Source organism: Vipera ursinii (genome assembly GCF_947247035.1).
Source record: "Vipera ursinii genome assembly, chromosome: 1".
NCBI classification, from domain to species: domain Eukaryota; kingdom Metazoa; phylum Chordata; class Lepidosauria; order Squamata; family Viperidae; genus Vipera; species Vipera ursinii.
Window position 1 is genome coordinate 217,696,818 of NC_139512.1, and position 144,179 is coordinate 217,840,996.

At 39.5% G+C, this 144,179-nt stretch overlaps 2 protein-coding genes across 4 annotated transcripts; both read right to left on the reverse strand.

Annotated features, from left to right (window-relative positions):
- Positions 1 to 13,006: 13,006 nt before the first annotated feature.
- On the reverse strand, positions 13,007 to 78,385 carry GRHL1 (grainyhead like transcription factor 1). Of its 3 annotated transcripts, none has more exons than XM_083378810.1 (16): positions 78,153 to 78,385; positions 65,421 to 65,607; positions 64,071 to 64,141; positions 62,646 to 63,036; positions 61,672 to 61,748; positions 60,596 to 60,752; positions 59,224 to 59,335; positions 57,837 to 57,931; positions 36,464 to 36,622; positions 33,504 to 33,591; positions 30,825 to 30,964; positions 29,150 to 29,187; positions 27,146 to 27,234; positions 23,076 to 23,161; positions 18,032 to 18,096; positions 13,007 to 15,865 (listed from the first exon to the last, which is right to left on the reverse strand). In XM_083378810.1, the coding sequence occupies exons 1-16, from the start codon at positions 78,170 to 78,172 to the stop codon at positions 15,751 to 15,753; spliced, it is 1,890 nt and encodes a 629-aa protein (XP_083234936.1). In that variant the 5' UTR covers positions 78,173 to 78,385; the 3' UTR covers positions 13,007 to 15,750. The 3 variants fall into 3 exon arrangements, with proteins under 3 accessions (XP_083234936.1, XP_083234937.1, XP_083234935.1); XM_083378811.1 differs by lacking the exon at positions 78,153 to 78,385 and adding an exon at positions 76,442 to 76,787 and having other exon boundaries at positions 62,646 to 62,934; XM_083378809.1 differs by lacking the exon at positions 78,153 to 78,385 and adding an exon at positions 76,442 to 76,787.
- Positions 78,386 to 94,384: 15,999 nt separating this feature from the next.
- TAF1B (TATA-box binding protein associated factor, RNA polymerase I subunit B) lies at positions 94,385 to 140,334 on the reverse strand. Its single transcript, XM_083349562.1, has 15 exons — positions 140,248 to 140,334; positions 139,179 to 139,277; positions 138,882 to 138,972; positions 136,737 to 136,834; positions 132,193 to 132,291; positions 128,599 to 128,722; positions 123,069 to 123,222; positions 122,426 to 122,525; positions 107,474 to 107,621; positions 106,538 to 106,715; positions 105,774 to 105,820; positions 104,925 to 105,015; positions 100,258 to 100,328; positions 98,700 to 98,922; positions 94,385 to 95,251 (listed from the first exon to the last, which is right to left on the reverse strand). The coding sequence occupies exons 1-15, from the start codon at positions 140,275 to 140,277 to the stop codon at positions 95,059 to 95,061; spliced, it is 1,746 nt and encodes a 581-aa protein (XP_083205688.1). The 5' UTR covers positions 140,278 to 140,334; the 3' UTR covers positions 94,385 to 95,058.
- Between the last annotated feature and the right edge of the window lie 3,845 nt (positions 140,335 to 144,179).

Consider the following 144,179-nt stretch of genomic DNA (forward strand, 5'->3'; position numbering starts at 1 on the left):
CTCTTTCCTGCCCCTCTACTCATCATACAGATTTGTTTGGTCCAGATATGGAAACCTAGTTAGGAAAAAAGAAATTATTAACTGATTTCCTCTCACCTTGTGAACTTTTTCAGAACAGCTAAGTGACTTTGATATAAAAGTGAAAAAAAGAAAAATGCAAAGAAAACCCTCATCTGCTGCAGTTAATAGGAAGTTAAGCAAACTGTGGAAGAGGAATTCTGTGTATCCACAGCTAGTAGGAAACAACGTCACAAGAACATCTACAAGCTGAAAATGTTAATATTTGAAAGGGGTTATTCAGTAAATATTTCAGAATACCCTTTCCGTGGGAAAGGACATTATTAAAAAAAATATGCTGTGCAGGCATTCCAATTTTAATTCTTCTCTTTTTAGAGTCAAACCAGTACTGTTCATTTACTATCTTATTCCGTTGCAGTGTCTTGATTCGGTGTTTTTCTATTCTCATTTAACTTGTCCTGTAATCAGAGGGCAATGAATTGCTATAACAGAAACAGAAACATCTCTAATACAATCGGGATATTAGATATTTTAGAAGCTGTGGGCATGGTCACTCGCAAAAGATTCATTCAACAGAAAAGTAAACTGACGCCATTGCTCTCTGCTACTTCTTCTACAGTAAATCCTTATAAATTTCCTGCCTCTTCAGCTCACCTTTGTCTCCTTTTTGATTTTGCAAGAAACCCTGCACTGGCTGCACACGCCCATCATTTTTATTTTCTTGGAAATAAAAGCAATGTTAAAAAGCCTACTGCTTTGCCACATGCCCATTTTCTGTTTAAATATATAATGTGTGGGGGAAGGAAGATATAGGTGCTCTTTTTAAATAATTACATCAAGCAGACCCTTGTACAGTCAAGGAAAGTATCTGTAGCCACAATTAGTATCATGTGGCATCGAAAAATTAAACTCATAGCCACAGCAGTGTGATAGAAACTCAGTCTGTTTTTCATGTTTTGATGTACCCTGGGGACACCCTTGATAAGTTAATTGTGTTATAATAGAATATTGAAGGTGGCAAGGGGGTGACAATAAGCATTGGGTTTTTTTACTTATCTCAAGTCAGAACTTAATAGCTAAACAGGATTTTGAGCTCAGCCTACTCAACAAATCTGTTAATTCCTCCGTTGTGTCACATCTTCATTCAAGGGAAAGGAGTTAGCTTTGAAGATTACTTTGCCCCACTGGGATCTGTTCCTTCAGCCCCATATGTGGTACGCTATAGGCCAGAACAAAGCAAAAGGTATTTATTCAGGCAATTGCCCAAGCAGGTCAATTATAATGAGACACAGCCCTGAGGTCGATCTTGTTAGCTCTTAATTGTGAGGAAATGTGTACACACACCAAGAGCAACAGGTGAGAAAATCTTCCTGATGTTTATGTTGGTGTGAGAGAGAGATGTTTCCATGGCCATTTGGCTGGCATGACTATATGCTGAATGTGCTTGGAATGCTGTTACCTTTCCATCAATGTGATATCTATCTACTAGTATTTACATGCTTTCAAACTGCTAGATTGACAGGAACTGGAGCAAGTAATGGAAGCTCACTTTGTTGCCTGATACATTACTTGGTCTCAAACTGTGTCTTAAGCCATTATATGCATGTTTACTCAAAAGGAGCGAGGTTCTACCAAGTTCAATGGAGCTTATAGTGTAGCAGACCGTGAATTAGCAGACTTGGAATTGCTAATATATTTCCTCTCTGCGGTGCTTTTTAATCTTTATTGTTTTCTTGCAGACGTTTTATTAGGTAACATCTTCAGCGTGTATCTCTTCTGAGCCCTTGGCTACAGCTTTACCTGGAGATGGTAAACTCTGTGTGTACATACATGTGTGTTAATTTTCTCTAATGACTGTAACACAGAGATATTACTGGCATTGTGAGAAATTGTAATGCACATCAGGCGAGTTCCCAAACAGTAGATTCACATCAGTCTTTATTTAACATGTGCCAGGGTGGCTGCAACAACAGGTATGATGTTATCAATAATCACAATAGAAGCTGTGTATATCTTTCAGGAACAAATTTTGTAATGTATTGGTCTTAATTGCTGCAATCAGTTGCATAATGTTTTGACCTTAATTGCTGTACTCAGTTGAATGATTACTTAACGGCTGTATTGTTTGAAACCCAGACTGCTGGTCTCCAGGATTGTTAACTGTGTTTTGGGTGGGAATTGTTATTTTAAATCTATTGGTTGCCGCCTAGAGGTGATCTGTATATATAGCTGTTCAGCAGCCGTTAGGGCTGCTTCTGTTGTTACTGAATAAACATGTTTGCTGTTTCACCGCTCTGCCTTGTCAGTGCCTAACTGAACCAAGAACTTAAAAGTGGTGACGAAGGTGGGATGTGCTGCTTAATGAAAAGAGCCAGAAGTCACTAGGGGGTGAGGCCAGCATCAGAGCCCCGCAGGAACTACATTCCCCCCCCACCTTCGGTCTGCCAGCAAGCCACGCTGGGGACCACCAGGCCCTAAGGATCTGTTCTAGGGCCTGCACAGAAGCCTAGCAGCATAAGGCATTGTGAGCAAGAAAGAACTCACCATGGCCAAAGTTGACAAATTGGAGGAATTTGATGTGGCACATCCAAAGAGAACGAGTTCTTACATCTCTCACATTGAGAATTATCTGCAAGCTAACCAGGTTAGTGAAGATGGTTTGAAGGCTGCAACACTCCTGTGTGTGTGTGGCCCGGCTACGTTCGACATAGCCAAGAACCTGGTCGCCCCTGCTCCGCTCGAGTTGGTCACCTACACAGATCTCAAAAAGAAGCTCAAGGACCACTTCGAGCCGAAACTGTCCGTCATAGCTTGGAGACATGCATTTGACCAGCGAGAGCAACAGCCTGGTGAGTCTGCAACCGAGTTCATAGCCACCCTCTGACAGGCATCTCAGCTATGCAACTTTGCAGACCTAGAGGAAAGACTGAGGGACCGTCTAGTCTGCGGACTTAGAAACAGAGAGCTTCAGCAGAAGTTATTTGCGAAGGAGACTCTCTCACTCCAAGATGCCTTGAAGGAGATGATGGTCGATGAAGCCGCCGGAGGGGCCCTTAAAGCTTTGTGGTCCTCCAAGAACACCCCCAGTCCAGAGACCGTCCACCATGAGTACACAGAATGAGCGGAAGATTCTGACATGGACCTTGAGGTTGATCAGCTGTGGAAGCAACCAGAGAGGGGACAGAGTCTAGCTGACAAGGCAGTGTCCTTCCCTTGATGCAAGGGCTGCGGAGGCCACCATAGACACTCGGAGTGCCAATTCTGAGCAGCAACGTGCCAGGCATGTGTGCAAACCAGGCCACATTGCCGCCATCTGCAGAGGTCGCCAGAGGGACGGACCGCAAGAAGAAGCATTCAGGAGAGGTATCGGGGCCCCGGGGCAGCACAGAGTAGGGTTTTGCTCCAGCCGGAGGAGTGTGTTCAGAACTGGTGCCCATCGCCCCTTTAAAGAGAAGCTTAGATTCAATGTCAAGCTTCAGGGAGTTCCATGCAACATAGAACTGGACACAGGGTCAGCCCTATCCATAATTTCCCCAGGGACCTTCAAGCACATTTGCAGTCGCAGCGGCAGATGAGCTAAACTCAGGCCATCTAACCTTTTGCTGATGGATTTCCAAAACTCCTGCCTAGCAGTCAAAGGAGAAGCTATGCTCAATGTACAGTTCAAGGGTGTTGAGGGTCCACTAGACATCGTAGTAGTGGAGGGCCAGCGCACAAGCCTCATCGGCTTAGACTGGTTTGATGCCTTGGGCATCCTGTTCTGTACCAGCCTGCTACCGGCCCTGCAGAAAAGGCAGGGACAATCCCTTTTACAAGAAGGCAAGAGGCTGGAATTACGCCTGCCAAATTTATTACTACAAAAACAAATGGAACAAGACAAACCAAGAAACAGGAGCTTTAAGAAACAGGAACTATCCAAGCGGTTGCCTTCAGCAAACCAGCCCTCCCACACATTCCCCTTATATAGAGTTCAGGGCGTGGCTTCTCTCTGCCTCCTTCCGAGGAGCCCCATTGCCTTCCTCTGTTTACTCCTAATTGACTGCCTCCTGCGTCGGGCGTCCTTGAACAGGGCCAGTTGTGGGTCATCTTCATCCACGCTGTCAGGCTCACACAGCTGGGTCTCCGTGGTGACCAAGTGGAAGGGGCCTGGCTGAGGGCTCTCATCAGCAAGATCTTCAACCCCCTCAGCAAGGTCTTTAACACCCCCCTCCTCCTCCTCTGAGTCGTCCGACCCAACTGCCGAACCCACAGGCTGACCCTGAATCACAACACATCCAAGCAACCGGCATTCACCAAATGCAAGTGGCAGACCTGTCGACAGTTTGCCAGGAGTTTGCTGATGTCTTTAGCTCAAGTCTAGGGAAGTACAAGGGTCCTCCTATAGCCCTTCATCTTGATCCTACTGTAACCCCAATACGGATCAAGCCTCGTAGAATGCCTTTTGCCCTCAAACCCAAAATTGACGCAGAGCTGGACAAGCTGGTGCAACAAGGGTTGTTGCAGCTAGTAGACAGTGGGGTGTGGGAGACCCCCATAGTCACGCCACTTAAGGCTAATAGTGAGGTGCACATATGCACGGATTATAAGTGCACTATCAACAGGGCACTTCAATAGCATGCATATCCGGTGCCTGTAGTCAGCCATATTTTGGCGTCACTACAAGGAGGCCGCGTATTCACCAAATTAGATTTGGCACAAGCCTACCAGCAACTGTCCGTGGACGGGGCCACGGCAGATGGTCAGACCATTGTCACTCACAGGGGGGCTTTCAGGATTAAGCGCCTACAGTTCGGGGTTAGTGTAGCCCCAGGTCTTTTCCAGGGAGTGATGGAGCACACCCTCAAGGGCATCCCAGGGGTGTGCCCCTATTTCGATGATGTCCTCATAGCAAGGGAGTCAGTGGAGATTTTGGCAGAACGGCTTAAAGCCGTCCTTCAGTGTTTCCGTGAAGCGGGGCTGAAACTGAAATGGGAGAAATGCAAGATTGGGGTAGATTCAACCGAGTTCCTTGGTTTCTGCATCAATGCTGCAGGCATTCATCCGGCAGACTCCAAGCTCCAAGCAATTCAGCAGGCCTCCAGTCCAAAGTCTAAGGGGGAGCTTCAGGCCTTTTTGGGGCTTTTGAACATTTACCATGCCTTTCTTTCACACAAGGCCGCAGTGGCAGAGCCATTACACTGGCTCTTGGACAAAAAGGCACAGTGGCAGTAGACTAGCGTACATGAGAAAAGTTCACAGCAGTCAAATCACTCCTGTTTTCGAACTCAGTCCTCACCCATTTTAATGAAAGGTTGCCTGTCTGCATCGCTTGTGATACATCTCCATATGGGGTTGGGGCCGTATTGAGCCACTTGATGGCTGACAGGAGACAGACTCCCATCGCTTACTAGGACTCGGTGGAACGCAATTACGCACAAATAGACAAGGAGGCACTTCACGGACCACAAGCCACTTCTAGGGTTGTTCACCATGAACAAGCAGACACCTCAGATTTTATCTCCCCGAATGCTGAGGTGGTCTATCTTCCTTTCAGCCTACAGCTACAGACTGATTCATAAACCGGGCAGGGAAATGGGCCATGCAGATGGCCTTAGCAGGTTGCCCTGCCACACGTAGAGCCAGATCCCACTCTGGCTGCACACAACCTGGCTATCCAAGATTTGCCGGAGTCTCACCTTCACGCGGGGGGACGTAGCTGCTGAGACAGCCTCTGACAAGATGCTTAGCCGCGGGACTTCCGGTGGCTGTGCAGCGCCGGAGACAGCCTTTCCGGGCTGCCCGTGGCTCAGCTGTGTGTTTTTTCGCCCGAAACAGCGCCGATCAGCTGTTCGGGCGAATTTGAAGCCCCCTCCTCGGGAGAAGAGGAGGGGGTGAGGACCCAGGTAGGGGTCGAGTTCTCCGGGGCCGCCTGAGCTTGGAGCTTGGGCGGCTGAAGGATTGAACTCCCCCAAAGCCTGGGTTGCTCCCAGCTGGCCAGCGTCTCTGCTCCGGACTTCTTGGAGCAGAGCCAGGCGTCTGCGACCACCCCTGCCTGAAGAAAGGACTATGGATTAAAGGAGCAGGCAGAGCGGTACAAGAGGAAAAGGTGAAGAGGATTATTTTATTATACTCTCGAGCTTGATGGACTTTTTAAACTTTAAGTGAAAGTGCGTCACAATTGAAAAGTAAAAGTAAAAGATGGCGGCTAAACCTCCCCCTAAAACTCTTCGGAGTGGTGGATCTTCTCCGGTGCAACAATCATCATTACAGGCGTTGCACCCTCCTGATGTACTGACACCGAAGGACTTACGAGATGCACTGGATAAACATGCCCAGGTACTTTTGGAATCAATTAATCAATCAATTGGTGATAAATTTGCACAGATGGAGGAGAAATTGGAGAAACTGGAGGAGAGAATGGAAGAGAGGATGGAACAGAAGTTCAGCGTGATGAAGGTAGACATTTTGTCTTCAGTGCATAAAGTGGCGGAATGTGTGGAAGATTTAGATGAAAAAGTGGATGATTTGACCCAAAAGAACGCAATATTAGAAGCAAAAGTACGGGAGAATGAAAATTTAAGAGACAAAATGGAAAGGGAGTTAAGCCTTGCTCAATATTACCAGATGCAGTTTGCTGTTAGAATCAGAGGTTTAAAAGAGGATATTAAGGAAGATTTAAAGCAGCTGGTTTCTGAGGCTCTTGAAGTGGTATTGAACCAGCCAGCATCTGAAATAAGAGCAGCTATGGATAAAGTGTTCCGTGTGAATTCATGGATTGCCAGACAGAGAAAGTTGCCTAGAGATGTGGTGGTATACTTTGCAAAAAGAGAAATTAGAGATGAAGTTATACAAGCTGCCTATGATGCTAAAGTTGTGATTGCTGATCAAGAAGTCTTGGTTTTAAAAGAAATCCCTCCAAAGATTTTAAGGAGAAGGAAGGATTTTACATTTCTTGTGCAAGAGCTCAAGCAACGAGATATAAGGTTCAGATGGGAGATTCCAGACGGGCTGATGGTGATGCATGAAGGTAAAAGGTATCGGCTGATTACTGTGAAGCAAGCGCGTGATTTCTACAATAATGTCTTAAAAGCAACCCCATTAACACTTCTGGAAGCTGCAAAGGGATCTGGAGAAGGAGAACATCAAGAGGATGAAACAGAGGAAAATGGAGCTGGAGGAGATCAAGTTATAACTTCTTTGGATGATCCTAGAGAGCAAAGGGTAACGCGTGCTGCTTTAAAACGAGCAAAGAAAATAAAAGAACAAGACCAGCAAAAGTCCTCAGAATCTTTACAACGTACTCATAGCCAAGCAGTGGGAGGAGCACGGCCTAAAGAAGATAGTCCTATCAAAGCTGTGGTCCAAGAGCTTTGGGAGGATATGCATGGCAACTAAATTCCTAACCTGGAACGTTAATGGACTAAATTCACCACAGAAGAGGAAGAAAGTTTTTCAATATTTAAAACAATTTAAGACAGATGTTATATGTTTGCAAGAAACGCATATTAGAGTTTTGGATCAAAAGTATTTATCGAACTCGAAGTTGGGTACGCAATTTGTTGCTTCTGCAGAAAACAAGAAAAATGGAGTGGTTGTTTATGTTAAAAGTGCCTTAACAGCAGACTTAATTGAAGCAGACAAGCATGGAAGATATGTTATGATTGAGCTGCTGTTAGAAGGTAAAAAGACGCTTTTAGTTGGATTATATGCACCTAATCAACAACAAGATGACTTTTTTAGTTTACTTCACACAAAGCTTACCCAGTTGGATTATAAATCTTTTATTTTTATGGGGGACTGGAATGGTGTTTTGGATGTACAGTTGGACAAGGCTGGAGTTTTCAAGCGCACTCCAAGTCATGCTAGATTGCCTAAATCTTTTTTTGAAATGAAGGATGACCTGGAATTGCGAGATATTTGGCGTGAGAGACATTTGCAGGAGAAGGATTATACTTTTTATTCTGATAGACATCAATCTTTTTCGAGGATTGATTTTATTTTGTTGACTAATGATTTTTTTTGAGGACCAAAAAGGTGAAGATTTGTGCAAGAACTATCTCTGATCACAGTCCAGTTTGGTTAGAGATTGATAAGGAGATAAGAGACAGGCGCTCGTGGCGCGTAAATGAGAATTTGTTTAGAAATCAGAGAAATGTGGAAGAATGCAAACAGCGGATGAAGGATTTTTTTGAGATTACTATGTATAAGGGTACCTCTATGGATATGGTTTGGGATGCTAGCAAGGCCTATATGAGAGGGGTGTTGATATATATGAATAATAAACATAGACGTGCAGTGGAAACTAGAAGGAAAGAACTGGAGAATGAAATAAAGGAAAAAGAAAAGGCTTTGATTTTGAACCCAGAGGATGTGAAGACCAAGGAGGCTATTAGATTGCTAAGAGGACAATTTGATAAATTAATGGCTGATCAAGTGGCGACCAATCTGCGGTTTGCTAGGCATAATACTTTTTGCAACGCTAATAAACCAGGCAGATGGTTAGCTTATAGATTGAGGAAAAAACAAAGGGCTTCTAATATAGATAAGATTGAGTATAAAGGAAGGGTTGTGTTTCAACAGAATCTTATTAAGGATGCTTTTGTGGATTTTTATTCGAAATTATATGCTAAAGAGGAAATTAATGAAAAAGATATTGATATATATTTGGAGAATGCTAGCATCCCGGTTCTTACGCAAGTACAAAAAGAGGGGATTAATCAACTGATTACAGAAGAAGAAATTTTTACAGCAATTAAGGAATTGAAGGTGGATAAAGCACCAGGTACGGATGGCTTGACTGCGGCCTATTACAAAAATTTACAATTAGAGATGATAAAACCGTTAAAGGAACTGTTCCAGACGATCCAGAGGGGGGGAAAGGTGCCACCGTCTTGGAGAACAGCTTTTATTTCTTTGATTCCGAAGGAAGACCAAGATGCTACTCAAGTTAAAAACTATAGACCGATATCGCTTTTAAATACAGATTACAAGATATTTGCTAAGGTTTTGGCTAATAGACTGATGAGGGTTCTGCAACAGGTGATTCATGGGGATCAAACGGGGTTTATTAGTGGTAGGCAAATGAAAAGTAATGTGAGGCATATAGTTGATGTGTTAGAGTTTTTGGAAAGGAACAACCAGATCGCTGCGGTGCTAATTTTTTTAGATGCTGAAAAAGCTTTTGATCAATTGAATTGGAAATTCTTGTTGAAAGTTTTAGATAAAATGGATTTTGGGGAAAATTTTTTACAACCGATTAGGGCATTATATCAAAAACAAACTGCCCGAATTATAGTTAATAATAGCTTGACAGAAGCATGTAATATTGAGAAGGGCACAAGGCAAGGGTGTCTGTTATCGCCCTTGTTATTTGTGTTAACATTAGAGATATTATTGGTTAAAATTCGGAATTCGGAAAAAATTAAGGGGATACAAATTGGAGATCAGGACTATAGATTGAGAGCATTCGCAGATGATCTGGTTGTTACAGTGACCCAGCCAGAGAACTCTGTTGTGGACCTGATGGAGATAATAACACAATATGGGAAGGTTTCTGGATTTAAAGTTAATACACAGAAAACCAAAATTTTGGCTAGAAATATGACACTTTCGCAAAAGGCTCTCTTAGAAGGATTAACTGGATTTGAGATTGTTAAAAGGGTTAAATATTTGGGGGTGATTTTGTCGCCCTCTAATACAAAGCTATATAAAAATAATTATGAAAAACTATGGGGGAAAATTCAAAAAGAACTGGAGAGTTGGGAAAAGTTGCAATTGTCTTTGTTGGGACGGATTGCAGCAGTAAAAATGAATGTCCTGCCTAAATTTTTATTTTTATTTCAAATGATACCGATTCTTAAGAAAGATTCTAATCTGGAGGAATGGCAGCGAGGTATCAATAAATTTGTGTGGGCAGGGAAAAAGCCACGAGTTAAACTTAAGATTATGCAGGATACTCGTGAGAGAGGTGGCCTTAAATTGCCTAATTTTAAATTATATTATGAAGCTGCTGCATTAGTAGGAATAAGTGATTGGATTAATTTGACGCAAGGGAGGTTATTAAATCTTGAGGGCCATGATTTGTTGTTTGGCTGGCATGCATATTTGTTGTATGATAAGAAGGTAGACAACGTGTTTAGGGTGCATATTTTAAGACAGGCATTGCTGAGAGTTTGGAAGAAGTATAGACATAAGTTAAGTTGCAAGATACCATTGTGGGCAATTCCAAAACACGCAATAGAAAATATACATGCTGGCTTCAAACACGATGTGACTACGTACAAGGAGATCCTTAGCTTGGAAAGAAATGTTTGGTGTCTGAAATCATATAGCCTCTTGCGAGAAGAGAAGGTTGTTCAAAATTGGTTTCAATATATTCAGTTACGGGCCAGGTGGAAAGAAGACCAGAAAAATGGATTTACAATCACTGATGAAAATTTGATAAAGCAAATTAGAAATCAGGGACCCGCACATATCAAACGGATATATCTTGCATTGATAGAGATTGACTCAGAAACAGAGCTTGTTAAGGATTGTATGATAAAATGGGCCCAAAACATTCAGGAAGTTATCACAATGGACACGTGGGAAAAGATTTGGGTGAGGAACGTAAAATTTACTCAAGCTCAAAATCTAAGAGAGAACTTTTATAAAATGTTTTATAGATGGCATTTAGATCCTAAAAAGCTTGCAAGTATGTATCCGAATTATCAGCCTAAATGTTGGAGGTGCGGTGATGAAGATGCAACATATTTTCACATATGGTGGACATGTAAGAAGGTTAAGGCCTTTTGGACAAAAGTTTGGTGGAATAAGCAGAAGATTTTTAAACAGAGGATAAAGTTTTGTCCGCAATTTTTTTTGTTGGGAATAATTGCAGACGCTACAGTTGTGGACACCAAATTGATGTTGAACTTAATTACGGCAGCAAGACTTTTGATAGGCCAATATTGGAAGAAAGAGGAACTGCCGACTATAGAAGAGTGGACTTTAAAGGTTTCCGACCTGGCAGAGATGGCGAAGATTTCGGCCTATTTGAAAGACCATTCGCAAGAACGCTATATTATGGAATGGAGAAAATGGATTGAGTTTATCCAGAACAAGTATAGGGTTAAGAAGTTTTATGTAGCATTTGAATAAGTCTTCTTTCGTGTTTTTTTTTCTTTTCTTATTTTAGTTTCTTTTTATACATATTCAATATTACTAAGGCTTGTTTATCCTATATAAGCTAGAGAGTGATGGATTTTAGAGTTTATAGTTGTTAGTATATGATTGTTTATTATTGCTTTTTATATATATACCTTGTATTTAGCTCTGGGAAGTCGGGGGGGAGGGGGGGAGGTAGGGGGGGAGGAGGGGGGGAAGGGGGGATTTTTAAAGGAAAATTGTATTTTAAAACTTTTCAATAAAAAAAAAAGATGCTTAGCCGCGTGTTGAATTGGGTGCACACAGGATAGCCGGACAAATGTCCAGGGCCAGAATTCCAGAGTTTCCACATGAGGAAAGATGAGCTCTCAGCTCATAAGGGGTGCATTCTTTGGGGGAGTCGGGTCATAGTCCTGAGCTCGTTGAGGCCCAGGGTTTTAGAGTCGCTGCACGAGGGACATCCAGGAATAGTCCAGATGAAGGCACTCGTGAGGAGCTACCTCTGGTGCCCTGGGCTAGATAAAAATATTGAGGCCCAAGTACATGGCTGTTACAGTTGCCAGCAATCCAGGCCCAAGATGTCTCAAGCTCCTGTCCACCGATGGGAAGCCACACATGCACCGTGGTCAAGAATCCACATCGACTTTGCAGGGCCATTTCAGGGACAGCTATTCTTCATTGTGATGGACAGTCACTCCAAATGGTTAGAGGTCACACCAGTCCCAACTATGACTACTGCCAGGACCATCCAGCAACTGCGCAGGATCTTTGCAACACATGGGTTGCCAGACGTGCTGGTCTCTGACAGTGGGGCTCAATTTACCGCTGCAGAATATCAGTTCTTTCTCAGGGCTAACTTAATAAGGCATGCCACTTCGGCCCCCTTTCACCCAGCCACAAATGGCCAAGTGGAACGCATGGTCCGAACAACCAAAGAATCCTTAAAGAGGATCGTCACAGGGGACTGGAACCACAGGCTGGCAGACTTCTTACTCTGCCAACGCACAGCTCCCTGCACCTCAACGGCCAGAAGCCCAGCGGAACTGAGATAGGGCCGGCGCTTGATTACTAAGCTGGATCGGCTACACCCTGACCGAGTTGCCTTGGACACAGCACAGCCAAAACCACCGTGAAGTTTGCAAGTTGGTGACCGGGTTTGGGCCTGGAATTATGGTCACGGGGCATTGTGGGTGGTAGCTGTGGTTGCTAAGGTGTCAGGGCCACTTTCGTATGAAGTGGTCCTGGAAGATGGTCGAGTAATTCAACAGCACATAGACCACCTGCTTCGGAGGCTAGCGAACCAGTCCCTGGCTGAAGACTCTCAAGCGGGCCAACCAACAAATCTGCATGCGTTTCAATATCAACAGCCCAGTTGCAATTAGCACAAAAAATGTAGATCAGTTTCAAATAGATTTGAGACTGACTGGAAAATAGAAATACTAGCAGTGTGGAAATGTCTTATATATGCCTTTCCACAGGGAAAGTGTATAAGAAATACTTAAAAATCACCAAATAGGGCACACCGACTATTCTTTATAAACTACTTTAAATATTTTTTTTAAAAAGGAATATAATGGGAAATATTCATTACGAAAAATGAAGTTAAATGAAATGGTATGTCAGATGTACTGTAGTATATAGTAACAAAAGAAAATGTAATCTTACTATTAGCAAATCATGGGGAAGGGGATATAAATAGGAAATGCAGATGAGGTTTAATTTACAAATATTATACGCTGTGTAATTAGAATGAATTCTGTTTTACAAGAGGAAAACATTCCAAAAGATGCTTTACTTGGGCAGTATACCAACATAAAGTTTTTCTTTATTTGAAGCTCACCCCACACCCCATCTCATTTTAATCAAAAGAATAATAATTTGTCTTATATTGTAAAGAGGTCTCTTTATAAATGGAATAGAATAGGATTACACTAAACATGTTTAATATCTCTCATCATCTCTTTTTGGCTCTTTAAATAATTTTATTATCCAGAAGAACTTTCTATTTTCAAAAAAAGCTGTGAAGCAGAAGTGAAGGAAAACAAGATTTCAGTTTTAGATATCTGTGAGCATTGTGTGGCTTTTCCTTGCTTTGAGTAAACACCCACCTCAACTTATAACAAATATCACTCAAAGTTAACTGAATGATTACAAATGGACATATAAAATTTAATTGATCTTGCCTTACCGCAAATATTCAATTACACAGACACATAAAAGCAAACATGGGCAAAATCACTTCAATTGAACTCTACAAATATGGCTATGGCTAAAAGCCCCGTGTCCCACAAAATAAATCAACAGTTTAATTCATACATTACATATAAATATAACCATGAGTGCATTCATTCTTAATAGAGAAACATCTTATATTTACTCATTTTTATCTGTAGCAAAACCTCAATTTTCTACAAAAGACAGAAACTGTCATGCATGTTTACAGATACAAAAATTCTCTTGATACAATATATTCCTTCCAATTCTGAATTATTAATGAGAGCATATTCAGTTTTCATCAACAAGATCTATTTAATCTTTAATCTGTAAATGCATGATTATTTACAGTTACTAGAGTTTATTAAAATTATTAGGTTTTTCTTTTAGGAAGGATTCTTTTTGGGTTTGCTTCAACATACACAATCTGTTCAACATTTCTCAGGATTCTATTGCTATGCAATATACATAATACTAATAATAATTATTATAATAGTGGTAATAAGAACTGCACACAATAGACAAAGAAATCAAATAGCAAAGAGCCTAAGTGTTCAAAATTCCAGACAAAACTATGTGCTAGCTAGCCTGTTGAAGAACTAACCTTCTCAGCTTCAAGCTGTCTCAGTATTGCAATTTGCATTATCCTAGCCAACATGTCAGGAGGTTGGGGAAGGCTGTGACAGAAAAGTCATGAGCCAGCCAACAATGCAGGTTTATCACTTGAATGCCATTTTGAAATGAGCTTCATGTGGATGTTTTTTCTCTCTGCTATTATTAATGTTTATATTTGCCCAAAATATTTTTGAGCCCTATAAAAGACATTCAAAGTGATTAATAAAAGCAATATACAAACCTAACCATATTAAATAAAGTAGGAGTCTGACCATAAGGAATCAAGAGTAAATGTAAGGTCACATATCTTGGCTTAGGATATTCATAGATATCATGATCAATACTTTGAATAATATTGCAAAATAAACATGTAGCCCAAATAAAAAGAAATAACAAGTAGCCTATTGGCTAGTTGTAGTAGGTAATGTCTGTCTCCTGATTGACTACATCAGTTTCTCCTCAAAACATATACTGAATTCATTTCACACCTGTGCAACTAGCACTGGTATTGCAGTGTGGGTGGACTCCATTAGGAATCCCATTATTCTGTCTGGCTCACATATTGTCTTAAGTTATGTTTTTTGTAATAACTTTTTGTTGACTAAATTACAGTCTTCTTAAACTGCCATTTTGGGTTTGCACAGCTTGGAAATCCCTGCACAAAACACACTACTTAATGTCCTAACCTGTTAAATGAACCAGCATTATTGTTTGCTAGCAGCTTGCCGAGCTTATTTTTGGAAGCATCTATGCCATAGATCTTGCAAATGGACTCTAATTTATAATGGAAAATGATGAGAAAACAATCTCTGTTTCATGTATTAAAGTGGTAGGCACCTACATTTTGGAACAAAGAAAATAATAGTGTTTGAAATTGCAGTGAGAATTGAAGCCCAAAGTCACTAATAACCCGTTTTGATGCTTAATGCTTCTTTAACTATAATCATTGGGTAGATGAGCTAGTTTCATATCATAATAAAAAGAAATTAAATAAAGTATGCAAAAATGTCCTTTTACCTATTTTCACTTACAAGAGATTGAATATGCTCAACAAAAATTTAATTTAGCACCAAGATTGCTTTTCTTAGTGATATATTTATATACATATAGCCTTTTCAGGTTGGCTTCACCGTATGCTTTGTGTTATGCACGCACATAGATATCTAATCATACCACTGTATACCCTGAATATTATATAATATAATCTATGTACACATTTACAACCCTTCAAAATACACTGCACTTATATATACATATATTTCATCAGTGGGCTACACATAGTTAAAGAAAGTTCTTCACAAAGCAAGAAACAAGAAATTGTAGCAGAAAATTATAGTCTCATGCTCTGGGCAGCTGTAAACATCGCAACAATCCAGTCCTACACTTTTCTGAAACTCCTATAAGCACCAAAGAGTTTGGAGGTTCTGAGCTGATAAAGAAACTTACACACATATTTAATGGATATGGGAATGTGTTGATAATATAACAAGTTCGTTTTAATTGTGCTTTGGTTATATATGCAAATTCCATTTTTTAAAAAATAAAATAAAATAAAAGTCTATTCTTCTGTTTCAAGTGCAGTGTTGCAGCCAAATGGCCTGATTTATCAATTGATAATTCTTATTTATTTATTTATTTATTTAAAAAAGGTATTCTTGTTTGGAAAAATAAAATGACTTCTTCCTTAAAAACACATTTACATCCTGAGGACAAAAACAAGAGGTTTTGTATTTAGAGCCTTCACTGAAAGATCCCACAAGGAGCCCAACAAATTAGGTTTCAGATTTCAGTAAGAGTGAGTTTGTAAGTTCCAGCAGCTTCTTCTATCTGTAACTGGAAGGTGTCTTCATTGGAATAATGCTTCACAATATTATCATCCATATTCACTAAAATACTAAGAAAAAAATGGGATATTAAGAACAGGACATATCACAGCTGAACCAAAAACTGTCAGAATCAAAACAAGTTAAGCATCTTTGGACCTACTTTCATAATCAGCAGAATATTCTGATTAGCCTAGCAAAGTAACGCACATTTCTCAATGAGCAAATTATATTATATTAAGCAAAGACTTTGTACTTTCCACTTAACAAGACAGAAAATGCCAGTATAGACTAGTTTCTAAGCAAGCCATGGAGGCAATTTAATCAGTCCAAAGCAGTATAAGTCTATTAGCCAGAAACCTTGAAAACGTTAAGACATTAAGGTAAATGTCATAACTTCTATAGGTATCAACCTTTTTTTTTAACCTCGTGGAGCCTATCCTGTTTTAGTTCACTGTAAATAAAAAGGTCATTTGCAAACTATAAACAAGCTTAAATTTCAGAATCAAAATTCTGAAAGCTCAAAGATCTCTTAGAAATGTAAGAAGTGTTCTAGGGGTGTGGGGTATAGAAAAGGTTGGGAACCACCTATGGGCTGTGGCCCACTACTGGGTTGTGGTCTCTTGCCCACCAGGCCATGTGAGTGGCTGGTCAGTGTGTGTGTGTGTGTGTGTGTGTGTGAGTGAGTGTGTGCGCGCGTGCAGTTCTCCTTTGGCTGGCACTAGCCGAGGCATGAGCCATGAGCCTTGCACCGGCGTTAGTCAAGCTATGAGCCTTACGCTGGTGCTATCCGAGCCATGTGCCAGCACTAGCAGCTCCATTTACAGAGCATGCATGCTCACGACCCTGTTCGTGCACACGCACACGCAGTCACATTAGCGTGTATACACATGCACACACAAAGGTGCTTGCCCCTTCCTTTCCCACCAGGCCACCCACCCAGAAAGGTTGGGGACCCCTGGTCTAAGGCAATCTTTTAATTCCTGGAACAGATAAAACAAAAATTTGCACATGTCAATTGAAAAAGGCGTTGTTTGCTACAAATGTGCTCTTTTTCTGTTGTAACCTAATATCCAAGCTATTAAAAATACCTTATTTGAAAAATTAAATCACAGTAAACTAAGTAAAATGATTAATATCTATATTGAACCCTACTTTATTGGAATCTATCAGCAGATAGATTAAAATCAGTGTAGGAAAATTTCTTACAAAATGTTATTGAGGAAGAAGATTAGAACAAGAGTTGGATTTCTAAGTCCATATTCTCATTCCCTGCCTAGATTAGAGAAAATTATATCAAAATGATTTGCGCATTTTGCATGACTCCAACAAAAGAGCAAGAGAGAATTAAAGATAAATCTCTGCTCAGATACAATAATGAGAGGAACATATTTTCATTTGTATGGAGTATACCCAAGGATTAGAAACTTGGGGGCTTAAAACTACCATAATAGAAATGGGTGAAATCATCAATCAGGAAATCAAAGTATAACCACAGTTAACTTTGAGGAGAATATTAATTGGTGATAACCACAAAATTGGAGGCCCATAATGTTATTCTTAAATGGACTTTGACATATAGTGATGGCAGAAAATATCCATTAGTTATACCCTCAAACCGGACACCTTAAACCATATTCCATTTTTTAAAATATGGCAAAAGATGTGGTTCTTTTCATTAATTTTTGGGAAAAACCCTCTCTGGCAAAGAGCTGCTTTTGTTATACTCAGATATGGAAAAGTAGGTTCAGTTCTAGAAAAGTTCTAGAAGTGTAGGTAATGTTCTGCTTTAAAAATGTTTGTAATTTATACAACCTTTAAAACAATGGAAACAGAATATCAGACTATTTTGTATCTTGTAAATACATTTCACGTTAACTTACTTTGGTTAATTAATAATTATTGTTAATAATTATCGATAATCAGTCATAGCTTATTAATAATAATTAAATTCATCAATTACAAAGGCTATTCCCTCTCACAATACTTTTTGTTATAACCAAATTTCTGGCTTTTTGAGAACTTCACGGTATGTGCAGTCTGCCTTAAATACAAAACTCCCAGTTTGCTAAGTAAATAATTTGATATTATGAAAGTAGATGCAAGCTGCTGCCACCCTTCCTTTTCAAGGAAAATGGAGAAGATACAGATTGAGGGAAGTGAGAAGCTGGCTGTATGCAAGATGAAAAGTATAAAAACCGCACACCTATTGAAAAATTTAATTTATGTATACTCACCCTTTTTTACATTTCTTGAAGACTTTTCCTATTTTGTCCAAGGGGACATCATATTTGTCAGATATCTAAATATAAAAATCAAATTAAAAAGGTGAAATCTTTGAACCACAGAAGGGAAAATACTTTTATACGATACACAACAGCAGGATTACTTGCCAATACCTATGATAAAATGTACATTAGAACTGAAATCATGATTTAAATTCCCATCACATATAGCAAAAAAAGAGCACGATATAAATATTCTCATATGCTGTCATTGACTATTTTTATTGATTTGTATTTGTATTGTATCTCACTTTTATTATTTTTACAAATAACTCAAGGCAACGAACATACCCAGCATACCTCCCTTCTCCTATTTTTCCCACAAGACCAACCCTGTGAGCTAGGTTGGACCAAGAGAGAATGAATGGCCCAAAGTCACACAGCTAACTTTCACGGAAATCGTTCTGACTTTGTGAGTTCATTCTTATTAGAACAGAAATTTCTGGAGGAATGGTTGTATCCAGGGCTTTTTTGTCATAGAACGCTCAGAACGGAGTTCCAGCACCTTTTTTGGATGGAACCTTGTAGGGTAGGCAAGGTGGGTTGTATGGCACCTTTTTCTTTTACAAAAAAAGCATTGGTTGTATCTACGTCTTATCGGGTCATGCATCAAGCCAGCCCATATTTAACAATATCTAGTTTACAAATCATAGTTTCAGACTCTGGTCTCCTCACCGATCACAAATTATGGCCTCCCAAGTCAGAGAACAGACTGAATTAAGCAAAATTCTTTAGCTGCAATTTGGTGTGATATCTGAACTGAACTAATCTCTGACATATACTGTTGAATTTCTCAACAACTGTGCACAACACATTAACAATAGTATCTGTCTCAAAGTCTACATATAACTAAATAAATAACTAAATTAATTCAAAATGTTCAGTTATCTTGAATTTTACACAAAGCTGAATATTTGACATTAATTTAATCCATAATTTTTGTTTCACCATTTCTAATAAATCTGTTTCTGGAGGGCATTTCACATGACTAAAAATTTCAAGCAAGGGATTCCTCTTACAAAAAAGGAAATGATACAGTCATAAGAAAAGTGAATTCTTTCCACCAATGAATTACAGGACGTTTTCCAGATTCACCTTTTCCTACTGTTATAACCACAAGAATTGTGGCAAAAGTATTGTTATTGCGAGCCGCCCAGAGTTGCTTAAGATGGGTGGCCATATAAATCTTTTAAATAAATAAATGACTTGGACAATTTCATAAACTTTTCAGTTAGCAATCCTTGGAGCAATTCTGAATAGTGTCATTCAACAAGAGAATTGGATACAGGTAGTCTTTGACTTACAACAGTTCATTTAGTGACCGTTTGAAGTTACACCACTAAAAAAGTGACTTATGACCATTTTTCACACTTATGATCATTGGAGCATCCCTGTGGTCATGTGATCAAAATTCAGATGTTTGGCAACTGACTCGTATTTATGACGGTTTCAGCGTCTCAGGGCCCTGTTATCACCTTCTGACAAGCTAAGTCAATGGGGAGGCCAAATTCACTTAAGAACTGTTACTAATTTAACAACTGTAGTGATTCAGTTAACAACTGTGACGAGGAAGGTCGTAAAATGAGGCAACAACCAATGTTTCACTTAGCAACATAAATTTTGGGTTCAATTGTGGTCATAAGTCAAGGACTACCTGTACCCTTTCTGATGCATGGAACCCTCATAAAGTGAGATGAATGGAGGGGAGTACTGATTGGCTTCCACGGAGAACCCATCTCAGTGTCCTGTTTTCCCCACCCCCACCCCATTAGAGGTCCTGGATTACTATGAGAACTGAGAAAATAAGTGCAAAATGCCATTCTGATGTTGTGCTAATTGCATCTGAAAAACTTTAGGAGCATTTTTGTTAAAGCCAGTGGGTAATATCAAGCAAATCTCTATGACTAACACTTAGTTTGCACAAAGAATGATCACGCAATATATTGACAAATGTAAAAGCAGCAGATACATAGAGCTAATACAGTTAATTCTCCAGGATGGCTTTCCGTCTTCATCTCCACCCAGACCAGGGGTAGGCGACCTTGGCTCTTTTATAACTTGTGGACTTCAACTCCCAGAATTCCATGCTGGCTCAGGAATTCTGGGAGTTGAAGTCCACGAGTCATAAAAGAGCCAAGGTTACCTATCCCTGACCCAGACACATCCAAACTGACTATCTGTTATTTTATAGACAGACTTCTGGCAGCTAAATCCTGTCCACAGGGGTTCTGTATCAATTTCAGAAAAAGTATAGGGTTTGGGAACAGGGTCAGATCAGAGAGTCAGATTCAACTCTAAAACCAACATTCTAGAACTCAGTCCTGTTAAACTTACTGAATACCAAGTACTGGTAAATATGTACCAGTCCAGTGAAAGTAGCCTAAATAAAGCTTTTCTTATATATCTCCCATGTTAACAACTTAGCCATTTTTTTAAAATTTTCAGTTTTTCATTGATTCTGTCTTTTTTATAGTAGAATTTACATATACCTATGACCATGAAGATGCATATGCAAAAAATGTCTTCATCCAGTTTTGCAGCATGGGATAGAGATAAAAGAAAGAGAAATAAAATGTATACTTTAAAAATGTAATGAAATGTGATGAAACTGTGATGAACATATAATTCAATTTACAATATACATTTCTTGATAATAAATGCTAAATTTGGGGTGGAAAAAGTTACATTTCTGAAACTTGCAGTTACAGAAGTTGCTTGCCAAACAGAATTCATTTTCTAAGGAAAGTGAAAATTCAGACAACTAAATTTTCTCCAGATAAAAACCACTTCTTGGATGATCAATATGACTGAATACAATCTGTAGGTCTTCTAAAAATTACATTGGTGCCCTGCCCTGCTCTCAGAGGGCTGTGTGGATTAAAAGTATTACCAGTACTTTGTCTTGTTCCTTCTAATCTCTGCATATGTGTCTTCTTCACAAAGTATGTTAGCATAGATAGAGTGCTAGAAAGAAATTGGTTTAGCCTGTCTGGTTTATATATCAATTAGAAAAATCTAAAATTATTCTCTAGTCTTTGTATTTCCTCCCAAATGTGCATTTGGCTTAACAAGTGAATAAGTAACATTACCTACCAATGAAAATAGATGCCCAGCAAAATTAAAATTAAGTACTGTAAATATATACCCATCATTCTATTTCCTTTTGGGATAGGCAATCTTAGGCCACATACAGAACAGAGAGAGAAAAATAGTACACCAATGAAAATAAGGTGTGAAGTGAGAAAAAGAAAATGAAATATAACAAAATATAGTTAATATTTACTTTTTTATTTTTTTATTTTTTATTTTTATTACATTTATATCCCACCCTTCTCCGAAGACTCAGGGCGGCTTACAAGCTTAGCAGTAGCCTTCATTCTATGTATATGCCTGCTTGTTAGGGCTTTCACACACACACCAAGCGGCATTATTACAAAGTCAGCTTATTGCCCCCAACAATCTGGGTCCTCATTTTACCTACCTCGGAAGGATGGAAGGCTGCGTCAACCTCGAGCCTGGTGGGATGCGAACCTGCACTAATTGCAGGCAGCTGGTGTTACTTAAGGAGGCATTAGCCCACTGCTCCACCAAGGCTCATTCTTAATCAATTCTTATTAAGACTTTCTCATTCTTTTCCTGAAATCCTTCCATTTCCATTCTAAGACATTTATTCACACATTGGATTACTAAATTGCAACTCTGAAAGACTTTATTTCAGGCTGAGTTGAATTTAGCTGAATCACCAACAATACCCTTTACTATACTTGTCCATCTCTTTCTATCCTTGCAAACTACCCTTGCATCTACCTTGCATCTACTACAATATTCACATTAACCATCTTTCGAATTTTAAATTTATTATTTCCCTCTTTCTCTCCTCATCCCCATTCAGTCATGACTCCTGTTTCTTCCGTTCTTTGTTTGATTTGCAAATCGAACCTCTCGCACTCTCTCTAAATGTTCAAACATCAGTTATTTTTTATTTAATAATTCATAGGCCGCCTATCTCATATACATGACTCTGGGCAGCTAACCATTAAAAGAGAGTAAAAACAATAAAAACTACCAAAATTAAAGCAACAAAGTAGCATAAGAATAGCCCTTGAACAGCCTTATAAACACAAACTAATCATGAAACAGGCATGGCTCTGAAATGTTTCTGTATCGATCACTCACTTTTTTGTTTTCAATCTATATTCATTCAACACTCATTCATTATTGATATAATTCTTAAGTACACCATTCCACTTTATTCAACTCTTATGTTTCTGCTCGCATACCCAGCCAATGTTATATTGTTATACTGTATAACATTACAATTGTTATACTTCCATTAAATAGCGTGAGTCGAAGCACAAATCCCTATTTTCCATATGCCACAATTAGCACCAGGCAGTCCTATAAATATTGACTTCTGTCTTCCATTATGGTTATAGTCAATTAAGGTTTTCACATAGTAATTCTTTTTAGGAAGATAGAGCACTGTTTTCCTGGCCATCCATAAACACACTAGTAGTCAGGTTCAAATGTTATCCCAAGCGTGCTTATACGTTTCTATGCAAGATAGGATATTCCAGCTAGAAATAATACTGTTGCTTGAATCCCACCAACTAGAAGGTGCATGTTCTATGCCAGAGGTCCCCAACCTTTGGGGCACCAGGGACCGGTTCTGTGGAGAAAGGTTTTTCCATGGACGGGAAAGTGCATGGTTTTGTGTGCTGCCTGCATCCCGCGGATGGGTTTTTGCTTATTTGTGCAGACCGGTTGCTGGTATGCCGTGCCCCGATACCGGCCCATGGACCAGGGGTTGGGGACCCCTGCTCTATGCTAACACACAATAAGAATGGAAGTCCAAATTTTTTGTAAGAATTCAAGCACTTGAAATCCTACACTTAGAAAGAATACAGTAGCTATTTAGATTAAGTACAAAGAAGAAGATATGTAGGTTTCTCCATTTTTTTCTTCAAGTATGATAATAAAAATCCTTACAACTTACAGCTTCGATAAGACCTTTCAGAGATGGAACTTTAAGCATAAGTGCATCAAATACTTCTTCTGATTCTTTCCGGACATACAACAACACTAAAAGAAAGGTGAAAAAAGCAAATAAAATAAAATAAAATAAATTATAAACACTATTTTCTCTGTTTGCCAAAAGCAGGTGACAAAATGTACAAATAGTACGTTTAATATTGCACTGGCCTTATTTTGCTTTGACAAAGCAAGGCAGAATACAGTATATACACACCCTTTCCCAATGCTTAGTTAAACACACTCCAGATTATGTCACCACAGTACAGTATAGAATAGTCTGGCCTCTAGTCCCCTGTAAATTAACCTCCACTGCCGCTGTCAGCAGGCAGAACGTTTGTTCTGAACAATGAGCCAATTAACACTCTGGTACTTGATTTTTTTTCTTCAGTTTGTTCAGTGGTTCCTCAAATATACTGAAGGGAATTGATTGTGCAAAGGAGGATGGGATTTAGAAGTCAAGCCACTGCTATATTTAAGTCCGGTTTTTTAAAAAAAACAAAACTAAAAACACATAAAAGATTGTGAAGGAAGAGCTCAGTGCTTCCAACTTATTGCTATTCATTCTTCCATTATTAATATATTACGTGCGTTTTAACATTGCCTAGACAATTAACAAGGACTTTGTGTTATCACGGAATAAACTGTAGAGATTAAATACCTTACTGATCTTTAATAATGTAAACATAAATATTTTTTAAGTTAGGGAAAAAAACCTTTAAACTTCTACTTACTTTCAAAAGAAAATATTCCCTGTAAGAAAAAGTGATGCCTGGCAGTAATCTAGGATGGAGTTGAACCTTCTGACAATCAGAAGTCTCACTAAATTAATCCAGTTAAACACAATTATCATGTGCTTACATTTTTTCCCCCTTCTGTCAAGTTAGACTTGCAACTCAGCAACAGAGGGGGAGGAGTCTCTACAGGATATAACCATGTTTTAGGGGAGAGTGGCAGCATCTGTACCCTTGCTCCATTAGGACAAGAATCATGTGCCAGTAGACGGCCTAAAGAGGTTCAACATACCGTACAAGGGACTCTACAATTATGCTGCTATACTTCAATTCGTATTTTGAAGAAACACACTAGTTAATTAACATGTGGCTAAGAGTACAGGAATCTGCTTTATGCTGAATTAAAACGTTGGCCCATCTAGTCCAGTGTTTTTCAACTTGGCAACTTCCAGATGTGTGGACTTAACTCCTGACTCCCCAGAATTTCTCAGATGGCATGTTAGCTAGGGAATTCTGGGAGCTGAACTCCATACATCTTGAAGTCAACAAGATTGAAAAATACTGACAGACGAGTGTAATATTGTCTAACCCGACAGGCATTGTTTGCCAGGTATAAAAAAAAAGCTTTCCTAGCCTTACCAGGAAAAACTGAGGATTTTCCCCCTCTTGTAGTTAGATACTCAAATAAATTAGAATGTAATCAGGCTTTGCTTTTCTTTACAATTTTTGTATCTTGTTCTGAATGAGATGAGACTAAGCTCACTTAAAGCCAGAAAGTTCAACGTAATATATTGATTAGTCCTCAATTTACTTCTCCCAAACAACTGATATCAAAGTCCTCTTTGCTCTGTATGATAGCATAATCTAAATCATAGGTGTGCTACTGTTATATTAACAACATGTCAATCAACAAGGGCGAGTTCAAAACTCCAAAGTGAGTCAGGAAAAAAAAATCCTTGAAGCGAAGGAGTTTTTAAGGAGAAGTGAGGTCTAAAAGAATACACAGATAAGGTTCTTGAATTCTCAACAAAAACTAGTGACTCATTTTGTGACTTGCACCAAAAGAGAAAAACAAGCCAACTGACAGCGCTTGCCTTGTTGAAAAGTCACAGGGAGAAAATGTGACATTCTTCTTGACTTAGCTGCTTTTGGAGTTTGGACTTGACTCCCAAGTACACGCTACTTAGACAAGGTCTTATTTCTCATGAGTGCCTAGGTCTACGGGCTCTTCTGTAAAACATTATAGGAACTCCAGCTCAATTCTTTCTCATCTTCTTCCTGACTAGTTAATCAAATGATTGCTTATACATAAGAGGTTAATGTTAAGTAAGGCCACTCCAAAGGTATCTTGTATCCACATATTCATTTGGTATCAGGAGAGGAAAGGAGAAGGAAAAAATAGCAACTTTGGGATGTTTCTATGCAATCTGAGTGTATTTATTTATTAGCTGTGTATTCAACAACTATTTGGGAATTCTAGGTTGAGAATGTATTCATCTTCCTCCTATTTTTTTTCCCTACATTAAACTTACGAGATAGAGTAGGACCGAAAGAGATTCGGACAAAATAACCCAGTGACCTTCTATAACTGAGGTGCACTTGACCCGGTTCTCTTGACTCTTAATCCAGTGTATTTACTACAGCATACTAGCTTGTATGCAGTGAAGAGTTTTTCCCATAATACTAAGGCAAAATACCTCTTGCAGCACCAATTTCTCGATGATACTTTTTTTTTTAATACCATGAAATCCTTGTTTAAAACCTGCAGGCTGGAGGCCCTCTGATTAGCACATCACAGAGATAGGACTTGGCCCCAGGGGCTATAGTTAGCTTGCCCCATGCCTCTTGCAGAAGCTGTATAAGTCCAAACTGGACCAACCAATTCAATGTCATGCATAAGCAAAGTTCTAACAAGGCAAAGTTTGGTCTATCTTGATGATTTATTAATCACCTGGTTTGGGGTTGGGAGATGTGCCAAGAAGATGAGGGGAAATGAGGAATGGAACATGACTGGGAGGAAAATATTTTTATATATAACTGACAGGAGGCAAAATGGTAGGAAACTGCTACTTGGCCATTTCAGGGGAAAGAGGCCTTCCTTTCAGGTTGCAGTCTAACCAAGGCAATCAAGAAAGCAATGAAGGTAAGCCCTCTGACCCACCTGTTTTTTTTTACTGGCAGATAAGTTGCTAGTGTAACATCTATTATCTAGGGTGCAATCTTGAATGAAAGCACGGACCTGGCAAGTGGTGGAGGCCTGTCTGAGAGCTCTTCAAGCAATCGCCTAATTTGTGATGCAGCAGGCTATGGGTGGCAAGCATACGTTATAGTCAACAGGACTTCTCTCCTACTGATCCAAAGCTCCATCCAACACTCTTCCAATTCTAAGTGCTAGTTGCTCTGTTTGAGTGGCTGAGACAGCGTAGAGACAACAACAGTCACAAAAGTCTCTCCTCCTGAATAATTTGGGGTGACCTTGGGCTTAGCACTGGACAGCCCCAGACCTCTTTTCTTGGAGGGCTTCCATGTCCAGGCTGAGATTGCTTAGACATAACTGTACAAAAGATTTGTACTGAATGATCCTCACTGAGGTTGCCTGCTAATTGCCAACCTAGCACTATTTAAGATCCTGGTGTTCTCCATTATAACAAAGGTCCCCAACCTTTTGAACACCAGGGACCAGTTCCATGGAGAGAGGTTTTTCTGTGGTCTGGAGGGGGCATGGTTTCATGTACTGTCTGCATCCCATGGATGGGGCTTTGCTTGTTTGCGCAGCCTGGTTTCTGGCATGCTGCGGCCCAGGGCTGGTCCATGGACCTGGGGTTGGGGTTGGGGACCCCTGCATTATAATACAGTTCTGAATATCTTTGGGCCTGTATGAGGGATCACTTGTCTCACTAGAGAACCTGCTTAATTATTTAGTAGGAAAGACCCTTTTGAAGATTTATTTATTTATTAAATAAATTTATACAGCTGCTCACCTGGCTCCAGGTGGCTTACAGTGTTAAAAGAAGACCACACTCCCAGAAGCTCAGCTATCTAGTACATAAGAGAGAAGGACCCCTCTGATCCCCAACTATGGGTAGATGTATTTAGCCCCCACTCTTCCAGTAATTAGAAAAATGCCAAAAATACAATTCTTTTGACAGACTGAACGATTATACTGATTTAGTCTCAATTCTATTGTTCCGTTTTGTATTTGGTTTTCCTATTGTAAGCTGTTTTGAATGCTTATTAAAGCAGAAAGATGAAATATAAAGTAAATTTAATAACAACCAAAATCCCTTGAGGAATGGATTACCTCTTTTTGGTTCTTCTATTCGGGATATCTTAATTGGACTAGCAGCAAATTCATCTTCATTTATGTAAGCCCCCCTCTTCAGGGTAGACCTGGAAGAAAATCAGCCAATCCATTAACCAACCCAAGCAACATTTTAGCATTACTGCAATCACCAGGCAGAGGAGTGTCCCTAAACATTTTAAGGCATTGAAGAGAAATGAGCTGAGAATATAAAATTCCAAGATCCTCTAGTTATCCCATTTCAGTTAAGCATCTAGTTAAGATGCTAATAACCAATATAATCAAGAGACAATATGTTTAACACACTTCTGTTAACTGCTAGAAGGGCCTTCATTTTATTGTAAGGGTCCTGAAATTAGGCTATCACATTATGTCAGTATGATTTCATAACTAAGAACTAGAATGGGGAGAGCCAGGTTACAATCCAACATCAGCCATGCAAACTCACTGGGTGACTTTAAGCCACTCACTATCTCTCAGCTCATCCTTGGGCATTCAAAGAAAAGGCAGGGTATAACTACAGTAAATAAAAAAGCCACATAATGTTGGCATTGCAGAAAAGGAAAATATATATTTTCATATGCTCATCTCAGTACCTACATTCCTTATATGGAGTTTAGATTTGTGATCAACTTATCCAATTAGAGAACACTGGCCAGACAGTCTGTTCCTCAACAACTATTAACTGGAAATCCATTCACTAGATGTGTTGGCAAATTAACCTGAAACTACCTCATGCAAAAGAAGTACTCTTCCGCTGAGTCACTGACTTTCCCCTTTGCTGCAGCCCAAGCATTAAACTGTTCACAAGGTTGCACTGAACAGAAAATTGATAATACACATAAATCAGCTGGTGCATTTGCAAACTTTATTCTGCATGGCATAATTCCCTGTCAATACAGACAGGAAGGCGTCATTGTTTATTGCTATAGAATAAACTAACAGGTACAAGTGCGGAAGTCAAGGTGATTCATCCATATCTGAAAACTGTCTTCTGACTGAATCCTTCTGCATTGCAGATGAGATGGTAATAAACTGGCTGAACTAGCCATTGGTAACAAGGAGACACGATCACAGAAGTAGAGTCAGTCTGAGAATGGCATAAAGGATGCATGAGGAATGATTACTTTTCCAAAACTGAAATGTTTGTTGGCTTCTCTGATGCCACACTCTATAGTTGGAGAAAGATTTAAAAAGCAAATATGGAGAACAGTTTCTTCTTTCTTCTTTTTCTTTTTCTTCTTTTTCTTTTTCTTTTTCTCCTTCTCCTCCTCCTCCTCCTCCTCCTCCTCCTCCTCCTCCTTCTTACAGGTAATCCTTGACTTACTATAGGTAGTGCTTGACCACAACTGAGCTCAAAGTTTCTGTTGCTAAGCGAAACTTTGTTGTTAAGTGAACTTTGCCCCATTTCACAACCTTTCTTGCCACAGCTGTTAAGGGAATCACTGCAGTTGTTAAGGCAGTAACATGGTTGTTAAGTGAGATCTGGCTTCCCCATTGACTTTGCTTGTCAAGAGGTCACAAAAGACAATCACATGACCAAGGGACACTGCAACCGTCATAAAATGTGTGTTAGTTACTAAGTGGCAGAAGATTGATCACATGACCATGGAGAGGCTGCAATGGTCATAAGTGTGAAAAACAGTCATCGGTCACTCTTCAGTGCTGTTGTAACTTTAAAGGTCACTAAATAAACTGTTGTAACTCAAGCACTACCGGTATGATGTAAAATAATTTACTAGCCCAATGAGAAACTGTTCAGGTAGAAGTAAAATTCTTACAATCTCTGACCAGGACAGCGACAACAGGAGTGATATAATAAAGAAGACCACAGGAACTACATATAGTCCAATATTTCTAGACAGCACCAGACTGGGAAGGCTATGCTGTATTATACTGCATATTCTGGCCCAGTTAGAAAGCCACTTAACAGGAGCAAAAATAGCTAGAGCAATCTGTAAATATGATTGGAACACGAGTGAGAAAAATACTAAGAGAACTTACCCTTCTCCCTCCATTTCATCAGATGCAACAGTAAAACTCTACAAGGGAAAGAAGCTATTTTAAATATTTTAGAACAGGGTTGTCAAACTCAATTTCATTGAGGGCCGGGTCAGCATTGCGGTTGCCCTCAGGGGGCCAGGTGGGTATGGCCAGGGTGGGCGTGGTCTACTGGGTGGGCATGGCTAGAGTGTGTATGGCCTACTGGGTGGGCATGGCCAGCTCTACATCGTTCGCATCAAGGGTGCCTATGGGGGCCTGGGCAGGAGTGGGACAGATCTGAGGGTCTCTGGCAGAAGGAGGGTCTCTGGGCCAGGGCCAAGGCAATGGGGACCGTTCCCTCACTGTTTCCAGGATGGCTTCGCGGGCCACATGAAACCACTTCGTGGGCTGCATCCGGCCCCCGGGCCTTGTGTTTGACATGTCTGCTTTAGAACCATGTTGACAAGTTATCAATAGTACAAGCACCATCATAAAGCATGCTGCTATACTGTTGTCCTTCGCAATGTTTTTTTCTGTGGACCTGTTAAATAGTATCCCACTACATTAAATAAATAAATGCAATAGACCACATTGAATAAAGTCTAAAACCTCTATTCCTGTCAAAGAATTTACTCAGTTTCCCAAGCGTTCTTGGCTTATGCTGTGTTTTGTTTTTGTTTTGCTTCTACCTTTCATATGGTAGTCTTACTATTTTTCCAGTTGGAGCTGAGTTTTTATGTGATGGTAACCAAGATTAATCCCCTATACCAGGGGTAGGCAACCTCGGCTCTTTTATGACTCATGGACTTCAACTCCCAGAATTCCTGAGCCAGCTTGGCTGGCTCAGGAATTCTGGGAGTTGAAGTCCATGAGTCATAAAAGAGCCGAGGTTGCCTACCCCTGCCCTATACAATACAAAGTATTCTTTCATTTCCAGCTAACTCATGACAAATAGAAATTGTTTCAAAGGGAGTTTGTTTTAATCTTCTGGACTGCAGCTTTGAGAATTGTGTGAAGTTTTTTAAACATAGAGGGTGTCTATTGCTGTTTATAATTCTATTTTTGTGTCAAATTTGCTCTAGTTTAACATCTAGTTTAAGTCTCATTGAGATGCTCTGGCATGAGAAAGTGCATTATTTCTTTAGCTGCAAAAAATAAAATGATTTAATTAATTAAATTAGTGCATCTGTACAGTATATGACACTGCGATATAAATAAAGACAATATAGACAGAATATTTTCAAAAAAAACCTCTGCAAGGTTAGAATGCATCAAAACGGAGTTAACCTTATTAATGCTGCCTTCAGGATCAATCTTTGGTTTTCACAAAAGAAAAATACACAGATATATCTTAAGTGAGTGGTTTGCAAGCCACTTGCATGTCCAGCTTCTTTTTGTGGTTCCTAAAGCTTTCTAAATTATGTGGTCAGCATAATCTCCATTAAAATATTGCTTTTGCTTAATTCTCCAAACATCCTCTCTGCAAAGGTAATGCTAAGCCCTCCGTCTCCAGGGATACCGTATCACCATCCAATGTTTAAAAAGGCCAAGGAATTATTGCCTGTCTCTCAAACTGCCAAAAGGGCAACCAATTAATTGCACACAATTAAGATAACAAGGATCCGCTCTCTCCCCCACCCCCTTTTTTAAAATCGCTGTCCTCCTTTGACAAAAATTAGCAAGAAAGAAAACTTACATGAGCTCCACGCTGAATATTTGAATAATGAACATCAGGTATGAAGAGAACTGGCTGAGTATCAAGATCCATAAATGGCTTGAAGATGGTGATATCTGTTCGCTTATGGGAGGGAAGCATGGGTACTTTGACATCAGAAACTGGTAGGGAAGAAAAGAAATAAGGGGCTCTTAAAATTAAGAATGTCTTCTTTTTAAAACACTGAATTGTGAAGCCTGCTCCATTTTAAACTTCTTTGTTGTTGTTGTTAGCTGCAAAGTCGTGTCCAACCCATCGCGACCCCTTGGACAATGTTCCTCCAGGCCTTCCTGTCCTCTACCATCTTCTGGAGTCCATTTAAGCTCATGCCTACTGCTTCAGTGACTCCATCCAGCCACCTCATTCTCTGTTGTCCCCTTCTTCTATTGCCCTCAATCTTTCCCAGCATTAGCCTCTTCTCCAGTGAGTCCTTCCTTCTCATTAGGTGGCCAAAGTATTTGAGTTTTAGCTTCAGGATCTGGCCTTCTAAAGAGCAGTCAGGGTTGATCTCCTCTAGGACTGACCAGTTTGATCGCCTTGCAGTCCAAGGGACTCACAGGAGTCTTCTCCAGCACCATAGTTCAAAGGCCTCAATTCTTTGGCGCTCGGCCTTTCTTATGGTCCAACTTTCACTGCCATACATTGCAACTGGGAAGACCATAGCCTTGACTATACACACTTCTTACACAGCTGTATTTAGCAATATAAATTGCGGCTGGAGCTAAGACGTTCTCCACCACTGATACAGATTGTTGTTCCACGTGCCACTTTTTGTATTTCTCAATTCTTTGAAAGCTGGACTCATCTTTCCTTCCCCTCAACCATAAAACCCCGCAAGCAAAGAGGGAACATTCTGGGCCATTAAGTATTCGCCTTCAGCTGACCAATAGGAAAGGGCAAAAAAAGCATTACCCAATCAGTGTCCAACCCCAAAGGTACCCCAGATTCCTGAGCATCAAAATTCCCTTCCCAACCACTCCAGACAACTGAGAAAAGAAATAACCACTGCTTCTCTTCCCATCTATATGTTTAGTACATGTTGTGTGCATCTGTCAATTTGCAAAAATAATTCTGAGTGGTTGCTGTGAGAAGAAGCTTTCAATTAAAGTACAGCTTACGAGTTCAGTGACAGAAATTAATTTATTTTATCCCATGGCACTCTTACAGTTTGGCTCTGAATCCATTTCTTAACTATGCAAAAGTTTAATATTATGCTTATCCAGTGCTTTTTTTGTAAAAGAAAAAGGTGCCAGAACTCACACGTCATACAACCCGCTTTGCCTACCCTACAAGGTTCCATCCAAAAAAGGTGCCAGAACTCCGTTCTGAGCATTCTATGACAAAAAAAGCCCTGTGCTTATCGTATAAAGCAAGGCTGTTATTTGTTTATCATTTGTCTGTTCACATCCTGCCTTTTGTATTTTGATAAACAACTCACTATGATCACAGACATGGGGTAAAAAAATATCTTAAATGGCAAGACAAATCTCATACATTTCCTATATTTTACAATAAGATGTTATATATTTAAAAACTGAAATCCCATCTGATTTTTTGATATTCTTCCCTGAAATTTCATGCGAGAACATTGAAATCTTGTAAAATTTGGCAAACTAATAAATTTTCAGCCAGAGACAGATAAAGGCATAATGATAAAGGTAAAGTCATGTTTGACTCTAGGGAGCAGTGCTCATCTCGGTTTCTTATCCGAGGGAGCCAGCGTTGGAAAAGGTTCCAGCATGACTATATGCCGAATGTGCATGGAACGCTGTTACCTTCCCACCAAAGTGATACTTATTCATCTACATGCATTTGCATGCTTTGCAACTATTAGGTGGGCAGGAGCTGGGACAAGTAACGGGAGCTCCACCACTGCTTGGTACTCGGGTCTTAAAGCTGGGCTGTCAGCTTTTCAGCTGACAAGTTCAGCATCTTTAACTAGCTGATAAGCTCAGAATCTTTAACTGCTGAACCCCTAGTTATAGTTTTAGACATAAATGTAGGTATAGATATACAGTCGGTATAGACCTGTATATATGTTACTCTTACCCCAAAAAGATTAAACTTGGTTACATTATTCCTTTTTCAAATGGAATATTTTTACCTCTTAACTTGAACCAATGGAACCAGTAACTTAATTATCCCTAGTCAATGTAGGAAACTTTCTTTTTCTCAAAAACAAAAAACAAAATAAAAAATAAAAAGGTTTGTTCGTATCTGGTTTGCACAGTAAGGTAAAGGTAAACGTTCCCCCGCAAATGCGTGCTAGTCGTTTCCGACTCTAGGGGCCGGTGCTCATCTCCGTTTCAAAGCCGAAGAGCCAGCGCTTGTCCGAGGACATCTCCGTGATCATGTGGCCGGCATGACTAGATGCCAAAGGCACACGGAACGCTGTTACCTTCCCACCGTCGTGGTCCCTATTTTTCTACTTGCATTTTTATGTGCTTTCGAACTGCTAGGTTGGCAGAAGCTGGGACGAGTAACAGGCGCTCACTCTATTACACGGCACTCGGGATTCCACCCACCAAACTGCCGATCTTCTGATCGACAAGCTCAGCGTCCTAACCCACTGAGCACCGCGTCCCCATTTGCACAGTAAATAAGGTTTATTTGATGATTTCCACTCCATTAGAGGACACTCACTCTTTATTTTCTACTTACAGGCATTCAGCTGAGAACTGGGGTCACTGCATTTGCCTTTTCTTTTACTCTGTTTCCGTTCTTCATCCCGGATCTTCCTCTCTGCTCCCTATGGAAGGAAGGAAGGAAGGAAAGAAAATGTCCATTTCTTGAGTTGTTGTTTTTTAAAATCCACCTTTGGAGTTCAGCTTCCCTAGTCTTTCCGAAGTCAGACGCTACACAAGCTAATCAAGCTGCAATGACTTTAAGGCAAACTTCTATAATCATGAGTGAAGCTTAAGTCCCACACATACCATTTGGGCATCAGGGCCAAGAAAATCGGGACCTAGGAAATCAGGGCCTACTCTGTAAGCTTACTGACAGACCATTAAGACATTTTATAAGGCCATGAACAAATTTCCCAACAAATATATTCTTTGAAATAGTGGTGAACACCATCATTTACTTGTAAACTACATTTCAACCTGTTTTAAAAGATTGCAGTGTAATTTGTGTGCCAATTTTATGAACAGCAAAATGTTTTTTTATCTCAGCGAGGAAGAGGTAATGCCCCACCAGGCTGAAGTGACCAACAGGATTTGTACTGATCCTACCCCATAAAAGGCCATTAACCATGCCACTAACACTAGGGCAATGAAATGGGTCAGATTGTACCCACAACAAAAACAAGGGGAAAGAAGTTCATCTGGAACATCTAAGGACAACTTAAATTTATCTCAGCTATGGGCTGGGCATGAGATGAAGGCAACATCAGGAGACTGGACAGGAAAACATAGTTGGTAGTGAGATGGGACTATTTGATTGCACAAAATGCAGTCTTGAAAAACATGGTTGTTTCTCTAGGGAACACAAACAATTGATCTATAACTGTAGGTTAAATGATTAAAAAACCAAATCTTTAAAAGTGCCTAGCTATTACTATTACCACTACCATTACTGTTTATTTATTTACCATCCTGCCTTTTTTATTTTTTAGAAATGACTCAAGATGGTGAACATATCCAGCACTTCTCCTATTTTCCCCACCAGAACAACCCTGTGAGATGAGTTGGGCTGAAACAGAGTGACTTGCACAAGGTCACCTAACTGGCTTTTATGGCTAATACGAGACTAGAACTCAGTCTCCCACTTTCTAGGTGATGCTTTAACCACTAATCTAAACTGGCTACAGAAGTACTACATGTCCAACTTTGTCTATAAACAAGTTTTCAGGGCTTAGACAGCTGAATTAAAAACATGAAAGTATATGGTAATATTAAATACTATAATAAACATTACATTAAAATGAAAAATAAATTAAAGATTGAGATTTATTATTGACTACAGCATGCAAAAAATCCAGATGTATTGCTTGAAACCCCTGAGGAAATGGCAGGTTGTATCACGCCATCTGATCAAAAGAAGCTGAAATCTGAACTGAGCTTTACAAATTCCTTTTAGCCTGCTCTTGTCTCTTTCAAAGCAATCTTGATTAAAGCAGTCTTAAACACGGATTGAACAGATAAGCCTTATTCCCCAATGTCTCACTTAAATTTGGCATTACTTTTTTGTTGACGGAGACAGAATTTATAGGACAGAGTGACCACTTGATAACCAATGTTGTGGAAATGCCAAAAGTCATTGGGAAAAAAACCAAGTAGGCCAAAGTTGGCAGACTAGATGAAGTACGGTGTTATGTTCTTAAAAGCTGAAAATAACCAGGGTTTAGAGTTTCCCTGGATCAAGAATTGTGTCATGTAATCAATTTATTTAATAAAGATCAGCAGGACTAAAATTACCACAATTTTAAGGGCACAAATCATCTAGGCAGGATTTGTGAAATAAATAAAAATACAATCCAAATACTACCAATTATAAAATGAAATTTAACAGGTAGAATCTAAGAGGGAGTAGCAAAATCCATGTTGGCTGTTACTCAAATTTATTAAATGTCCTGTGTGTATGAAGAATGGAAATCCAGTTTATGTGTGTTTCTACTGGAAACAGAAAGTGCAGTGTATTAGTAGGAATACTAGTAGAAAAAGAATCATCATGACTATAAGAAAGATTCCAAAAACTATGTTAGGAATATATAGTAATTTTGGACTAATTCAAGGTCATAAAACAGTGTGCAGAGCTTTTAGTTCTCCAGGATTCTTCACTGTGCAAAATAATAAACAAAGCAGGAGGAAAAAATGGGGTAGGGGAGGAGAACTGATGGAATCTGCCTTTGGCTACTAACTGTATGAAAGGTAGAATGCAGTTAATCAAATCAGGAACTGTGAAGGGCTGAAAAAAAAATTCTGTTTGCATTTCAACTCTCTCAGGAGGTGCTCTGTGGAACAAACATACACAATACATCATACCTATCTACCTACATACATACAAGTAGTCCTCAACTTACAGCCACAATTGAGCCCAAAATGTATGTTGCTAAGTGAGACAGTTAAGTGAATTTTGCCCTGTTTTACGACCTTTCTTGCCAAAGTTGTTAAGTGAATCACTACAGTTGTTAAGTTAGTAACATAGTTGTTAAGTGAATCTGGCTTCCCCATTCACTTTACCTGTCGGAAGCTGATCCTATGATCCTGGGACACTGCAACTGAGTCAGTTGCCAAATGTCTGAGTTTTGATCACATGATAATGGAGATGCTGCAATGGTTGTAAGTGTGAAAAATGTTCATATGTCACTTTTTCCAGTGCCGTTGTAACTTTGAATGGTCACTAAATGAATGGTTGTACATTGTGGACCACATGTAGTGTATGTGCATAGAACACTGTGTTACTTTGATGTTCATCTCTTGGCATCTTTTCACTGGTCATCTCCTTATGACCAAGGAATAACCCTGTCTTTCACCAACCCCAATGAACCAAAAGATAGCCGATCATCTTTGTATCCAAATTGCTGATTTTTTTTTCTTTGCATGTCCTGGTACCCCCGAGTGGCTATATTAAATGTTTGGCCGAAGCAAAAGATTCAAGAAGGACTTGGACAGGTTTACCTTGTCACAGAAGACTTTAATCTGGCAGTAAGCTCTGTGGATGGGTTTGTTGCTTCTGTTGTTGTAGCTGTAGGTGTCAATCTGAAGATTTAGAGGGAGGCCTTTGACACCTTTCTGTGAGGAGAAATCTGTACTAAGGCAGTTCACAGCAATGAAGACCTGCAGGGCAAACCAAGCATAAACTAAATCTAAAGTTGATCTGAAAAATAGTTCAATATTTTCCATTGTGCTACATCGCTTCCCTCCAATATATACTGAATGTAATCACACATAAATCAGGACAAAGAGACATCTTCATCCATCACTAGCCCATCTCTAACTATAGAGTAGAAACATCCCTATTAGTGATATGTCCTTTCTTGACATTTTGGTTCAGTCCACTGCTCTACTAAACAATACAGGAAGTCCTCAACTTATGACCACAATTGAGCCCAAAATTTATGTTACTAAGTAAGAAATTTGTTAAGTAAGTTTTGCCCTATTTTAAAACTTTTTTGCCCTCTTTGTTAAGCGCAGTTGTTAAATTAGTAACAGGTTGTTAAGTGAATCTGATTTCCCCATTGCCTTTGCTTGTCAGAAGATTGCAAAAGATGATCACATGACAGCAGGACACTGCACCCATCATCAATGTGACTCAGGTGTCAGGCATCCAAATATAAATCATGTGACTATGGAGGTGTTGCAATGGTTGTAAGTGCGAAAAGCTTTTTTCAGGGCCATTGTAAGTTTGAACGGTCACTAAGTGAACTGTTGCAAATTGAGGACCACCTATGCTGATTTTTTTATTTGACAGTGGTGTACTGTAATGAAATAGCCAAAGTATAGTTTATGATGTTGTGACTTGACTTGCATACTGGACCCAAGTTCAGCCCTTAGTATCTCCGAGTAAAGCATGACAGACTCCCATCTGGGAGGAGGCCTACAGAATTATTTTAGTCACCTTCAAACAATCTAGACTTGCTAGCCCAATGCTGTCAATCCATATCAAGAACTGACAAATGCCCTCTTAAAGAGTGTTGCATGCCAAAACAGCTTTCTGCCCTCCCGTGTCATCACTCCGCTGAACACTTAATTCCCACAGCATTGTCTCATTTCTCATCTTTTCTGATTTTCTCATCTTTCCCACTCTCTTCTCCTATTGGGTTTCTTATGATTTATCAATTGTTTACAACTTATGATTAATGATTGTAACTAGGATTTATGATCTATGACCTATTACTTGCTGTTTATATACACACAGTGAGCTTATGCACCAGAGAAAAATTGCTTGCATGTCCAATCACATTGGCCAGTAAAGAATTCTATTCTATTCTATTCTATTCTATTCTATTCTATTCTATTCTATTCTATTCTATTCTATTCTATTCTATTCTATTCTATTCTATTATTCTATTCTATTCTATCCTATCCTATCCTATCCTATCCTATCCTATCCTATCCTACAGGTGAAACTCAAAAAATTAGAATATCGTGCAAGAGTTCATTTATTTCAGTAATGCAACTTAAAAGGGTAAACTTATATATGAGATAGACTCATTACATGCAAAGCAAGATAGTTCAAGCTGTGATTTGTCATAATTGTGATGATTATGGCGTACAGCTCATGAAAACCCCAAATCCACAATCTCAGTAAATTAGAATATTGTGAAAAGGTGCAATGTTCTAGGCTCAAAGTGTCCCACTCTAATCAGCTAATTAAGCCATAACACCTGCAAAGGGTTCCTGAGCCTTTAAATCAGGGGTCTTCAAACTTGGCCCTTCTATGACTTGTGGACTTCAGCTCCCAGAATTCCTCAGCCAGGCATGCTGGCTGAGGAATTCTGGGAGTTGAAGTCCACAAGTCATAAAAGGGTCACGTTTGAAGACCCCTGCTTTAAATGGTCTCTCAGTCTGGTTCAGTAGGAATCACCATCATGGGGAAGACTGCTGACCTGACAGTTGTGCAGAAAACCATCATTGACACCCTCCATAAGGAGGGAAAGCCTCAAAAGGTAATTGCAAAAGAAGTTGGATGTTCCCAAAGTGCTGTATCAAAGCACATTAATAGAAAGTTATGTGGAAGGGAAAAGTGTGGAAGAAAAAGGTGCACAAGCAGCAGGGATGACCGCAGCCTGGAGAGGATTGTCAGGAAAAGGCCATTCAAAAGTGTTGGTGACTTTCACAAGGAGTGGACTGAGGCTGGAGTCAGTGCATCAAGAGCCACCACACAGAGATGGATCCTGGACATGGGCTTCAAATGTCGTATTCCTCTTGTCAAGCCGTTCCTGAACAACAAACAAGGTCAGAAGCGTCTTACCTGGGCTAAAGAAAAACAGACCTGGTCTGTTCCTCAGTGGTCCAAAGTCCTCTTTTCTGATGAGAGCAACTTTTGCATCTCATTTGGAAACCAAGGACCCAGAGTCTGGAGGAAGGATGGAGAGGCACACACTGCAAGATGCTTGAAGTCCAGTGTGAAGTTTCCACAGTCTGTGTTGATTTGGGGAGCCATGTTATCTGCTGGTGTTGGTCCACTGTGCTTCATTAAGTCCAGGGTCAACGCAGCTGTCTACCAGGAGATTTTGGAGCACTTCATGCTTCCTTCCGCAGACCAGCTTTATGGGGATGCTGACTTCATTTTCCAGCAGGACTTGGCACCTGCCCACATTGCCAAAAGCACCAAAACCTGGTTCAATGACCATGGGATTACTGTGCTTGATTGGCCAACAAACCCACCTGACCTGAACCCCATAGAGAATCTATGGGGCATTGCCAAGAGAAAGATGGGAGACATGAGACCAAACAATGCAGAAGAGCTGAAGGCCACTATTGAAGCATCCTGGTCTTCCATAACACCTCAGCAGTGCCACAGGCTGATAGCTTCCATGCCACGCCACACTGATGCAGTAATTGCTGCAAAAGGGGCCCAAACCAAGTACTGAGTACATATGCATGCTTATACTTTTCAGAGGTCCGATATTGTTCTATGTACACTCCTTTTATTGATTGCATGTAATATTTTAATTTTCTGAGATTGTGGATTTGGGGTTTCCATGAGCTGTACACCATAATCATCACAATTATGACAAATCACTGCTTGAACTATCTTGCTTTGCATGTAATGAGTCGATCTCATATATTAGTTTCCCCTTTTAAATTGCATTACTGAAATAAATGAACTTTTGCACGATATTCTAATTTTTCGAGTTTCACCTGTAGTTTCTGAGTTGCACACAGATAGTGTTCTGTTCCTCAGAGAGAGGTTTTGGCAAGTGATTTGGGTCTCACAAACCTGCAGCCAAGGTTATTGATTGCTGTTGTTCTATTTACACTCCCAGGAAAAGTTTTTTTGTGAAATTTTGAACCTCAGAGGCCAAAATAACTCAGCCAGGCCTGAACACTGAGCATTTCGACATCAGGAATTCCACCTCACTGTCTGTGGCTCTGCTTCAAATAAATTACCCAGGTTTGTTAAAAACATTAGTTATATTTAGGTCTAGTTATCTGTACATTGCAGACCAGGGGCCTATTTGTATGACTAAGGCTTTTCAGGATTTTATCCCAAAGTAGCAATGGACATATTAACCCCACAGAAGGTGCACTTACAGATTTTAAAAAACATAGTTCTCAGTTACTGAACAAAGGCTCATCTGGTATTCGGAAAAATAACTGAGGTTAGTGTCTTGATGAACCTAACAATATGTATCACCAACTTAGATTTTTTTGGTCCATGCTCTCTCTCTCTATATATATATATTTATATATTAGACACTTTAGGAAAAAAAATACGAAAAGAAAGCAAATAAAAGAGATAAAAGGATAGGATACAAATAATTAAACATGGGAACCAGCTTAGATTTCTGTCTATTACTCTGTAGTTGGCTGTGGTTTATGCACATAAGAAACAGAAAACCTTGCACAACTGTACATGTTCAATGGTTTTTCTCCTCACGTTTATTTTTAGTAAAAGTGTGAAGTCTAGAAAAGCAGAGAACTGGCAGTGCAAGATACTTGTATCTCATGGACTCACCCACTGCTTTTAACTCTTCAAGGTACATTTTAAAAAATCGTTCTTTGAAACGCGCTGCCTTGGCATATTTTCAAGGATTCAGGACAATAGTTTCTTTACACACTATGTGAACGCAATTGTCACTCAACAGCAAATATTAAGCAATATCAGCCCAATAATAGTAACGTATAATGTAATATACTTCATTGCTGCTTTCCTTCAAACTAAATTTAGAACTGATGTATGAGGGACGTGAGCCTCTTAGTGGAACAAACCAGACACTGCAGCACAAAACAGATTTCCTAATTTATTTTTGTGTAAAGTATGTCACACCATAAAAGCTTTTAACTACGAACCAGAGGAAAAAAAATGGTATGTCTCCAAGTTCTTTTTAATAATCCCTGCTCTAAAAAAACAGCCTGTATTGCAAATGAGAAAAATTGCAAAAATATGTGTGGCATAGATAGAAAAGGTAAAGGTTTCCCCTGTCCAGTCGTTTCTGACTCTAGAGGGCATTGCTCACCTCCATTTCTTAGCCAAGGGAGCCAGCATTATCCGAAGACGCTTCCATAGTCATTTAGCCAGCATGACCATATGCTAAGGCACACAGAATGCTGTTATGTTCCCATCAAAGTGGTACCTATTAATCTACTTGCGTCTGCATGCTTTTGAGCTGCTAGGTGGACAGGAGCTGGTGCAAGGACGGGAACTCACCCCACTGCACAGCACTTGGATCTCAAACCCAGGCTACTTTCCAGCTGACAAGCTCAGCATCTTTAACCGCTGAGCCATCATGTTCCCTATATGTGGTATAGTTCCATGTTATTATTACCCCACTGATTAACTGATTATGTGCTATCAAGTCGGTATCAACTCTTAACTATCCTGCTACACAATAATAATATCTAACAACTCGGGCACATGCATTTTTCCTTAGAAGCCACATCCTCTTATTTCCAATAATCATTCACATGCACTGAGTGAAAAAACAAAACAGATCTAATATCTGGGGGATTATTACCTATTAAAATTGTTATCGGGTTCTTTGAACTTAAATAAGCTGGGCTGGGAGACAAAGTTTTGAATCACTCAAGGCATAAAAGGCATTGTGAAGAAAAACAAACTACCAGTTTGAATGCAATGAGAGCCACATGGTCAACCAAATGCTCCATATTCTATAACCTGTTGCTCAAAGCAACCTTTCCAAAGGCCTTGTTGCAAACTTCTAAACAACCAAATATGTGTCAGTCCCCTCGCTTACTAGGCCTGAAAGCAAGCCCACCTGTCTTGTTAATATCAGAGTGAAAAATCATTTTGAGGTCTTGTCTGCAAATAGAAGCCAACTATAAATGCTACCTTTTGTAGTGATTATAAGCTCTTTTCCTGGTCATTTTTGTGCTTTACAAAAAGCAAGGATAAGAGAGGTGTCTCAGCAAACTTTGAGATAGCCATCTAAAATACGTTTCTTTTTGTAAAATTGGATTAACAAAACATGCAATGATAGGAGTATTTTGAGTCACTTGAATAGCCTCATAATTTTTTTTAAAAAAAGTGAAATTCAGAAAATGGATGCTTTTAGGTAGGGAAAGAATCTTGAATCTGTGTTTTGAAGGGAAAAGAAAGAAAGCTAGGTGACTATGCTAGGTATTTCCCACCCAAAAGTTGCTGAAGAATCATGCAGCTGGTGAAGTTGTACAGCCTGTACAGCAAGATTCCTGTTATGACAGTCTTACTGGTTTTAGAGGACTATTCCGCATTCTTAGATATATGAAAATTGGCTTGTGGGTTTTGATAAACATTTTCTATCATTTGCTCCTCAAATGCGGATTTAGGAAGGGGGAGACTATATACAAGTGTACGTGCTGATGCATTTTGAGGTCCTACTTGTGCAGACAGATCTGACAATTCTTGAGAAACTCAGATATCCACAGGGCATTTATTATTCGAAAATTGCTCAATGCATGCACATAAGAACTGCTACATGCATGGAATCATTATCCTTTACAGAATAAGAAAAGAGGAGGCCTTAGAGAAGCTTATACACTACTCTATTACACTATAACCAGAGATACTACATTTCAAAAACAAAATTAAAGAGTTCAACATATCTCAAGATGCATGCAAGTATTTTCTGCAGAGATGAGCACAAATTTCTTGTCTCATTACACACTCATTTATTTTTCTCTTGGGACATTGCGGGGAGGTCGAGTAGAATATTAGAAAGCAAACAAAATGGGGTAAAACTATCAGTCTGTTGTTCGGCTGCCATTTTTGCTTTTAAGAACAGCCAGTAAACACTAAACAAAGCTTGCCCCTCTCACTGTTCTTGATAAATCCTCACATAAAAAAAATTGAATGACTCCTATTCCTCTTCAAGAAGGAAAAAACAACAACAACCATCATTCAAATTAACCCCCAGCATCACCATCACTTTACTGCTCAAAACGTGTGGAGAATTTCGAAAGGACACCTATGCACCATTCAGATTTAACTTTAGAGATGCTTTCCCTAAACGTGAGCCCGTCTGCTGTACATTACCTGTACTGGGATTTCAATTTATGCAGGTCTATGACTATAATTACACGTTTGATTGATTGATCAATTTCTGGAGCTCCCTTCCCTGTCAATATAGCTCACAGAAAGTTCCTGTAGCAATTCTGAGCAAGTAGCTGAACTAAAAAGAAATTAGATCTACGAAATTTTAAAGCATCTCTCTCACAAGATAGTAATATGTAAAACAGGAACAGTGGTTTTACCAGAAGAAAACAGTCATAGATACACAGCATTCCGTGAAAACCTAATGGAAGAACAGCATCTGTAACACCAAGGGAAAAATATTCACAGAGGTAAATTAATATGCCTTAAGTCTGCCTAGGTAAGTGGGTGTGTTCGCTTTGTAATATTTTTCCCACACTTAAGAATGATGAGAATTATTCATTCAATGAGTTTTAATAAATGGGAATTATACTCCTGTACCTCTATCCAATTGCCTAGAAATACCATGTCAGCAGATCTAATGTGGATAATTCCATGGGAGATATTTTGTACATTTAGCAGATCCAGGAAGTAGTTGATACAATCTAGGCTACAAAATTTTTTAGCAGCAGCCAAAGGGAAACCTGAAAGAATATATTCATTAACAATCACTGTATTCCATAAGTAGCCTTTGAGAGGAATTTTAATGTAGACGGAGAACCAGAAATCTATTTTTGTTAGTCTGCAATAGACAGGAGGCAATAGGGTGGTTTAATTAGGATTGATAGGAAAAGAAGATCCAAGCTGGAACTTGGAAAATGATTGACATATTGTAAAAGTCAATTTGGATTGGTCAGAAGGTAAAGTCACGGCTTTAATAGCAATTAGACAGCTCATGAGGAATGTAAGTGGTGAGATTTTTAAACCATGAAAAGATCTGTCAGACAATTGGAAAATGACCATTTGAATTGGTTCTTCTTGAAAGGAGCACAGGAAACTTTCTAGTTTGAGGGAAATTTGATGGGAAAAGATTGTGAGGCCAAGTCTGAAAACAAAAGCAGCTCATGAGAGATTTATTAGAGGTTAAATGTTTGAAGAAAAAGGTAATGAACTTGGGACAGTTCTGTTAAGTTACAGGAAAAATAATCAAGTATATTCAGTAAAAATTAACTACCTTAACTTTGAGGAAAATGTTTTATCCCCATGGTAAACAAGGGAACAGATAATAGACAGATGACAGATAGATATAGACAGACAATCAATCAACCAGACAAATTCTCTTGCCAATGCAATTAAATGTGAGGTAAAACTGAGGGGTTCTTTTTTGGGACAGCAGCTACAAGAGTTATTAAAGTTTAGAAATACGATTAAAAGAAAATTATCCAGCAAGACCCACTTAACTAGGTTTCAAAGGTTGTTGCTCATAGCGAGAAAACCTATTTGGAGTCTTCCAGATACAGGCAAGCAGTTTCCCAGTAAGAAGGATGGACAGCCTATATAAAAAAAATAGCGCTTGCAAGATATTTGACAATCCAGTGCCATGAACTGTTGAAATAAACTTTAATTATGAAGATTCTTTTCATATAACCCACACTCAGAGTAATATTGTCATCTATGAAAAGAGAGTGAGTGAATAAACACAGTTTATGGGAAACTTCTGGGTGACGCATGGCCCCTCCCTTGTCTTGCTCACAATCTGGGCCAAGCCAGAGGGCCTGAGGGGAGCCCAGCTGCAAACACCTGCCTTTTATCCCTGGAGGAAAGTGCAGACAGCTGATCCTGTACTCAGTCTACCAGTAGTAGGGACCCTGGCAGTAGAAGTCAACTGCTTTGGATCCAGCCTTTAAAGGTGCTCCTCTCACTGTAAGGCAGGGGTAGGCAACCTCGGCTCTTTTATGACTCATGGACTTCAACTCCCAGAATTCCTGAGTCAGCTATGCTGACTCAGGAATTCTGGGAGTTGAAGTCCATGAGTCATAAAAGAGCCGAGGTTGCCTACCCTTGCTGTAGGGCAAGAAAGAACTACAAGGCCTGTTTCAAGGAACTAAGAAAGTTGCTTCAAAGCCCTGATGCCTCATTCCTGCAATGCAGGGCTTGGCTCCTGCCCCAATTTAAATGAAGTTCAGCCCATGGGAGAGAGCCTGGGCCAGAATCCACCCCTTGGGCCTGGCTGTTTCTCACTCTTGGTTGAAGTAAAGGTTGCAAGCTTTATTCAGTAAACCGATCAGTTAGGATTGCATATATACACAGATAATCCTATGCACACATCCTACACAGTAGGTCATGCCAAACTCTCTAAGATTGATTTCTGAGTAAACACATTTGATGTGTTATGATTAAAACTGTGCCATATATTTTCCAGAGATTAAACCTTGCTAAATTCAAACAAGCTTTCTCCCTGGTGTACACCTGAACAGAACTGGGTTGCCTGGCTTTGGTGGTGGGAGTTATAAATCTTACTCATTTTGGAGATTATATTGGCTACAGCATGTTGCAATTAGACTAGAATTAAAGCACACAAAGGTGCATTATAAGGGAAAAAAAGATTACTAGCTGGTTAAACTGCAGCTTCTCATACATCTTCATTATCTAAGAAGAGCAAAGTTATGAAAGCTAACTAGCTTTAGCTAATTAAAGATATTGTGGTTAGCTATCAGTTTCTTGGTGCTTGTCATCCCAAATAATTGGAACTGCATCCTATCAGGCACTTTTCTTTTTTTATTAAGACATAGAGATTCAAAACAGCAGAAAAGAATTCAGCACAGAGAGATCAGGGATAAGCAAGGATTTTTAGTGGTTCAGTTTGAAGAGCACCAGCCATTGCACAAGATTGTAGTTCTTTAGAGAGGAACCTGGGAAAATAACAGGTCATTTCATTGAATGCTAAGATGTTAGCTCATACGGCTCTTTAACTATTTTCATTCCAGATGGATGCTTGGTTGCTATATTAAAACTATGGCAGAATTTGATTTTTTTTCCCTCTTCCCTCATCATCCCATTTTTCTTTTGTGTTGGGCCTTCTACCTGTAAGCCTAGGCAAGTAAGAAGAGACTGCTTTGCATGTGGAAATATTTTTACTTGTTCTTTAGCTGGAAAATGCCATAAGTTAACAGATGACCCAAACAACATATTAAGAGAGAGCAATCTAATAAAACCTTTGCTTAACACCTAGAACAGGGGTAGGCAACCTTGGCTCTTTTATGACTCATGGACTTCAACTCCCAGAATTCCTGAATCAGCTATGCTGACTCAGGAATTCTGGGAGTTGAAGTCCATGAGTCATAAAAGAGCCAAGGTTGCCTACCCCTGACCTAGAAGTTTGAAAGCATGCAAATGTGAGTAGATTAATAGGTACCACTTCGATGGGAAGGTAACAGTGTTCCATGCACTTTTGGCATATAGCCATGTGCATCACATGATCACAGAAATTGTCTTCGGACAATGCTAGCTCCCTCAGCTAAGAAACAGAGACGAGCACTGCGCCACAGGGTCAGACACAACTGGACAGGGAAACTTTTACCTTTTTTAAAAAAAATTACATTTCAAATGGAAATGGGAAAAGAGGGAACAATGCACAAAGATCACCTACTCAAAGCAACGATCAGAGGGCTGTGAACTGCAAATACAAGGAAGAAGGAACAAGAGGTTGCAATCCTCTGCACGGTTATTCTCAGCACATTCCACTGAACACATTAGAATTTATATCCAAGGAAATGTGTAGAAGACTGCTAATGCCTAGGCTACAATCTGAATTATTACAAATGCCAAGTGTGACTGACTCATCCATATGTCTCCCATTTAGTTTCATCCTAACCAAACTGGTTTTGCAGACAAAAGGGGCAACACCTTATTTTGAAGATCCATGTGACTGAGTGTGTCACGAGAAAAAACATCCTTACAGCTGTAAGTGACCTCATAATCTATTTATTATTTATTTATTTATTTTATTACATTTATATACCGCCCTTTCCCGAAGGACTCAGGGCGGTTTACAGGGTGATTAAAAAACAAAGATACAAAAGTTAAAAACAGATTCAAAAAAAATTATATTAGTCCCTGCATAAGTAAAACCCCAGTTAAAATTAAGATTAAAACTAAATTAAAATTAAAATTCTCAGCCTCTAAAGGAGTGCATTGATATAATCAGTATATTAACTGTAATGATTGAGCTGCTTTCCTCCATTTTTACTTTTAAGAGAATCCTCCATGATTCTAAATAATTCTATAACACAGAGGAGAAGCCTGAAACTGTTTCCAGCATCCTATCCTGTTTCTCTGGAGACTGCACTGCTGAAATCTATTCACAAAATGACCATATTTTGCCAGCACATTTTTCCCCCCTCTCTCTTTGGTGCCAAGGTCAGGGCTGGAATGAAAACAGAAAGCCTCTGAGAAGTTGCATTGCTTCAGGCCCTCCATTGAACAAAAACTCCCAAACTGTGCCACATTGATCAGCAAAATGGCTAAATTTTACCAGTACAATTTTTGAGTTAAAGTCAAATACAAATGAAAATTGGAGCAGTGGTCCTCTGAGAGAGGAATTGTTCTAATTTCTACCTTTAAGTGTTCACAATGGTGAAAAGAAAATGTTAGGCCCGCTTTATTTGATGATGTCACCACATCACTGGAGGTCTCATCCAGCCTGACAACAACAACAACAACAACAACAACAACAACAATAATAATAATAATAATAATAATAATAATAATAAGAAGAAGAAGAAGAAGAAGAAGAAGAAGTAGTAGTAGTTGGAAGGGACCTTGGAGGTCATCTAGTCCAATCCCCTGCTCAGGCAGGAAACCCTATACCATTTCAGACAAATGGCTGTCCAGTCTCTTCTTAAAAACCTCCAGTGTTGGAGCATTCACCACCTCTGGAGGCAGGTTGTTCCACTGGTTAGTTGTTCTAACTGTCAGGAAGTTTCTCCTTAGTTCTAGGTTGCTTCTCTCCTTGACTAGTTTCTATCCGTTGCTTCTTGTCCTGCTTTCTGTCATAGTCATAACTTTCTGTCTAGTCATAACTTGCAGCTTTTTGACAGAGAGGGAGTTACCCACCCTGTGCCACAGGCTGGTTGGAGTCGCCTCTATATGTACAGGTAGTTCTCGACTTACAACAGTTTGTTTAGTGACTGAAATTGCAACAGCACTGGAAAAAAGTGACTTATGGCTATTTTTCACACATGTGACCATTGTAGCATCCCCATGGTCACATGATCAAATTCAGACACTTGACAACTAACTCATATTAATGATGGTTGAAGTGTCCCGGGCTTACGTGATCACCTTTGCAACCTTCTGACAAGCAAAGCCAGTGGGGAAGCCAAACTCACTTAACAGTTTTGTTACTAACTTAACATTGCAGTGATTCACTTAACTACTGTAGGAAGAAAGGTTGTAAAATGGGGGGGGGAACTCAATTAACAAATGTCTCATTTAGCAACATAAATTTTGGGCTCAATTGTGGTCGTACGTCGAGGACTGCCTGTATAGCATAATAGGTGGTTGTGGATGACCATTGTGCCACAGGGTGAAACTTGAATTCTTCTAATTGGGACCAGGAGTAATACTGGGGAGCAGTTGCCAAAATCCTAAACACTAATAGCCCAGCAAAGATGCCATTTGGCCAATCCACTGGGCCATGACATGTCCTTTGGTTCCTCTGAATGTACCTCTAAGGATTCAACATTGCATTGATAAGAAAAATTGTGGGAAATTATAAACCTGGATTCCAAATCCACCCAGTGGTAACAGATAAACTTAAAGCACAATAAGATGTGTGGTTGCAACCATTTTTAGGTGACTCCTCAATCAGCTTTATAGAGAATACAAATAATCCACTAAAGCCATTTGTCTGGGTGATGCATTTGTCCCTAAGGCAGCCAAGTCATCTGTGTCAGATCAGTGATACTGGCCATGAAAATATGAAAGTCTGAGCTATTTCTAGCCTCTTAGCAGTTCCCATTTGCTTTCTGGATTTCCATGCCGTTCTGAAAATCTTTCTACACAAGGTTGTGCCTGCAAGAACACACTTCAGCCCAATGGCTAATTGGTAATATAAGTCAGATCCATTTTATTTCATTTTTAAGCTTACAGTGGTAGATCAACTATTGGGAAGGAGGGATTAAAAATAAGAGGTTTTCCCATATCGGGCTACAGTGCCTCCTTCCCTTTCTTCCTGCTCTCTCCCACACAGCCAGAGTCTTGGGTCTCTTTGCCAACCCAAGATAAGTTTATTCTGGGCTGCAAGGAATAAGCAAAATGTGTTGCACTATCTCGGAATCTTTGGTCTCTTCTTTCCCTATTTCAGGTTTTTCCAACCTTGGTAACTTTAAGGCATGTGGACTTCAACTCCCAGAATTCACCAGCCAGCCAATCTATTGCCTAACTTTGTCCAATCTGCTATATTTTGGCCAGTCTGAAGTAACTGGTTTAAGATGCCATCACAATCAAGAGAAAAACACTAACAGTGAGGATGAGATTTGTGGCTGATGATGCCTAATTCTATCAGTTGCCTCTACCACATGCCGAGCAAAGGAGTTTTTGGAAGAAGTGATAGTGGGCCCCATTGAGGGGGGAAGTCTCTGTTCTGCTCCACTCTGTATCCGCTTTTTGTATTACAATATCCAATTTTGGGAAATCAATAGGTCCATGTGTTTAAAAAGGTGAAATACATTCCCCATGATTTAAGAATTAAATTTAAAATATTATTTTAAAATGAGTAAAAAGGGATGATCAGCAGATGTCTTAGGCTGTCTATGTAAGAAATTTGAATATTCTTTAACTCACATGATTTGGTCTTGTTCTGTTACAGCTTTGTTTTGGTTTCAAATTGATACCTATATTAATACAACTTTGGAAAGAAACGTGGTATTTAAGGAGTTCAATATGATACTGAACTATATTCTAAATCGTGCAATTTGTCATCTCATGCAGACTTTGACTCTTTTAAGTGGGGTACAATGAAGAAGATAATTCTATGTAGCTAGAGAAGAAAGTCACCTCCCTTATTTTAAGGAATGGGTCCAGCATATTAATTTATCTATTTTTGAAAAGGATTTGGGGTCTAAAAATAAGATGATACAGTACCCTGTAATGGGATAAATTTAATGACGTGTAGGTATAGGAATTCCATATAGGTTTTTATACATACCATAGTGATCATTTTTTCTATTAACTAGAGGTTGGATTTTGTTATATGTAGTTCATTTTAATTACTATAACATATTCAGGGTTCTTTCTTTCTTTCTCTCTCTTTCTCTTTCTCTCTTTTCTTTTCCTTTGGACGGGGATTGCCTTTGAATCAGTGTTGACTCTGGCAACTGCCTAAACTACTTCTTGCAATTCTCTTGGCAAGATTTTCAGAAGTGACTTGCCATGACCTTTTTCTGCCTAGGATTGCAGGAGAGTATCACCCAGCTGGATCTGTGACTAAGGCAAGAGTAGAACTCCAAGTCTCTAACTTGATGCCTTTACCACTACCCTAAATTGGCTCTCTTCATGAAATAATCACTTTTTAACATGGTGTGGAGTTTTTTTTTCCTCTTACGAAGTTTGTACTAAGGAATGGAATTTGGCTTGCATAAGTAGTCTTTGAAATGTGATCATTCAAAGTTCCAATGGACTCTGAAAAAGCTACTTATAACCCAAATCCAAATGTATGTCCAAGTCCCACCCCCCACCCCTATCATGTGACTGCATTTTGGGCACTCTGCAACCGCCTGCCATTTATGGCCTTTTGCAGCACCCTATGATATAGAATTTCCCAGTCTGTGTTTCCAACAGGTGTGATGGTCTTTTCCAACAAGGGTCTTTTGATTTGCACACACCCTCTGCTGGGCAAAAGAACACACAACAAGATCTACAATTTAGACATTGACAAACTGATGATGATAATCATCTGGAGTAATAGCTTCATTTCTCCAATGAGATAGATATAAACAGGTGTGATGGTATATATTCCAACACTTTTATCCCTCTCTTACCCCTAGCTTTGCAAAGAAGCTAACAAAGAAGCTTATCAAAGCTAAGGAGCCCACCATTCAAGAATTCACCAACAGAAGACATTTCAAGGAGAAAGACAACCTAGCTTTTACTCCATACATTTTTAGAAGCTTATTGCCACAAGCGTCACCTAAGGCTAATTATTTGGAAACCTGCAACTTTGTTTAGAAAAATGAGAGTACTGTGGGCTTGTTTTCAAACGCACTACAAAATGATGAAGCAATAATCTGCTGTAAGATGCCAAATGGCCCTGAGATATAAACCTTGTAATGAGAAAAGTAGGAATAGTTGAGGAGGAAGAAGAGAGTGGAAAAGACCAATATTGTACACCACTTTAAGAACCAGGCTATAAATATGTTCATATTTATTTTTACAGAATTGCTTTTCGCAACTTGGTGCTGGCTAGATCCCTCAAGGATAGCATCTTGGTGTAAGCTGCCCTATGGACTGTCATGAATCTTTCCTGATTTCTTTTTATTCTCAGTATGTCCTTTGACCTTCCTTTCTAATTAATTCATATTATATCTGTTTCCCTTCTACTCTCCATTTTGTAACCCAGTTGACTTGTGACTAATTCTGAAAAGGCAAAGTGGGATGTAACTTACTTAGTAGTTAGGCAGGAGATCATTAGGAAAGCTAAGGATTACAGGCTAAGCTGAGAAGTCCGAAATAAACACCTCAGAAGGAAGCAGTAAGAAACCATTTCCAGATGATTGCCAAGAGCCTATATGGAGATCAAGCTCATCTCAAAGGACTGCTTATATTTTTATTTCCTAGCCGGTTCTTCCACTCATCTCCAAAGCACCACTGAATTCATACCTGTCACACATTGGTGCCAATCTAACAATGGTGTTAAATGAAGTTTCTCCAAACTAAATGATGGCTTTCCAGCCAATTCATAATATCCTTTAATGCAAAACTTGTTATCATGATTTGCCACACAAGAAATGTAGTAAGGACCTCACTTAAACTCAGCTTTTCTCTCTACTTTCACAGCACCACAGCACCACATAAAAGTCTTTGTCTGGTAATTAAAAATAAATAAATGGAGCAGTCAAATGAACCATATAATGAAAATAGTGAAAATTGGCTAGATCTCTTCCTGATAAGATCAGAGTGCTAAGAAAGAATTGCTGCTCTGTCTACCAGTAATCTGATCAAGAATCACTGTCAAATCTGTTCTCTCTGAAGAAGGAGGAAAAGATTAAATAAGAAACACAACAGTTCAAAATAGTTATGGGAAATGGTTTTTGCTTCCTGCTATTTGATAATATTATAAGATCAAACTCAATTAGAATCCCTTTTTAAATATATATATTTATATACTTGGTCATTTTGACAAAAGAAAAGGGGAGTATTTATAACTGTTCTGCAGCAGCCTTTCCTAATACTTTGACGCCAATACTATTCAATCACAATTCCTATAATTCCCAGCCAGAAAATATAGTCAAGGATGATTGTTACTTTCAGCAAAATATAGAAACAGAAAATGGGAAAGGATGTTCAACAACATAATTCTTTTTTGAAGTGAAGGCCATATTTCTCCAAATAAGGATCAATGGACTGCTCCTATGAGTCTTTACAATTAGGTCAACCTATGTATATAAAACTCCAATATACACATTTCACTATAACAAACAGCTATTTTAGTTACTTCATCTAAGGACATTAGGATAGTATAATGACGTGTCTCAACTATCTCGATTTTATCAATATACCTAGAGAATGTTTGAGGAGAGAAGATTGCTACCAGTATGTTCATTGGTAGTATAGGAGAAGGACAGGCATAGCCTGAGGGCAGAGTCAAGAGAGGAATCAGCCTGGAATCCTTACGTTCTAAGTCCAACCCCTCTTGAATTCCATTAACCCTTACTAGTGCCAATTTAGTGCTGAACGTTAGTTGACTAGATTCCTATGTATAGGCATGAGCAATAAATCAGCGTAACTAGAATTTAATGTGTGGTCCCGACTTCACACTTGACAGGTAGTAAGCAATTGATAGATTGATCCTGGGACATCGTAGGGACAACCTTGATGACATGAAGCCCAAACCTCTTCATTTCTCTCAAAGGCTCTGAATCATCATCTCACCCTTATCCACCATCTTGCAAGGTCTCACTCTAGCTGACATGAAACAAAAGAACTCAGGAATTATGTTTGCCATGTTACATATGCACACATAATTTAGGATTAGACTGTCCACATGCAAACTTGTACCACTACCTCCAACTTATAGTAAGACTCATATATGTACAATAGCTTATCACTGAATAGGCATGTATAGAATTGCAGTGCAACATGTAAATTTTTGGTCATCGATGCCCATGCTCCTTCCACTATCAACTTACAGTGTAACACTTACATATTCTGCCAGCATTTAGAAGGTTTCAAGCATCCTGCAGCTACCTATCAAGATGGATTATTTGTTTGCTAGACTTAGGTGTATTTCTACCTGTTCTCAGAGTTTATTTAAGAGGCACACCAGATGAATTTGCATGATGCAGAAATGAACAAATAGGTGGTTCTTTCAACTTGGGCTCCAGTGACTACTGAATTTCAATTACTCCTAAAAAAGTAGTTCAGTTAAAAAAAAAGGGCAATAAAATTAATACCATGTTTTAGATTGCTATGCAGGGAACCTTGCCATTTGATATCTGCTTCATAATTATGCCATTTTAAGCATCAGCATATGCTGACGTACTGGAAGGATAAACTCATCAGGCTTACATGATGAGGAGGGAATATTTATTTAGCAATAAAGATTTGGAACCGCTTCATGCCCATCCCCTAATCACCTCCTCCTTTGCCCACAAATCCTTCCTTAAAGAGTCCCCTGCCAAATTCAACTGTGAAAGCCTTCCATTTCCTCTCTTCTGAACATTTGCCCAGATCATCTGTCAGGTGCAGCTAAGAAAAGGGCAACAATCTTGTGATTCTCATGTTTTCTGAAGCATTCAAAGTGGGGGGGAGTGGAGATAGGGGGGGCGGGGTGAGGCAGGGAACATACTCAACAGAGGCTTTCCTTATGTTGTTGCTTGACTGTTAAGGAATATATTGCTCAGTCTTCACAGTCTCCTACCTCATCCAACTTTTTTACATGTAAGTGACTTTTAATTCATTTTTTTTATTTGTATCTTGCCTTTATTATTTTTACAAACAACTCAAGGTGGCAAACATATCCAACACACCTTCCTTCTCCTATTTTTCACACAGCCGCCCTGTGAGGTGAGTTGGGCTGAGAGAGAGTGACTGGCCCAAAGTCACCCAGCTGACTTTCTTGGCTAAGGTGGAACTTGAACTCATGATCTCTTACTTTCTAGCCCAGTACTTTGGACATTATGTTTATATAAAGGCCTAGGAGCCTCACAGATTTTGCAAAATAAATATAGTGCGTGGCAACAGACTACTGCTCTGTTTGGAAGTATACCTATTAAAAGACACCTAAAAAGGCAAAAGTCAAGTGGTAGTGCAGACAGAGATGAAGGGAACAGGTTGAGAGAATGTGGTTTAATGCACCAAGAAAGTGAATTATTCAAAGCTAAACAGAGATTTTAATCCAGGTATCAGATTATGATTAACATTTTATGATAACCTTCTAGAAAGACTGACATTGCAGTCCTAAAAACTGTTAGTTGAGAATAGATCCTACTGAAATAGATTCTTCTGACTAACTATGAAAAATATTATCCTCTCAATCAAATATACAATCACTGCCATCAATACTACGGTTTGTGTACATGGAGTTCCAGTGATGTTCTGTTCTTCAACAAATAACTCTTGGTCTGAATGTAGTGATGTCGTTAGAACTGCTTTGGAAACCATACTTTTGAATTCAGGATCTAGAACAGGGGTAGGCAACATTGGCTCTTTTATGAGTCGTGGACTTCAACTCCCAGAATTCCTGAGCCACAAGTCATAAAAGAGCCAAGGTTGCCTAAGCCTGATCTAGAGCAATGTAGGAAAAAGTTACGCATCCAGAAAGGGAAGCTGATTTACAAGGTAGTCCAACTCCAAATCCCATTTGGTGATACTTGAGAATTAGCTGCTCCTTCTCACCTATAGATTTTATAAATGTTTCTTTGTTCCAAACGAGCAAGAAGATGCAGAAATGGCTTCTGGACTTCTTCCCAACCCCTTAATAATAGGACTGCACAAGGCCACAAAACAAGGAAGGAAGACAGAGAGGGATTTGGAATGGAGGAATCAGCAACCCGCCACAGACTGATTGCATCCCCCATAGGAAAGCACTGGGGAAATTTTCCTGGATTTCTTTTCCCCACAGACCCTGGCCATATCCACCCTATTTCCAAATTTCATTTTTCTTTTGTTGGTTTCTCTTGCCACATTTGGTCCCATTTTATTCAATTTTTAAGAAAGTTGTCCCAAAGGTGCTTTTTTCAAAAGGTAACTGTACTTTGTTTTTCCTTGAAGACGTTTCGCTTCTCATCCAAGGAGCTTCTTCAGTTCTGACTGAACGGTGGCGGATGGAAGGATTTAAGTCAGAACTGAAGAAGCTTCTTGGATGAGAAGCGAAACGTCTTCTCATCCAGTTGCGCTTTCGGGGGAAAAACCACTTTGGGGACAACTATGACCTGGATGACTGACAATCTCCGTAGACATTTTTAGAAAGTTATTCTATTGATGCAGAGACAGACGTAATTTCTTTCCAACATAAAGCTTCTGTGCTAAGTTTTGTTCTGTTTGAGAGGAGATGAGGAATGACATTTGAAACAGCAGCAGTCTTCCCCCTGCACACACACACACACACATGCATACAGAAATGCATCTTGAAATGCTGTAGTCCTTCTTGTACATCTGTTACAGGTGCTGCAGCTGTGGGAACAGGAAATGCAAGGTATACCGGAACTCTACTTTATTGTTATAGGGCATAATAGCAGGAGAATCTTGAAAACCTATCAGAGTTTCTCTCCGATACTAAACAGAAACAGGTCAGGATTATCGTGAGGGTTTTTTTATTACACCAAGGCTAAACTGATGTTTACTTAACACTTCCTTCTTCAAGGCTGTCTCCATATTCCCCTATATGTACACATAGATATATATACACACGAGGAGGCCAGAATTACTATTCAGAAAGTCTTGGCAAACTGGTCATATTCAGGATGCTATTTTTTGTAATTATTTAGCAGCTTCTCCTAAATAGAGGTATACACAGAACCGTGCAAGACAGATTCTTCTTTTGATCCCTAGCAAGAGACAGACCTTGAAAAAAACCCAGCCCGAAATTCTTCAGGAAAGAAAGCGGCGCTCTTGAAATCCAGTGGCAAATTCAGAGGTTTATTAATGTAAAGAGTATTTTTTTTAAAAAAAACTAAATAGATAGAACAGTGACTTTATACACCTTTAGTTCCCCATTGCAATTAAATCCTCTATCAGGTCAGGATTCTATTAGCTCCAAATGGATTCCTGGTGAAAAGATCCTTTCCACAGCTGCCCTTTCCACGATCTATACTTGCTCTTTATAGGACTCATAGCAGATTAGACAAGCCTTTTCTACCCAAATTCATTCCACATACATTGGTCTTCAATTCACATATTCAGCCAAAATGAACAAAATCTTTGACTATATTGGCTAATGTTTATGGGAATTGGAGAGTAATGCACCTGGACAAGTACCAGTTAAAAACAGCTTCCCTAAGCTATACATTGCTAGAAGAGACCTAGATCACTGCTGCATCTAGGACATGATAGAATTGTCCCAAGACACCTTGGTGAATTTAGAAACAGTTAAGCCCATCATGAGCATGGATGGGCTTCCAGTGTGAAACCCACCCCCCAAATTCTAAGAAATTATTTCAGAATCATTTGAGAATTCTTTTCATAACTCAAATAACTCTGAATATCTTTTTTTTTGCCAAAGTTGAGAATATTTTTGAACTAGCCAAGAGATTTTGCCAATCGAGATCAAACTGATGGCTTGGAAAACCCTTCTTAATAGGATAACACAATTTTGGCTATTGCACATTGATCAAATTTTGCTTCCCTTTTGAACATCTAATAAATATGAGAATTATTTATTTTTATTAAATTTGTAGGCCGCCTGTTCAAGGAGACTCAGAGTGGCAAATTAGGTTGCCCAGCATTCCCTGAAAGCTCCGTATCGAAACACAGGGAAAGTTCCATAGGTGACATCACCATAAGTCTATCTAGTGATATCCACAGAGCAAATGGAAAATGAAAGGATGACTCCATTCAACTGACATGCAAGGACACTTGGTGGAGGAGATGGACTGTTTGCAGAGGACTACAAGTTCCAGCCTGCAAACACACCTCTGTTTAAACTGAGATGACTGAAAGCAATGTGTTTGAACAAGAACAACAGTCTCAGATGCTGAACCAACCACCTTGTCTTCTGCTGGAAGAATACCGAAAAGGCCCAATGCTTTTTTTGATCAGACTAAATCCAGAGGCAACGGGGGGAAAAAGTAGTCAGAAAAGGCTTACCTTTGGGGGGGGGGGGCCTTCGTGCCATTTCATAATCAAAGCTGTGATGCTTTCATCAGCTTCAAACTTTATTTTCCCAGAAATCTTTTGGCAATCTTTTAGCCGCTATTTCATCATAGTTTGTTTTCAAGAGAACTTTTCTTTTCTTCCTAGTGTTTTCCCACAAGTGCAGAATCTGCTTTTTTTTTTTTTGGACCAACCAACCATTGATTCATTGGTTGTGACAGGAATTGGCTAACCAGCTTGTCATCCAAGCCTGATGTCATAGGCTAAGACAGAGTGACTGGCCCAAAGTCACCAACTGGCTTTCATGCCTCAGGTGAGACTAGAATTCACATTTTTCTAGCTTGGTGGCTTACCTATTAGAGAGAACTGGCTCTCAACTTAAGCTTTCCTTTCTTTCCTTAATACTCAAAAGCATCGGGAATAAAGAGCCTTGGCACTCACCTTTGCTTCATCATTAATGTCCCAAGTGAAGGAGATGGCATTATAGGCTATCTCTTCAATATTATTTATGGTGTTAAAGCTCTCCTTATAATCAGCTGTTGACAACATAAAGGAGGGAAAATATATTAAAATAGCTTAGTTGACTGACAAACACAGACACAAATTAGGCAGTCGTTTTTCTTCTGAACTGTCTTAAGAGAAGACAAAAGAAATCTAAATGTTTCTCTGGGCACCCCTTTAAGTTTTTTTTTTTAAGTACAACTGCAGGAAATGAAATTAAGAAATAGCAAAGAAGACAGGCAATACCTGCTACCTTGGTCATGCCCTCAATTTTGCTTGAAAAAATGCTAGCCAGCACAGCTAGGATATATTGCTCTTCATAAAAACTTATAATAAAGGAAGATTTGCATGTGTGTCTGCCTTTAAGTGCTAAGCATTAATCCCCACTTTTATTTACAAGAGAGAAAAAAATTGACTGCAACCCAGCCTTCAAACCAAAGGAGCTGGAAATGGGCCAATGACAGCTTGGCTGTACGCAAATGGGTATCTGTAATGTCATCTTTCATCTCCTTGCCCAAACTGTACCTAGGGCTTGACGCCTGCCAGTGTCTCAATCTTAGAACCTGTTTGGCAACCTCAAAGTGTCCTTTCAGATCTCTGACTAAGAAGCAATGGCAGCTTTGTTCATGTGAAGAGTGCCTTTCCCTCTGCACCGAGTAACAATTTCTAATCCATACATTTGTAGGGCCAAGAAGCTCCAGGGTTGATGGCATGAACTACAGGCAACATTGAGGCCAGAGGGGTTTTGGGGATAAGAATTTTTTTTTTTAAAAAAATGTTCTTTTGGGGAAGAGGGACAGAAGAAAAAGAGGATTCTAAGAAGCGATGACTGAAAATGTAATGAAGTTCAGAAAATACGATTATTCAAACTTCTGCAATGTTCAGATACGATAAACTTAATATAGGCAGATACTGCAGCACAAAGCCCGAACAGCCATGGCCACTTCTATTTGAGCAACCTTGCAACCAGCTGCTTGAAACACAGTCCACTCTATGAACCATTCTCCAGCTTTTAGCATTAGATTCGTTTCAACATCCCTTGCAAGTTCAAACTTCTGTTACTCAACTATGGATCCATTTGACAAACGATTGGTCGGTCAATTGACCGAGCAACAGAGATTTGTATATTGGTTTAAATCTTTAATTCTCTCCAAACTGAGATGTTCTGATGGCCAGTTGGATTTCCATCAAAACCCCAAAAGAGGGGCAGACAAGATTGGAAGCCACGGAAAGCATTGACTGAAGATGGTCCTGAGCTCACAAGCAAACGCAACACCTGAAACCTGCTAAGTTGAGTTTTGGCACCTGCTGCTTGAGAGCTTCTTACCTATGTCAATGCACCTTTGTTTAGCTGTGTGTTGCCTGGAGTGCCAGTACTTCCAGTGCCTGAGCTGATCCTCCCGGCTTTTGTCCTCAGCAAATACAACCATGATGACACTCTGCAAAGAAGAGGAAAGAGAAAGGCGGGGGGGGGGGGAGGAGAAAACCTTGATTAAAAGCAAAGCCATATGGTGAGGGTGGCAGAGGGGGTGGGGGTCCCTGTTTTTTGCTGAAGGGTGGACAGCAGCTACCTAGGACTAGCAACTCTGGAAAATTATCTCTGCCATCTGTATTGGTGGGCTCTGAGGGACAAGTGAAGTGAACTTTCCAAGTTGAGAAGAACAAGCTTCTCAGATTTGACGAGGACAGTAGCAGCCGCAAGGAATTAACTATGAAGGGTGCCCTGAAAGCCAGGGAAAAGGCTATAATGCTTCCTCTTTCTTTTATTCAGAACAGCAACACCTTTCTTTTAAAAATCTCACAGGCTGAAAAATAACGTTCTGGAGGTAGGATCTACAACAGCAGCAAAAGCAAATATCTTCAGACAATAACATTTCAAGATATCAAAACTTGGAATAGTTTTAGGAAGCACCATAATCATAAGTAGGATGATGGTATTTTTTATTTTATTTTTTATTTTATTTTAATTCCATTTATATCCCGCCCTTTTCCAAAGACTCAGGGCGGCTTACAAGCTTAGCAGTAGCCTTCATTCTATGTATATGCCTGCTTATTAGGGCTTTCACACACACCCCCAAGCGGCATTATTACAAAGTCAGCTTGATTGCCCCCAACAAACTGAGTCCTCATTTTACCTACCTCGGAAGGATGGAAGGCTGTTCCCTACATTCTTCCAAAAGGAAGGAAGAACCACTATTTAAGTCTGGTTCATTATAAGATCATAATCAGTTACATGTTTTTGCAAAATTAAACCAGCCCAGCCACAAAAAATTGCCATTGTGCATGATTTCATACTTTTTCAAGGATAGGTGTTTTGATGTATGTGAATATTATGAAGAAGGTAGTAATTATTTGTCAGCCTGATATACCTAATGACCACTGTAAAGAGTATAAAGAAAGAATTGTGCACATCTGGTCCAAAAACTACTGGGCTAATTTGGATTAGCACTACAGACTGTAAGCAAAAAAAAAGTCTTTATATTCTAAGGAAAAACTAAAAAGAGAATTAAGTTGATGGATCAGATTAAAGTCAATTGAGAACAGTCATGGATTATTTATAGTCCTACAAATTATGGGTAGACCATAAGAAGTTTGGGTCATCTACAAACGAATCATCTCCCCTTTTGCACACCAGAAATGCTGTTACAATCCTTTCCCATTAGTTTCTTTCCTACACACTTTCTTTAATTATAACTCACTCTAACTTTACTGATGGGTTGATGGATTCTTTCAGCACCACTAATTTCCTTCAGTGTAATGGGATAAAACTGGCCCTTGTTTAGATAAGTCATCGTATTATCTCCTGGCTTCTGCCGAAGTGATTTTGAAGCTTCCAACGTATATTCAAAGTTGTTCCTGGAAAAAGTCAGAACAGGAAGTTTTACAAACAACTTATTTCATGAAGTCATCCAAACATAACAATCCCAATGCGCTAGATGTTAGAGCGGAAGACCAAAGAGTGGGACTGACCATAAATTGCAGATATGTGAGAAATGCAGGAGGATTGGAAATATAAAATGACACCTTCCCCATGAATGAGGTAGAGGGTTTGCAGAATTTAAAAATGCCACCAGAAGTATCTAGAATTTGGTACTCTGATATAAAAATCTGATGTATCTTGATTGCTCAACTGCTGTGAAAGTATTACGCTCGCTAATCTACACTTGGGTTACAGTATTTTATATTTGGGTAGGATGAGAAAAAAAACACTGCATACAAAGTAATAAGAGTAAGATAATAACATTTATATAATGCTTTCGAAGCGCCTCGTTTTCATTGTCTGGTTAAAAGAGGCTCTCCACTTTCCCCCAACTCTCCCCCCAACTCGGAGACACTCTGATTAAAGCCACAAAAAGAGTGCCTGAGACCCACTAATGTGCTTGTGGTAGAAGCGTTTTCTGATTCACAGCTCACTTTCTGTGGCACACCAAGAGAGCAACGAAATACACTTCCACAGACTCAGTATTAATCCACCTGCTTTTCTTTGCGAGGCCACACAGCTTTACAATCTGCAACGCCAAACTTTTAAGTTTCGAGCCAGGGATGGAAAAGTACCTCGTTTTACCTATTCTTGTGTACATGTTCTGATTCAAGTGATATTTCCAAAAGGATTAGGGGAGGAATGGCCAAATCTTCCCACTCAGGGCTTCCATCATTTCACACGCAGAGCATGAGCAAGAGGACCGAACAAATCTGAGGTGTGCCAAGAGAAGCTTGCAGAGCATCAGAACCCAGCTATGGTGTAAGAGCTAAATTTGCAGGAAAATACAATTACCCAGTAATGCTTTCAAATACATAGTCTTCAGAATTCACATTGGCCATCCGAAGATTCAGTTCAGAAGGGAAAAAAACCTGGAGATATTCATTAAGATTTCAGACAAACAGCCTTTTTAAAATAGTACTTCAGCAATACATTTATCATTAATAGACTATTTGTTGACACCCATAATTCAGATATAAAACAAGCTTAGGATAGAACCAGGTAACCCATGTATCACACTAACATAATTTGCTCACATTCAAGTTGAGTGAGCCACATCCTGTAAAATGAGCCATGTTCTCTTGCTAGCAATTTCATACCGTACAGAAGATGCTTTTGTTTTAAATTTAGAATTATATACCCATATCCAGCTTGAAAAAAATCTTCTGTTTCTAATCCACTGGACTGAAATTTCAGGTTTACATAAGATTTAAATAGGAACTTGATATCCCTGTACAGATTAGTAAGTAGATTCAAAATCAGAGGGGAGAGGAGAAGGAATGTCATTGTTATTTATTCTCAGAGCTTTTGAGTAAGTTTCTGCTTTTAAGATGGTCAACATTCAAGTAACCAAAATTCTAAAATCTGCATTTTTAAACTTTTTCCAAAATAATCTCATTATGTTTACTCCGAATCTATAGTGATTATCTTACATGAATGTCTATAGCAGAGTCTAAGAGCCAAGGTTGCCTACCCCTGGTCTGGACAATGAACAGGAACAAAAGGATGACATCTGGTTCATCAAAGTTCTTATAATTATTCCCATCTATTATTTTGTTAAGAAAAATCCTATTGCTTTTCCTGTTTTTATGATTTATATAGCCATAATTTGCAACAGTAAGAACTTATTTTCATAATTCTCTGGAAGGCCAATGGTCTACTCAAGATCACATTCCAATGTTATGTTATGTGGCTTTTCTTCATCACTACAGAAGACCCAGTTCTAGGCAAAGAACCCCATAAGCAAAAGATGCCGGCGATTTCTGTACCTCTTGCACGCCTTCTTTAAAAGACTCTGAGAAGGTGGAATCAGGAGTACGTCGCTGGGAATTTTGAGGCTGGCTGTTGGTGCTAAATTGGTCAGTGTTGAGGCTCCGATCTAAAGTCACCACCCTTTCAGGTGCTTCTGGATGATAGACATTTGGAGGAATGCCCACAGTAAAATTATGTGACTGAGTTTCTGTCTTGATTGAATGGGTGGGCATAGATGCAATGGAGACTGTGACTGTAGTATCTGGAGTTGTCAGGTGCCCCCTTTTGTCAATGCCCATTTGGGAACTGTGTGGAAGGACAATATTCAAAGGCATGTTTTTCAAGACTTGCACTCTGTTCTCCCCAGCAGAAATAAGTGACTGTTCCGTCAGATTTGGCATACTGTTCCTAAACAAACAAGAGAACTGATTGAGTGGTAGATTAAGTGTATGGCAGAAAGAACCAATTTCAAGAGGAGAAAAGCTAATGCTGAACCATTCTTCTATGAATGATTCTCTATTGCTACCAGTGAGCAAAAAACTAATCTAGATAACAGAAATACTAAGCACTGAGGAAATATATCTGACCCTTCCACTATTTCTTCTCCTTTTTTATTTTCTTCAGTCTAGAAATAAGGGGGCAAAACAGATGCATACAATCTTTCTTTCAAACTTAGCATTTTTGAATATTGGGGTATGTCCTTTGCCCTCTTTGACCAGTGATTGTCTTTTAGTCCCTGTAATATCTCACAAATTCCTTAGCACCATCCTATAGTTGGTATGTCTAGCTTGAGGCTTTACACTAGCAGTTGTATTCACAAAACACACATTTTCATTAGAGTTCAAGTATCTCAAGTATAGACCAAACAGGCAAATCTATTATTATTATTATTATTATTATTATTATTATTATTATTATTATTATTATTATTATTATTATTATTATTATTGATCTGTAGTGATAATCTGGACAAAAAATATGAATGACTTTTGGGAGATGCCTAGTGTTTGAATTCTCCAATAATTTATTCTTTTTGAAATACCCAAGTTTAAGCCACACACTTCTTTATTTGATGTTAATCTACCTATATTAAGCCGAGAACAAGAGTAGAGTTACATTTGCATTATTTCTGCCTAAACTCAAGCTTTAAATGACTCGAAAAAGTCTTTCACTGGATTCATATCTTGCACTAATTAAACCATAACTTGGTTGATTGGTTTTGCCATACAATAATGTGACTTGCTAACACAATTATTGCAGCTAATTAATTTGTATAAGCCAAGATATTTTGATTTAATCAACAGCTCAGGGTAAACAAAATCTCGGTGTCAACTCAGTATAAAAAAAACCCAAATCTCAATGTAGTTAAAAATTATTCATTTCTTTAAAAAGGATCCTAGCTTAAAACATGTATATACACATTTCAAAACTGAATACTGAACCTTTTTCCATGATCTTGATCAGACTGGTCTACATCTGGTTTCACTGCAGAAGTTCTCCTTTCCCGGGGAACCTTAGAATATGAAACGTATCAATTACTTTATTAAAAGAACAAAAACTAAGCACAATTTTTAGATTATTGACAACTACTGGAATACATTGTATCACAAATACATTTTGAAAGCATAAGCATTTGGCTTGGAGATACCAGCTAAAAACAGTCTTGTTTCAAAGCTAACAACTTCAGAACTGCTTTATCATCTGAATAGGAGATAATGGCCAAGACATTCTATTTGGTATATCTCCTATTTCAGTTTAACATTTGTTTTTGAGGCATGATGCTAAATATTGTAGTAATTCTACAGTCTAAAAAAAATAAGAATGAATAACGATCACAGCTTTAGTAAACATGAAGTAGATTATCTGTACTGTAACAACATTTTTTTTACAAAGCAATTTGCTTGTTAGCTCAGTATCCTCCAGCATGGAAATCTGCTGTATCAGCAACACCTTTGCATCCAAACATTTTTGTCTGCTAAACACAAACCATATAAATGACAGTGGGAACACCCTCTTTAAGCAACTATTTGTCAAAAGGACAAGAATGTTGTACAAAATGGCTTTAAGCACAACTTAGCAAATCAGAGGGGTGTGTGTTTGTGTATGTGTGTGTGCACGCGTGTGCGTGTGCGTGTGTGCAGTCCTATGCGAGTCAAGAATCACTGGAAAAATACAGACTCAACTTGTTGGCTTGTAAGTCAACCACAATTCACCTTGGAATCAGAACATAGAATTTTCAGGGTTGGTCTATATGTTTCAGAAATTCTGTGTTGAAACTCCAGGTTCAGTATATTAAAAGATGTGATGGTGATGGTGATGGTGATGATGATGATGATAACAATTAGACCATTGAATCCCTAAGGATTCTTGGCAGTTTAGAGATAAGACACACAAGAAACTATGCATAATAATCATACATATGCATGATAATCATACATATACACTGCTTTGATTTAATATACAAATACTGCAAAATTAAATTAACCAAACCAAACCAAAATGAAAGAAAGCCCCAAATGCCTTTACAAGAGCTCCCTTCAGTCTGGCAGTTAGTTCTGAAGAAAGATCAGTACTCCTACTTGGGTTTGGCTTATAACCTTAAGGAGGAGAGAAAAGTAGGTAAAGGTAAAGGTTTCCCTGTCTAGCCGTGTCCAATTCTAGAGTGCGGTGCTCAAATATTTAGGTCTTAATAGGAACACAAGGCTGACAGAAGCCCATACAATTTTCCATTGCTAACCCCTGCATGAAGAATGCAAATTAAATCCAAGCAGTCCGAAGCTTCCATGAGCTACCTTGTAGTAGTCATACAAGAGGCCCAAAGCAGCTGCACTGTCCTCATCCCCATTGATGCTCATCATGGCTTTGGTAGCTGCTGTAAGGGGGTTTTCAAGAAAGGATTTCCAGGCTTCATCCTCACTAGTGTATGGTCGTCTTTGGGAATAGAGGGTATCATTCTGAAGAACCAAGACAGGCCTTTTGCTTAAGAGAGAGAAAGAAAGAGAGAGAGAGAGAGATTGAACAAAATACAATTACCAGTACAAATAAGTTGAACACAAACTTTGATTGGCACCCAGAAGGTAAAGTACCACCCATTAAAGCTGTGTGTCAGACTATAGTGCCAGTGACCACACGTAACCAGAATCTAGGAGATATGAGTTGTCTTACACGCTACGCCAAAATGGTTAGATTCAAACTTACCCAAAACAAACCACATTATGACTTAGGATGAAATGTTGGATGACAATCTGAAGGGTACCCATTCTCTGACCCATCAACTTTAACTGGCATGGTCTGACTTCATTCACAAATAAACACAACATTTTGTAAGCTGTGCATATCTTGCATATTAAATTAACAACTTACACCTTCTTGGCCAGGCTCAATTCATTCTGCAGCAAGGCCATAGCACACAAAGACACTCAAGAGGCTGTTTCCCAGCTATGAAACTTGGCGTTCAACTTTATTATTATACAATGTAGAGTATTACTATCCCAATTCTATTTTTTTAGGAATGCAAGAAGGCAGAAGATTTTCATTTTCATTAGCTTTTGATGATCAAAATTTAGAAATTGTACACAGTGACTTAAGAATGTTGATCCCATTCCTTTTTCAATGTTCCTCTGGGCTGTGAAATTGCAAGTTTCACGTGCACTGGAATTTCAGTATTCCCCATCATCCTGATCAGCCAAAATTAATATTGGAGGGATTTGTAACCTGTTATACATTCAAAAATTGATTTGGTCTTGGAATGAGCCACCAATGAATATCAGATTGGGCCATGACAAAAAGAGGAATTTAATATCATTATTTAGATATGACACAGTTAGTATGATTATCACCATTATGCTTCATCATTTTCCACTTTAGCCTGTTAAAAATTTCAAATTTGGTGACAATTTCTGGAGGAGTTCTGCTTACTGTACCCAAATGAGAAGGACAGACAGCCCTAGGGCCTTGCTTGCACACCCCCTGACTTAAGAGATGTCTTATGTGCTTTAAAGGATATAAGGACCTACTGGTATTTGCCTGACATCAAATCAGATAATTAGTCAAGACCTCCCAGTCACGCCTGGGGATTTGATCTACAGGTAGATAACAGGTATAATAATATGTAAGAGACATTTGTTTTTACAATAAATTACTATCTTCCATTAAGTTTAAAACTTAAAGTCAACATATTTATAGAAAAAGCTTGAGAGGAGTTACTTTTTGTAGAACAAGTAATGCGAACTTGAAAAGCAAAAGGCAAACAAAAAGCAAATCTGTAGTTTAAAAATATCAATTTTTGATTTCTATGTTTTGGATAGAGTCCCAAAGCTTTCTCTCCTCTGGTAAGCTAGAACACAGCAATTCAGAGCTACCTGTAGCCTGACCAGTGCTGGATACAGTCCTCTCGCACTGTATTGTGGTTTGGTATGCTGGCCTGACAGCTGCGGATAGGCAAGTATTACAGAAGGTGGTGAGCACAGCACAAAACATCGTGAGCTGTTCCCTGACACCACTGGATGACCTCGCCAGGGCTCACTGCCTTGGAAGAGTGAGGAAAATTCTCAGGGACGACTCACACCCTGGACGGTATCTCTTTACTCTCCTACCATCAGGTAGGAGATATAGGAGTATAGCCAGCTGTACCAACAGGCTGAAGAACAGCTTTTATCCATGGGCTGTCAGGCTCGTGAACGGGAAATAATTTTATAATTCTATGTATGATTGACTTGCGAGGCCGGTGTGTTGTGCAATTAGCTCACATGGTGTAACAAGATGGTGGGTTTGTTGTCACTGTGAGTTGGGGGGGGCACGAAGGGAGACTCAGCCAATCTCAATGTATACATGGTTGTACTTTGACAATAAAGTCATATAAGTCCCATAATAAATAAACAAACAAACAAACAAACAAATAAATAAATAAATAAATAAATAAATGGTTCATTTATATCTCCTCTAGCCAGCAATCTTATCCCTATCAACTGAACCTGTGTAGAAAACAGTGTGAAAGGCAACACCATTTTTGCCCTCGAAAAAGGGCCCAATTCAAGCAAGACTTTTATTTCTGGTGACTCAGATTGATTAAACTCAGTGAATTGTCTATTTCTTATTTCAGCATGCACACTTATTTATCTATTTGTTTGATTTCTATAGCTGTCCAGAGTCAAGTTGGTTAAGTTGGGCGGCTATAGAAATCGAATGAATGAACAAACAAACAAGCAAACAAACAAACATTGTGTGTAGAAGGAAACTTGCACAGAGTAAGGCCCACTATCTAAAGGTTTTCTTTGGCTAGAAAATATGTTTAAAATATTCAACACAGAATTTTTTAGGTAATTTCTAAAATGCTGCTTATCCAATATCTGCTTTGTCCCAGCAGATGAGATAATACTGCTTGAGCTGGCTTTAAACCAGTTAAAACACAGTTTGTCCTTAAGTGTGCACAAGATTTAGTATTTAAGACGGAATCAGTTTTGCTTCTTATGATATATTTCTGGGAGGGGTGGAACCACATGTAACCATAAGAAACTATCAGTCTTGAAGCAAAAGTAGCAGAAACTTACAAAGGACACTCTTTTCTGTCAGGCACTGATGTTGGGAACTATAATTCCCACAATACCAAGCCAACAATCCTCAATTATCTAAATGCCACCTGGCTGGAGAAAATGAATCTCACTCTTGATCACACATGCCCCCTTTTTTAAAAAAAGTATAAAATATGGCTCAGATGACAGAATTGTTGGTTTCATAATTCGCTGAATAACCATTTCCACAAAGTACAGATAAAGGATTCCACATCAACTTGTAGACTAATAATAATACCAAGAGGAATACCACAAGGCTCCAGCTGTCCAATCTTTTTATTAACAACTTGGACCCAGATGATTATCATATTTCCAGATGACCCAAACTAGAAGTGGTTAACAATTGAGAAGAGGAAGAGAAAAGACCTAGTCAGACTTGAACAATGGGCCAAAACAAACAAGACATAATTTAATTGGGAGATTTCCGAAATCCAAAAGCTAGGGAGTGATAAGAAAAGGTGTAAGTATAGGATGGGGAGCACCTGGCTTGGTAGTAGTCTATTTGAAAAAAATATTTAGGTGTTCTATAGAAGATTACAAGTTGAACAAGCCAATAGTTGTAATGAGGCTGCTAAGAAAGCAAACGCTATTTTGGGATAGATTAACACAGAGTCCAGAAGCAAAGAATAGAGCACAGGAAGAAATTGTCCCAATCTGCTCTGCTTTGCTTAGATAACATTGAAATAGCTTGTTGTTCTTGGCACTGTGGTCTAAAAAGGATTTTCAACAAATGAGGGGATTCAGAAAAGGGCAACCAAAATGGTGAGAGAATGAGAAATCAGGTTCTGCAAGGAACTACCTACATATGTTTGCCTGCAGAAGAGAAGACTGAGGAGAGGATTGTCATACTGAGGAAGAAGTAGAATTGTTGCTGTTGGCCTAGGGGACAACGATCGGAACCAACGGCTTCAACCTCACAGATTCAGGCTACATAATTAGGAGGAGTTTCCTACCGTCAGCCAGCAGAACAGCCCATTTCATGGACTGGTATATTCTCCTTTAGAGAAGCAGTCTGAGCATCCATTTGTGCAAAGTGCTTCAGCAGCAAGGCAGAATAAAATAACCTCTGAAGTCCTTTTCAATTCTATCATTCAAACTTTCAGATTATAGAACAAGAACTGCTGGATTTGCTCTGGGCTATAATTTCTGTAAGGAAAGGACATAAAATCACCTAGAGTTCTCTGAAGTTTGCAATCGATTGGACAGAATTTATTTCTGAATTGCTTGATTTATATGGGGATGGAAGGCAGTGAGTTCCGCTCTTAACTGAAAGATAGATGTGGTCCCCACTGCTCCATAGGGCAATCGTGTGGGATTTCACACAGGATATATTTTCCTCCCACGTTACTCATGTAGTATGTTCATGAAAATACTTAGCAGAGATACCTAAAAAAGCTGAGGCATGGTATAATATTTACTATTCTCTTCCAGTAAATCCCAAATGAAACAATAGATTTAGGTATTTTAGTGACCAGCTGGATTAAGCCAAATTATGTAACCTGGTGAAAGGTACACAGCCTAAGGGGCATTCTGGGATTTATCCCCATACCTAAAATCTAAATAATGCCTGTCAAGCAAAATAGTTTTTTCCACCTTCACCTGTTTTACCATTTATACACTCTTCTGCAAAATAAGGATTTGTCCTATTAAAAATCCACAGGTAACTTCTAGAACAGGCTACTGCTCTTGAAAGAGCTGAGAAGTTTCATTCAGTCCACTTAGTTGTGAATTGTTACTGTCTTCAAAATCCATGTTTTACAAGTCCTAAAATAGCTAAAATTTTAATTCCATGATGAAAATCTAGGTTCCAATGGTTACTTTTAAAATCCTAGTAGGACTATGTAGAGATCTGCCTTTGAAGCATGGCCTGGAATGTGTGTGGGTGTGCATGTTAGGCCAGTCAGAATTTCCTTAAATCAAAAGGATATTTTACTGGGATTGTATGTCTGCCAGTGTGTGTGCCCGTGGAAAGACACAGTTTCTTTAAGTAGCTGCTGACAGGTGCAATGTGTATTCCAAATCACCTTTTCTTTGTTAAATCCAGAAATTAGCACAGCTCTAAATTCTTCATTTTGTGGGACCATGACTTTATACATGCACCTTTTTACTACATCATCCTGTCTGGACATCTATTTGTTTTATAATCACATCAAATATATTGAAAGGGTGCCTTCATTGGCTGACATTAGACTGGCATCACCAAAAACAGATTTTCTCTAATGGCAACAAGAATAGGTTAGAAATGGGGTACATTTTAACCAGTTGTCAGCAACTGAAAACATCAGACAAGATTTTGATTCCGCAGGGTAAATGCAGTTGTTGCTTTCCATCCTCTTTCTCTACTAATTCCTTTGCCTGCCTAATTTTCTCCCTAATCTATTATATCAGGGCTCTTCAACCAGTGGTACGGGTACCACCTGTGATGCGTTGGCACCTGGCAGGTGGTACACGACCATCCTAGAAAAGTGGTAGCGAGGGAGGGGAATGAGCTGAACCGGTGGCAGCACCGCACAAGCCTGAGCGAGACACAGCTGGAGCTGCAGGGCTGTCAGGGCTCAGCGGAAGCGCCAGGATCAGCGCCATGCTCCAGCTGGAGCTCGGCGCTGATCCTGGTGCTTCTGCTGAGCCCAGAAGAAGCACCAATCAGCTGGAATGTTGCAGCAGTACCAGGTCTTGTGATTTACATTCAGATGCTTGGCAACTGATTCATATTTATGACAGTCACAGTGTCCCATGGTCATGTAAAGTGACCAAAATCTGCTGCAACCACCCAGAAGAGGGGAGGAAATAAAAACCAAACACCTCCCCCACCTCAACAAAAATGCTCACAACAATGAAAACCTCGGACATGAGGAAGAGCGCCACTGGACGGGCAGGCTCGGCTGTGGCTTGGGGGGCACTTTTTCCAGTGCCATTGTAACTTCAAACAGTCACTAAACAAACTGTTGTAAGTCGAGGACTACCTGTACTTCATCACTTTTTTCCTCTTTTTTGGTCATCACGTTTTTGACACCTTGGTAGGCAACTGGTGGTACTCGGATGTTGCCATATCCTAAAAGTGGTACAATGGGTGAAAAGGTTGAAAAGCCCTGTATTATATGGCCAAACTAAAATTTTACTTGCTTCTGAAGTCAAGGCAGGTCCAGCATTTACAGGTTGTTCTGCTATATTTAATGGAACACTTAAGATTACCCAGTTTACTGTTGACGTCCTTCATCTGGAAGGTCTGCCCATGCAGTCATGAAGGATTCCCAAAATGTGTGTGAAATTCTGCGCAACACTTTCTACTTAATTCCCCCCCTTATCCTCAAACAAAGAGCCATGAATAATATGCATGATTTCTCTAGCAGATTAAAACTGCCCTCATCTACATAGCAACCACCCAGTGATTAGTAGATGTTGCACCAAGATTATGTGCCTGCTTGAAGTCTCCTATCTTCCTATGCAAGCTGTTGTAGTTTAGTAATAAATTTAGGATTAATTCAGCCCAAAGAGTACAGGACAGTTTTATTATTCCTACAACTTCAACAAAAAAGTAATCCATGTCTAAAAGACACCTGCATATGAAATATTTTGATGGACACTAGTCTGCCAAATAGGTATAATTGGAAATGTATTTTAAGTACTAAGTCTTTAAGAATTGTCCAACACCATCTGTAAAGTTACTATTACTGGCTGTGATTAGATATTCACGTATATGGTTTAATAGTTTAAATTAAACAAGACATGGTTTAATGAACTACAACTGAAGGGGTGAGAGAATATACACTATACTAAACAAATCCTATTATGGTTTAGTGAAATAGGTGAATCACAGTCTGTATAGCATATGGAAGGGCACACCAAGGTATCTAGTAAGCCAATGAAGTGTTTTCCTGCTGTTGGAAGACTAGGAAGCGCTGTAAAAAGTTCTACTAGTATTAGGGGAGATTCTACCCAAAGCCACCTATGTTTTCATTAAGTGTTTGCGTTTTTACGTCCTTCACTTCTTTTCCAACTACTTCTGTTCAGGGTAGAACAAATTTCATCCAAGACCTCAGTCAGAATCAGGATTTGGATCTGAGTTCAGCCAAGTGGTTTCTTAACAGTGGTGATTTAAAAGTTTGCGAACTTTTGAAAGTTCAATATTTCTGCATAATATGACCTAAAGCAGTGGTTCTCAAACTTTTCTTCACCACGGGCCCCTTTAAATACCTTTAGTGACCACAGACCATGGGCACAGACCCCAAGACTTAACTCATAACATTTCTTCAGGCCTTCACAGAGCCCCTGTGATATTGCACCACCCACGGGGTCCACGGCCACAGGTTGAGAGCCGCTGACCTAAAGGATAATCTCTTCTCCACACAATTCCTAAAACTAGATAAAGACAACCAACTTAAACAAATGAGTCAAAAGGATTGTACTTATTCATTTCTGGGTAAATTATTATGATATTTGGCCACCATAAAGTGGCCTAGTAGCAGGCAAAATTATGAGGAGACGGTGTTTTTTCCTAAAAATAAATATAAAATTTAAAAAAAATAATTTAGTCAAATTATACCATTGCTAATATATAAAAAAGGCAAACTAACTACATGTTTTCTGCACCATTCTCATTGCATCATCCCCAAATAAAATCCTCAAATGCCTTAAAGAGCTAAGCTAGCTCTGTTAAAAAGGAGTGTAGAAAGAATTATCTCTAGAGCTAGCCACAAAGCCCAGGGCTTGGCAGTAACTCAATCCCTGAATAAAATGGCAGGTCCTTTTAGGAAAATGAGACCATGTTTTCTAAAAAGCCCGCAAAATGTGTATATTTCTAATAGCTGCCCTGTGTCAAGTTTTAAGTTCTGATGAGTCGACTGGCAGATTGAACTAGCTATACAATACTAAAAAGCATTTGGCAAGATCTGCAAATAAGTCTTCTGTTGTGCTTGTAATTAATTCATAAGTACCACTTTGTTTTCTGCTTGAATAATTTGCAAAAAAAAGAGATAGCATAACATTACAGCAGTAAATGTTCTATCAATTACAGGGATAAAGTAGTTATAACACAGAGGATGTTCAGATGACAAAGTGTTGGGACTTTTCTTGGAGTCATGCTTACAGAATACAGAACTTTGTCTTTCCCAGGACATAGTGAAATATAGTTCACTGTGTTCTGGGAAAGACATAGTAAACTGAGGATAGTTCTACTAAAAGGAGAGCCAGTGACAGTGGAACGAAGAGCCAGCAAACAGACTGTAATTCCTCTCTGGATAAGAGGAGGACTTGAGATTGCCCACAAGAGCGCCACTCAATTCCTCCTCATGAAGAGACAGGGGTCTCTGGTGGATTTACAGCTCTGGGAAATGAGAGAATAGCCATCTTTCTCAAACTTCAGTTGGTATCTTTGAAAGGACACTAAGTTCACATATTTCCTTTTCTCAGGTTATGTTTTTTTTCTCATAGAACACCCAGAACGGAGTTCCGGCACCTTTTTTGGATGGAACCTTGTAGGGTAGGCAAGGTGGGTTGTATAACATGTGTGAGTTCCGGCACCTTTTTCTTTTACAAAAAAAGCACTGCCTTTGCTAATCATTTTTGGAAATTGTTAACTGCTTTGCAGCTGTTAGGAACCTTTGGTTCAACAAGTTTTACAGCACCGAATGAGTTTCCCTCAAATCTTAGTGAAAGAAGTTTTAAATACAAGTTTAAAGGCTTGTATGGATGTTTAGTGAACAATTTTAAAAGAATCAATGGTCACACCTCCTCAGTTAGAGCTCTATAAAGCTAGAATAGCCAAAGAAGAAACATATTTGACAAGTTTATTTCTTTTAAAACTTAGTGCAATTAAAAGTACAGAACATTCTTGTTCTTTCTTTTGTCTACCAAAAAGTTTTAGCCTACCAGAAAGTTTCATGCACCAATCAGTTATGTCCACTTAATGTTGGCTGTCTTGTATTTTTTCCCTTCTACCGAATGGGTATGGATTTGGGTTATTGATGATTGACAGTTCCTTTGTGGATTTATGAACCCACATAATCACAACAGGGATAGCTCACCAATCAATTATCTCTGCAGTGGGCAAATACTTTTTAAGACATATTTTAACACTAGTGGCAGGCAGGAACAGGTGCCACTCAGGAAATATAAATAAGGGTACATAGCCTTTTGAAACTTCAGTCTCCCCCAACAAGCACTGTTTGGAACCAGACAAGGTTTTATATTAAATGGGGAGAAAAAATACTTTATAAAGTTAAGAGAACAAAGAGCCAAATACAGAGGGGTTTGCCAAACAAAAGACTGTTTAATTGCATGATTTGACAAAGCAATCTCTGATAGTTTTAGAGAGAATGAATTAAACAGAATAGCAAGTCACATTTGCAAAACCCTGAAAATGCAAATAGCTTTGATTGTCTGGTCTATTGAAAAATAACCATGCAATCACAGAACCAGTTTCCAAATTCTGTTTTGGTAAAGGACTATATAGAGAAGTGGTATTCCAGTAATAACAAAACTAAATACGCTGGCTTCACATAAGTGTACATGAGAAGAGGCATTTAAAATTTTTTCACACTTATTAAATCTTAACAAAGAGCACAGCTGGATTTCATCTTTAAAAACAACTTGTCAATATACCGTACATGAATTCTGCCAAGTCTCCTCTGTGATGTCTTTCAGTAAAGAAAACAAACAGAGTACCCTTAAAGGCAACAATTAAAAAGTATGATTAATAGAAGATATTCTCCTTCTCTTATGCTGGAATACCATTCTAATGTCTTACAATTTTAGAGCACAGCAGTTTTCCCCAGTGATTTAATTACTATCGCAGGAAAATGTAGTCATTACAAAATGAAGAATTCCAGGATTCAGCATAATGACTCTAGTTTTAGACAAAAATCATTGGTGGTGACTTCAACAATACCTACAAACTACTGAATAAACCATCTACCCTCTGAGCTTGGTTGGTTTCTCGCAGACATTTCATTACCCAAATTAGTACCGATGAAGCTACCTAGTTTGGGTAATGAAACATCTGAAATAAGCAGGCATATACATAGAATGAAGGCTACTGCTAAGCTTGTAAGCTGCCCTGAGTCTTCGGAGAAGGGCGGGATATAAATGGAATTAAAATAAATAAAAAAATAAATAAAAAAAACAACAGCCAAGCTCAGAGAGCACCGAGGAGCCCTCATTTCAAACCTGAGTTACAAATACTCTCCTTTATTGGTAAACCATATATAATAACAATGTGATCAGCTCTAGATGTGGATGAGTGAAACTACTATATGGGACAGATATAAAAAAGCAAAAAAGGGAAACAGGTACCTTGTCTTAGCTAATTCTGCAGAAAACTCCTTCAATTCTAGAAGTCAAATTTGCTCTTATCATAAGAAGTGTTATCCATGCTACCAGGCCACGTAACACTAAAACAAGAAGCTTTTACAACAGGGGCTGTCCTCCAATTCTCAACAACCCTCCATGGTAATATATAGACATGTGTAGCTGAATGCAACCAAAGGCCCTCTTACAAAGAGACACGTATATGTTGCATCGACAGATCAATAAAGTCCATGTTGCAAAACCAGCATCGAAAACAGATTCAATTTTAGAGCAGCAATACATTCTCAAGATTCTTGCATGGCCAGATGGCTATTGAAGCATAAAATTAGATTTAGAACTTGGGAGCCCAAAGAATGACAGCTTTCTATCTGCAGCAGTGTTCTGTCCCCAGAGCCAGGACAAGCAGTGATGCATTCGCAAAAGGTGTCTATAAATATTGTGTCTGTCTGTCTGTCTGTCTGTCTGTCTGTCTGTCTGTCTATCTATCTATCTATCTATCTATCTATCTATCTATCTATCTATCTATCTATCTATCTATCAAATTGTAGCCAAGATCCAATAAGCTTCTCCACGAAGCTGCCTTTGATAAACTTCCCTTCCAAGAGGTAGCCTTGTATATTTACCATGGAACACATAATTTAAAGAAATTTTAAAAACATTATCTCACCATATACTAGCTAGACATGAAGCAAAAATATTATTAAAGGGGTTCTTAAGTCTACCTTGCATGCAATCAGTCCAAAAAGCCAATCCCCAAACTAACATAGCCATTCTTTTATTCTAGGTAATAAAGGCACAAACACTTGAAAAGAGACTCATCAGAGTCACCACACACAAAATAAAGTCATGGCTAAGTGCAATTACTTATCACTTTATATGTTTTACTCGTACACATATAAGGTCATTTTAAAAAATGTCTACAAAAAAAAGCAGATTACCTGGACAAATCCACCTTTCCTAGGGAATGATTTTCATAAAAATCCATTAGTTTTTTTTCTTCAACAAGGCATTAAGAGGTGCCTCTCTGATATCCACGGAATAAGCCTGCACATCAGGGCCTACCAGAACCTCAGTCTCAAAGCTCAGCAAAATCTTAAATCAACAGCATTCAAAGCAATTAACACAAAGTAATGATGCCCCAATTAAGGCAGCTCTCTCATTGCCCAGCCCTTGTCCTCATCTTCAAAGAAGAAGGAGAAAAAAAAATATATGTACAGCCCTTCATTAAGTTTCTGCACTAGATAAATCAGTCAGAGGGACAGCCCTGGGGAAGGTGAAGGCTTGCACTGGAGCCACCTCTGTGGACATTACTCCCCCCCCCCTCTTTTTTGGAAGGTGGGGACCTTAAGCTCCTCCCAAGACACAAGTGATTATTCATCACACTCAACATTTAAAGAGGCAGTGGTGGAGAAATGGGGGGGGGAAATGAGGAACCTCTCAGCATGGGTGTCAAGTTTCAAAGGCAAGCTCTTCTCAGTCATGACTTCAAGTGGAAAGAGCCATGCAAAATCCAAAAAAGCAACCAGACTGCTTTGGCCAAGTCAATCCAGAACATTATAAGGCAGAGAATAAAGAATGTCACTTAAATTCATGTCTCCCTGCTGTCTCTTCTGCCTTGGGGGGGGGAGGCACTGTCCCAGGCATTGCGTTCAAACGTACTGATGAATTTGTTTGCAAATCCAATCCTGATCTAGCCAAAATTGAACACCTATTCCCCCATCGGATTCTACTAAAGACCGCTGCGCTTAACACTCTCTCTTCCTTCTTGAATCTCAAGACGGGCCGGAGTGTTTATCCTTAGCCGGATCGTTTCCTAACAGTGATCAGGTGGACGAACATCAACAGAACACACACACACACAGACACACAACACACTTGTTCAGCCGGCAACCTCTTACAAGCGCTCGATCGCCAGGTTCGAACTCCTCCGACAGGTGCCCTCCAGTAGGATCTCAATGCTGCTAAAGTTACACGGCAGCTATGTATTATGGGCCTTGTAGTCCGACGCTGAGGGAAGACCCTAGTTAAGGGACGCCCATTCCAGCAAGTAAGACAACCTGATTTCTGGGAAACGAGCCACGAAGAATCGATGCACCACCCGCTACTGGAAATATTTGGGAGAGGCAACGTGCGGGTGTAGGTTGTGTAAAAATGGAGCTGGGACACAAACTCATACAGGTGTTAGGCGCAGGTGTCGCAAGTAAACGGAACCTACGCAGTCTTGCCTTAACCTCCACACAGACGGGCGAGATTACGGTCGCTTTGGGGATAATTTCGGGAATCGAATCTGTTCGCCTGTAATTGCACAAACTTATAAAGTGGCTCGACTGCCACTTTATAAAACGCGCTTCAAATAGCGTCCCGAGACTGAATCTTAACCAGATCAAGCCAAGATCCGCTGTGAAGGTTTACGAAGGGGCGAGGAGGAACCGGCGCGGCTGCTCGGGACGGGTCCCCAACCCTCCAACGACTCCGATCGCTTCGCCCCCTCCACCATTAATAACAGCAATCAAGAGTCTGAAAAAGGAACACAAATCCCACGGGGGGGGAGGGGGCGGAGTGTGGGTCAGGGGTAGGCACACCGGTCGAACCTGCCCAGACTCACCCCCCTTTTCCTCTCCTTCCAGTCTACCCAGCTTGATCACTTACTTGTCGTATTCTTGTGTCATGTCTGGCAGTCAGTGGGTGGCAGAACTGGCCTGGCTGGTTGGGACGGAAACTTGCTGCGGCCCAGGCGAGTTAGGGAGGGGATGAGGAAGAGCAAAGAAGAGCAGCGAAAGAAAAGATCGCACGCAGATCGCCGCACAAACGGGTTTTGTCGGCTTTTCTCGCTCGCTCAGGTGGCTCCCGGGAGTCGCAGGTGGATTCGCAACTGCGCCTCGCTTCCCATTGGCTGGAGCCGAGAGGCTGGTGCTCGGCTGGGACGGAACCAGCGCGAAGCCGCGCCCCGGCGGCGCGTCCGATTGGAGGATGGCAGAGAAGAGGGCGGGGCCAAACGGTGTCGCCGAGTTCCAAATGGAACTGGGAGGTTAGACGTGTTGTGTTCCTTGTTGCGCTGCGCCGGCGGCGGATCGCATCGGATCCCGCGGAGGTTCTGTGAACAACGCAGCGTTGTTGTGACGCTGCTTCTACGCCGTGGTTCAGGCTCCCCCTCGAAGCTCCTCGGTGCCGCCCAGAGGAAGAAAGGGCCAAATTATGTGAACGCCTCCCCGCGGAGTTGAGAGAGACGCCGGGGTTGCGTTGTTTAAATCCTGGCTGTGGTTAAGAGACGCAAGGACGGAATGAGGATTTAAGGGTATCTTAAGTGTGTCACTGACGGTGATTCCGACGGGCGGGGGCGGGGATTTCTGGGTCCGTGTGTTTGTTTGTTTCACTTGCCGGAACTAAATCCAAACCCGTGCCACGATTTCACTTTTGTGTAGAATGCGGGCGCGTTCTACGTATATTTAAATTTCTATTTTTAACCTTTCTGATAGAATAATCGTTGAAACGCGGCTCAAATATCTCGAAGTGTGGCTAAAATCTATATTCTGGGTAATTTTTTTTTTACTCAAAAAAAAAAGCCAATAATGCGACGCAAAATAAACATTGCATATCCTGCAATGGTGCTTTATGCAAATAGTTGACTAATCAAAACAAAAAACCACCCAATGGTAGATGCATGTCTACCAAAGTGTTCCAGAACGAAGATGCTAATTAACCAATTCACTTTGGGTTTGCCTTCCAATTTCTGAAGACTGAGACTAGGCTTTATGACTGGTGACCTCTGAAGGTATACCAAACTGGCAGGAGTAGCCAACACCCCAGAAGACCAAATAAGGATCTAAAAAGATCTTGACAACCTTGAACAATGGGCCCTATCCAACAAAATGTACAAGTACAGATTGGGCAAGACCTGGCTTAAAAACAGTAACTGTGAGAGGGACCTTATAGTCCTAGTGGACGATCACTTAATTGTGAGCCAGCAACATGCAGCAGCAGCAACCAAAAAAGCTAATACAATCCTGAGGCACAGAATCAAGACCACACCTGGAATATTGCAGCCAATTTTGGTCACCATATCACAAAAAAGATCTTGAGAGTTTGGAAAAAATTCAGAGAAGAGCAACTAAGATGATCAAAGGCCTGGAGACTAAAACATATGAAGAACGGCTGCAGGACTTGGCTTTGGCTAGTAGTCTAAAGAAAAGAAGAAATAGGGGAGACATTATAGCAGCATTCCAGTATTTGAGGGGCTGCCACCAAGAAGAGGGGGTCACGTTATTCACCAAAGCACCAGAGGGCAGGACAAGAAACAATGGTTGGAAACTGACCAAAAGAGAGAAGCAACCTGGAATTAAGGAGAAACTTTCTGACAGTGAGGACAACCAGTGGAATAGCTTGCCCCCAGAAATTGTGGGCGCTCCATCACTGGAGATTTTTAAAAAGAAGCTAGACCACAGGTCTGCAACCCCGCGGCTCCGGAGCCACATGAGGCTCTTTCAGCCGTCTCCTGCGGCTCCCAGTCCTCTGCCATGTGCAGTCCAAAAAAAAAAATGGGACTAAAAAAGTTCAACCAATCAATTCAAATATGCAGGTTAGGTGCATATCTCGCCTTGGCTCCACTCTTCAGTCAAACCCTGTTCTGCGCATGTGCACATGTACGTGCATGCGCACACATTTTTTGCGGCTCCCAGTTTTTCCTTTTCTGAGGGAACCGGTTCCGAGTGGCTCTTTCACTGTTTCAGGTTGCTGACCCCTGGGATAGACAGTCACTTGTCTGAGATGGTATAGGTTCTGCTTGAGCAGGGGGCTGGACTAGAAGACCTCCAAGGTCTCTTCCAGCTCCTATCCTATCCTATCCCATCCTATCCTACCCTATTCTACAGGTTCGTGTAGACCCGCTGTAAACAAAATGCTTCATCATACTGATTTCTATCTTAACTTCCCAGTAGAATGGATAAAGAGACTTGCCCAAGGCAAATATTTTGATGAAGTATGGTTTTTGAATTTAGCCATTTGTTTTATCTCTCTGTTTCCTAGTGCTGTACTATGACACTGAAATATGGGTAAGTTTAGTCATTAATAAAGGATGAAAATTGTCACCAAAACATTAAAAGTCACTGCCCTTTGAAAAGATAATTGGACAATTTCTTTCAGTTTTGTTGCTTGTATATTGGCATGCTGGTGTCTTGTATATCAGCTCCATTTTCCCATAATTTAGAGTTGCATTACCAAGCCTCCATAACCAAAAGTTGTAACATTGACATTGACGGAGGAAACATTTAATATTCAAATCACATGTAAATCACAATTCAAAAGTTTAATAATAAAATCAGTAAACGTTACACTCCAATAGTAGAATGGGAAAAATGGAGGAATCAAACAGGAGTTTGAGGGGAAATTGTACATTGTGCAACGTCGCAAAATGGCATGGGGGGAATTTGGTTGTGTAACATGAATCGATAGTGAAAACAAGACAAGATATAAAAAAGTGAATTTGTCAGTTGGAGATCCCAGAATGAATGAAAGTCTTTAGTAACTATTTTTAAGGAAAAGATATATTTGTTTCGATTATATGATTTCAACATGACTCCATTAATATATAGACACGGCAAAGGAATCAACAGAATTCTAAGAACATGATTTATTCATTTGTTTAGAATGAAAGATTGAATTCGTGAAGGATACAATGATGGTGAGAGATTCTAAATGTGGCAAAGATAATCTCTTGCTAATATCAAGAGAGGATTTCAGGAAACAAAAATGTACATGGAAGAAAAAGGAAGCAAACTAGCATAAAAACAGAGCTGAGGGAAGAGAAAATTTGACTTCTGTATGAAAAAATATTGCTAGACAGGTGACTCTCTGCAATGAATAGAAGAAAAAACAAGGAAAAGGGATTTGGAGGTATGTGGGTCAGAATTAAAAGTGTCACAGACTGCATAGAAGTATGGATTGCTACAGGTAATTCTCAATTTATGACCACAATTGAGGCCAGGATTTCTGTTGTAAAACAAACCAGTTGTAAAGGGAATCATCATGTGACCAGACTTGATTTTACATCCAGTTTTACTGTGTTTGTTAAGCAAATCTAATTTCTCCTACTGACTTTGCTTGGTGAGAAGCCAGCTCAGAATGTCACAGATCCCAATCAATTGACCCTGGGATGCTGTTGCAACCATCAATAAATGTGAGCTGGTTGCCAAGTGCCCAAATTGTGACCTTAATGACTGCAGGGGAGGTGCAACAATCATAACGTCAAGGATAGGTCGTATGTCACTTTTTCCAAGGCTGTCATAACTTCAAGCTGTCTTTAAACAAATGGTCGTAAGTCCAGGATTACCTGCACATTAATAGGAAATGTGGGGGAAAAATTGCTTAAAGGAATGATCAAGTGAGGGGAGCTGAGGAGGAGACAAAATGTATAGAGCAGAAATGAGGCCAAAACAAAGATGCAGTCTGATGAGGAGAAAGAGAAAAAGGTGGCTACAAAGAATGTAATAAAACAAGAAACTCTGAAAGTCCAGAGAGGCAGAAAAATGAAGCATGATTTTGACTTTTTATCTTAATAAAAGCTCCATTAAATACATGAATCTTAAAACAGCCAAATGCTAGTCAAAAGATAATAGATAGCAACTAAAATGCCTGTGCAGAGGAGTCTGTGTTTGTCCACTTTATTATATAGAGGTGAGGATTGGGTGTGTCAAAAACATAAAAATAAGTGGAATGAAGTGGGATTGTTAAGAAATGGGTGTGGTGAAACAGGGAGAGACAAGGAAAAATGAGGGAGATGAATTAATGTGGATTGAATTCATAGTGGCCAAGTGTTGTGGTGAAACCACTGGTGTGATTTGGTTAGATTGAGAAAAGGAGCATCAGATTTCAAATCAAAGAAATGAAAAAAAGAATGAATGGGAGAGGAGGAAGAAACAAAAATCAGTATTGATGGAGTTTGAATTGGTTGAAAGGATGTACTGTATGTATGTATACACACACACATGCATGCACGCACGCACACGCACACACAAACTAAGCAGGGGGGAGGTTTATGTGCCGGTTGAAAGAGGAGCGGTTTGAAAACCAAGCTTCCTTAAACAAGCAGCCACCTTTAGTGCCTGCATACCAGGCACTAAGGAATTGGGAAGAGGAACGACATACACGATATGGAGGCAAACAGCGCAAGCACTTACAGAGCGCCTCATTGTATCAAAATCAATATTGCACAAATGTGCAACCACCCTGCATTGTAGAACACAGTGAAGAAGAGAAATAACTATTTAGAACCTCTGGTATAAGAACATGGGCATTGACTAGAGTTATGGCTATAACATAGAGAACTGTCAACAATCCACTTTTGACAACAGACACCCAGAGACAACTACATCCCCCCAAAACGGATGCACGACAACTCAAAGGAATACGGCCAGCCTCAACAAACAGACTGGTGACGCACTCCATGAGCGGAGCACAGAGACATCAACAGTATTTATTTATTTATTTTAATTCCATTTATATCCCGCCCTTCTCCGAAGACTCCGCCATCTCCCCACCCCAGCGTTTAAATGTCATCATCAGGCCGGTGTGTTCCTCCTGCTGCTTCCAGGAGCAATGCGTGGTCTGGCTGTTTCTTTCCTTCCTTTTCGCGGGTGCCTGTATGTGGATCCTTGGTTTTTCGGGTTTTTCCCTGCGTAGAACTAAAGATGTAGGCACAACGTTTCGACGGAATCCCATCCGTCATCATCAGGCTGGTGGCTTTAGCTTCCTTCTTCTGGGAGACAAAAAAAAAACCAAGGATCCATATATATATATATATATATATATATATATGTCTTTTTGTAATCAAACAATTTTTTTGCAGAATTTTTATAAAATCATATTATTGGATAAGTAAAATGCTTTGTCCCTAAAGGATGGCTGCAAGAGAGTAATTAATCCAAGTCATCCAGTGAGACTCATGATGATGGGAAGACTTGAACCTGATTCTTGCAGTCCAACTCATTAGCCTCCCCATTGGCTCTTTGTGGTCTTTATTGTGGTATTTTTCTCACTCATAACAGAAAAAGAATGTCTATTATATTTGTAGGTGGCCATCCAATTAAAAGTTGAAACAGCACCCTTGAAAAATCCAATGGCAAACCCCTCCTCTATTAAATCTAACAAAACGATTCTTAAATGCTACAGTAACTTTAAACTTTAAACTTCTCATACCATAACCGTGCCACCCAAATCTCAATTCATGACCTTCTAATTCCAATTGCCTTTTATTTCTTAGTTACCCACTTTTTCATCAAGGAAATATGGACAAGTCGCCCCAGGTGCAGAGAGGAGAAAGAGGAGAGAAAAAAAATATAAAGAGGGAAGAGAGACAAACAGGGTTAAAAGATCCACTTGTAAAGAAGTGGAATTCTGGGAGAGTTAGGTGATTGTTTTTATACTTCCTTTTCATATTTATTTATTTATTTTATTAGATTTATATACTGCCCCTCTCCCGAAGGACTCGGGGCGGTGTACAGGGCAATTAAAACACAATATATAGCATATAATATACACAAATTAAATTAAACCAAATAGCCCAAGCAATAAAACACGTTCTAAAACTTAAAATTTGGAATTTAAAATCTAAAACCCCAATCCCTCAGTCCAGGCCGGCAAGTTCAAATAACCAAGTCTTCAGGTTACGGCAAAAAGAGCAAAGTTCGGGAGCCATCCGGAGCTCAACAGGAAGCTGGTTCCAGAGGGCAGGCGCGCTCACAGAGAATGCTCTCTCCCTGGGGGCCGCCAGTCGACATTCCCTGACCGACGGCACCCTGAGGAGGCCCTCTCTATGGGAGCGCACAGGACGATGGGAAGTTAATGCCAGCAAAAGGTATTCCTGTAAATAATCCGGGCCCATGCCATTTAGGGCTTTATAGGTCATCACCAGCACCTTGAATCTCACCCGGAAGACAACTGGAAGCCAATGCAGCTCGCGGAGCAGAGGTGTTACCTATCTCCCTCTACTCTCAAAATGCCAAACGTGTGCCTCTAAATTTGTTTGAATTAAACATTCAGAAGAAAGCTACAGCTCCTACATCAACCAGGCTGATTCAGGGGTGATTCCATTCACAGAGCTGCTTTCGGTGAAGTAACACCCTTTTGTTGCACAGACTGGGTGGCTGCAACACATTTGTCTAATGGGCCAAATAACATTGCTGTAATTACACTGGAGTTGAGAAAAGCTGTTTACAGCTCTGGTTTTCAGTCTTTCAATTCCTACTGGTTACTTTCTGTGAAAGCACCTGGGGTCCCACAGTGAGGGAACGAACTCCCTCCCAGGATATTTGTATGGTACACAAGCGTTATAATTGTTTATTGGTTAAAAGATTTCATTGAATTCTACGTGACTTATCTTGTTTTCCCATATAGACTACTTCTGAACTCGCCCATAAAGAGCATGCTAGCCAGTTGAGAACCATTGTTTCATGGCCTGAGGCTGTAGAAACCTCCAGCATTCACAGATGTCTTTTCTAACTCATGAATAGAGGAAGAACATTACCAAGGAAAGTGAAACAGTCATGATAGCAGCCGACTTTAATTTTATTATTATGATAGATTGGGCAATGAGCCACGACATGCTTTTTATATCTGCAAATCAAATCCAGGGCTTTTCAACCAGTGGTACGGGTACCACCTGTGGTACATTGGCACCGGGCAGGTGGTACGCGACCATCCTAGAAAAGTGGTAGTGGGGGAGGGGAATGAGCTGAACTGGTGGTAGCACCACACAAGCCTGAGCGAGAGATGGCTGGAGCTGCAGGGCTGTCAGGGCTCAGTGGAAGAGCCAGGATCAGCGCCAGGCTTCACCTGGAGCTCAGCACTGATCCTGGTGCTTCTGAGCCCAGAAGCAGCGCCGATCAGCTGGAATGTTGCAGCATCTCCAGGGTCTTGTAATTTACATTCAGATGCTTGGCAACAGTGTCCCAGGATCATGTGAAGTGACCAAAACCTGCTGCAACCACCCAGCAGACGGGGAGGGGGGGAATAAAAACCAAACACCCACAACCCCACCCCCGCTACCAATCCTCAACAGAAATGCTCACAACAATGAAAACCTCAGACAGGAGGAAGAGCGCTGCCCGGCGGGCAGGCAGGTGTCTTGCTCGGCTGTGGCTTGGGGGCACTTTTTTCAGTGACATTGTAACTTCGAATAGTAAGTAAATGAACTGTTGTAAGTCGAGGAGTACCTGTACTTCATCATTTTTTTCCTTTTTTTTTTGGTCATCAAGTTTTTGACACCTTGCTAGGCGACTTGTGGTACTCAGATGTTGCCATATCCTAAAAATGGTATAATGGGTGAAAAGGTTGAAAAGCCCTGGTCTAATCATTTCAAAACATTTGTCACTTTTGTGGAGCATCCTTTTTTTTTAAGCACTCTTTTGTCTGTGGAGTGTTTGGTAGCCTTTGAGCTTCGTTGTTTTCTTGCAGATGTTCCATTACCCAACTAGGTAGTATCATCAAAGCATTGATGATGTTAGCTAGTTGGAGAAGGAAATGTCTGCAAGAAGACACGGAAGCTCAGAGACCATAAAGGATTCCATAGTTCAATCCTGAGCTATAAATATACTCTTCTGTTGGTATTCCTTTACTACTCCTTCCAATCTTTACTGACTCTGGACAGTATTAATTTAATTTTATTTTATTCTCTCTTTTGTATTGTTTTTGACTTGCCCTGTGAACCGCCCTGAGTCCTTCGGGAATAGGGCGGTATATAAATTCAACTAATAAATAAATAAATAAATAAATAAATAAATAAATAAATAAATAAATAAATAAACCCTACCTTGTTTGCAAAGGGAGAAACAAGTTGTCAGGGAACAATATCCACTATTTGATTTCTGGTAAATTAATGTTTTGTGGCTGCCTGAACTTATGTAATAATGACCCAAATGCACCCATGATATGTGAGAATTTCCCAAATGCTCAAAGATAATCTTTTCTAAGGAACAAAGTTTCAGCCAGTAATACACAGTAAACCTTTTACAGTTTGATGAGGTGTAGAAACAAAGGGTACACCTTGAATTGGCATAATTGTTGCAGTATTTAATCTTATTCTTACAGTCAACATAGCTACCTTTTTTGTTACTGAAGAAAAAATTAGCAGGTAGTAATGTGCCGTACATTATTTTTGTTAATGATTTAAGCCAGTCAGTTTGATGACTCAAACCAGTCATGTGATGGCTCATATTGCTTGTATTGCTTTGGAGTATCTTCAATTAATTACTCATCATTTGTTCTTCAAAGCATTTAGGTTACTATTTGAAGTGGAACCCCCAAGAAACGTGTTTGAAAAACGTATTACTATGGTCCAAAATAATGATTCCATATAATTTTCAAAGTGTGTACAGTCCTAATATTTAACACATTACTCAAAGCTGCCCTATATATTACAGAGGAAATCAACTCTAATGTTGTTATTGAAAATCTATAACGTCTGAAGGGTTTTCCTTCCTAGAGGCAAGGACATCTGTGTACTGTCAGATGTCGAATGTTGTAAGAAAAACATACTTCAACCAAAGAGAAACAGATTCTTTGTTTTAAAGTGTGAGAAACTGGAAGTACCTTAAAGTTAGCAATAGAATTTGCCAAAGTATAGAATATTTTTGGTAGCCTGTTCAATCATTCTTCATGCTGTATCAGAGCCCCTAGGATGGATGGATGATGGACAGATATATGTATTCTTCTACTTATACTTAAGAGAAATTAAATCAATGGTGTTTTTTTCATTATAAATGCAGACACACAAGATCAAACCACTAATATCTCCTTAATAAGTTTACAGAGTATAACAGCAATTTTATGGTAGCCTGAGCCAAGAATAAATTTACCTAAATTCACTAAGGCTTTATTCTTGCTTCATAAATTCAACTTTCAAAACACAGAGAACTTCAGCCAATTTTAACATTGAATTATTTACAGTATGTAAAAATTGTGGAAAAAATGGTACCATTTAAGTTAGGACGTGGCAAACACTTCACAAAGAAAAAAGGAATATCTAACCTTTGCTTCCTTATGGGCTCTGCTCTTGGATTCCCCCCCCCCCTTTCTAATTTGTGACAAATATATCTTGAAAGCTTTTCTACTAGCTTATTGGCTTGCTAGCACAAAAAGAGCCTATTACCCTACTGATTTGGGAGATAACATCATCCTGCTTTGAAAAACTCTTCTAAAAATTTGTTGCCCTCCCACTTCACTCTATTTTAAGAATCCGAAGATGGAGCTTGTTCATGGCACCCCGTACTGTACCACTTTACAACAGTATGAAAGTATAAATCCACAGGGTGAAAATTTCTGAACCTCTTTTTGCTTCTGAATGCTTGGATGTCATCTCCTGGCTTTAGGGACTATTGACAAGCTTAAGCTAGGAAATCAGACCAGGTGATGGTAGTCTAATCCTAACAATACAATCCTATGTATATATCTAATCAAGAAGTAAATCTTATTTTGTTACTGGCTTATTTCCAAATAAGCAGAGGACTTCAACCTCACGTAGTCATTGTTGCAACACCCTCTTCATAGGACTGCCATTCAGAGATTTGAGTTGGAATTCTATTTTTTTCAGTAGGAATTTTAGCCAGGCAAGAATGTGGTAGCAAAATTCAGAATTGTAAATCTATGTCTGTAACCTGTATTACAATGAATTTCTCCCACTGTACGTTAGCTATAAGTACAATTCAACGTATTTATTTCTGCAGTTAATACAGATCTAGGATACCTAACAGGTTATCTCAGCCATGATGGCACAGTGGTATTTCAGGCTAACTCACTGCTCACTCTAGGAGTTCGATTCAGACCGGTTCAAGGTTGACTCAGCCTTCCATCCTTTCCAGGTCAGTAAAATGAGGACCCAGATTATAGGGGGCAATATGCTGACTCTGTGTAAACTGTTTACAGAGGACTGTAAAGCACTTCTGAAGCGGTATATAAGTCTAAGTACTATTACTATTGCTACTGGGCCCTATTATTCCTTTAAATAAATGTTTTTCAAAGTTGGCAACTTGAAGATGTATGGCTGGGAAATTCGGGGAGCTGAAGTCCACATGTCTTCCAGTTGCCAACTTTGAAAAACAATGCTTTAAATTTAGTAAGGGAAATTATTTTATACATTCTGCTGATAATCATAACATACTTGTTTGTTGCCCAAATCTGGAGGAATTACTGAAATCTCTGTAGCTGCACCTGATTACAGTATGGAATTCACTTCCTGGGAAATTCAACACAGACACACCCTGCTTCTGTTCAAGATGCTGTTGTTTTAGCAGGCATTTTCCTTGATGAGCTGAATAATTTCATATGCAGATATCATTTCTTAAAATGCAAGTTTCCTTTTCTAGGATGATATGTAGTATTGACTGTGGTGGTATTTTATTAATTTGGCATTTGTGCATGTTTTACACTGTTGAAAGTCACCTGGACTGTTCTGACGAGAAGACTGAATTTTTATTGAATAAAAAAGTATATTAGGGCTTAATTATTAAAGAATGCTAAAGTACTGGTTACAGTATTAGTGTTCTGTGTCTGAAGCAAGGAGGACTGCTATTAAATCAAAAGTAGAGCTGGAGATACACAATTAAAAAAACATTACTATCAATCATTATTAATTACTTATTTGAATTAATTATAGCTGCCCACACCCATAGACTCTGGGTGGCTTACAAATACAAAACAATAAAAACAGTTAAAAAATATACAATCCCACAGGCAGCCCAGACTAAAACAATTAAACGATATCAAACTAAATCAGGGACCCCACAAACTCATGAACTCCAGGCCTGGGACCAAAAGAGCTTTCCAGAACTCTTGGAAAGAGGTGTCTGAATTTTTTTTATTTAGTTTTGGGGGGGGGCTGTTCCAGAGAGCAAAGACTGTGACAAACAAGGCACACTTCCTTGCTGCCAGATGACTGCATTTAATAGGAAGGGCCTGCGCATACTCCCTCTGCCAGAACATAATGGGCAGGCAGAAACAATTGGAGATCAGTGGTCCCTCAGGTATCCAGGCCCTGTACCATAAAGTTGAGAATGCAATGCAGGTAGTCCTCAGCTTACAACAGTTTGCTTAGTGACCATTCGAAGTTAGGCACTGAAAAAAGTGACATGACCATTTTCCACACTTATGACCATTGCAGCATCCCTGTAGTGATATGATTGACATTTGGATGCTTGACAACTGATTCTCAGAGCCATACGATTACCTTTTGCAACCTTCTGACAAGCAGTCAATGGGGAAACCAGATTCGCTTAACAATGGTGTAATTAATTTAACAACTACAGGGATTCATTTAACAAATGTGGCAAAAAAAGTCGTAAAATGGGGCAAAACTCACTTAACAAATTTCTCACTTAGCAACATAAAGCTGCAGCTCAGTTGTGGTCATAAGTTAAGGACTACCTATATAACAGAGTTGGAAAGGACCTTAGTCCAACCCACTGCCCAGGAGACCCTATACCAGGGGTAGGCAACCTTGGCTCTTTTATGACTTGTGGACTTCAACTCCCAGAATTCCTGAGCCAGCCATGCTGGGAGTTGAAATCCACGAGTCATAAAAGAGCCAAGGTTGCCTACCCCTGCCGTATACCATTCCAGACAAATGGTTGTCCAGTCATCCTTTTTTTTTGTCCACCCACTTCAAGGTATATGGACAAGTTCTATGATATTCAGTTTCCTTATCAGCCTCACTGTGATCCTCATTACTCAGTATTTTCCACAGAGGTTTGAGATGGGAAGCAGATCACAGGGTGACAAAGAAGGAAACAAAAATACAAGAATGTGTAAAACAGAAATGAACTGCTGATTCCTATAGAAGAGTATATATGTAGCTCAGAGTTGAATTGTGAAGTCCTTGGTGCTCTCTGAGTTTGGATGTTCACTTGCAGACATTTCATTACCTGACTAGATAACTTCATCAGTGCTAGTGAGTGTGGGATTATTTCTTGTTTACACACAATAGCTTGTACTGCCAGTTTTGGTGAGGGTTTTTCACCTTGGTAGTTCCCTTATTATTAGAGTATTATTTTCTGATTGTTTGTCTGATGTTAATCCCTGTTTATTTGGTTATAAGCTGCTGAAATAGATGTATTCTACTCTGTTTCTGTCTTACCTTTAATTGTCTCTTTTGAATAGTGTGTAAATGTGATTTATCACTGTGTCTATTAATGGCTGATTTGTCTAAATACTGCATTTCCAAGAATTCCCGTGGTTTTGAATTTAGCTTGGTCTTAGATGCTCAGTTTCCCAGATGAAATTATGGCTGAGTCTGTCCACATGTTGTGACTTTTCATTGTGTCTTCTGACTGCTAATTGGCGTTCATTGATGTGCTATCTTTGGCCTTCTATCCTACATAGTGGCTTTACAGTCCTTACACTGTATGTTGCAGATGGCTTGTGTTTTGTATTGATCATATTTGTATAGCTGCCCACCTCACATGAAAGTGACTCTAGGGAGTATTGTTGAGCTGTTGGGTCTACTGTGTGTTTACTAGAGACGTTTTGGAGGGCTTTACTTGGTTTATGTGCTATACCATATGGTTGTTTCCGAGATGTTTTTGTTGTATGGCAGTTATCCTTTTCAGGGATTGTATTAATTGTGCTGTAGGGAGTTAAATATCTATAGTCAGGTACACTTTGATGTTGCATGGTATCCATTCTGTTGGAAGATGTATAGGCAGCCTGTTTCCTTTTTCTGGTGTTCTGGGTTAATGTAGTACATTTGTACTCATCTGAATAATGTTCTTACACAGCTTCTCTTATGGGAGGTTGGGTTGTTACCTTGGCAATGGAGTACTTGGTTAGTATGGGTTGTTTTTCAATATGCTTGTTTTTTTAATTTGCTGTCACTTCTTCTGCTGATGAGGATATCCAGGGATGGTAATGTATTGTTGCTTTCTTCCCTTGTGAATTTTATTCATTTCAAAATGTTGTTGATTGCTTCATGTGTCTTCTTTTGTAGTTGTTTCTTTTTTTATTACTATGGAGGTGTCATCTACATACTGGATCCATACTTTTAGTTGCACATGTTGGAGTGCTATTAGTTTCTAGATGTTGAATTATGGCCTCTGCTGGATCCTAAGACTGGTGATGGGTGTTCCTCATATTTGTTGGTCTATTTATCTATGAAAGTGAAAGTTGGTAGTGAGTCAGAGATTGATGAGGCTTATGATTCTGGGTATTTCAATCTGAGTGTATTTGACTAAGTTGGTGTTGTACAGGCTCCTGTGGATCTTTTACTCCTTCTAGGTCTATGGGTATAAAGAATGCTGTGACATCAAATGAAACCATACTTTCATCTTCTATTATTACATCTTTGATTTATCTGGAGGCACTATAGTAGGGAGTCGATAGAATATTTGTTCCCCTCTATGAGATGTCTAAGCTTTGGACATGTCCAAATTGCTGATTTTGTATTTGGGAAGAGAACAAAGAATGCTAATCTGAATATAAACAGAAAAGTAGTTAACTTTTTTTAGAGTTATTATTTAGAGCCTCACACCTTACCCCCAGGTGATTCCACTTTTAGCTGATTGAGAAATACAGCTCCACCTCAATATAATGTGAAGTGGACTTAAAGCACTTGGTGTTCTAGGCTCATATAAATAAAATCAGTCTCCTTAACTTCCACAGATTCACGGAATGTACACAGTTTTTTTGGCCTCATATAGGAGAAGTTTGCTACTGACTTCTAAATATTTTTTCCAGTTTCTATTTTCCCTTAAAACATGATCCCCAGAAAGGTTATGCATTACTGTGCACTATTTCTCTGCCTTTTATTTGTGATTTAATTCATAAAATGCTGAATGCTTGAACCGAGATCAGCTGCTTAAGAAGTGTGGCATCTTTTATTTATAACTCCTGGATTGTTTACACCAAAATACAAGGAGAGAAAAAATAATACAGTTTTAGTTTTGTGTATTGGATATTAAATTGCTCCAGCATCCCAAAAAGAATACAACAAATTGCTTGGGACCAGGACTAGTTCAAGATAAGCAGTAGGAAAAACAGTATTGACTCCCTGTGGTTCCAAAATAAAGTTGTATCTGTCATTAAATACACCCCATTTTTCAAAAAGAGGTAAGCAATTAAACACAGCTATATTATTAGTTAAAAGTTAATATTGTATCTCAGAAGCAGGGTGGAGTTTAGCTTGAAATTGTAAGGTCCAGGAAAACCAAATTTGAACCTGTAAGTAGTCCAGTATTACAAGTTTAACTTGAATAGTGTAATAAAATGAAATTCTTATAGGCATGAAACTTCTTTTAAAAACTTAAAATACTACAGCAAGAAGGGGCCACTTAGGCTATGGACCTCAACCCTTTCTTTCAATATGGGAAACCAAGAGAAAAAAAAAATTCTAACACAAACTTTATTCTAAAAGAATAAAAAGAATAAAGGGGGGGGGAAACCTCAATATACAAAAAGCAGCTTTCAATTTCCTTTGTAGCAAATGAGTACAAAGCTAACTCTTACCTTTATGATTACAAAAAAGCTACCTTTTTCTATTTTCCATTTTTTCCCTAATCATCAAAACTGCAAATCAAAAGTGCATTTTTTTGTTTCATACAAAAGGGCAATAAGAGATTTTAATTCAGCCATAAATGTAGATCAGAGGTCCCCAATCCCCAGTCCGTGGACCGGTACTAGGCTGCGGCATGCCAGCAACCGGCCTGCACAAACAAGCAAAGCCCCATCTGTGGGATGCAGGCAGCACACAAAACCACGCCCCCTCCGGTCCACGAAAAACCTCTCTCCACGTAACCAGTCCCTGGTGACCAAAAGGTTGGGGACCTCTGATATAGATGACTGTCTTTTCTCTAATAAAAAAGAGTTAATTTAGCCTTTTCTGCAAATTTCCCCAACTTCACCAACCATTCCTCCATTGTGGGTAGTGTTGAATCATTCCACTTTGGAGCATATAATAATCTTGCTGCAGTTGTCATATCCACGACCTTTTTCTAGTTGCCTATTAGTCCCCAAAGACTTTAATCTTTAAAATCTTCTGAATTAGGCGACTGTATGTATTTGTATCCAAATTTCTTTAGCTTTTTTACATGATAAAATATCCCTTCCTGTTCACTCTACAACTCTTTGCATATTCAGTTCTGTTTTCACCGATTTATTAGGATACTTTTTCCTCCTAGAATTCAATGGTTATCTACCTTTCGATCACTTACATTGTTATTTCAGGTCTTACATGACGGAATAATAGAGAACTGGTCTCTTTTTATTTTCTTATGTGCGATTTTCTTTAACGCTAAAGCCCTAAGTTTATTCTATCTTTTGACAGGATTCTGTTCTTAGTCCTCTGATAATCCTCACTGCCCTTCTCTGCACCGATCCAATTCCTCTAGTCTAAAACCACCTTGAATCAAGGCACCCAGAACAGAGGGGTGGGGCTGGGGATCTGACCAAAACAGATTAAGTGGGTTACTTCTCATGACTAAGAAACAGCTCTTCTGTTGATGCAGCCTAAAATTACATTTGCTGCTTTTGCAACCTTGTTAAAACTGTTACTCACAGTTTGTACTAGCATTCCAAGTTCTTCAGAAGTATCATTAGGAAGTGAGATATCCTTGACCCTCTCTCAGGTACATTTGATTCTCCTCCCCAAAACAAACAAGACGGGGGAAAAACCAAACCCCTTTACCTTTCAATGTTATGGCCCTTTTTAGCTACTCTGATGAGTAATCTACTTTCTAAAATATAAAAGAATTAAAGAGAAAATTAGTAAGGGCTGAGACTGAAACTGTTTGGAGAATCAGATTGAAAAGTCGGAACTGGCCTCCGCACTTTGAGACAAGGCAAAGTAACCCGTGGCCTACTGTTTCACTAGATTCAGATGTAGTTTTAATTTCCAAAAAAAGGTAACATTTCAATATATATTGAGTTTTATTTTTTGCAGTAATAAATACACTTTAATGAGAAAAATATAATAGAGCTATATAAAGAAAATATTATCTATACTGTTTATATTATACAATATAAATAAATGTGTGAACATTTTACAACAGAAAACATTATTTATATCATTATTGCACAGAAGAAAAACAAACTTTGGTAGTCAGATCTCATCTTTTCTATAATTTTCCTGATGAATGGATGTGCAAGATTCAGTTCAAACATAACACTAGTCCAACAAATTTAGCTTGCAAACCCAGTTTGTATGAATTGCACACTCAAAAGTTTCCCAAACTGGATGCTTAGGAAATGGGGTTTTCCCAATATTATATGCATTTAGCAGAAAACTGTTACTTAACAAACTGGTTCATCTTCTACAAAACAAAGGCTCCTTAGGCAGGAGAGACCTGAGAAAACAGAGGTAGTGTTCACACTCATCACTGATTTTTTTTTTCCTTTGCAAAGCTCGGTTGTTAGATTTGATTTCTGAAGTTGATCTAAATATAAACTAATTGCAGACAGGATGCATCTCTCTTAACCTGATAATTTCCATGGAATTAATGAGATGGAGCATGAAACTTACATGGATTATTTTTGGTTACTAGTATAGGTCTTCCTTACAACAGTCACTGGACTTAACGACTTCTCACTTTTTTTGAACTTTGAATATTCTGGACTTCATATGAAATTTGGAATGAAAGAGTTTATGTTCTATCGTAGATACTTCTTCATGGATGAGATAGGGCTGCACTCTTAGGAGGAAGGAAAACAGATCTAGCATAAATCGATAGGTATGGGGAAAATCTGATTCGATGTACCGACTGCGAGGGTTGCGCGGCCTAACAAAGAGAGAAATAATGTTGTAAGAAAAGTAGCACAAGTGTATTCTAAAATTACAATGTTCAGAAAACAGAGACCAAATCATAAATATTAATCATCTTGTGGGCTTAAAATGAAGAAAGATCCCAAATCAATTTCCTTGGAGGAAAAGCAAGATATAAATACAAATAAATAACATACAAGATAAATTCATGAAGATTGAGCTATCTATTTGGTTCTTGGTTTTAATGTCTATGTACTATTTCTGGAATCTCAGGAATTATGTCCAAAATACTTGCTGATAAAAGACAACAGGGAAGAGGGCCTGTCCAGGTTTATTAGCTTCCTGGATACATCTGGTTAGCCATAATGCTAGACCAGATGGCCCTCAATGAAACCCATTACAGATCTTCAGATGTTCTTTACCGCTAAGCACTTAGATACTTATGCAATGGTATCAGACAGATGATATTCTATCTGTAGAACAAATCATAATTTCAGATTCGTCTCACTAAATAATCTATAATATTGGATGTAGTCTATAATTTTTTACATTGTTTGCCTTCAAAATAAATCTGTAAAGTCATACAGTCCCCATCTACACATAGGTTGTTACACTCTGAGGCAGAAATTTAGATAAGGATCCAGAAACATAAATGTTGAAAACTATAACGTCAATTCATTCACAGTCACATAATCTGGGGAAAAGATGGAGTGGATTAGGAGTTACTTTAAATGCAAGCCACAGGGCATATAGTATATATTCCATGTAATTAGCAATGTTCAGCTGCTTTTGTGTAGAAGTTTTCATTCTCATTCTGGTACTGGAAAGTATCAGCTCTCATTGTCTCTAACGGCAAAATTAAAACAAAACTATACAATTCTCTTTAAAAACTGAGTTTAATGATAATTGGATCGATGGAATTGTCTTAGTCTTACTGATTTCCAACCGTCACCATACTATATTCATTTAGATGTATCATAGGCATAGCATTTTTGTAGGACTGAAGACCTAGTACAGTAATTGTTTTTCCAATACACTGAGACAGCTAAAAGTCACAGCAGGCAAGATGATGCCATCGGAACATTAAGGTTTTCAATGATATTGACAATTTAATTCCCCTCCCCCCGAGTGTATTAAATGTGCTTAAATCTATTGGACTCTTTACATTCCATTTTTGTTTGATTTTCCATTGAAAACTGGTAGAATACCTCTGTTGTTTATCATTAGCCACAATTTTTGCCAGCCACACTTAACATCTATAGTGTTTAAAAGTAGATTTTGTGGCCACGTAGAACCCTGGGACTTCTAAATTTATATTGGTAGATAAGGTTTACAAGACAGTTCGAAGTCATCTGTTCTAGCCATTTTTAAATTCATAATATAATTGGTCCGATGCATGTGGAAAAAGTCTCTAAGAGTTTCTATAGCTTTACTGGAGCTTACGTTTTTAGAAAAATGAAGTTAAATATAAGTTTATATTTATATAAGATTATATATAAATAATAAAAATATAAAAGAAAAGCAGAATAAAAACAATGTAAAACCCAAAACATATCATTTACATCTCAAATTAATTATAATGCTCATAGTTAATAGGATTCCTCTCAGATCATGTGATTAATAATATTCCTTGGTCATTTAAAAATATTTTTATTTTGTTAACAACTTTTAGGAGGAGTGGAAGAATCTGGGGACCAAGTCAAAAGAGGAATCAGCCTAGTCTCTCTATGTGGCCACAAAAGGATTAAGTTCAACTCCTCTTGCATCCCACTGACCCTTATCTAGTGCCAAAATAGTGTTAACCATCGGCTGAATAAATTCCTGTGCATAAGCATGTTGTCAGTTTAACTGGAATTTCATGCCTGACACAACTTTTGGCAATCTCTCGACTGGATCACCAACTGCCACATTAGGACTCCAGTTTGGTGCTCTAATATAGACAGTTTATTTATTTATTATATTTTTATACCGCCCTTCTCCCGAAGGACTCAGGGCGGTGTACAGGGCAATAAATATAAAAAACAGAATACAAAAGTTAAAAAACAATTAAATATAATGCCCAAATTTAAAATTTAAAACAATAATTAAAAACATATTAAAACCCCAACCCCAACCCATCAGACCAGGTCAGATTGCTGAAATAAATACGTTTTTAGATCGCGCCGGAAGGAGCGAAGGTCGGGGGCCATCCGGAGCTCAACCGGCAAGCGGTTCCACAGGTCTGGTGTGCCCACAGAGAACGCCCTCCCCCTGGGGGCCACCAATCGGCATTCTTTGATCGGAGGCACCCTGAGGAGGCCCTCTCTGTGGGAGCGCACTGGACGGAGGGAAGTTGACGCCGGCCGCAGGTGTTGCCGTAGGTAATCCGGACCCATGCCATGTAGGGCTTTGTAAGTCATTACCAACACCTTGAATTTCACCCGGAGGGCAACCGGCAGCCAATGCAGCTCACGGAGCAAAGGTGTAACATGGGAGTATCGGGAAACTCCCAGTACAACTCGCGCGGCTGCATTCTGCACCAGTTGAAGCCTCCGAGTGGACTTCAAGGGCAGCCCCATGTAGAGAGCATTACAGTAGTCCAGACGAGAGGTCACGAGCGTATGAGTGACTGTACGTAAGGCATCCCGGTCCAGATAGGGTCGCAACTGGCGCACCAGGCGAACCTGGGCAAAGGCCCCCCTAGTCACAGCTCCAATATGCTAAAGAGAGCTGTGAATCTATAAGGACCCCCAAGTTGCACGCCCTATCTACGGGGGGTAATAGCTCACCCCCCATGGCCAGAGATGGAATAATCGGAATTTCCCGGGATGCCGGCACGAACAGCCACTCAGTCTTGTCAGAGTTGAGCCGAAGCCTGTTCCTCCCCATCCAGACCCGGACCGCCTCTAGGCAGCGGGACATCACGTCGAGGGCATCACTGGGGTGGTTTGGGGTCGAAATAAAAAGCTTGGTATCATCAGCATACTGATGATACCCAACTCCAAAACCACGAATGATCTCGCCCAGCGGCTTCATGTAGATGTTGAACAGGAGAGGCGAGAAGACCGATCCCTGAGGGACTCCACAAATGAGAGGCCTCAAGGTCGACCTCTGTCCCCCTGCCAACACCGACTGCGAACGTCCCAGAAGGTAGGAGGAGAACCACTGGAGAACTGTGCCTCCCTCTCCCAGCCCCCTGAGACGTCGCAGCAAGATACCATGGTCGATGGTATCAAAAGCCGCTGAGAGGTCTAAAAGGACTAGGACAGAGGAGCAACCCCTGTCCCGAGCCCGCCAGAGATCATTCACCAGCGCGACCAATGCCGTCTACATGCTGTACCCGGGCCTGAAGCCCAATTGGTACGGGTCTAGATAATCAGCTTCATCCAAGAACAAAGGGAGCTGTTGCGCCACCAAGTTTAATTCAACCATTTTAAAAATGGAACATTCAGCAAACATTTTCAACAAGAGCATTAAAAACTTACCTCTTGCGCTTTTTAACTGTACACAACCAATAGTCTCTGTTCAGAGGGGTAAAGATATCTCTTTTTTGTTGTAAAATTGCTCCAAGACTATGCCCATGAAAACAGTCCTTTTTTGTGCTTTCTTCCATCCAGTTGAACTGGAAAAGGGAAGGCTTTTGCTTCTCAGTTAGTTCCAGGCAGCCAGTCAGGGTCCGAAACTGTCTCTGAAGATCCATTACCACCTCTGTACAGAACAAAAATACTACAATAATAAAGTACACCCATTTGCGATTGTTTTAGGTATATCCAGATATTTCACTTACGAGCAGCAAGTGAGGGAGGATCCAATTTCTAATTTTGTCTGATTTGTTTATCGGTTTCAATTTAGGTACTACCTGATTCTAAACTAATCATGGGCTGCTAGCAGAATTATAAACAATAAAAACAAAATACAATACAAAGCAAATGGGATCCAATATGAAGACCACCCCTCCCCCTCCCCCCATCAAAATCTCTTCAAGGGGAGCTATCATCTCAATTCCTAGATCAGACTGAAAGAACAATGCAGTAGTTCAAGCCAGCACAACAAAGCATGTCTGAAATGGAAAGCTCTAACACCTGGAGTTGTCAACAAACTAGAATAGTTAAGCGATATAAGAAAAAAAATGCAAAACAGGAAGTTCCAGGAGTGCTGTTTAATGTTAATTTGTTGTTTAATTTGTGGTCTTTTGTCGTTATAACTTTCTGGTCCTAGAAGAAATAAAGATGGCCAACCTCCCTTCCATGACACTTAAGACAACAGAAATTCACAGTAAGGAAATTATATGTGCCCCTCTACCCTCACCCCCATCCATACTCACATACACTTCAAAAGGAGCACTTGCAATCTCAGGATTTAAGGAAGCATTAGAAAAAAAAGACTTCCAAGAAACAAAAATTACTGGGTCGCTTCTCTCAGAAGAAAACGTATTGCCAAGACATCCGTATCAAGGCTAAAAAGGTTAGTAAAGAGGATAAATAATAAAACTCAAGCCCTGCTCTGGCATAGCTACTTTGAGGGAAGCTTAAACCATGCTTGATCTACCTAGAAATGGAAATACAAAATCTTAGTAGCTAGGGACCTCCCATGAAATGGCCAAGAAAATGGGTGGCACAATCCTTTCTGGAAGAATCCAAGTGTTCTGTGCAATGACTGCCGACACTAGATTTCTCCTGAGGAGAAAAAGAATGCAGGCAAAGTTAAGAGGGCCCTCCTGTGCATGGACAAATTACACTGAGGATAATCTACTAGACCTCAGTAAGGAAGTATCAAGTGAGAAATTTCTGTTGGAAGCCTAGTTTCTGGCCAAGAAGATGGTCAGGTGATTTCAATTACAGGGGGAACAAGCTAAACAGGGAAGCTGGTGAGTCACCTGTGTAAGATGAGCAGTCATATAAATCATATAAACAAACAAATAGGCAAATGAATCAAATCAGTTCTTCCAATTGTAGAGCAAGTTATTTTGGCTTCTCATTCTCTGAACAAAAAGGAATATGATGTATATTTTAGGGAAAGGAAATAACAATAAACTCTACTCACGTTTCTTCTTGAGGACAACATACTTTTCAGTGGCTGTATAGAATAGTGGCTTCTCACATCGCCATAAACGCCTAAAAATGAAATAATGGTTTTTGGATGCATGCAGGAGACGTCTACAGTATATTCAGAAAGTATTCAGACCCCCTTCACTTTTGTGAATTTTGTTATGCTGCAGCTTAATTCTACAGTTTTTGAAATTAATTTTTTTCTCATTAATCTACATTCAGTAAGTGAAAACAGAACGTTTAAACTGCCTGTAAATTTATTAAAAAGAAAAAAAAACCTGTAATATAACATTGGGCTAAGTATTCACACCCTTCACTCAGTATTTTGTTGAAGCACCTTTGGCAGCAATTATAGCCTCAAGTCTTTTTGGGTATGACGTGACAAGCTTTGCACACCTGGATTGGGGGATTTTTCTCCCATTCTTTCATGCAAATCCTTTCAAGCTTAGCTAGGTTGGATGGGGACCGTTGATGGACAGCCATTTCCAGGTCCCTCCAGAGATGTCCAATAAGAGTTCTGGCTGGGCCACTCTAGGACATTCAGAGTTGTCCCTAAACCACTCCTGTGTTGTCTTGGCAATGTGCTCAGGATCGTTGTCATGTTGGGAAGTGGACCTTCAGCCCAGTCTGAGGTCCTGAGTGCTGTGGAATAGGTTTTCATTGAGGATATCCCTGAACTTTGCTCCATTCAGCTTTCCCTCAACCCTGACAGTCTCCCAGTCCCTGCTGCTGAAAAACATCCCCACAGCATGCTGCTGCCGCCACCATGCTTTACTGTTGGGATGATATTGGGCAGGTGATGAGCAGTGCCAGGTTTCCTGCAGACATAACATTTAGAACTGAGGCCAAACAGTTCAATCTTGATTTCATCAGACAGAGAACCTTGTTCCTCACAGTCTGAGAGTCCTTCAGGTGCATTTTTACAAACTCCAAGAGGGTTTTCATGTGTTTTGCCCTAAGGAGAGGCTTCCATCTAGCCACTCTGCTATAAAGCCCAGATTGATGGAGAGCTGCAGTGATATCGGTAGTCCTTCTGGAACTCTGTTGCATCTCTACACAGGATCTCTGGAGCTCAGTCAGAGGGACCTTTGGGTTCTTGGCCACCTCTCTTACTAAGGCCCCCAATTGCTCAGTTTGACCGGGCAACCAGTTTTGGAAGAGTCCTGGTTGTGCCAAACATCTTCCATTTGAGAATTATGGAGGCCACTGTGCTCTTAGGAACCTTTAGTGCAGCAGAAATTTTATTGTAGCCTTCCCCACATCTGTGCCTTGCAATAATCCTGTGTCTCAGCTCTGCAGGCAGTTCCTTTGACCTCATGGCTTTTGCTCTGCTACAGTATGCATTGTCAGCTGTGAGGTGTGTACCTTTCCAAATCATGTCTAATCAATTTAATTTACCACAGGTCGACTCCAATCAAGGTGCAGAAACATGTCAGCAATGATCAAGAGAAATAGTAGGCACTGGGGCTAAATTTCAAGTGTTGTTGCAAAGGGTCTGAAAACTTATGCCAATGTGGTATTTCAGATTTTTCTTTTTAACAAATTTACAGACATTTCAAAAATTTGTTTTCACTTTTTCATTATGGAGTACTGAGTGTAGATTAATGAGGGAAAAAAATGAATTTCAACAACAGTAAAATGAGGCTGCAGAACAACAAAAAGTGAAGTGAGTCTGAATACTTTCTGAATGTACTATAAATACCCCCCAAATGGTCATGTTACAATCAAACCCATATACAGGTCTTCCCCTTCCTTTAGATTCTGAGAGTTGGAAAACACACAGCTTACATTATCTCATGCTCCCATACACAGTTTTAAATGACTTCTAACTTTATCATTATCTCTTGAGTATCATTATTCATTCCCCAAATGGAAAATGTACCATCCTGACCAGTACTGGTCTTAGTGTTAACAGGAAATACTGAATGCAGGCTGGATGAAGCTTGGAATTTAGGCTTCACTTTTCCAAATCACCAGAAAACCTTTTGGAAAGTTTAATTGACTAAAGTCATGATAAGATGGTAGAGGTGAGTATCTATGGTCTAGAACAGGGGTGTCAAACTCAATTTCATTGAGGGCCGCATGAGCATTGCCGTTGCCCTCAGGGGGCCGGGTGGGTATGCCCTGAGTGGGCGTGGCCTACTGGGTGGGCGTGGCCAGGGTGGGCATGGCCTGCTGGCTGGGCGTGGCCAGCTCTACATCGTTCGCATCAAGGGTGCCTATGGGGGCCTGGGCAGGAGTGGGACAGATCTGGGGGTCTCTGGCAGAAGGAGGGTCTCTGGGCCAGGGCCAAGGCAGCGGGGGCCGTTCCCTCCCTGTTTCCAGGATGGCTTCGCGGGCCACATGAAACCACTTCGCGGGCCGGATCTGGCCCCCGGGCCTTGTGTTTGACATGTCTGGTCTAGAAGGTGATTATGGCAAATGGAAGACTATCACATAGAGTATGGGTGGACTCAATGACAAATACGAGGAATTATTGGAAGAAATAAAAAACCCACTTTGATATGTGGTATGTATATGAAACTAAGGGAAACCGGAAGGATGTTAATCTGAATGATCTTGATATTCTAGACTAGAGGTGATAAAACAGACATGAAAGCAAAAGTATATATTTAATTATGAATGAAATAGCTAAAGCTGTGGCTTAGAGTTATTAACCCCACATGAAAAGGGAGTAGCAGTATAATTTCACAAAAGAATAAATAGAAGAGAAATAGATGAAAAGATGTGGAAGCTCTCTGGAACAGACAGAAACAAATTAAAAGTACAGAATACCATAGAAGAATATGGAGCTGTGGTAATGGATGATACGAAAAAGAATACCAGGCAGAATGATCAAATGCAAGAGTCTTTGTGGATGAGGAGTGGAGTGGAGTGGAGTGGAGTGGAGTGGAGTGAAATAGAATAGAATAGAATAGAATAGAATAGAATAGAATAGAATAGAATAGAATAGAATAGAATTCAGTGGCGAGAGCAATTTGTGAACTTTTTAGAACTATCCATAATACTATAATATTATGACTTGCAGTGTTAATCTGGGCTTCATCCAATTCCTGCTAATAGATATTCTGATTAAACAAACCTCACAGAAAGCAGTGCACTTCACTGTTTGTTTAAGCAGACTCTTTACTGCAAATCAGATAACCTCTGACACAGTAGTGCAATATTACGTATAGTTCTAAAGAATTTACACTACAGTATATTAGCCAATGATTGCTGCAAAAATGATAAAAGAAGCATACCATATAATGTGAGAAAAAGAAAGTTGCAATGAACATAACCAAACAGAGCAAGAATTAGTTGAACAAGCTAACGCGTAAAGGAGGTAGGGCAACGGAAAACAACTTCCACTTGTATTATTGTACAATTATAATAAAACGTAATTCTTCAAGTGAATGAAAATGGCCAACAAGGAACCTCAGCAGAATGTGTTGGATTAAAAATAAAAAACACAAAATAATTTCAGATAAAACTGACATGAAGGAATATCTGAATGATAGTGATTTGTTAAAGAATGGTACCAAAATGTAATGCACATCCAAGAAATACACTGAAGAAATCATATACTGGGAAAGTTGAAAAAATCAGAAGCGCATATACACTATAGAATTTATACTGAAGAAATGTGAAAATACCAGCATGCTAGTGAAGTGGCTGGCTGATATGAGTATAAAGGCTATGTTTGAAAATTGAAATATAACACCAACAATATCTGATATGGAACTTAAACTTGGAGAATAGCAGCAATGGCAAAACTAACAGCATACATATATCCACAATAGAAGTCCTAACAATACAAATAAGAATCCATATTTATAATTTATCATGCAGCAAGGCAAATACAAAGACTTACAGTATGGTTTCTAAGGGGGTCTAAATGTTTATACTCGCTGAAAATTGGTCTGAATACAAAGAAAGGGGAAGTCAGAGTGGGGAAAAATCAGAGCCACCAGATAAACGTAGTGTAGCTTGGAGTAGTATTTTAGAATATTTATTAAAGATAGAAAATAAAGACATTGTAGGATGAGCAAGTGATAGTATGTAGTGTGTTGTCTACTGCAAAGAATAAATATCTGTTTAAAAGGTGAAATGGCTGTATTTAAGGGAAGGCTTCTGTTCACTTTGTTACCAGGAAGTGAGAGTTGGGTGTGTCAGGGAAACAAGAACTTGAATGTCGTGGAAAGAGAGTATTTAAAAAGTCTGACATGAAAAGTAAGAAGAGATAAGATAAAGGAATGAAGAAGTTGGGCCAAATATTAAGGTGAATGATGTATACTAAGCTGGTTTGGTGATACAAAGAGAATGAATGAGAATTAAGTTCCAAAAGAAATACATGAAGGATGAATAGGTTGAGAGGAAGAGGAAAACTGATACAACCATTATTGACTGAAGTTGATGAGATCCTGAAAAGAGGGAAGATTAAAGGACAAAAAGAATGATGAAGCATTGTACACACGTGGGGGAAGCAAGACTGGTTCATATGGATATAAAGACAATGGAGAGATCAATGAACGGGTGTTGGTATAAATTATATTAAGCTGTATTTCCTTTTCTTATAATGCCCTATTTTCTTTGGCTCACTATTTCTTGTTTCTTTGCTTTGTTTTGCATAACCTAAAAGGGAATATCAAAACAAGTAAGAGTAGTGTTTAAGAGATGTACCTGATTCTTTCTTCATTAAATTTCTTCTGCTCCACATCCAAAATATTCTTTACAACCATGTACCATTTTCTAATATCAAAAATTGGACAACCTGTAGAACAAGAGAACTTGTAACTCTTCTCTTAAAAGCATTCAATAGAAAGCAAGCTCAGAAACAGAGACAAGCCTTATGACACAGGGAAACCATGCTAACTCCCTCCACGCTGTAATTAAAAGTAATACACTAATCTTCTGATATCCTATAGTAGCTAAGATAAACATGTCTACTTCCTAATGCAGATTTTTTAAGATAATGATTTAATCCCAAACAACCTACACTGAAGCTTATAAAATGATTTCACCAGCTTTGTCACCCTGTGACAAAACAATCTTTATTAAACCATAGTAACCCTGAGATACATACAGCTCCACTGGCCAAAACATGTAGGTCATCAAAACAGTTTAATACTAATCACAGTTATGGACAGCGGGAATATTTCAGGGAAACTGCATCAAAATAGTGAGAGATTGTGAGAAAGAAAAGCATAAATTTGCAGCCAATCTGTGACTGCCTGTGACTAAAGAACTGGTTGATTCACATGATTTCTGAACTCACCTACCGTACTCAAAACTTATATACTATAAGTAACATAGATATACCACTATAAAATCTAGGCAACCCTTTGAACATTCTTAAAGTCATCTGCCAACATAGTCCAAATTATTCAGAGTTCTTTTGTTTTTCTTTCCTAATTTCAAATATTTTTCAGATGAGCCTTCACAATTATGCCCCAGACACTTTAGGAGGAATGGTTGAAATTATAAAACTTAATCTATATTGTTGTTGTTTTTTAAAAAAAAGCTTGGTACCTTCTTCATTTTTTTTGTTTCTTTCCTCCACATAGTTTGCCAGCAGCCTGAAAATACAAAATATGAATCAGATTGGCTATTTATTGGAATCATGACCCTGTGTCTAATCTTATCAAATGTATTTAATATTTCAATTACTATCACTGGGCCGTTTCCAATTTTAACACCCCAGATTACTACTGTAATCTGTAGTCTGTCAGCCTTATATTTACACTGTGTACAAATTAGCACCTGTTGCATGAAAGGAATGCATTGTAGAAATTTAGGCTGCCAGCACAACTCAAATATTAAACTTCACACCATCAAAACATTTTTATCGGTCTGAACATAAGATAATTAATACTTTAATTCATATTAGGTCCAAAAAATTCTGATACTATTTAGAGCTCCAATGAACACAATCTGTCGGAGGAAAATGGCAAAAGGAAATCCAAGTGCAATTTATTTTTTATTTATTTATTACATTTACATATTGTCTTTTGTACAGGAGCTCAAAACTGTACATAGTGCTGGCTCCTTTTTCCCCCAGCAACAACAATCTGATGAAGTAGGCTGGGCTGAGAGAAACTGACTGGCCCAAAGCTATCCACTGAGGAGCCATGGTTGAAAATTAATATCAACCAAGCAACAAGCTATCTTTTATCTAAACTGATTTCAACTTTAGAATAGAATAAATTTTTATAATTAACAACATTTGACTACTATTTTTTGCAATTGAGAGCTGCAAAGTTAAGTATTATTTTTATAAAGCAAAGGACACTTACCACTCATATTCATCATCCAGCAAGAATAGAATTTTCAGCACTACTATAATAATAGCTACAGCAAGTATATCATATTTCACTTTCCAAGTTGATTTATTACCAGGATGAAGCGTCAGAAAGTCTGTTTCACCAACACCAATTTTTTTAATCACTCTACAAGTCCATTTGTTCATATCATCTGAATGAAAAAAAAACACTATTGAGAGCAGCCTCAAATGTTATAATGCATCATTCTGAAATAGTCACCACAGCAACCAGTGAGTTACATATTCTCTGTTTGAAATAGTTACATGGTTGCAAGTAAACATGTTTAGTCCTTGGGAACTAGTATTTCAGATAACATGGAAAATTATATTATAACATCTCCCAGCACAAAATAACCCAGGTCAATAAAAACAAAAGTCTAACTACTTACTTTGGGCATTACATAATCAAAGTAAAATTCCATAAAGTTCCATTGATTTTGTTAGAAAATATAAATAATCAGAAACTTAATGCACTAAGTAAAATTAAACTATAGTTCATGATCATGTCTTCACATTCTGCAAAACTTTAAATAGCATATGTTGATGTTTCAAAGGTTGATAGTATGATAGCATTTATTGTTCTTAATAAAGGGTTTTTAATTATTATACTAAATTAAGAGCATAATGTAAGAACATTTCTGCTTTTTCAAGTTAGCAAAGATGTCACAAATCCTTCACTAGATTCAGTGATGGTCTGAATCTAGTCCATGATAGGTAGGTAGGTAGATAGATAAATAAATATATAGACAGATAGATAATCTTTATTTTTGATTCATAAAGGACCAATTGCTTGTTCATTGTACGCATTATCTTCTTTTAATATAGGATCCTGTTTCAAAAAATTAGATTTTGAACAAGAACATTTAAACAACTAGAAGATATTAAAGTAGACTACTAAATATTCCCTTACCAGGCAAGTTGATTTCCATCATGTATTTCATGCAAAGAATATTTGGATGAAGGAAGCTGCGCTCTGTTATATCTGGAAAACAAGGCAGGTCCATGAATTCCGCAAGGGCATGCATTTTTTTATGAACATCATCATACTTAGGCCAAGACTGAAAAATAAAATACGTAAATAAGTATTAGAAGATATTATGGATTATGAGCTTGTGTCTGAATGAACAAACTCATTTTCTACATGATCACTATCCTCATCTTGCTCAGTACTGAAGCTGATGTTTTCTTAGTTATAAAGAGCCCCAAATATTATGCAGAGTTCATCCAGAATCAATATTAATCAATTAAGCTCTTTTGAAAAATATTAGCTAAATCATAAATATGGAATGGAAGAGAAGACATTTCACTAAAGAGGCTTGCATGTGCTGAAGATTCTCCATTCCTGTTTTACAAGTTATGAGACTGAACAAAACCACTATATTACTAAATTGGACAAAAAAGGGGGGAATGCATGAATGGCGGAAAACATTGTTATCTATGGCATAACAGTTTTCCTTCCCTTGTTTTAGTTTTTTTAGGGGGCTGATGATACATTCATTCAAAACATTTCAAGCTTTACCGCTCATTAAATATGCTCAAGATCCCAGAGATCAGGAACATATAATGTGTATAATTTAAAGAAAAAATGTGTACCAGAACATAAATATTTAGAAGCTGTACTACTATTAGTTATGAATGTTCAGATCAGCAAGTTTTTTTAAAGTATGTTTTCTACCTGGAGGTTTTTCTTGTAAAACCAGAAATATTTGTATTACAGGACACTTGTGCATTGGGTTTATGCTGGCCTGCAGAGACTTCAGGACAGTAGTCTAAAAGCAGGATTTAACAATGGGAGTTACGAGCTGGAAGCAACGTCCTTTCCTAGTACCTATGACATCTCCATGCATCATCTTTCCAAAATTTTAAAAACTGAAAAATAACATTTTAATCAACATAAAATGAACTGAACGTATGGGAAAAGTTTTATTCTTAAACACGTGAATTGAAATAGCAATTTTTTTCAACCCTAAACAATAATGAAGGATATGAAGATTCATCAGCATGTTGAAACAAATTGTCTAAGGAAGATGAAGTCTTTTTTAATAAGAAAATATGGTCATTTTCATGACTATAAGCGTTTCTAGGCTCAGGCAAAGCTGAAAGTAGTCTATTGCTTTAAGTGGCAATTCCTAGAGTAAAAGCAAAACCAACTAAGTGGCAATACTTGGAGTAAAAGTGACACCACTTTGCTATAGGAAACCAAAATTGCCACCAAATTAATTTGTGTATATTGCAGGGAAGGGTATAATCTCATTTCAGCTATATTCCACCATTGGTGGAATGAGACACTGCACATGAAAAATGGTCATTCACAGGACCAATCTGATCTCACAGAAATTCAATGGGAGAGTCTATAGCAAACCCAAAAGACCCCCATCCACACACACTTACCACTTATATTCAGAAATATAATTTCTTACATTCAGTTTGTCTTAATGTGAGAGAATTTAATGTGAGAGAACTATGGTACAAGAAATTTCTGAGGTTTTTCTTTTATAGGCAGTTAAAATATACTTTAAAGAAATAACTCTAGAACAAAATTTCAGAAAAACCTACAATCTGTCACTAAAATAATTAAACAGTAATTCACTAACGGTTTTAAAGAAATATTTAATATAATTTTTAGGTGCTAAATAATTCTATCAGAATAAAGCCATTCATTTAAAGAAAGCCAAATAAAAGCCAAATAAAATACCTTAACTACAAAAAATATTTAAACATTTGATGTTGAATTTAATTACGGCAGCAAGACTTAGTAGGGCAATATTGGAAGAAGGAAGAACTGCCGACTATAGAATAATGGACTCTAAAAGTTTCCAACCTGGCGTAAATGGCAAAGATTTCGGCGTATTTGAAGGACCATTCGCAACAGAGATATATTGTGGAGTGGAAAAAATGGATTGATTACATCCAGAATAAATATGGGACTAAAAAGTTTCATTTAGCATCTGAATAAGTATTGATGTGATATTTATATTGCTTGTAGTCATTTTACAAGAGTTAAAGTGCGATAGACTTAATAACTCATTGTTGTTAGCATATGGTAGATTATGATTGTTTCTACTTTTATACCTTGTATTTAGCTCTGGGAAGTCGGGGAGGGGGGAAGGGGAGGGAGGGAGGGATGGGCCGGGTTGGGAAGGGGTGGGTGGGTTGGGAGGTTTTGTTTTGTTAAAGATAAAATGTATTGAAAAACTTTTCAATAAAAAAAATATTTAAACATATACCAAGTCCTATATATTATTTTTTTAAAAAACCTGGGATATGCAGGAAATGGCGAGGACCACCATGTTCACCCCACCCAAGGCTACTTAAATTCTTTTTCTGTCACATCCACAATATTGACGTTTTCACTGTATTATCAAAAATTAGTGACATTTATAAAGTGAATACAGACTCCACAGAGACAGGAGGCTTAATCTAAGCAAATCTGAGCTTTTTGTCAACAATATAATTTTCCTCAGCTAGTTAGCTAGTCTTTCCCTTCAAAAACAACACAAGCAGTTTGGCCATCCAGCAGGGTAATGAAATACAGTAAGACCGTTCAGGCAAAGAAAGCATTTATACAAATTTGGAATGTGCCAAATATCTGCACACTAAGATGAAGATCAAAACAGAAGAACTTTAAAAACCAGCACTAACATTTAGAGCAGGGGTCTTCAAACTCGGCCCTTTTATGACTCATGGACTTCAACTCCCAGCATTCCTCAGCCAGCTATGCTGGCTGAGGAATTCTGGGAGTTGAAGTCCATGAGTCATAAAAGGGCCGAGTTTGAAGACCCCTGATTTAGAGCAACATATAACAAATTGATTAGCCCTATCACAAGCATGGAAGTGTGGTCTAGTAGTACATGTGTTGGACTAGAAACTGGAAGAGCCAAGTTCTAGTCCATCTTCAAACAAGAAAAAATCACCTGATGACTCTAAACCAATCGCAGGCCCACCTTCCTCATAGGGTTGTGGGGAGAAAAAAAACACACTGCATTTAGGTGTGAATATTTTAAAAAATACCAAAATACTACTGAATCATATAAAACCAGACACATCACTAGAAGCCAATCATAAGATTACACCTGATTTATTTTGGCCACGTCATGCATGCAAATTCATGGGGGAATAAATGATGCTAGGTAATAGAGGTACAAGAAGGGGCAAACAAAGAACACGCTGGCTTGATAACATCAAAACTGATACAAAGATGAACATGCAACAGCTGAAAGAAGCTGCACCTGACAGGCTAGCATGGAAAGTGCTTGCCTATAAAGACGCCAAAGAGTGCATGGTTAAAACAACAACAAACTAATTAACAAACAAAAGGTGAACAGTAATTGTACCACTTCAGTACAGGCAAAGAGATTATGTGTCATTGTTTTTGACTCTTAGCAATCACACAGATTTTCTCCACAACAATCTAGGCTTAATCCTTTCTTTCAGATCTCCCAACAGCGCACTCATCGCCACCTTGCTCCTGGTCACTCTCTTCTCTTTCCTTCCACCTTTCCCAGCATTAAACCCTTCTCCAGGGAGCTAGGACTTTGCAATCATGTGTCCCAAGTTGGGCAATTTGTCATTTGTGCTGCAAACTCTGCATTGTTTTGTTTGATGATCCACCGCTTTGTTTTCTTACCGGCCATATTGTCAGGAGTCTTTTCCAATACTCAAGTTTAAAGGCGTCAATACTCTTCCTATCCGACTTCCTCAAAGTCTAATTTGCATTTCCAATAGAGTGTCACAGGGAAAATCATGGCTGCATGATTTTGATCTTTGTAAATATGAACACATCACAACACTTGAGTAGCTTTTTGAAGACCTTCATGGTTGCTCTACCAAATGCTAATCTGCAGTATATTTCTGGACTCCTTGTTCCTTTACTATTGGATGATTGGTCCTAAAAGCCAGAAACTACCCAAGGAACTTCCATAACTTCAACTGACAATTCTAAGGCTGGCTGTTCTATCTGTACTCATTAGTTCTGTATATTTTAATCCCACTTTTTCCCCACTGTGCCCTTTGACTTTTAGTACTGGGGCTTCCAGAGCCTTTGTATTTTCCCGCTATTGGTGTGATGTCACCAGCATAGCGCAAGTTATTGATGTTTCCTCTGCCAAAGAGTTTCACAGACATAATAAATACTTTTTAATTAAGTCTAGGTGTGAGTCTTGAAAACTCTATTTTGTCTGTACTGCTCAAATAGTTCTGGTTGCACAGCAAGTCCAGAGACTGATTTTCTTTTGTAAGACTTAACACTTAGATACTATGAGAAATGCTGCATTGTTGGGTCCTCTTAAGATCATCCCACGCAGTATGGATGTTTCCACCTTATAGGATCTGATCATTTATAGCTCTACTATGTCTTTCTATGTCTATATTTCACCCACTAAATAAAATTTGTTCTAAGTATATGAAGAAGCAACATTTCCAGGCTTCTCTTCAAAAGTAAACCAATCTTCATTGCGAGCAGTAAAACAATTCCAATTTTCAGACTTTTCAAGTAACCCTTGGCTACGTGTATCAACGTCATGGAACTAACTCATAAGCTGGGAGGAGATTTCTATAGATATGCATTATTTCCATTTCCAGCTCCTCTAGTGAGCAGAATATTGAGGATTGTGTGTTTTAGCTTACGTGGTAATAACTTCTCTTTTTTAAGATATACTATAGTACTATGGGAGAATGCCAGGGTCCTGGCTCAAAGAAACGTATTCTATTTCCTTGTGCCTTCAACCAATGTTTATTTTTTTTCTTACAGAAACACCACTTTAGAAGTGTTATTTGTCCCCTATGAATGTTTCTTTGTTTTTATTCTTTGTGTCTCTGAATCAGTGTTGACTCGTGGCAACTGCCTGCACTAATGCTTATAGTTCCCTTGGCAAGATTTTAGAAGTAGATTGCTATTGCCTCCTTCCTGGGACTGGGAGAAAGTGACTGCCCAAGATCACTCAGCTGGCTTTGTGCCCAAGGCAGGACTAGAATTCCCAGTTTCTAAACTGGTGCCTTAATCACTACACCAAACTGGCTCTTGGATATGTTTATTATTATAGTACTGGAAAACTGCATATACAGAAGGCTGTGATGCAATGGCTTTAAGTGCAGTCAGCTGACAATTATGCAAAAGTGCACTGATAATATCATCAATGATTATACTAGATATAACACTTATACCTAAAACAAATGACTTTGTGACTCAATACTTTGCAAACTCACTGTAAAATATAGATCAGATTAAAATTCCCTTCCTGATTATTCCTTTGTTATGCATTTCATTTTAGTCTTATTTTGCTGTACCTCATGAACCTGGTGAAATAGAATGCAGCTTGTACTGAATGAACTATGTAACATCTAAAGTCAGAAGTGCTCAAATGATACACTGCTGTTTTATAATTAAGATATATTGGTCTTTTTTTTAAAAAAAAAAACCTTTTCTTTACAACTCTTCATTTAGTGTCAATGTCTTCTATGGCTGCAATCTTATTTGTTTAGTTGGCAGTAAAAATGTATTAATATTCCTATGTTTTATATGGAAATATGTCATTTTTCCTCATTACGTTCAATCCCAGAATGGTTAACCAAATAATATTTTAATTTCTCTCTAATATGGATATTTTTGAAGGTTTTCTTTGAACTGACATATTGATGAAGGTTTTTTAATTATTTCTCTTGGGATAAGCTGAAGTGGATCCTTACATTTCCATGCCCTATTCATGTGTCATTTTTTTCCATGTTAAAAAACGGCTTTGCAGTTTTGCACGGGGAGCCCGAAGGAAGATGCAGCCATGGGGGCTGGTTAGTGCACTGAGATCTGACCTTTTGCTTTTTAAATTCTTATTAATTAATGGTTTCATGATTGCCTCCTTCTAGGAATTAATTTTAATTCCAACATTTAATTTTAGATAGACTTTTAAATACGGTATGTTTAAATACATTAAATACATTTTTATTAATTCATTATAAATGAAATTCATCACCAGATTCCTATAAGGGAACTAGAAAAATATTATTTAGCTGATAGGCCAGTGCTATGCTCATAAACTATAAAAGTGCAGAAGCAACATGATAGGAAAAATTAGGAACTGCCATGAGGAGCTACGGCATTTTGGCATCCTCACCTTAGGACAATTGGCCTGCAGTTCTACTGCGCCCAGAGAAAAACGGGAAAATGAAAACCAGCCTACCAAAAGAGAGTTCTATTATTCTCATCAGTTGTTGCAATAGATTAGAAAAACTTCCAGCCTTAAACAAAAATAACTATCATTATTCATTCTCAATGAATGATCTGGATATCTATTTACAGGGCTGAAGTTCTCCATTCTAAAATAACAGCCTCATTACTGCAGCCATTTTAATCTTACTCCTACAGCAAACACTCTTCTGCAGGATCTCACCTCCAAGAATATACAGTATGTGCTGCTTCTCCACAATTCTGGAAGCAAAGCTGCACAGCTACATGAAGAGGAATGAAGGCCCAGAATCCATCAGAAACTGAGGCAAAGGAAATCTTGGGAGAAGGAGGCAGGAGGAGAAATAGCAAAAGCAAATAAGCAGACAACGATAAGTTATGTTTTATTCTGACGTTATAAGCATGAAAGAAAGAAAGCAAACCACTTCACCAAAGATTTTTGTCTTGTTCTACCTATGCCTGTTTTCACATGGCAGTCAAAAGCAGTAGGCCTTATTAAAGCTACTGGTGCAAAGAAAGGCTCTAATTTACCTGATGGTTTAGGACAGCAATTTTTTTTATGTGTTCCTTTTCAAAAGGTATAATCATATCAGTAAAGATATTTACTATGAATATTTAAGCTCTTCTAAAAACGTTTTAAACTGATATCCAATAACAGTGACAGCAATAGCACTTAGACCAGGCATGTCAAACTCGCAACGTCACGTGACATCACGCGACTTTTTCCCCATTGCCGGCAATGGGGGAGGCGCGGTTTCGTAGTGACGCAGCCGGTCTGTGGGCCGGCAGTTTGACATGCCTGACTTAGACTTATATACCGCTTCGCAGTGTTTTACAACCCTCTCTAAGCAGACATCAAAGTCCAAGGGGAAAAAAAGCACTAAATATGGGAAGAGGAAAAAGAACGCTGTTGCTCACAAGGTAGTCAAATCCTGCAAATTCTGGCTACTGTGAGAATGAGGCCGCAAATATTGTCCACCACAACTGAATTCCTCCAATATCAGTAACGTTAATTTTAATCTCAACTCTAATTCACCCTACTTTTATCCTTTATGGTTAATCTGATGAATTATGGGGGATTGTCTGTGTATTTTATGAATACAGGTTGGTATGAGATAGTTAATAAACCTTATACTAGCTTCCTATCTCCTTTTCTTCCCTGGCAAGCATTTGGAATAGGAGAATAGAATTCTCTCACATCATTTTTATATATTTTAACATTTATTGTTGAGGTATACGTAGATTAAAGTGGTCCTTCAGTAACCTACTATACCCCAAGCCATAGAAGGCTTTATAGATCTGAACCAACACTTTGGCGTTGTACTTAAAACCAGGAGACAGCCACATTTTTTTAGGAATTCCTTAAAGCTACAATATCCCCTTTTTCCATTTATCGGCATAGTTATTACACAGGTAATCCTCAATTTACGGTCACAATTTAGCCCAAAATTTCTGTTGTCAACTAAATATTAAGTGATTTCCACCACCACCACACACAGTTTATGACCTTTCTTGCCACAGTTGTCAAGCGAATCGCTGCAGCTGTTAAGTTAGTAACACGGTTGTTAAGTGAACCTGCCTTCCCCATTGACTTTGCTTGTAAGAAGGTTGGAAAACTGGATCACGTGACCCCTAGGGCACCGCGACCCACCATAAATATGAGTCCGTTGCCGAACTTCTGAATTTTGATCATGTGACCATGGGGATACTGCAATGGTTGTTAAGTGTGAAAAATCACTTTTTTTTCCACTGCTGTTGTAACTTTGAATGGACACTAAATGAACTTTTGTAAGTCGAGGACTATCTCTAGTTTAAAAGCAATCCCCAGGTCAACACAATGCTATCAGGAAGGGATGTGTGGAACACAACACATGAATGCAGGTTTCAAACAAATGAAGAGTTTGCACCTTGCCATTCCTAGGTTGTATTCCTCTCACCCCCAAAACAAGCAAAAAACCCCAAACAAACAAAAAAAAGGAGTGGGGGAAACTGTGCAGAAACAGAAATGAGCTTTATGACACCACCTTCAGTCCTTAGAAAAACTGCAATACAGCCAGTCAGAGATACTTTTGGTATGTATACATTTTTTCATGTCATACAATTTAATCTGGTCAAACAGGTTTGGCAGTTATTTGCAAGGCTTCACAAATGTTAGCAATGACAGTGGAAGAAGAGAAATGAGCAGATGTAATTATTGCAAAAGTACCCCATCATGCTACCTACAATGTACTTTGAGAAAAAAGAACCCAACAATGCTGTATCATTCAGTGTAAGAACAGCATTTAGTAATCTTACATTGTATTAAAACTAATTATGCCTTTGTTTTAAATGATAAAAAGGCTGAACAAAAAACATTAATATTGCCTCACCATATGTCAATATGATTAGTGATACTTTCAAAATACCTTACAAGGAATACTGACAATCCTGAAATAATTTTGATTGACTTATTTATTTGTTATATGTCGTCTCTCTATAGTTTGCTTTTATCTTCCTTCTTCCTAAAAGCCAATGCTACTTACAACGACTACCAAAACAAACCACAGTAATATGCTATTGGCAGGGAAGTTAGTGGGACTGTGAATATTTTTTTTAAAAAAGACTACCTGCCTGAAATGTTGCATCCATTTTGATTCATCTGCTGGCAGAACAAAACACACTGGCAGAACCAATCTTTTTTCCCTATATAACCTAACATCCAAAGATGATTCCTCCCATTCTTTTTTATATTTGATGAAAGAAATATGTATACAAACACAGACAAGAATAAACTGATGACGATTTTTTATAAAATTTGTATCACAGTTTGGCTCAATTGCTGTAGATTTTTCACCTTTCAATTTGATTATTTTAAAACCGCTAAATGCAGAGTAGGTATGAATTATTTAAGAAATACAGAGCAAGTAAAGAAAGGGAAGGGCCTTACCTTCTAAGACTTATGAGGCACGTGCTCATATGATGTAACAACTTAGGATGTGCCTTGGATTATTAAAGAACAACTGAGGGTAGAAAAGAAACAATTATGTGGGCGAAACACCTACTGCTTAACTTGGAGAACTGCTTAATATCCTGAACTGCTCCAAGGAATAAGCAATATACAGTCTGAAGAATTACAGAAGTAGCTCAGAGACAATGGAAAACTTCCAAAATTTTCTCAATGTCACAAATTACCAAGCCTGGTGATACCAGTGAAATGCAACTCTCTTGAGAGGAAGGGAGAAGAAGAAAAACAAGCGAGAGAAGGTGACAGTGGGAGAAACAAACATAATTCATATAGATCCAAGGCTTATGGAGGGAAGCAGCATTTGGAAGAGAAAAAAAATGTTGAATTTAAAAGCAATTCAGTTATGTTGGGCAGGTGAATTTTGATGGCTAAGTCTCACCCCACTTTTAACCCATTCTTATTTTAAGCTGGAACAGATGTTACATTCTAATCAGTACGGTTCATCAATCATGGAAGGTATCAAAGGACTATCAGGGCCCAATTCACACTATGGAAATACAAGCGCTCTACTTTAGTCACATTCTGTCTCTCACATGCTAAACTACTTGACTGCATTTCAATTCTGCAATCCAAATCACAGAGCCACTTAAGCAATCCGCACCATTAGGAAAGAAATGATGTACAGAGGCATCGGTTCATGCCATGCAACAAATGTGAAATCACCCCCACAACTACATATGAATTCTAGTGAGAAGAGGAAACATGTAATTCCACATGGCTGTTTAGAGTAGCAGCCACTGTCTACTGCTATTGACAAGCTTTGATTACAGTGGTTTAACTAGCAAATACACTGGGAAGCCTATAAAGCCAGAAACGTTTAAGGCAATAATGCAGCGTCTCTCCTTCAGAGGCACAAAGATGGATATTAAAGGACACACATCTCAAGTCAACCCATTTTCCTTCTCTATTAGGCAATGCTTCAACAGGTAAGGACAAGCCAGAGTTTCTGTTACACAACAGCAGATTCCAATGATAAACCTGATTAAAATAAATGTCAGAAGGGAACTTCCTCCTCAGCTCTTTTTAAAGAGCCTCACCCTTGCTTACTGTCATTTTTGAAGTTGTTTCAAGAGAGAGAAAATGAAATGCTACCTGCCCACCTTCTGATTTCATGATTATAAATATTAGAAGATAAAGGGTCTTTCCTTTCATTCCTGGGTTATATTTCTGAAATACAACAACAGAGGTTTTGAAAACACATATGAACAAAAAGTGCTTCATCTTCAGAAATATTAATTGGATCAATGAGAAAGTTATTAGACAGCATGAAAGGAGAAAAGAAAAAAAATCTGATGATTTGACTTGCTAGCTCATAAAGGCATCACAAGAAAATAGCACTGGCCAAAATGAAGACAGCCTCAAAAAAAAAGCATTATCATCTCATTAAAATGAGCACAAAATAGCCTGTTAGACAGAAATATAAACATTTAAAATAACAAACACCTACATCCGGAACTTCCTGTTTATTATCTCTATATAGCCACTGAGATGGAAATCATGCTCTATTGACCAACTTGGTAAATGCTATTGACTTGCAAAAATCTCAGGTAGATGCTGACAAATTGGACTCTAATGTGGGCCTATGATCTGACCATTTTTATAGCCCACCAAAATCAAAAGACTCTAGATCAGGGGTAGGCAACCTTGGCTCTTTTATTTATTTTATTTTATTTTTTTTAATTCCATTTATATCCCGCCCTTCTCCGAAGACTCAGGGCGGCTTACAAGCTTAGCAGTAGCCTTCATTCTATGTATATGCCTGCTTATTAGGGCTTTCCCACACACCCCAAGCGGCATTATTACAAAGTCAGCTTATTGCCCCCAACAATCTGGGTCCTCATTTTACCTACCTCGGAAGGATGGAAGGCTGAGTCAACCTTGAGCCTGGTGAGATGCGAACCTGCACTAATTGCAGGCAGCTGGTGTTACTTAAGGAGGCATTAGCCCACTGCTCCACCAAGGCTTTTATGACTCGTGGACTTCAACTCCCAGAATTCCTGAGCCAGCATGGCTCAGCTTGGAAACCTCTCCCTTTCTCCTCAGCATGGCTGGCTCAGGAATTCTGGGAGTTGAAGTCCACGAGTCATAAAAGAGCCAAGGTTGCCTATCCCTGATCTAGATGGTTTACCACACATTAAGAATTACACATTAAAAAGTAAAAAAAATCAATACACACTCACACACACACCGCCAGGGGTCTACATCAAGTTTGAGGTTCCAGTGGAATGTCAAATACTATGGGAAAAGCAGCTTAATGAATCTTTAGAGCTACGGAGTGCCAATGCTGGAGCTTGCCCCTGAAATAGTGTACTATCTTATCCATGTCGAGTCACTTCTGGTGAGATAGGCAAGCATATAAATTTGATAAACGAACAAACTTTAGATGGGGAGGGTCTTGACCACTCTTTCCAAGATTCAATTCTGGAAGAGATGAAATAGGTTGTGCAAGAGTCGACTTTTTTTGGGGGGGGGGCTATTTTCTTATACTTTTCAAACAATTCTTTTTCTCAGAATTCAGCTCTAGAAGTGAGCATAAGGATCTGTGACACAAAATGATTCTGACAGACAGGGAAAAAGAATGTTAGGTTGAGGGAGTTATACAATTCTTATAAAAATTAAATAAATGAGATGGCGCTTTACTGGAAGAATAAGCCAAGAAATGTGGATGGAAACTAGATATAGTCTGCACAGGGTCAGCTAATTACTTTATTGGAGGATTGATGGGCAGAGTGTTGTACATATAGTCCTTGTTAAGCAACTGCCTCGTTTAGCAACCATTTGCAGTTATGAAGATGAAAATGAAACTGGCCAATCTTTGCATTTACGAACTTCAGAAGTCTATACAAGTAGCCCTCAACTTACAACCCCAACTGGGACCAGAAAATTCATCATTAAGCAGTGTGGTCATTAAATGAGGCATTACATTCTACAACCTTTTTTGTAGCAGTCATTATACAAGACATCACATGATCATGATTTGCAACCTTCCCTGTTGGCTTCCCCATTGACTTTGCTTGTTGAAAACTGGCTGGGAAAGTTGCAAATGGTGATCATGTAACCCCAGGATGCTGCGTCATAATCACATGATTGTGAGGACGCTGCAACAGTCATAAGTGTGAAGAGTAAGTCATTTTTTTCAGTACTGACGTAACTTCAGACAATTGCTAAATGAATGGTTGTAAGTTGAGGACTACCTGTAGAGCAAAGCTGGAGTAAGACCACGAGTTCAGCAGCAATTTCATTTAATGACTGCTTTGCTTAATGACTTGAGTTGCCAGGCTCAACTGAATAAAGGACTACCTGTAGTTTTACAAAAACCACTCGTTTTAATAAACCAACTTCTTGTATGCACCATGGCAAGAACACTTAGCAATAGCACTTAGACTTATATACCACTTCATAGTGCTTTATAGCAGTCTCTAAGCAGTTTACAAATGTCAGCATATTGCCCCCAAAAATCTAGGTTGTCATTTTCCGAACCTCAGAAGCATGGAAGGCTGAGTTAATCTTGAGCCAGTCAGGATTGAACTCCTGGCAGTCGGCAGAGTTAACCTGCAGTACTGCATTCTAACCACTGTGCCATCTTTGCTTTGTTGGCTTTTGTTGGTTAGTCATACAGTTTTGCAAGTGGAATAGCCCTTGGATGCTGGATCCAAGTTGGTGTAACAGCTCCAGAACAAGGAGATATTGTTGAGATTGCTCATGTTATTCTGGACATCCACTCATGAGTAGACCACAGAAACAGTTTTTACAGCTGGCTTGAGTGGGGTGACTGAGTTACACCCATTTCCAAGTTACAAATTGCAAAGTAGCCTTTACGGATACTAGGCTTGACCATAATCACTTTTTTGGATTATTTTCTGCATTATTTGCATTTTGCAATTTAAGTTCCTTCAGCTTGGCAAGGTTCTATTGGATTCATTGGATGAGTTTCCTTCGCCTTAAAAGATGATGATGCAAATTTGATTTTGAGGCAGAGATTTCACAATAAGTCTTCTTTTGTGGTGAAATTTCATCTCCTTCCTTGTTTTTAGTATATAAATTACAACACGTACTGATTTATATATACCTGACTCAACAGCAGCAACTGCGAGAAGGATCTAGGAGTCCTAGTAGGCAAAATCATCTAAATATGAGCCAGCAGTGTGCTGCAGCCACCAAGAAAGCCAATGTAATCCTAGGCTTTATTAACACAGGGATAGAATCAATATCAAGTGTGAGTACCACTTTACAATGTCCTGGAAAGACCATACTTGGAATATGGCATCCAATTTTGGTTATCACAATATAAAAAAGATGTTGAGACTCTGGAAAGAGTGCAGAGAAGAGCAACAAAGGTGATTAGGGGGCTGGAGGCTAAAACATATGAAGAACAATTGCAGGATATGTCTAGTCTAGTGAAAAGAAGGCCTAGGGCAGACATGATAGCAGTATTCCAGTATTTGAAGGGCTGCTACAAAGATGAGGCGGGTCAATCTATTTTCCAAAGTACCAGAGGGCAGGACAAGAAACAAAGGATGGAAACCAGTCAAGGAGAGAAAAAACCTAGAACTAAGGATAAATTTCTTGACAGTGAGAACAATTAACCAGTGGAATGGCTTCGCTTCAGAAGTTGTGGGTGCTCCATCACTGGAGGTTTTTAAGAAGAGACTGGACGGCCATTTGTCGGAATGGTATAGGGTTTCCTGCTAGAGTAGGGGGTTGGATTAGAAGATCTACAAGGTCCTTCCAACTCTGTTATTCTGTTATATAACCAGTATAAACTTCAGTAATAGTTGGATAGATAAAAAACTAATACAAATAACGCACATAGAACAATGAAAGATTATTGTTATTTAACAAAACTGCATGACCAGTAAAAATACCTGCTGAACCACATGTACTAGCTGCAGGTACTCCTCGAGTTATAACCGTAACCGAACATGACAATTACAGTCATAAGTTGCGATAGTTGTAAAGCGGGTCATCAAATGACCAGATCAAATTTTATTACCTTTTTTGTGGCAGTCGTAAAACGAATGTCATGATCATTAACCTTTGTTTGCTGTAGGCCGTTTTTTTGCCAGAAAGCAGAAGTAAACGCCAGCCTCTGGCAAAACTATCACAAATTGTGGTCATGTGACTGTGGGGCACTGCAAATGGCTATAAATATATCCCAGCTGCCAAGTACCCTAATAACAATAGCACTCAGACTTATATAGCGCTTCATAGTGTTTTCCAGCCCTCTCTAAGTGGTTTACGGAGTCACCATATTGCCCCCCCAAAATCTGGGCCCTTATTTTACCGACCTTAGAAGGCTGAGTCAACCTTGAGCCTGGCAGTTGGCAAAGGCAGCCTGCAATACTGCATTCTAACCACTGTGTCACCAGGGCTCTTTACCTAACCCAGGGATAGGCAACCTCAGCTCTTTTATGACTCATGGACTTCAACTCCCAGAATTCCTGAGTTGAATTCTGAGAGTTGAAGTCCATGAGTCATAAAAGAGCCGAGGTTGCCTACCCCTGACCTAACCTGTTAAAAAGACAACTATGCAACACTTGTAATTCAATCTCAAACCAGCTATTTTAACCTATGAAACACATACCCCCCCCCGTGTACTCTGAAATGCTGTCTAGAAATTGAATCTGAAATGCAGTAGAGTCCTAAAAATATTCATAATTCTACATATCAGTAATAGTCACCTGCACATGAAAGATCTTAAAGTCAGATCCATACATCTTCATCTCTTCTGGGAAATCTTTAAAAGCATTCAAGTAAGGAATGTGACCATCCATTGCCAACCTGGGTTAAGGAGAGTAAAGTAAAATCAATACACGTGAGTTATAAACTTTTTACAGATGTGCTCATTTCTGACATCTCTAAGCCATGCTAAATATTATATTAAAGTGTCTTAATTTATCAGTGTTAGTCTTTCTGGCTGCATTCTATTAGCTAAGATAACTCTACATGCCAGTATAGACATGTTTTATGCAGCATGGACTGGACCGTTTGGAGAGAGACCAATGCAGAAATGTGAATTAGTTAACAGTACTTGTTGAATGACCCCTTTTCAAAAACAAATTAAGACACATTTGTACTGTTTTGGGTTTGCAATTAATGACCGGTACTACATCTTTTAATTAGTTCAAACTATTTTATTTGAACTAATCAATGGATATTTTAAATATGTACAGTAAATCTACTAATTCACAGCTGAATAAAAAGTGACATGTTTTACTCAGTGCAACTAATGATAACCTTTTTCTACCAGATGCATTACACCGTAAATTCAATGTAGAAGTAGGATTATAACTCAAATATTTTATTAGACATAATTTTTATTACCTTAAAAGATCAGATAACGTAATGGATTCTCTCAGCCATAGTAATGCCAGAGAACAGAAAGCCAGAGTCATCGGCATGGACAAGCTCAGATCCCCTTTCTTTTTCCTCCGTAAATATGAACCACCATCCACTGATCCAGACCAGCCAGACTTTGCTACAAAAAGAGTTCCGTAAGGTAAAGAAAGTTAACATTTCTACCGTGGATCCAGACTGAAAAAAAGCTGCAGAAATAATAAGCCACGCCTGTTTTAAAAGGAGAACATTAGCACCCCTCCACTGGTTTAATTTTTCAGCCTAACAAGAAGGATAGCAAAAGGGGCATACATAATCTTTAAAGATTAACACAAATAATTAAGCCTACATGGCTTCACTTGAAGTACAGCTCACACTGAACTATACAGTTTAATTGGTTAAAAGTAAGGAATAGAAGTATTTATTCTTCAAAAATAAAAATAGCTACAACTACAAAAAATCAATTAATATACATAAAACAAAGGAAATATTTCATCAATGAAATATGAGCATTCAACTGCAAGATCTGTAGGAGGAAAAGCAGTAATTCTTTCTTGTGTCTGCACCCACAGTATAAAAGGCACTTATGTCCGCAGGAGGCCACCGTTCCTCAGATAGTCGGGTGTGAATCTCTCTTATTGAGGTTTGGTCCTAGGGCGCAGTTGGGCTTGCTGCTCGCGTACCTTTCGCCTAGTCGCGTAGCAGCAGCCCTGCCTGAGCTTCTCGATATCCTCTCAGGGCTGGTGATTGAGTTTCCTAAACTAATGGTTTTGGGAGACTTCAATCTACCATCCCTGGGAGGAGTATCTGAGTTAGCTCGGGAGTTCATGGCTTCCATGACGGCCATGGACCTGACGCAGGTAATTCATGGACCAACCCATGAGGGAGGCCACACCCTTGACTTGGTTTTCTTATCTGGTCGGTGGTTAGATGATCTTGGTGGGGGCTCCCCAATTGTTATGCCCCTGTCATGGACCGATCATCATCTCCTGCGGCTGGTCTTCCATTTTGCCACTCCCCACCGTGGGGTTGTTGAGCCAACTAGATGGTTCCGCCCCAGGCGCTTAATGGACCCTGAGAGGTTTCAGGCAGCGCTGGGGGCCCCACCTGCCTCCCCAGCTCACAGCTCGGCAGATGCCTTAGTGGAGGCCTGGGAAAGGACGGCCACGGAGGCACTTGACCGAGTTGTACCCTTGCGGCCCCTGACCCGGCGCAGATCCCAATGGGCTCCATGGTTTTCCGCGGAGCTCCGGGAGATGAAGCGTCGGAGACGGGGCCTAGAGAGCGTCTGGAGGTCCACCCGATCTGAATCCGACCGATTGCGACTAAGAACCCATATTAGGTCTTATCTCGCTGCGATGAGGGTAGCGAGATCTAACTATTTCGCTGCCCTCATCGCGTCCGCAGATAATCGCCCGGCCGCCCTGTTTAGGGTGACCTGCTCCCTCCTCAACCAGGAGGTTAGTGGGGATCCCTTGCAGGGGCGTGCCGAGGAATTTAGTCAACATCTGTCGGACAAAATCGCTCGGATTCGGTTTGGACTCCGACTGGGCAGTATTGGACGATCAGGACACGAGTGATCTTGTCGATGTCATCTGGGAGGAGTTCGATCCTGTGACTCCGGAGGAAGTGGACAGGATCATGGGGAGGCTGAGCTCCACCACATGTTTATTGGACCCGTGCCCTTCCTGGCTGGTTTATGCAGCCCGGGAGGGGACACGAGGCTGGTTCCAGGCGGTTATAGCTGCTTCTTTGAGTGAGGGCAGTTTTCCCGCCGCCTTGAAGGAGGCGGTGGTGAGACCTCTCCTCAAGAAGCCTACCTTGGATCCGGCTGTTTTGAATAACTTTCGTCCGGTCTCCAACCTTCGCTTCCTTGCGAAGGTTGTTGAGAGTGTGGTGGCGCACCAGCTCCCTCTGGTCCTGGATGAAGCGGATTATCTAGACCCGTACCAATCGGGCTTCAGGCCTGGGTACAGCACGGAGACGGCATTGGTCGCGCTGGTGAATGATCTCTGGAGGGCTCGGGACAGAGGATACTCCTCTGTTCTAGTACTATTAGACCTCTCAGCGGCTTTCGATACCATCGACCATGGTATCTTGCTGCGGCGTCTCAGGGGATTGGGAGTGGGAGGCACGGTTCTTCAGTGGTTCTCCTCCTATCTCCTGGGACGTTCGCAGTCGGTGTTGACGGGGGGGCAGAGGTCGACCGCGAGGCCTCTCGCTTGTGGAGTCCCTCAGGGGTCGGTCCTCTCGCCCCTTCTGTTCAACATCTACATGAAACCGCTGGGTGAGATCATTCGTGGTTTTGGAGTTGGGTATCATCAGTATGCTGATGATACCCAACTTTTCATTTTGACCCCAAACCACCCCAGTGATGCCCTCGACGTGATGTCCCGGTGCCTGGAGGCGGTCCGGGTCTGGATGGGGAGGAACAGGCTTCGTCTCAACCCCGACAAGACGGAGTGGCTGTGCGTACCGGCATCCCGGGATATTCAGGATATCCCACCCCTCATTATGGGGGGTGAGTCATTACCTCCTGTAGATAGGGCTCGCAACTTGGGAGTCCTCCTAGATTCACAGCTCTCTTTAGAAGACCATATTGTAGCTGTAACTAGGGGGGCGTTCGCCCAGGTTCGCCAGTTGCAGCCCTATCTAGACCGGGATGCCTTGCGCACGGTCACTCATGCGCTCGTGACCTCTCGTCTTGATTACTGCAACGCTCTCTACATGGGGCTACCCTTGAAGACCACTCGGAGGCTCCAGCTGGCACAGAATGCAGCCGCGAGAGTTGTGTCGGGGGTCTCCCGATACTCCCGTGTTACACCTTTGCTCCGCGAGCTGCATTGGTTGCCAGTTGTCTTCCGGGTGAGGTTCAAGGTGTTGGTAATGACCTACAAAGCCCTACATGGCATGGGTCCAGAATACCTTGGGGAGCACCTGCAGCCGGCGTCAACTTCCCTCCGCCCAGTACGCTCCCACAGAGAGGGCCTCCTCAGGGTGCCGCCGGTCAAAGAATGCCGACTGGTGGCCCCCAGGGGGAGAGCGTTCTCTGTGGGTGCACCGGATTTATGGAACCATCTTCCGGTAGAGCTCCGGATGGCGCCCGACCTCCGCTCCTTCCGGCGCAACCTTAAAACCCATCTCTTTAAGGAAGCGGGCCTGGCCTGATGGGACGGGGTGGGTTTGTTATTATGACTTTAATTTTAAATTTGTACTATGGGCATTGTTTAATCATGTTTTAATAATTTTAACTTTTGTATTTGTCTTTTACGTATTGCCCTGTTAACCGCCCTGAGTCTCTTGAGAGAAGGGCGGTATATAAATTAAATAAATAATAATAATAATAATAATAAAATTAGCATCTGTTCCACCTTAGAAACTTTTATTTGAAATTGCACAGAGATCTATTGGACAAGACACGAATCACATGAATAATGTATCAAAATTATACCTACCCACAAATTTTATAATAAATATATGGATTATAACACACACACACAAACACACACACACACACACACACACACACACGTTATAATCCATATATTTATTATAAAAGCTGTGGACAGGTATATATATATCAGTCTTGAGAAGGAAGTGCTACCCTATCCAAGACCAGAAATAATTGAATTTTAGTTCAAAACATCTGGAAGGTATCCTAGTGCCTAACTCAGCAAGTTAGCTATTAAGACTCATGATTTTTTTAATGTATACATTTAACCTCTACCGTAAATAGTTTGAACATACATTGTATGTTTTTTATAGCATATATTTTAATCACACTGAGAGCCATTGCAATTTAGTAGTTAATAAGACTAAGCATGGAGAGATCCAAGTTCTAGTCCATCTTCAACCATGGAATCAGTGCAAAGTAACGGTACAGTGCAAAGTAACGGTAAAAAAAACAGGAGGAGGTAACATTATACCGTATACTTTTGAATGAAAGGCTGAACACAAATATAACAAATTAAGAGCTAGCAATATCTTACCAGAAACATATTACAAAATCTAAATGGGACTATTGTATCGTTTCCCATCTTTTCCAAAATCTAGCAATGAAGATTGGAAGCTATTCAGATTTCTTATTGATATTTTATTTTCAATGTATGTATTTAATTAAATCCATTAATAGCAGCACTTCACCACACTGTATCACACTGCCTTTACTATCTCTGTTTAAAGACAAAGTCCCTTTGTTTAGACTGAATATAGTTACTAAGAAAATATTCTCTAGATCATGCTTCTAAAAACCTAGAAGGAACCATAAGAATTGTTTGGGGTATGATGCATATGTGACTCATAAAAGAAAAACTATGAAGCTCAGTTAATCTTTTCAATGATCTGTTTTGTCATTTTTTTTACATATAGGCTGGTATGTCTTAAAAATACTGCTAATATTCATTCTATCACTAACTTCAGATTAAGTCCAAAATGCAATTCTTTGTGCTCTGTTAACATCGTGTTAAAAACATCAAGCTAGCAGCCTTTCATTTTATTTGTTCTAGATTATACAAAACAGATTAGACAGTCAGCACTAAATCTAATTCAACATACCGTATATCTCGACAACCCACAAATTTAATATGCTTCCCAATAATCTCTACATACATGCATCAAACGGAAAATTTCAACTCACCAGTTTTGTTAACAGTTAAATAAACATTTTTAAACCCCAGGATCCCATAATACCTAACCGGTAGAGAAATCCTTCAACCACAAGCATGATACTAGAAAGATGAAACTCTCAGGTTTGAGGATTCAGATTTAATTTTCCCTGCACTATATTTACCCAAATAGATTTACTTTGAGACCTAGATTCTTATTTATTCCACATACACAGTCAAACGAAAGATTACATAGTGTTGATGGTCTTCCAGATTATTTTGTTAGAAACTTCTACAGTAATAATAAGACGGTTTCCATATATTCTTATACTGTCTGCTAATCCTATTGGACAGCCTGCATAATTTACCACTGCATATTAAATGAACCTTGGGGGGGGGGAAAGCACACATTTTGGGGCAGCTGGTGGAAGTGTCATAGATTACACCTTCAGGTGGCAGCATGACCTATAAAACCTATGATTCAATCTTCTCCCTGGTATTTGCTTTAGCACTAGATGAGCCATAAAACTGACTTGTCCAAGCAGTACTCACAGTGCCTTCCAAATGGGTTGGAATACATCTTCCTTCATCTCTAGATAGATTGACCATACTTTGAATTGTATACCTAAATCTACCGAGAGAGTTCTAAATGGGAAATACTGCTCAGGAAGACTTCCTTGGGGTCTTCTGCAGTGTACAGGAATTTTGAGTATGGCAATCAATAAATTGTTTCTGTATAATTTGTTTGGGTTCCTCCCCGCCGCCCAGCCTTGCATTATTCTAAGGCTTAAAGACCACGTTTTCTATAGTTTTTCTACATAGACATGAAGATTGTATGCTTACGTCTCTGAAGTAATCTAGCAGAAATATATTTTCATATCTCAAAGAACTAAACAAAATATATTTGCCCTTACCTGATGCTTTACTAATAGAAGAAGCAGCGCCAGTGCTAAATTCTGATATCGCATCTATATCACTTGTTGAACAGGTCAAGCTAATCAGGCTAGTCGTTTCAACTTCTGTTTCAGTGTCTGTGTGCTGTTTAAAAACAGTTGAATTAAGACTCTAATCCGGAATTCAAGGGCATTCTTTCTTCTTTATTAAACCACGCCTTATTTTTTTTTAAAAAAAAACACCAGTTAAGTTTAATTTGCTGAGCAAAATATCAAACAGAACACATTTTTAGAAAGGGAGCATTTTGCCCAGTTAATGCAAAACGATTTCCATAAAAACTAGAACTGTCAATGACTTTCTTACAAGATACAAGTAGAAACAAAACAAAAAGTATAAAAATGTATTACCATGTTTCCCCGAAAATAAGACTTGGTCTTTTTTCTTTTTTTTGACTCCAAGAGGCTCCAGGTCACTTTTTGGGGTGTGTGTGTGTCTTTTTCATGGTCTCACCTTGCAGCAGCGGCATTGACAACCCTGCCCAGCCAGCCCACTTCTTCTGGGGCCGAAGGAAATGCCTCTGCAGCTAAGAATGGAGCTCCAGATTGACATGCGCGGCACCCCCCCTCCCGGCCTGCATTTCACCATTAGAGGCCTTCCAGAAAGGCCTCTGTAACTGAGAACTGAGCTACAGATTGAATCTGCAACTCGCTTCTCGGCTGCAAAGGCCTTTCTGGACGGCCTCTGATGACAAAATACAGGCTGGGGGTAATCCAGATCTTGATTCTCGACTGCAGAGGCATTTCCTGATGGCAAAATGTAGGCTGGTGAGCACTGCAGAAGTGGACTGGTGAGGCAGGTGTCAGTTCATGGGAGATCTGGCTGCAATGATAAATGGGTGTGGGGCGCGTGGGGCAGCTCCACCCCCCCAGCTTGATTTTTAGGTGTGTGCCTCGCCCTAAAACTAGGGCTTATTTTTGGGGTAGGGCTTATAGTAGGCCCACCCCCAAAAATCAAGCTAGGGCTTATTTTTCGGGTAGGGCTTACTTTTGGAGAAACATAGTGTCAACAATTTAAGCAAAACTATGTATTAGAAAAACTAAAGAGATTGAAATAACACCGATACAAAAAAAATGGAATAAACATTTTATACATAGAAAATGTAAATCAGCTGTAGATAATTCAAGACACTTTTACACTTATACCAACTGATTCATAGTAGGTGTAAGAGTAAAAAAAGACATTGTTTTCTTTGAGTTATTAAGCTCACGTCAATATAGGTAGTTCTTGCTTAACATACCTAATTGGGACCAGCAACTCTGTCACTAAGCAAAGCGGTCACTAAGTGGGAAACCATTGTGCATTTGATGGAAGGAGACAAGACTAGTCACTTTCACATCTTCTGCATTTATTTGCCTCCTAACTCCTCTCCACTTTTGGAATGCTCTAGTGCAGACATGTCAAACACAAGGCCCGGGGCCCGGATGCGGCCCGCGAAGTGGTTTCATGTGGCCCGCGAAGCCACCCTGGAAACAGTGAGGGAACGGCCCCCACTGCCTTGGCCCTGGCCCAGAGACCCTCCTTCTGCCAGAGACCCTCAGATCTGTCCCACTCCTGCCCAGGCCCCCATAGGCACCCTTGATGCGAACAATGTAGAGCTGGCCATGCCCACCCAGTAGGCCATACGCACTCTAGCCACGCCCACCCAGTAGGCCACGCCCACCCAGGCCATACCCACCCGGCCCCCTGAGGGCAACCGCAATGCTGATGCGGCCCTCAATGAAATTGAGTTTGACACCCCTGCTCTAGTGCCAGTCTTGTACACATTAAAAACAACGCAATCATGCCACAGCCTGGGGTTAGAAGCCATTGCCATGCTACACAAATAGCTTCTTACTCTTTTGAAACACCTTGGTCTCCGATCTCTCTGCTCTGGATAGCAGCAAGAGGAAAAAAAGGAAGTGATTTCTCTCCTTTGCCTGACTTTCTCACTGCCAGCCTGATTTTCATGTGTAGAAGAAACATCTTACTCTCTAGAAATGTCTTTCTCTCTTCTCCAAATTCTGTACTCTGGGTTTGTGTGTGTGTCAGGCAAAACAGAGATTGACTAGAGAAATGGCTCTACCTCCCCTTACAGAACAGAGAGATTAGAGACAAAAGGATTTCAAGACAGTACTGAAAGCTGTTTGCACAGCATGCCTATGGCTCCCAGTCCCAGGCTGCTGGCTGAATTGCACTGCTTTTGAGAAGAGCAAACAACTTACTTTTATGCAATTCCTTTCTCCAATCTTGCTGCTTTGAAAGGAGAAAAGAAAGAAAGAAACAAGGAGCAGGCACGGGACATTATGTACTGACTGTAAGGGTGATCATGTGATTGAAAGATTCTGAAGATCGTAAATTTCAGCAATGTCATAGCATCGAACAGCGGCCGAATGAATAGTCTGTAAGCAAGGATTGTAATCTCATGCAGTCACATTTACATATAATTTATGCTTGAATTACTGAATTACAATAAGAGCACGTATGCTCTTTCACAGTGGTACTCTTCCCATCTATAGGTAGTCCTTGACTTATAATCAGTTATTGTAACAAGCACCGGCAGTCATAATACCTGTTTTACAATCCATAAAGCACTCCCAGGTGCCGTAAAACACTGTGTTGCCTTCCCCCAATCACATGACTGCATTTCAGGTGTCTGCATTTACAACTGGTTGCCAAATGCCCTGTGATCATGTGATTGCTATTTGCAAAATTCTCTGCTGGCTTCCCCAGAAAGTCAGTGTTAAAAAGTCAGCATGGGAAGGGGGCTGAGACACACAAGTCTTAGAGTGTGTACATTACAGAGTGTAGATGGGGAGTTCTGTGAGTGAGCACATGCTACAAAGCATCAGTCCTCCTCAGGAGAAAAAGCCATGGAAGCAATTTACAGCCCTGACCTGTGATTTTCCCTGCCAACTTCCCATTGGTTTTGTTTGTGGGAAGCTGGCAAAGGTAACAATTGGAAATCATTGTTAAGTGTGAGTTGGGTCCAAGCACCTGGATCACAATCATGTGAACACGAGTGTGTTGGAACATCTAGAACTTTGAGGACATGTGTCGTGGCAATTTCAGTTGCTGAACAAGTGGTAATTAACTAAGAACTATCTTTACCTTTCATCAAAGTAGCAATATATTTAAAAAGCAAAAGCAAGCAGCAGCAAGCACTGTGGAATCTTAAAGGATGATAAACTATGTGACAAGGTAAATTTTCATGGACTTAATTACATCAGAGGATGTACACAAAAGGTTGTGGTTTAATACCTATTAATACTTAGAAATCACACGCATTGCTGTTTTTATTACATTGAACTAACAGCCACTTTCTGGAAACACATAATAACTATTATTCAGCAAGACTTAGGAAAATGTTCTGAAGACCAGAATATTTAAGAATGGTTAAAATGACTATAAAATTAGCTCATTTTGCCAAAGATAGCAGCAAAGATACATTTTCAAGGAACTGCAAGGAAAGTGTTATTTGTAATTTAAGCTTTGGGTGTAATATGTTTATATAAGTGCTATATAACTGTGTAAGTGTAAATAAGGTAGTTATTATTTCTCTTGAATGATATACTTACAGATAAAATATCACAAGTAACATCACCGAGGGGCTTCTCACTATAAGCCTGTTTGCTCTTGTGAAGATATCGTCTCCAAAAATTATACAGAACTTCATCCTGATAAGAACCAGCACATTATTTATTAATATTAGTACACAGGAGGCTTTCTCATTCATCCATTTTGATGAGGTTATCTATATTGTCCCCTTCATGGATTACTGCCTTGTCGTGGCGAAGGGGCTTGCATAATTCAATGAAGCTATGAGCTATGCCGTGCAGGGCCACCCAAGAGGGAAAGTTCATAGCAGAGAGTTCTGACAAAACGTGATCCACTGGAGAAGGAAATGGCAACCCACTCCAGTATCTTTGCCATGAAAACCCTATGGACAGTTCCAAAAGGCAAAATGATATGACGCTGGAAGATGAGCCCCTCAGGTCGGAAGGCATCCAATATGCTACTGGGGAAGAGCAGAGGGCTAGTACTAGTAGTGCCAGAAAGAATGAAGCGACTGGGCCAAAGCCGAAAGGACGCTCAGCTGTGGATGTGTCTGGTGGTGAAAGGAAAGTCCGATGCTGTAAAGATTTTTTATCCATAGGAACCTGGAATGTAAGATCCATGAATCAAGGAAAGCTGGACATGGATACCTAAGATGTCGATGTTCAGTCTTGTCATCTCTTGTTTGACCACGTCCAGCTTGCCTTGATTCATGGATCTTACATTCCATGATGGTCATAGCAAACACTCTTTTCCAACAACCCAAGAGACGGCTCTACACATGGACATCACCAGACGGTCAACACAAAAATCAGATTGACTATATGCTGCACAGCCAAAGATGGAGAAGCTCTATACAGTCAGTAAAAACAAGACCAGGAGCTGACTGTGGCTTAGACCATGAGCTTCTCATTGCAAAGTTTAGGCTTAAACTGAAGAAAGTAGGGAAAAGCACTAGGCCACTCAAGTATGACTTAAATCATATCCCTGTTGAATATACAGTAGAGGTGACAAATAGATTTAAGGAATTAGATCTGATAGACAGAAAGCCTGAAGAACTATGGACAGAGGTTCGCAACACTGTACAACAGGTAGCAACCAAAACCATCCCAAAGAAAAAGAAATGCAAGAAAGCAAAATGGTTGTCCGAGGAAGCTTTGCAAATAGCTGAGGAAAGGAGGGAAGCGAAAGGCAAGGGAGAAAAAGAAAGATACGCCCAATTGAATGCAGAATTCCAGAGAATAGCTAGAAGAGATAAGAATGCCTTCTTAAATGAACAGTGCAAAGAAATAGAAGAAAACAATAGAATAGGGAGGACCAGAGATCTTTTCAAGAAAATTGGAGAGATGAAGGGAACGTTTCATGCAAAAATGGGCATAATAAAGGACCAAAATGGCAGGGACCTAACAGAGGCAGAAGAGATTAAGAAGAGGTGGCAAAATTACACAGAAGAACTATACAAGAATGAGCTTAACGTCCCTGATAACCATGATAAGGTGGTCACTGGCCTCGAGCCAGACATCCTAGAATATGAAGTGAAGTGGGCCTTAGAAAAGCTGAGCAACAACAAAGCTAGTGGAGGTGACAGTATTCCAGCTGAGCTATTCAAAATCTTAAAAGACGATGCAGTAAAACTGCTACTCTCAATTTGCCAGCAAATTTGGAAAACTCAACAGTGGCCACAGGATTGGAAAAGATCAGTTTACATTCCAATTCCAAAGAAAGGCAGTACCAAAGAATGTTCAAACTATTGCACCATTGCACTCATTTCACATGCTACTAGTTGTGCTTAAAATCCTACAAGCTAGACTCCAGCAGTATGTGGATCGAGAACTTCCAAAAGTACAGGCAGGATTTCGAAGAGGCAGAGGAACATACGCTGGATCATGGAGAAAGCTAGAGTTCCAGAAAAACATTTACTCCTGCTTCATTGAAAATGCTAAAGCCTTTGATTGTGTGGATAATAACAAACTGTGGCAAGTTCTTAAAGAGATGGGAGTACCAGACCATCTTATTTGTCTCTTGAGAAACCTATATGTTGGCCAAGAAGCAACAGTGAAAACTGGACACGGAACCACTGATTGGTTCAAAAGTGGGAAAGGAGTCCGGCAAGGCTGTATACTGTCACCCTGCCTATTTAACTTATATGCAGAGCACATCATGAGAAAGGCAGGGCTAGATGAATCAAAAGTTGGAATTAAGATTGCCGGAATATCAACAACCTAAGATATGCAGATGATAGCACTCTAATGGCAGAAAGTGAAGAACTAAAGAGCCTCTTGTTGCGGGTGAAGGAGAGTGCAAAACTTGGGTTGAAACTTAACATTAAAAAAACCAAGATCATGGCATCCGGCCCTCTCAATTCCTGGCAAATAGATGGGGAAGAAATGGAGGTAGTGCCAGATTTTATTTTCCTGGGCTCCAAGATCACGGCAAATGGGGACTGTAGTCAAGAAATTAAAAGACGCTTGCTCCTCGGGAGGAAAGCCATGGCAAATCTAGACAGCACACTAAAAAGCAGAGACATCACCCTGTCAACAAAAGTGCGTATAGTCAAGGCTATGGTCTTCCCAGTTGCAATGTATGGCAGTGAAAGTTGGACCATAAAAAAGGCTGAGCGCCAAAGAATTGAGGCCTTTGAACTATGGTGCTGGAGAAGACTCCTGCGAGTCCTTTGGACTGCAAGGCGATCAAACCGGTCAGTCCTAGAGGAGATCAACCCTGACTGCTCTTTAGAAGGCCAGATCCTGAAGCTAAAACTCAAATACTTTGGCCACCTAATGAGAAGGAAGGACTCACTGGAGAAGAGCCTAATGCTGAGAAAGATTGAGGGCAAGAGAAGAAGGGGACAACAGAGAATGAGGTGGCTGGATGGAGTCACTGAAGCAGTAGGCGTGAGCTTAAATGGACTCCAGAAGATGGTAGAGGACAGGAAGGCCTGGAGGAACGTTGTCCATAGGGTCGCGATGGGTCGGACACGACTTCGCAGCTAACAACAACAACAATATATATTATAGTACTCACATTATAGATGTTAATATTTTAATACAGAAAGAAAGGGAAAAAAGGGAAAATATAAAAAGGGAAAAAGTGGATATGCAGTATTGCTAGTTTGCAATATTCCCTTGCTCAATAATTCAAATTGGTTAAAAATATTGATGGGTAATAAGCTCACTTAAAACATTAGTATTTCTGTTTTTATTTTTTTATTGCCCAGAGTCGCTCTGTAAATGAAATGGGTAGTCTCGAAGTTTGGTAAATAAATATTAACCCATGAATTTAAAAAGATTTATATACTTCTTGAGCGGGAGGTCCTTCAGTTACTCATGTCCCAACCATATCTCAACTCCTTTACTAAAATGATTACGCTACATGGGGTTGCCCTTGAAAACCACTTGGAAGTTACAGCTGGCCCAGAATGTGATGGCACAGGATATGATGCCATATTCTGGTTATATATCAGATCTGCTTCATGAACTGCACTGGTTGCCAGTTGGCTTCATGGGCCTAGTCACTACCAGGGCCTGTTTATTTGAGGGTCCATCTATGTCAGATAATTTCTGACTTCCCAGTGAAATCAAGCAGAGCACATACATTCCAGGTCCAGTCAATTAAATTGAGTCTATCAGGACCTGGGCAACTCCTCCGTTGTTGCAGCACTTGCCCTCTAGAAGACCATCCCCTGAAGACTTGTACAGCTCCAACTCTACAGCTGTTTTTCAAGTTGTTAAAAATGTGGTTCTGCTCCCAGGCCTGGCCTTAGGGTAGATGCCCAGTGTTTGTTAGTTTGTTAATCTACGTTTTTCCCCTAATGAATTCCCTGGGAGGCTAGATAAATCCTATGTGTACCTTCTTCTTCAGGATCTAAAACCATTCATTACCTGTGCAGTAGCTCAACTATGTTGCTGGGATGAACATTAAGACATAATTGACTAAAAACATATTACCTTTGTTCTAAATTTTATTTTTGTTTTGATACGTCTTAACTAATAAATTGTTAGGGGATATATCATTTTTACTTTATACCTTATTAACGTTTTAGATGTGTATCACCGGGTAATAAATGCATTAATATAGTAAGAGGAATGAATGTCACATTATGCAATTTTTTTGCCAGTAACTAGCATAGCATTGTATCATGGATGCTTTTTTATTGTTTGATCTTTTTGTTTTTACTGTAAGCAGCACACAGTTTTCTGTGAGTTGACAGTCTCCAAATCTAATAATAAATAAATGATATTACCACCCCAAACATCAAATAATAATTGTAATACAAAGAACTTTTAGGAAAACTTTATCCTTCACATAAAGCATCTTTACAAGTTATCAATTGCTTGAAACAGGCATAATAGGTGTTGGGTAGGTTTTTCCTTCTTATTCTAAATCAAGGTTCCATATTATATACCAAAAAACACCCCACAAAGCCATTATGTGGGCTTTTTATATTTTGGTTTGCTTAGTGTGTACTGCAGGAATCCAGGCATAGTAGCAGACTGTGTAAACCTAGAAAAGTGCTTTATTTTGCAAATGGTTAAGCAAACTGTGATTACTGAAAAGAGCAAAATACCTTCATCTGAGAAGAAACTCCTAAAGATTGCAGAGCTTCAGCTTGTTTTTGAAGAATATACTGAAAGCCTTCGCATATGAACCATTCGCAGCCTTTATCTGAAAATTAAGAGAAAGTGAAATCTTACAAGTAGCTTATGTTTGTCAGGTATGAAATTATATCAATTAGAAACTTTAAGAATGGGTTCTTAAACATAAAGGTTCCCCCGCACATGCGTGCTAGTCGTTTCCAACTCTAGGGGCCGGTGCTCATCTCCGTTTCAAAGCCAAAGAGCCAGCGCTTGTCCAAGGACATCTCCGTGGTCATGTGGCCGGCATGACTAGACGCCAAAGGTTCACGGAACGCTGTTACCTTCCCACCGGAGTGGTCCCTATTTTTCTACTTGCATTTTTACGTGCCTTCGAACTGCTAGGTTGGCAGAAGCTGGGACGAGTAACAGGCGCTCACTGTTATGCGGCACTTGGGATTCGACCCGCCAAACTGCCGACCTTCTGATCGACAAGCTCAGCGTCCTAACCCACTGAGCCACCACGTCCCTCTTAAACATACTTAAGCAAATACTGAAAACAAAGATAAATTGCACAATCAACATCCACCTACCAGATAGACCTAGAAGGTGACAATGACAAACCAATTTTGTATCATGCCAAAAATCCTACACGATGTGTATTATCAGCACACTGTTATACCCAATCCCAAAGTGACAGATGACCTTATCCAGCAGATTCATACTGATTGCAAACAGAAGGAGAAAAAGTATCTAGCCTTGTGGCACTCCACTTCTCAGGGGTGCTATGCCCCCCAATCTCTGCCTTCCATCAACATCTGAAACATGTGAAAGCAGCCATGAAGAACCCATGTATCCACGTCTCCTACATATTCCTGCAGGTGGTGCAGGATATCTTGATCAAGAGTCTTCAGCAATCAAGAACTAAGGCACTTGCACCACCCCCTTCCCAGCTCCAATAGAAGTCACTGAAAAGCATGACAGGTGATCCTTAGCTTACTAAGGATCTATTATTTAGTGAGTTTTCAAACTTGCACAAGGGAGACTAGTGATAAGTCCCGAGTTCTGGTTGTGACAGCAAGCTGCCATGATGTGATCACAACTGTCAATATTCCCTGCATTGCTTAGCCATGGCTGTTCCAGTTCCTATTGCTATCCTAACTTGAGAACTATCTATATTCTGATCTAAAACACAACCGAAAAGGATTGAGATAATCTATTTTCTCCAGGACACTTTTTTTTATAACTCACTGTGTATCCATTAGCACTATGAAAATTAATATTATAAGCATTTCTCTGTGTTTTTAATTGTTACAAGTGAATAGTAAAATACTTTATGCCCTAGAAAATGTTAGAGGTTGACAAAAACAGCAATAGTTGCATTGTTCTTTTTTTTAAAGATGCAAGGGTAAAGAAAACCATTTAGATCCAGATCAGTGCTTTCATATAATCTGGAGGAGCCATAATCAATTTACATGTTTTGTTTGAATAGACTTGGCATGCTTGAATTTATTATTACTCTATATACTCTTCCTATAGTTGCTTTTTTATAAATACCAGTCCTAATGCACTTTTAACAGTATTGATTCTGAAACACATATCCTCAATTTTGAGAATTAAAAAAAAAGATTCTGAAAGGGTGTCTTGCAAAACATGATTTTTAGAAAACACAATAAAGTTGAATCCATATAAATTATTGATTTTGGATTCTTATCACTGTGCAACCATCTGTCTAAAGCAGCAGTCCCCAACGTTTCCAGCTCTGAGGACCAACAGTGGTGGAGGGAGGGGACAATTTTTGTGCCTGTACCTGCTGCTTGCGAAAAATGGCACGTCTGTGCTCACCCACTGCTTGCGCAATCCAATTTTCAATGGACCACAGACCAGTACCAGGCTGCAAGCCCGGGGTTGGGAACCCCTGGTCTAGAGGATTAGTTTCTTAAGTTGATGCTAAAACTCCAGCTATGAATAAACCTATAACCCACAGATTATATTTATTACCCCCGCTGAATAACTGATTTAAACAAGCATACCATATTGGATTAGAAGGCTGTAAACTTGTTCAGCATTAGCTGTACATGATGGGAAAGATCAATATTTTATACTTTTATAACAAACTGATAAAAAATAAATCTTACCAAATTTATTCTTCTTTTTTCTTAATCCTCTAGAGATAGACTGTGCCCTTGCATTAGTAGTAACATCAGCAGTTTGAACTTCTCTAGTTTTCTGCAAGTTTTGAAAAGATGTATTTTTAATACATATGCCCCAAATCATTCAGCCTTTTTACAGTACAGCTAAAACAACTAGACTAGGTCTACAACTATTTAAGAAGTTCATATTAATATTAAAGACTCAAATGCAGTATATTTTAAAAATTACACTTAAACTTAAGGTGAGTTTTAAAATTGGAAAATAAATAACAGCAGCCTTACTTCTATGACAGTGTGGCAAGATGTGCAGTAAAATCTGCCTTCTTCTGTAATGCTCCAGCTGACAGCAGAACAATATCCACAAGGTTCATTGTAGTCTCTCTAAAACAAAGTGAAAATGTCCATACTTTTCATTCTATCCAAATGCACAATGCAATAAATATTTAAGAAAAAAATTCACCATATAACAGCAAGCACTCTATTTAACCCTAATATACCATTTGTATGTATCATGGCTTTTAAAACTGCATATCTGCAAATAAATTCAGGGCTGTTTCCTTCAACTAAGCATGAATAAAATTGCACTTGATTTTGTGACATACAATCCTATGTATGTTTACTAGACAAAAAGCCCCTTTCTTGCAGAGATTATTTTATAAAAACAAAGCACTAAATATTAACTCACAACTGTGCTTCTTTGCTTTGCAGCTCAAATCCACAAACCCTGTAGCACAATTGGGGAAGGGCTTAAAATGGTGGGGAGGGAATAATCCACTCCACTATTAAGATGCGTAACTTCATCACCCAGATATACACCGTTTTGAATGTTGCAAATTTTACTGTCTTTTCCCTAAGCCAAATCAGGAAATAGCAGCATGGGAAAAGGTTGGCAATTCCAACATCCCACCTTACAGAGGGATGGAAATACAAACAGAAATGATGAGATTAGTTACACAAAATCCAGACTATCGTTAGATGGCCGTTAAGAAAATATTTTGTGCCTTTTTACTGCTGCAACTTGGTCTTTCAGTTTTACATCCAGATCATAACTCCTAGATTAAATATATCCTCAAGCTGTGTCTTTCCTCTCAAAAGAGCCTTTAATTCAACCAATTAAACTTCCTCCAGCTTGGCGGGGAAATAAAATTAAAAAGCAAACAGCCTCCAAGAGCTACCGACGGGCTGTTACAGATACAAGAGTCGTGCCTAAAAAAAAACCAGATCCCACCTATGGCGTTATTTGTCCGCAAATGAATAAATTATTTTCCCGCCCTTTAACATGCAATACAAGCTTCCTAGTCGCGTCCGTTGATGAAAAGCCGCCACCCCCCAGCTACACCCGCAACCTCACCGCGTCCTCTTCCTCCATCGCGCGGCCCATTTCACGCTTTAGAGATCATCGCGACTGCGCCATAGCAACCAATTTGCGAGATGCCGGGGAGCAACGGAAACAACTACCGCCCGGGAAACGAGGCCTCTTGCTCTTGGGTTCCGAGGTTGGTTAATAACATGGGCCACTGTTCTGCTTGAAGGTTTTGAAGATTTTTAAGCTGTGTGGCTCTTAAATCGAAGTCCAACTCGTCTTCAAAGGATGATGGCTGGAAATGCAAAGTAGAAATGTTTTTTTATGAGTGAAGGAATGGATGAATGACTATTGGACGCAGGCAATTTAGCAAAAGCCACCGCAACAAACGTTCCAGGATATTTTTTAAAAATGTAAAGTGCGGGTAAGCGTAGGGCCGTGGTTAGTTAAAAGCAGAGAGGCCTAGTGCAACCTTGGCTCTATTATGACTCGTGGACTTCAACTCCCAGAATTCCTGAGCCAGCCCTGCTGAGGGAAAAGGGAGAGGTTTCCAAGCTGAGCCATGCTGGCTCAGGAATTCTGGGAGTTGAAGTCCACGAGTCATAAAAGAGCCGAGGTTGCCTACCCCTGAATAGAGCAACGTTTCTTAAAGCAGGGTTCTAGGGCTCTCCCAAGATCTTCCTCTCAGACACCTGCAAAATCCAAATTATTTGCAGCCTTTGTTGAAAAATAATACAATATTAAAATCCCAGCAGTCACGAGAAGCAGTAGCAGCAGCAGAGGCATCTAAAATTTTAATATGGTAAATATTGATTAAAAAAAACTCACGCAAACTAGAAAGCTGTTTCGGCGTCCTCTAAAAATTTTTAAAAGCGACGAGCAATCCTGAGAGAAAATAAGTTTAAAAAACACTTGGTACTAAAGACCCAAGTTTATATTGTGTGTGAATCTCCCCCCCTCTTTCCATTACAGCTGCTTTAATAGGGAGCAATCCTTGCCCCTCTCTGCCAGATGTTCCTGAACTACAAGTCTTGGCATATGTAACCATTAGCCTTATAGACTGAATTGCTGGGAATTGGAAGTTTAGTGAGAGTTAGTGAAATGCATGCTGCTTATTTCAGCTAGAGATCAAAAGTGTCTGATTATATTTATACATTAACCAGTTTTGTTTGAACAAGGGACTACAGTTAGTTTGAATTATGGTCTATCAGTAACAGTGTATTATTTGGCTTTCTTGGAAAAGGACCCAGATTGTTGGGGGCAATAAGCTGACTTTGTAATAATACCGCTTGGGGGGGGGGGGGCGAAAGCCCTAATAAGCAGGCATATACATAGAATGAAGGCTATTGCTAAGCACATTGTGCTTTAGATTGTAAGCCGCCGGAGAAGGGCGGGATATAAATGGGATTTTAAAAAAATGCAAAGTAATAAACTGGGTTTAATTTAAAATAAACAGATACCTCCAATCACTTCCTTGCAGCAATATTGTAAGCGAGGAAGAGTACAATGGCTCTTATTATTTTACAGCTACTGTTGTAGCGTGGGTGACCACGTGGACACAGGAACGAGACAACATAGTACAAGATACCTTTATTGATTACAAGATGGAACTGAGTCCCCAAACCCCCAGTGTCCTCTTATAGCCTACTGATGCCCATGAGCCCAGCCAACCCGGCTGCTCTATTTTCCCGCCGGCCAGGTAACACCCAACCCGGTGTTGTATATTTCCCGCCGGACAGGTTGACCAATCAGGACGCCCGACCAATGCCACCTGGTGTTGTGGTGGCTATACTAGCCTGGCATTTCTACATACGCAACAGCTACAATCCAAACATAGCTGTCTCTCTAAAGGTAAAGGTAAAGATTCCCCTGCAAATGCGTGCTAGTCGTTTCCAACTCTAAGGGCCGGTGCTCATCTCCGTTTCAAAGCCAAAGAGCCAGCGCTTGTCCGAGGACGTCTCCGTGGTCATGTGGCCAGCACGACTAGATGCCAAAGGCACACGGAGCGCTGTTACCTTCCCACTGGAGTGGTCCCTATTTTTCTACTTGCATTTTTACATGCTTTTGAACTGCTAGGTTGGCAGAAGCTGGGACGAGTAACAGGCGCTCACTCTGTTACGCGGCACTCGGGATTCGGCCCGCCAAACTGCCGACCTTCTGATCGACAAGCTCAGTGTCCTAACCCACTGAGCCACCGCATCCCTTTTGCTGTCTCTATATTTGGCTAAATTTTATTTACATTCACTTAGGCCATTTATAATCACATTTCTGGCAAGCAGTGAATATTCAAGGCAACTAAAAACATTAAGGTAAAGAAAGAATCTGAAAAAATACAAATGTAATTTGATCCTAAAGCTAACTAACAACTAGTGTCACTATAAGATATTGATACACTTTTTCCAAACAATTATTGTTGAGATACTTTGAAGACTGTGCATAATAGAAATTAAATAGAAGATTGTCTTTTTATGTTCTTTTTCTTTCTTTTATGATTTTACTTCTCCTGAGAGCAGAAATTGATTTCACAGTTCAAAGATACTATCAAATGTACAGTTATTTTCTTATCTGCCCCCTGTAGTACTTTTAACATGCAGCATCATTTTATAATTAGTAATCAATTTTTACCTTTTACCTTAATATTTTACAGATGCAATTAAAATCATAGAACCGATGCAAATAAACACAAATAACAATGTTGTTTCCCTTTCCTACTAAAGAAGTTAAAAATATATATTTGCTGTTGGAAATGTGTTATCAGAATTACATTTTGTAATACACTACATTTTGTGCATTTGCTTCATATATTGTTAGCTTTATTGATTAAAAATTTCAAATCATAGATATTAACTATGCAAACTTTCTCCTGCACCTGTCAATATGAAATTAGTTTTTCCAAATCCTGGTTTTTATACTGCAAACTTATTTTTATTTTTAGGCATGCTGTTTGGGTTTTTACAAATTAACAGACTTAGTAGCGGCTAAAATGCTTGTTGCCCATCTTGGTCATTGTACCAGAATTTGAATTACTAAACTACTGCATTGCCTGCACATTTTCTTAAAATTCTCATTTATTTTACAAAGGTTATCTGGAGTCTCAACTATTGCACAATCTGTTGCTTGCTTTAGGACTCAGTATCTCATGTGAACTAAGAAAACTGGGTGAGTTCCATAAACCATATTTAAATTAATCTTAGATAAGTATGCCATGTGAATGTATTTGTTACGTGGATGCTACTTGGCAGCAGTATGGGAAATTCTGAGGGATAAAAACCTGTCTGTGCCTAGCCTGGCTGGTTCCTTTTGATCCATCACATATTTTTAAAGGGGGATCAGAATAACAGAGTTGGAAGGGACCTTGGAGGGGTCTTCTAGTCCACCCCCCTGCTCAGGCAGGAAACCCTATACCATTTCAGATAAATGGTTGTCCAATCTCTTCCAGTGTTGGAGCAGTCACAACTTCTGGAGGCAAATTATTCCACTGGCAGGAAATTGCACCTTAGTTTTAGGTTGCTTCCTCTCCTTGATTAGTTTCCATCCATTGCTTCTTCTCCTGCTTTTAGGTGCTTTGAAGAAGAGGTTGATTCCCTCTTCTTTGTGGCAACCCTTAGGTATTGGAACACTGCTATCATGTCACCCCTCGTCCTTCTCTTCATTAAATTAGACATACCCAATTCCAGCAACCGTTCTTTTCAACCTATGTTCATACAGAGTTTTAATTCTTTTATAGCAATTAATATATTGAAACTTGAAACCCGCCATCCTGGGCCCAAAGTTTTGGAAACCAGGCTCTGCCTGTCACAAGCCAGGACAAAGGGTAAGTGATGGAGGAATAATACCTCTTTAAAAAAAAAACTTGGTCCAGCTGGCCCAGCTGGTAGCATTTTGTAAGGGCCCCTTGCCAGGGTTACAGGAGAAGATGATCAATGGTTTTGAAGGTGGAATAGGACCCTATGTCCCAACGACAGATAAAGGGCCACAAC

Bases quoted from the DNA above. Each gene is read 5' to 3' on its own strand.
- TAF1B (XM_083349562.1), bottom strand. From the start codon at position 140,277: ATGGGCCGCGCGATGGAGGAAGAGGACGCG. The intron at 139,278-140,247 runs GTGAGGTTGCGG...ACTTTGTTTTAG, and splicing joins CGATGGAGGAAGAGGACGCG to AGAGACTACAATGAACCTTG. The intron at 105,821-106,537 runs GTAAGTGTCCTT...TTGTATTTTCAG, and splicing joins CTGGATGATGAATATGAGTG to GCTGCTGGCAAACTATGTGG.
- GRHL1 (XM_083378809.1), bottom strand. From the start codon at position 76,488: ATGGATTTTTATGAAAATCATTCCCTAGGAAAGGTGGATTTGTCCAG. The intron at 64,142-65,420 runs GTAGCTCATGGA...TCATATTCTAAG, and splicing joins TCTTGTATGACTACTACAAG to GTTCCCCGGGAAAGGAGAAC. The intron at 57,932-59,223 runs GTAAGAAGCTCT...TGTTGTCAACAG, and splicing joins ACAAAGGTGCATTGACATAG to CTGATTATAAGGAGAGCTTT.